The following is a 144,179-nucleotide window of genomic DNA, read 5'->3' on the forward strand; positions in this document are numbered from 1 at the left end:
TAATATCTTTTAATTCCATTATTGAAAGCATCTTAGACTTGAACATCAAACATTTCCTTTAAATTAGACATCTGATGCCCCCAATCTTCAAAGTCTACTTATCAGTTCAAAGTATAAACATAAAAAAAATCTTTCCCCGTGAGAGAGTATCCTTTTAATTAAGTCTTTCTTTAATTCAAATTAATCTGAATCCTTAATCCAGTTTAAAACTTCCCGAAATCAATATTATAATGATCTTTTGCTACATATTGCAAAGAAAAAAAAACCCTTACAAATTTTAAACACATAACTTTATTTCTTTCTGAATGGATTGAAGATGAACTCACCCAGTGAATACGACACTTGTATTTCTGAAGGTTTTTCAATCTTTAACAAACAATAAAAAAAAATTTTATTAAAAAAAAACAAATAAAAAACACAAAGCAAACAAGACATTTAAAAAGTACATTAAAAATTAATACATATACACATATTATTCCTCCCCCGGTTGAATAATGACTAATATATTACAACAATATTATTTTCTTACTCCTTGCCCAACAAGCCCCCAAATTTTTAAACTGCTACATTTATTTTCAGGTTATTCACCTATCATCTATACACTATATGAACGACCAAACAGTTAACAAGAAGAACAATAATAATAAAAAAATGCAAGATTAAAGCTTCAAAACCTTCTGCTGGCACATCGTTATTGTAATAAACTCATAGAAAATTTACTATAACATCTTATCTATCCAAAATTGTCCCAAAAGATAGCAGTGATTTGACCTGGATCAAATATCCATGTTTATTTCTTTATAACATCTCTTATCAATTATTTTCTGGTTAAATATGATACGTCTAATCTCCAAAGTCGATCTACCTTCCCAAAAAAGTCCACATGAAATTGTTTTGCACTTAGATGTAGTAAGTTGATTCCTCAATTTCCTTCTATCTTCTTAGGAAGAACCAATCTGTCACTTTTCCACTCAATCAGGTTTCTGCTCTTGTAGAAGAATGCAGGTTTGAACTTCAGGGAGAGATATGGAATCAATTTAGTTGTAATTTTAAATTCTAAGTCTATAGAGTTCATATTTCTTTCCAGCAAATCTATGACTTTCAGATTACATTCTTCTGTGAGTCCAATTTATCTGCAATTAAATGTATCTGAATATTTTTCACACTCATTTCAACAAACTTTTTTTAAAAAAACTTTCACATAGGAATTGCATTATTACCAAATAGTCTTTTTCAGATGTCAGCCACATTTGCTTGTCTGATACATTATTGTTCTGGGTAACTTTTTGCAAATTAGTAAATAGAAAAATTCTGTAGTGAGTCTCATCCTCATCATCCTCATCATTATTTTAGACATTGTCTATCCACTACAGGATGAAGCCTTCTTCTGCATGTCCCAGATATCCCAGAACATGCCGTGTTTTCCTTACGAAAAAGCAAACGTTGTTCAGAACAACAGCATAAATCAAAGGAAAAAAAGATTTAAAAAAGAACAGATAGGGTCCAGTGGGGGGTTAAGATAAATCAGCATGCAATCAGTCACTCAACCTTTAGACATAAAAAACAAAACGGAACAAAAGCTTGAAAAAGTGAAATTAAAACCCAGGGATGCTTAAGAAAACAAAATGCCAAGAGGAAAGATCAATGATCATGACTTTCTAAAGGGAATTGGAATCTTCAAACTCCCCTTCCCATGAGGGTCCACAGCTGTCCAAATGCCATCTTGGCTGATTCCTAAGTGCTCACATTCAAATCCAGGGAGCAGCAGTACCAAAGAATCAGCTTTGGCAGCAAAATCAGCAGATTGTCAGTAAGAGAGAAAAAAACCCTTCACCATTCAGGAGCCATCTTAGGAAGCCACCAAGTATCATTTCTAGACTAATAATGATAATAATAGTAGCAATAAAAATATAAAGTAAAATAAAATAAACTGTAAATAAAAGTAGAATGACTATGGCAAAAAAAACCAAAGGTAGTACCAATAGTAACAGGAGTTTTGGATGCAATCCCAAAACATCTGCAACACCATTTGAACATCATCAGCATTGACAGTGCTGTCTATCAGTCAATGGCAAAAGGGTTACATCCTGTGATGATACTTTTAATATTATTAAATCGATAACATCTGCCTATACCAGATCCTTGTGAAGGACTTGAAAGTGGACAAAAATGCCATATTCAGTCTAAACATCTGGCTGAGAAAAACCATAGTGTATTAAACTTGCATGCTGCTGAACTCTCAATGACTCTGGGAGTCAAACAACAATGAAACAAAACCAGTACAATAAAATCAATAAAACATGAATAATAAATAATGGCAAGTATGATGAAGGAAGGGGTCGCTCTTTTCCTCACTGAAGGCCTGGGTGAAGAACCAGGTCTTCACAATTCTTCTAAACAATATTTATTTATTTATTTATTTATTAAATTTCTATACCGCCCTTCTTCCGAAGGACTCAGGGCGGTGTACAGCCAGAAATAAAACCATGACAATAGAAAAATTAAAAACAAGTTAAAACAATTAAATCAATTGGCCGAAAATTCTAATAAAACAACCCATTAAAATAGTAAAAATATTATTATTATTTAGGCCAGCCCTGCTTGTTGGAATAGTAATATTTTTAGGGCACAGCGAAAGGTACGCAGGTCGGTAATCCTACGAATCTCCGGGGGCAGCTCATTCCAGAGGGTAGGGGCCCCCACAGAGAATATTCTCCCCCGGGTCATCAGCCGGCATTGTCTAACTGACGGCAGAGTAGGTAAACACTTCAGTGACATTCTGTAATGAAATTATTTCCACTTTGTTCTAAGCTGCTTCTATTTTCTTTCCTTCCATTTGATATTCTTTCTGTTGAATATAGAACAGTCAAAGGATCACCACATTTTAAATCTGGAAAGCTGAATTGCAGCTGGAAAACAGCCTGTAGTCATATTACCTGAATGAGTATCCAAATATCAGGAAGTTGTTTTATAGGGCATGTTTTAATGCAGTTCCATCTGATTTGTGTCAGCCACCAAAGTTCAGTGGATGACTTTGGCAGAATTATCCTCATTCAGCCCATCTCACTTCACCTTGTTCTATCTCACTTCATTTCACTTCATTTCACACTTTACCTCTCCGCTTTTGTGAAGCAAAATGTTTATGCCCCTTAAATTAATGCTCCTGAAGGAAAGATGACATCTAAATGGAACAAATATTTAGCAACATGCTTTTGCCTTTGTGGTTCTGAAACTGTTAGGACAACGCTTGTTTTTGGCACATTTAATAAATGGATAATAGCAAATCAATTTCACTTCTTTCATTGGCTCAACCCAGTAAACCAATTCATGTAATGCTTCTCGTCATTTGTTTTATAAGCAGACTCACGTGGATTTCAAAACATAGCCAGGTGTTATACGCTACTCTATAAAGTCCATGAAGAGATTACAGGTAGTCCTCGATTTTCAACCACAATTCAGTCCAAAATTTCTGTTGCTAAGAAAGACAGTTTTTAAGGGAGTTTTGCCCTATTTTACAACCTTTCTTGCCACAGTTGTTAAGTGAATCACTACAGTTGTTAACTTAGTAACATGATTGTTAAGTGAATCTGGCTTTCCCATTGATATTGCTTGTCAGACATCACAAAAGATGATCCCATGACCCTGGAACATTGCAACCATTATAAATACATGCCAGTTGCCAAGCGTCCAAATTTTGACCATGTCATCATGGCAATGTTGCAACTGTCGTAAGCGCAAGAAACAGTCACAACTCTTTTTTCAGTAATTTCAGTAATGAAATTTTTCAGCTTTTTTCAGTAATGTAACTTTGAACAATCACTAAACAAATAATTGTAAGTTAAGGACCACCTATATTGAGGATTCACTGATTAGTAAAATGGCTTTATATTTTATAGATATACCACGCAAGCACTTCATTGTTCTGTGGCTTACCATGGAGAGTAATATACTGCTTGCCTTTGTGTAAAAAAAACGGACAATTTTTTAGTCATTTTTATTCTAAACACGGAACTTTCATATGCCAGGCATACTTATAAATCTCACATGGTATTATATAGGAATGATATACATTATAAATCAGTTCGTTGCTCCATAAATGATGTTGCTAAATTTTGCCAAGCATTCTATTTCCAGTCTTAATGAAAATGTATTAATTTTCACACCTAAGGCTATTTTTGTAACACAAAAACATTGTTGCAAAATGGGTTACATGGATTAACTGCAGTTTGTCAAAATAATGCTGGTCGTATAAGATGGGAAAAGCACATTAAAAGTTATTTAATAATAAAATAATAATAATACTGTGGGTTGCAAACTATACATGCAAAAGATCCAAGCTGCACTGCTGTCCTTTGAGCTGATTTCCAGACTTAAGGAAATATAGTTGTTGTTAAGAGAGTTTTGCCTCATTTTACGACCTTTCTTGCCACAGTTGTTAAATGAATCACTGCAGTTGTTAAGTTAGTAGCAATAGCAATAGCACTTAGACTTATATACTACTTCACAGTGTTTTACAGCCCTCTCTAAGCGGTTTACAGAGTCAGCATATTGCCCCCCAACAATCTGGGTCCTCATTTTACTCACCTCGGAAGGATGGAAGGCTGAGTCAACCTTGAGCCTGGTGAGATTCGAACTGCCAAATTGCAGGCAGTTGGCAGTCAGCAGAAGTAGCCTGCAGTACTGCACTCTAACCACTGCACCACCGTGGTGCAGTTGTTAAGTGAATCTGGCTTCCCCATTGACTTTGCTTATCAGAAGGTCACAAAAGGTAATCACATGACCCTGGAACACTGCAACCATCATAAGCCAGTGGCCAAGTGTCTCAATTTTGATCGTGTGACCATGGGGATGCTGCAATGGTCGTACGTGTGGGGAAATAGTCATAAGTCAGTCTTTTTTACTGCTGTTGTAACTTTGAACAGTCACTAAATGAACTGCTATAAATTGAGGACTACCTGTACAATTTAGTAGTAGCAAATATAATTGATTATTACTCCTTAATGATATTATATTTCTTACAATTATAAATGATCCCTAAATAATCTTGCTACTAAGAGTTTTTCAGAATAAATGTTTATGAATGCCTTCTCCATTCCCAATTAAGTAGAACTCGGATATGTATTTTTTCTTTTAAGGGTAATTCCAAGCTAAGTGAAATTCCCTTGAATCATACTGTTTAGAGCAGGACTGTCAAACTCCCCGCCCGCGGGCCAGATGGGTCACGCGTTGGCCATGCCTACGCCTGGTTTAGCGAAGGGGAAAAAAGTCCTGATGCATCATGTGACGACGCCATAATGATGCGAGTTTGACACCCCGGGTTTAGAGAGTGCTAAAGCTTAAAATAAACTTCAAAGAGATATCATTGCTTAGAATTAGAATGTCAAAAATAGCTAAGACACAATACTATGTTCTTTTCCCCACATTAATGAATCAGAACTATCATCATCTTCTGGGTCTAATCCCATGAATACAGGTTTGTATCCCAATCTATAAAAATATAGTAAATATTAAATATAGTAAATATTTCAACTATATCAACATTTATCATTACTATAAGTATGAATATTAAAGAGGAGGATTTTAATTTAAAAATTAATTTTAAAAAGTAGTTCATAATTGTTCAGTGAACCTGAGGCCTCAAGTAATGAATGAAACATAATGAAGAAAAACTACTTGAAGAATCAAGAATCAAGAACTTGTTGAGATGTGCAGTTGTACAAATCAAATCAAATCAAATCAAATTAATCAATCAATCAATAACCCCCAGTTTGGTCTAGTACAGGCCTGTCAAACTGGCGACCCATGGGCCGAATGTGTCACACACAGGCCACACCCGCCCCAGCTCCGCAAAGGCAAAAAACATCATGATACGTCACGATACATCACGTGACACAATCAAGTTTGACACCCATTGTCTAGTAGTTAAAGCACCAGACTAGAAAACAGGAGACTAATAGTTCAAATCCTGCTTTGGCCTTGAAAAATCAACTTGGGTGACTTAGGGCTAATAACTATCTCTCTCAACCCAACACACATCATAGGGTTATTGTTCTGAGGAAAATAGGAGGAGCCAGATGTGTTTGTTGCCTTGAGTTTTTTGTAAAAATAATGAAAGTGGGATATAAACAAAGAAACAAACCAGTAATTCATCTCCTTAATTTAAGTAATATTCATGACAGGTTGCATAATAGTACATAGTGTAACTTAATTTCCCTTTTCTATGTGCTAGTCCTTCAAATACTGAATACCTTTCTAAAGTGGCATAAAATATTTCAGCAATTTATCCTTTGGTTCAAGGTTTTTAAAAAAAATGTTTTAGGGCAAATTGTGAAAAGTGCAAACTGTGAAAATATTGATCCAAAGTCAGAGTCATGGATAGGAGAAATGTCAAAAGGCTTTTGAGGAAGTGATGAAAGGGCCTTACATATCTGGGCCATTTGATAAATAGTACTGATAAATAGCAGTGAGCCCATAGACTCACTGCCATGTAAATATATATAGGATTGCACTGAAGAATTGTCTTTGGTGAGCTTCAGTGCACAATTTCAAATTTATCATCGGATTCAATTAACAGCCATAGCACTACTTTTCCTTTCCTTTCCTTTCCTTTTTTATAAAAGAGACCTGCTTAGCAATATTGGTCTTCCCTGCTTTGTTGGTGATGATGATTGCCATCCCAAAGTTGTGCAAAAGCTTCTAATTTAAAGTTGCACCTTGCAAAGCCGCCTATGACAGATATTGCAAGTGCTTTTTTGGCAGATGAGCTGAGAAAACCCTTGCATTCCTATCATTTCAATGTGATTGATCTACAGAAGGGTAGGGGGAGCCTCAAGATAAATAATGGCATAGGAGGCTGGATGCATGAGGAAAGATTTTCTAAAATGGGGTTACATTATTGTCACCCTCTTCTCCCCCCTCCCCCTTTGAATGGTGCAATCATATAAAACGTCTGTCGTTTCCTTGTTTAAAGTTGGTGTATTTTTAGTTCTCAAAATGAGAATATGTGACTAACGATGCAGCTTCTGTCACAGGGGTGCAAAAACAAGAGAACGGGGGAAAAAAACATCCATTCCTTTTGCCGGTAGATGGCGCTATCCCTTAATTTGGAGACTTGGTTTTCATTTCATTATTTAAATACAGAGCAGTCTCTTTTCCTCCTTCCCTGCTTTTTTTTTTTTTTTTAAATTCCCCCACAAGCACCCCCTCCCTTACGGATGTTGGGGAACACAGAATGATCCTTAGAGAAAGACGCCAGGGCAGAAGGTTCCTGTAAAGGTTTCTTTTCAATTTTTCTGGGGTGGATCATTTTTTGTCCCTGAGACGGTGTAAAAATGGGAGACTTTGGAAGCTCCTATCTTGAGGAACCTGGACAGCTGCAGTAAGGAAAAAACGGCATATGCAGATCTATGGATAATGGTTCTTCGGCTGATGCTGTAATTTATCTCTCTTCTTCTCAGGTAAGATAAAGGGGTTAAGGGAATATTTCATTGCCGGATTTATGTAGTCCCTATCAGGCCCTGTTACTAATTGTCCCTGTCTCCTGCTGATGCATATGCTGGACCATTTATTTTGGATGCAACAAGGAGAAAGGCGATTACAGAGAGGTGCATTTGGGCTGGGATGTACTGAGCTTTGCTCCATACGTTCCTCCATTATAGGAGGAACTGTTTAATCTCTTGCAGGTTGTTAATTCAGTGTTACATTTTCTAGAAGGTATGGCAGAGATTCGCTGCCCTTCCATTGCTCAAATCAAAATAGGTATTGTTGCTTGAGCTGGTGCTCAGCCACAAGTGATACATTTTTCCAGGTTGCCTTATTTTGTGCGTTAACAAAAATGGTCGAGGAAATAATGAAGCAGACTGAGAAAACGGGGGTGGTGGGTTGAAGAGGATCCTTCAAATCACACCGCCACAGAAATATATTGTATCTTTAGCATTTTTAGGTGACAATAAGAGTCTTCTGTAGTATTATTCACCCTGTTGTTTATCAAGGTATAGTTCATTTACAGTATTGCAGCACAGCACATCCTCCCAGTAGAACAGCCTTTTCAGTGGAGGAGACAGTATGAAAATCACGGATTAGGTCAATTCACCCACTAGAAGGTGGCAAAAAGCACAGCAAGATTAACTTCCTTTTTTTCCTTTTCTAAAAAAGATACCATTGCATGTTCGATCAGATATTCCAACGTATTCCTTGCCTTTGCTTTCGACTCCCACATGCCCCCCCCCCCCGCATTATGTGTCTCGTTCATATGATTCAGACTATGAGAAACAACAGGGTTTCCCAGCAGGCAGCAAACCAGTGCAGCTCCTGATCATAACTCTGCTCTAACCCCCCCCACCCCAATTTTCCCCTCTTGAAAAAAATAATAAATGGGATTGCGATTATTGGGAGAGCTGATTTCCTAAATCAATGATTCACAAGCATTGTCTCTCTCTGGGTGAGAAACCTTCTCTGGTCTCCTTGAGGATAAGCAAGAAGATCAATATTGCGGCTGTCAAGGCAACGTAGATTGTCATGTTGATTGCAGCAGAAGGTTTGGCCTCTGCTTCCCAGTTCCTCTGGCACAGAGCAGATCGAACAGAACTCCTGTTGGCTTCTGAGAAGCTGGCTTTGCTGGTTGAGATGCTTGGATTCTTTCCACAACTGAGCTCTGAATCAGTGGACGTGTCATGCCTAGAAGAGGGGGGAAAAACGTTCACGGGAAAGGAGCCGCCCTTTTTTTTAGACAGGAAGTAGGGAGGAGACACCTTTGCTGTTCCTGGCTACTGGGCCATGGATGAGCTTTGCATGTGAGAAGGGTTGAATATGAAGATGTGGATGATGCATTTCCTCTCCCTCTCCCCAGCCTTGGCCTTTTGTGCTTTCTACAAGGCATTCATTATTAAGGAGAAATATACATCTCTCGCACAAAGGCTTCCATTTCCAGTCCACACAGCCATTTGTCTTACTAAAATCAGCTTCTCGAGAGCACTCGGAATGGAGATTTTGAAATTAAATGGGCACTGAAGGTGTACTTTCTATGATTTAAGAGGGCAAAGGAAGAAAACCCGAGAAGGCATATTTGAGGAGCAATATTTTGATGGAAGAAGAACCTCTGACAATCATTTTAGAGAAATAGACATGATTAGCTAAGTGACAGGTAGCCATCTTATGGTCTGTTGCAATTGAAGGTTGCATGCTCCCTTAGAGATAAACAGATGAATTGGAGCATCTGAATGAATTTTGTGGAGTAATGCTCACTTCTAGTTGTAGGACAAACACCTGTGACTTGATTTCTGTGGTTGTTTGGAATGGAGAGCTTACCTTTATGGTTTTTGTGGGTTTTTTTTGGCAATGACAATATTTCTAAGCTTTCTGTTCTCATTCTCATAACTTCGCTAACTGGGTTGAGGAAAGTGTCATGCACTCAGAACTAAGAGAAACAATGCAGAAAGGATTTGAATCTAGAGCTTTCTGCCTCTTCCCCTTTCTGAACAGGCCCTAGAAAAATCACCATGAAAACAGGGGGAACTTTGTGCCCCTTTTAGTTTTCAGTGCAAACCCAACCCTTCAGTGAAAAAAAGTTCCAATGGTGGAAAAAACGGGGAGTAATATCCTTCCAGCAGATGAGGAAATGGCTGTTCCCCTCTTCACTAGGTCATCGTTGGTCATAAGCTATCTGCACGTAGAGATGGTCCATTAACCAAGAGAATGGCTATTGGGTTATTCTGTCAAATGAACCTAACTTTTGTGTACCATGCATACATTTCAGGCCTGTTGGTCCTTTCTGAGAAATATTTAATACTTTATCCCCGAGAGGCTTCAGCTTTGAGAATCTGTATCACTGTATTTAGCAAGTATCCATACCACACTCGAATTACAGGTAATCCTTGATTTATGACCATTTAACAATTTGAAGTTATGATGGCCTTGGAAAATGTGACTTACGATCCATTCTCAAAGTTATGATCCTCATATTACCGTCCCAGTCCATGATTGCAATTTGGCCACTTGGCAACCAGTTCACATTGATGATGGATGTAGTGTCTTGTGGTCACATGTTTGTGATTTGCGGTCTTCCCAGCTGGCTTCCAACAAGTACAGTCAGTTGGGGAAGCCAGATTTGCTTAACATTCATGTGACTCAATGTCTCTTACAACCATAGTAAAAATGGCTGTAAAACCAAGTGCGGTTGTGTGATGATTTGCTTAACGATCACTTAGTGACTGAATTTCCAGTCACAATAGTGGTCATAAACCAAAGACTATTTGCATAAGTAAAAGGCTATAGAGTTCAGACAGTTCACATCACTTACAGTTTAGCAAAGACTTTACGTAGTTTTCCCAGAAATAATAAGGAAGCTGTTCACTGTTTTCTTCTGGACCCTTATCTGGAAATTTGTTAGGGCTGCCCAATTTAGCCCAATTTCCTGATGATCTTCCATCCAAATACAGGTAGTCCTTGACTTATGACCACAATTGAACCCAAACTTTCTGTGAGATATTTGTTAAGTGAGTTTTGCCCCATTTTATGACCTTTCTTGCCACAGTTGTTAAGTGAATCACTGCAATTGGTAAGTTTGTAACCCGATTGTTAAGTGAATCTGGTTTCCCCTTTGACTTTGCTTGTCAGAAAGTTGCAAAAGGGGATCACATGACCCCGGGACACTGCAACTGTCATAAATATGAACCAGTTGCCCAGCATCTGAATTTTGATCACATGATCGTGGGGATGCTGCAAAGGTCGTAACTGTGAAAAATGGTCATGTCACATTTTTCAGTGCCGTTGTAACTTTGAATGGTCACTAAACAAATTATTGTAAATTGTGGACTACCTGTATTTGCTGGATTTGACCCTTGTAAGCTTTTTGATGTCAGCCAAGGTTAGCTAGATGCTACCACCTGTTGTGTCCTTGATCTTGAACTTATTTTTTTTCTTCATTCCTCACAGTACAACAATACCATAGATGCACTATTTCCTTCCTAGCCTTTCATTAAAGATAGGAGGAGAGGGAGAAACAAATATTTTACTTTGGATTTCATAAGGGATTGTGGTAAAACAGAAATCATGAGGCATTAGTACTTTTTTCTCTAGTACCTACCTAACATCTGAAACCAGTCAGATTTCTCACAAAGTTCTTTTCCCAGCTATCAACCCTTGAGAGGTCTCTCATAGATTTTCTTAACAGTCAAACATGCAAACAATCTGAAAGTCCCCACACACAGTCCAATGATATACACCAATCCTCTCAATCCTGTTTCTCATTCTCTGAAAACTTTACCAACAACTTTAATCATCAATACCGAGCATAGAATCCAATTCTTCTACTTTGTCAATCTGCTCCCAAACACCTGGATCTATTTCTAAGGTCCATCTTTGGAGCAGCCAAAGAAAGAACAGTCCCAGTGGTGACATCTGCCATCCTCCAATGGTCCTCCAGATCCTTTAAAATAGCTTCTCTGCAGACTCCTTTCTATAATTTCTTCAATTGGTATAGACTTTGTAATGTTTCCGTTCTTTTAAAAAAACTTAGTTTTTACAGTTTGTCTTTAAAGCAAGATGTTCAATAATGTGAGGCCATGACCATTTTAGAAATGGTTCTCTTTCTGAACCTCCGCTCAGCTTTTTTTTCTATATCTGATCCAACATACTTAGTTTTAAACATTAAAGCACTACCCTATAAATGTACAGTACAACCAGTAGAAATGTACAGTGTGTTATATCTTTTCTGAAGTTTGTTCCATGTTTTTCAGTAGGGTCTCCTCCTAAGTAAGCAGGTGAAGGAGTACAAAATCAGTTTATTCATTTATATTTGAAAGTGGTAATAAAGGAAGTCATGAATTAACTAATGTGATTATTATGTGATGATTAACCGTGTTATATATTTAACTAATCTTGTAAATAAGGGAGGATAAATCTCAAAAGTGAAGCATAAGCAGTAACAAATAATAGTACTAACGTGGCAGATTGCAAGAAGTTTAAGTGCATCTGATTATGGTTACCAGCTATGTTCATAGCTAGAGTTGGTGTAGCAGTTAAGGCAGTCTATGGAGATACTCAGTCATCCTGGTCATGGTTGTCCCAAAGGTGCTTTTTCAAGAGGCTGGACTTTCTGGTTTTTCTTTGAAGACATTTCTCTTCTCATCCAAGAAGCTTCTTCAGCCTTGTTTGTTTATGATAGGAGTATAGGGCAACACAGTGAGGATTGCTTTCATTTCTTGTACTTACTCAGACTACAGTAATACAGCTGTCTAATCTGGTAGGGCTAGCAAGCTACCCATATGGTTCATGCAAGGCAGGAACGAAATCAAATTTTGATCTGATAATTCCCCCCAACCTCACCCATGAAAAGTCTTGCTTGATTCAGTTATGGTTGCGCTTGCTTTTTTAAAAAAACATTTTTTTTTTGCTGCTTCTTGGCTACTTTCATATTGGAAAACACTCCAATTGGTAAAATAAGTTAATTCTGAGCTTGATTGTGATGTGCTTACAAAAGACAAAGGTTGTTTTCATACATCCAAACTCAGCTTTAGATTAGCCCAACATGGTGCTGTTCCCAGGCCAGCTTCATGCTGTGTTGTTTTCTGAAAAAACATGTAACAAACGGAAGCATTTGACAGCATTGTGGCAAATGGATGACACTTACTGCGTCCAAGTTCTGTTTTCCTCACTCATAACACTTTATTTACTGGCTTTCTGAATGATTGCTTCATGTATACTTTGACAGTGCTGTTTGATAGAATTAAAATATCAATAATATTAATTATTACTTTAGACTATTTCCCAAACTGTTCTTTCACACATTATGCATGTTTTACCCTAGATATTAAACCTACTTTTTTCAAAAGCTTAGTCCCCCAAATATTTCCCTGCAGCCATAATTGTCTTAAATTTGATAGCTTGGAAGTACGTCCTAGTAATTTTAAAAATATGTGTTCAAAATACATCTTTTAATTCCAAAATAAATTAAATATTTATTTAGAACAGCTCTGGGCAAGGCTAAGCCCAAGAAACTGTTCTGAACACCGGGACTTCAGTCATGGTGTCTAATAAATAGCTAAACAGGATTAATTATGCACAAAGCACATAACCCTCTTTGGGCTATTACCACAATTAGCCTCTGCACAATTGTGATTGGGGATGGTGCCCTGAATCTTCTAGCTGTTTCATCTCTACAAAATTAAGGCTGGCACTAAAGATCATATAGGTACAATATTTATATTCACTTGGAAATCAACAAATTCATCCCTATTTAGCCAGTCTCAAAAGTGACATACATACAGGTGAAACTCGAAAAATTAGAATATCGTGCAAAAGTTCATTTATTTCAGTAATGCAACTTAAAAGGTGAAACTAATATATGAGATAGACTCATTACATTCAAAGCAAGATAGTTCAAGCCTTGATTTGTCATAATTTTGATGATTATGGCTTACAGCTCATGAAAACCCCAAATTCACAATCTCAGAAAATTAGAATATTGTGAAAAGGTTCCATATTCTAGGCTCAAAGTCTCCCACTCTAATCAGCTAATTAAGCCATAACACCTGCAAAGGGTTCTGAGCCTTTAAATGGTCTCTCAGTCTGGTTCAGTAGGAATCACAATCATGGGAAAGACTGCTGACCTGACAGTTGTGCAGAAAACCATCATTAACATCCTCCATAAGGAGGGAAAGCCTCAAAAGGTAATTGCAAAAGAAGTTGGATGTTCCCAAAGTGCTGTATCAAAGCACATTAATAGAAAGTTATGTGGAAGGGAAAAGTGTGGAAGAAAAAGGTGCACAAGCAGCAGGGATGACCGCAGCCAGAGGATTGTCAGGAAAAGGACGTTCAAAAGTGTTGGGGACGTTCACAAGGAGTGGACTGAGGCTGGAGTCAGTGCATCAAGAGCCACCACACACAGACGGATCCTGGACATGGGCTTCAAATGCCGTATTCCTCTTGTCAAGCCGCTCCTGAACAACAAACAACGTCAGAAGTGTCTTACCTGGGCTAAAGACAAAAAGAACTGGTCTGTTGCTCAAAGTCCTCTTTTCTGATGAGAACAACTTTTGCATCTCATTTGGAAACCAAGGACCCAGAGTCTGGAGGAAGAATGGAGAGGCACACACTGCAAGATGCTTGAAATCCAGTGTGATGTTTCCACAGTCTGTGTTGATTTGGGGAGCCATGTCACCTGCTGGTGTTGGTCCACTGTGCTTCATTAAGTCCAGGGTCAACGCAGCCATCTACCAGGAGATTTTAGAGCACTTCATGCTTCCTTCCGCAGACGAGCTTTATGGGGATGCTGACTTCATTTTCCAGCAGGACTTGGCACCTGCCCACACTGCCAAAAGTACCAAAACCTGGTTCAATGACCATGGGATTACTGTGCTTGATTGGCCAGCAAATTCACCTGATCTGAACCCCATAGAGAATCTATGGGGCATTGCCAAGAGAAAAATGAGAGACATGAGACCAAACAATGCAGAAGAGCTGAAAGCCGCTATTGAAGCATCCTGGTCTTCCATAACACTTCAGCAGTGCCACAGACTGATAGCATCCATGCCACGCCGCATTGAGGCAGTAATTGATGCAAAAGGGGCCCAAACCAAGTACTGAGTACATATGCATGCTTATATTTTTCAGAGGTCCGATATTGTTCTATATACAATCCTTGTTTTATTGATTTCATGTAATATTCTAATTTTCTGAGATTATGAATTTGGGGTTTTCATGAGCTGTAAGCCATAATCATCAAAATTATGACAAATCAAGGCTTGAACTATCTCACTTTGCATGTAATGAGTCTATCTCATATATTAGTTTCACCTTTTAAGTTGCATTACTGAAATAAATGAACATTTGCATGATATTCTAATTTTTCGAGTTTCACCTGTATGATTGATAAAAGTGCTTTACTGTAATATTAACCATTACATTCTACACAGTTTTTATATAAATAACTTATTTTATTATTGTTATTGTTTTTAATCATGGGGCCAAATTTATATATATCTTTTTAATTGTATTTTAATATTTGTAGTTTATGCTTTTACTTGGCATGAGTCCTCAGGGAGAAGGGCGGTATACAAATTTAAAAATAAATAAATAAATAAATAAATAAATAAATAAATAAATAAATAAACAATTTATGTATATTAAGGTTTAGATTGTTCTCAGCCCACTTTCCTAATGCTCAGTTTCCTAATCCTCAGCTCTCCCCTTATCATTCTCCTCTTCCTGTGTTATTACTCAAGCTGTCTCCCCCCACTCACTATGTTCCAATGCAAACTTGTTATTTTTTTCTTAACTCTTTAAGAGTTTGGGGACTCTGCAATGTAGAGCTGCAGCTGTGCATCTTTACATCTGGGCCTATAGGAAAGGAATGGAAAAGATGAGGAGAAGGATTGGTCACCCTAATTAAGGGTATGTTTTTTTCTTGTATTTGTAGATCTGTTAACATCCCAGAGCATATTTGTGGGCATGTATTCACAAACACACAAATCTGGTTGGACTTTGTCCTTAATAAGGACAGGCCATTTAATAGATAATGATCAATCAAGTAGCTTATTCAGCATTTATTATAATGACAGATTCTTTAATGTCCCTTCAAAATATGCAAATGTTCCTGTGAGCCAGTGAAGGTTTCCACCCACAGAAATTGTAGGTGATCATGCTAAATCTTTCTTCCCCCTAAACACTCTTTTATTTATTTATTTTAAACATGATTTTATCATGCTTTTTAGGTAAAAATGGCTTCCCACAGGAATGCTCGGTTATCATAATTTGCTATACCATTTGTAAATGCTGTGTTTAAATTTTAAAAAAAAACTGAACCCCGACAAGAAGCAGAATCAATTCAGGCTTACAAACTAACAGGCATGCTCTAGAGGGAAAGGAAGCAGAAGGGAATGGGAGATGAGGGAGATAAATTTAACACTGCTGGAATAGAGCAAAGTTTATATCTGGATGGCTGGCCGGATTGAACTTTCCTTGCTGCTGAACTGCTGATTAGCATGATGCTTCCCTGCTTAGTCATTCATACAAAACGAAATGGATAACCTAAACAGAGGGCTTTTGCTGAAAGGTATTGTTTTCCTTTTTCCAAAGCTTCATCTGCTGATCTCATCCGCTGTGCTGGGATAGAAGGAAAGAATTAAGTTAGTGTAACAAAAGGAATCCAAAGGCATAAGGATTATTCTCCTCTGACACTAAGCCAGAAAGGTGCAGTGAGCTGAGTATTACAATACCAACCTGCCATTGGAACAGAGAACTATGAGCCTAATAGATAAATCTAATAACAGGTTGTCCTCGGTTTATGACCACAATTGAGCCCAAAATTTCAGTTGCTAAGTGAGACATTTGTTCAGTGAGTTTTGCCCCATTTTACGACCTTTCTTGCCACAGTTGTTAAGTGAATCACTCCAGTTGTCAAGTTAGTAACACGGTTGTTAAATGAATCGGGGTTCCCCATTGACTTTGCTTGTCGGAAGGTCACAAAAGGGGATCACACGACCCCCGGGACACTTCAACCATCATAAATATGAATCCGTTGCCAAGCATCTGGATTTTGATCATGTGACCATGGGGATGCTGCAACAGTCGTAAGTGTGAAAACAGTCATAAGTCCCCTTTTTTTAGTGCTGTTGTAACTTTGAACGGTCACTAAATGAACGGTTGTAAGTTGAGGACTTTGAAAATTTCTGTTTTCAAAGTTGCTCTTCCCTGTTCATAGTGAAGAGGGTTTTTTTTTTCCTAGGTTGTGATTGGATGATATAGAAGTATTCCAGCAAGCACAGTATGACTTTCTTTCAGTAGAGATAAATAAATAGCTGCATATAGTGCAGTAGTGGTGAACCTCTTACTCACCGAATGCCAAACAGGTACGCGCTTTGCGCGTGTGCATGCTGTCCACGCTAACATGCAGCTCCTTCCCCGTGTGCTGTGCGTGCAACTACACCATCTGCACATGTGCGTGGCTTTTGCACACTCCCCCGTGCACTGTGCGTGCAATCACCACCTGTGCATGTGTGCAGCTTTCATGCAGCTCCCCCCGTATGCTGCATGCACAATCGCACCATCTGCGCATGCGCACAGTTTTCACGTGTGCAATGCATGCACGTGAACGCCATCTATGCATGCATGCACTGCGTGCAAATACTCTCACACACTTACTCATGCGCATGCACAGGAGAGCTCTGAAAACTAGCTGGGTCCCCTGAATTGCATGCTTACGCACCAGAGGCCCAAACACCAGCTGGGGTGTGTGCGGATGCGCAGCTGCAGGTGAGTTGGGCGACAGCTTGCGTGCCCGGAAAGATGGCTCTATGTGCCACCTCGGGTACGCGTGCCATAGGTTCACCATCATGGATATAGTCAGTGGTGGGATTCTGCCAGTTCTAGGGGGTTCGGCCGAACCCTTTGTTAAATTGCTGGCTCACCCCGCCCCTTGCCCCGCCCCTCCGCACCACTATTTATTGCCAATAAATAGTGGTGGGCGAGGGGCGGGCGAGCCAGCAATTTAACAAACGGTTCTGTGTTTTTTTGTAATTTTATTGGCCCACGGAGCTTCAGCATAGGCTAATTAGCCCCTTGATTCTATCGGCCTCCCGACTCTCAGCTGATTTGCTCTCAGCTGTTTTGCTCAGGGCTCTGCTGCTTGCTTGCAAAGAATGCAGATTTTTTTCCCCTATCTATGCTGAAAAACGAAACTGAAAGTAAAAGCCTGCTTTACTGTTGCTGCAACGTTGGAAAATTAGGCAGGCAGATTTCTTTTCTTTTTCCTCACCAAAAAAGGTAGGTGCAAACTACCTGTAGTGGAAAGGTAGTTTTCCCTAAAGAGGTAGTTCCTCTTTAGGGAAAAAGAGGAGAGTTCAAGATTTTAAAACACAAAAGAAAAAAAGCTCTATTTAAATAGGGAATTGTAATAATTGAGATACTATTAATTGTATATTGTGTTGAAAGCAGAAATGGTTAAATTGTGGTTTGGAGGAATATATGGGGGAAATCATTTGGTTTATTATTATTGGTAAATATAATTAATTGATTTGTAAGAAATTGGATTGCATGGAAATAATTGGAATATTCATGTTCATATTGATTAATATACAAAAAAAGATAGTTGTATAACTAATTGATTTATATTAAAATGTTGAATTTATATTAAACAACTGTAATATTACATAATTAACCAATGTGAGGATGGATATAAAAATAGATGACAATGAGAAGGGGTATAATATAGAATAGAAGGGAAAAATTGAATTTGATTAAGATTAGAGATGAGGATGAAGGGTAATATTGTTTTTTTTAAAAAATAGATAAGGAATAAATATGGCAAAAAGGAAATATAGAAATTGTAAATTTAATTGAAATGACAAAACACTGTTTAAATTTGTGAACTGGCCAAATACTCTGTTCAAAGAAAATACATTGTATGTTTGTATGTGTGTTTCTAATTACTGCTATTTATTCATATTTATTCTTTTTTATTCTTTAAAGTTTAAACAATTCATTCTTTATCTTAATATCTTTATATTTGTTTGGGGTTGCCTTTCTTCCATTTCATCTTTTTTACTGTACAGCAATCTTTCTCCTCAAACCTACTACCTCTCTCTTTTCTTTCCTTCTTACTTTCTCTTCCCCCCCCTCTTCTTCTCCTCCTCTCTTCCTCCCTCTCTTACCCTCACTCTTACTCTAATTTCCCTTCCCTTCCTCCCTTCTCTTCCTTCCCTGTCTCTCCTTCTTTCTTCCATCTCTTTTCTCCTTCCTTCATCCCTCTCTATTGCTGTATCCTTTTGTGCATATGGATTACTCAGAGGGCTGAAAAAGTTATTTTTGACCGGTCCTCGCACTTTTGACCAGTCCTCGCACTTACGACTGTACTCACATTTTATGTTTTGCGCCCTATCTTGTCACTGTGGTGAAGACAAGTAGTGGTGAAATGACTGACACAGTTGTTAAGAATGCCGCAACGGGCATAAATGTGAGGAAGGTCATAAGTGCGAGGACCAGTCAAAAATGTGAGGACCAGTCAGAAATGACTTTTTTTAGCCCTCTGAATAGTCCCTATGTGCATATGGACTAGTCAGAAGGCTGAAAAAGTTATTTTTGACCGGTCCTCGCACTTTTGACCAGTCCTTGAACTTACGACTGTCCTCACATTTTACGTTTTACGCCCTATCTTGTCACCATGGTGAAGAGAAGTAGTGGTGAAATGACTGACACGGTTGTTAAGAATGCCGCAATGGGCATAAATGTGAGGATGGTCATAAGTGCGAGGACCAGTCAGAAATGACTTTTTTCAGCCCTCTGAGTAGTCCCTATGCACATAGCCACGCCCACCCGGTCACATGACCACCAAACCACGCCCACCCGGTCACATGACCACCAAGCCACACACCCCCCGACCACAGAACCAGTTGTTAAAAATATTGAATCTCACCACTGAATATAGTGCATTCTAGGACGGAAGTTGGCATTCAGGGGAAGGACATTCTTCTGTGACCCCTATCTTTCAAGGAATATTTTACAGCAGAAGGCTGCACAAGGCAAATTTAAATAAAAAGAAGGAGATATGCTGACTGTGCAATGCTCAGGCAGCAGCAACGCATTTATCTTTCATGCAATCCCAATGTTTCTAAAGTATTGAAGGAAATTGTGCTAACTCATCATGTTATCTCAGTAACGATATCTGCAAACATGCCAGAGATGAAAGGATATATATTAACTAGAGTTATGCTTGTACATTATCTACCGTAATACAGGCACTTATCCTGTACACTATAAATATAGGGAAAAAATACTGATAGTTTCCAAGAAATTGTAAAATTCATTGATTAAATAGTAATGTAGAGCAAAAAAAAGGGGGGGGTACGTTTTTACAATTAAAAGGTAAATATCAAGCTAAAGAGATGACCACATCCAAGCAGACCACTGAAAGTACTAAGACTTCAGTGATTTATATTAAGTGAAGAAAAGAAGGAGGGGGAAATGCACAATGTTGTCTTGCATTAAGACTATATATAGTTGTGGCCAAAATTGTGGAAACCTTTTGGGAAAAGTGTATTTTTGAGGTTTGATGGCTAATAACACCACTTTTTTTTTTTTTTTTTTTTTTTTTTTTTTTTTTTGGAGTTTCAAGATACTCATATTCCACTGCTGGAATGGCCTGGGAATAGCCCAGACCTTAACTCAATTTAAAATCTATGGAGCTGACTATTTTTATTTATTTTTTTATTTATAAAATTTGTATGGCGCCCTATCTCCAAGGACTCAGGGCAGCTCACACAACAATCGACCAACAACTATTATAATCAACAAATATACACAAAAAATATAAAAAAAATCATTTTTTTTTTAATTTAAAATATACTACCCCATCAGTCCAGGCTGGAGGACATAAATAGCCAGGTTTTCAATTCACGGTGGAAGGTACGAAGATCAGGGGCCAACTGGAGCCCCAAGGGAAGTTGATTCCAAAGGGTGGGGGTGCTCACAGAGAAAGCTCTACTCCTGGGGGTTGCCAGCTGACATTGTCTAGCTGACGGCACCCTGAGTAGGCCCTCTCTGTGAAAGCGCACCGGGCGATGGGAAGTTGACGCTGGTTACAGGTGGTCCAACAAATAGCCTGGGCCTAAGCCATGAAGGGCTTTATAGGTTAACACCAGCACCTTGAATCTCACCTGGAGGGCAACCGGCAACCAATGCAAGCCGCGCAGGAGAGGTGTAATATGGAAGTATCGGGACCCTCCTGCAACAACCCGCGTAGCCGCATTCTGTACCAGCTGAAGCCTCTGGGTGGTCCTCAAGGGCAGCCCTAGGTAGGGAGCATTGCAGTAGTCGATCCGGGAGGTGACTAGCGCATGAGTGACTGTGTGTAGGGCATCTCGGCCCAAGTATGGGTGCAACTGGCGCACCAGGCAACCCTGGGCAAACGCCCCCCTGGTCACGGCCATATGACCCTCCAAACTTAGCTGTGAGTCCAGGAGGATACCCAAGTTGCGCGCCCTGTCTACGGGAGGGCAACACCTCGCCCCCAATAGACAGCGTTGGAACTTCTTGCTTGGGCCGAGATGCCGGTATCCACAGCCATTCAGTCTTGGTCGGGTTGAGTCGAAGCCTGTTACTCCCCATCCAGATCCATACCGCTTCCAGGCACCGGGACATCACGTCGAGGGCATCACTGGGCTGGTTCGGGTTGGATATAAAAAGCTGGGTATCATCAGTGTACTGATGATACCCCACCCCAAAACCACAGATGATCTCTCCCAGCGGCTTCATGTAAATGTTGAACAGAAGGGGCGAGAGGACTGACCCCTGGGGCTCCCCACAAGTGAGGGGCCTCATGACCGACCTCTGCCCCCCTGCCAACACCATTTGCATATGACCCGAGAGGTAGGAGACGAACCACTGTAAAATGGTGTAAAACCACTGTAAAACTCCCAACCCCTCGAGGCGTCGCAGCAAGATATCATGGTTGATAGTATCAAAAGCCACTGAGAGATCTAATAGGACCAGGACCGAGGAATAACCCCTGTCCTGAGCCCTCCAGAGAGCATCCACCAGTGTGACCAATGCCGTCTCTGCTGTAACCGGGCCTGTAACCCGACTGGCACGGATCTAGGTAAACTGCTTCATCCAGGGCCACTGGAAACTGACGTGCCACCACGCTCTCAACAACCTTCGCCAAAAAACGAAGGTTGGAGACAGGATGAAAGTTGCCCAAAATGGTTAGATCCAAGGCAGGTTTCTTAAGGAGGGGCCTAACCACCGCCTCCTTCAAGGCGGCGGGAAAACTCCCTCCATCCAAGAATGCCATTATCACTGCCTGGATCCAACTGCGTGTCACTTCCCGAGCTGCATAAACCAGCCAGGAGGGACACGGGTCCAGTATGCAAGTGGTCGCACTCAGCTTCCTCATGATCCTGTCCACTTCCTCCGGGGTAACAGGATTGAACTCTTCCCAGATAACAAGACCCGCCGCCTCCTCCCCGTCCGACCCTGCCCAATCAGAGTCCAAGCTGTCCCGAATCTGAGCGATCTTATCCCACAGATGATGGCTAAACTCCTCAGCTCGCCCCCGCAAAGGGTCCTCCCCCGCCCTCTGATACAGGAGGGAGCAGGATACTCTAAACAGGGCAGCTGGGCGATTATCTGCGGACGTGATGAGGCGGAGAAGTATGTACGCTTCGCTGCCGTGATCGCCTCCAGGTAAGACTGTGTGAACGATCTTAGCTGAGCTCGCTCAGATTTGGAACGACTAGTCCTCCAACAGCTCTCTAGGCCTCTTCTCCTGCGCTTCATCCCCTGAAGCTCCTCAATGTACCAGGGGGCAAGTCGGGGTCTGCGCCAGGTCAGAGGCCTCAAAGGCATGACACAGTCAAGAGCCCCGGCGGCCGCTGTCCCAGGCCCCCACCAGGGTCTCGACTGGGGCGTGGGAGAGAGAGAGAGGGATCATCCCAAGTTCAGCCTGGAACCTCTCTGGGTCCATCAGGTGCCTGGGGCGGAACCAGATGGTCAGTTCCGCATCCCAGCAAGGTGGGGTGGCACCCTGGAAGTTCAACCAGAGGAGATGATGGTCGGCCCATGACAGGGGGGAAACGACAGAAACCCCCCCACCGAGCATAACACGCCACTGCTCCGAGATAAAAACAAGATCGGGTGTGTGTTCTCCCTCATGAGTCGGTCCCTGCATAATCTGAGTCAGGTCCAGGGCCACCATGGATGCTATGAACTCCCGAGCCACCCCCACCCCCCCCCCTGCCCAGGGAAGGCAGGTTGAAGTCACCCAGCACCATAAGTCTGGGGAACTCCACCACCAACCCTGACAGGACATCGAGTAGGCCAGGCAGGGCCGCTGCCACGCAGCTGGGAGACAGGTACGTGATCAGCAGGCCCAACTGATCCTGTTGACCCCATCTCATGAGGGTTTCATATCCGTCTATCTGCGGAACAGTGACCTCCCGCGGACTAAGGGCTTCCCTTATAACAACCGCCACTCCCCCTCCCCTTCCCTGGGCCCTCGGTTAGTGCAGCACCCGGAAACCTGGTGGGCAAAGTTCAGTCAGAGGGACACCTCCCTCTGAGCCCAACCAGGTTTCCGTAATGCAAGCCAGGTCTGCATTTACCTCCTCAATCAAATCCCGAATGAGGGGAGCTTTGTGAACCACAGACCTGGCATTAAAATAGACCAACCGGAGCCCAGTGTCCCCATCTCTCAAACCCCCAGGAAGTCGGATAGAACCAGGAGGGTCGGAGCATGCCACCGCTCGAAGACAGTGGGGCGAGCTCCTGAGTTTTGGTACGGCCCTCTGTTCATCCACCTGCCTCCATTCCCAATCACAACCGGAATATGAGCTCCCACCCTTTCCCTTAGGGCACCCAGGGCACCCCATCCCAACCCTCCACCGTTCTCCCCCCAAAGCCTGGGCTGCCGCTGACCCGACGGAGCCCCCCCAGTCACCCACCGGCAATACCCCTCCCCCCTCCCCAATCCCCTTAAAAATTTAGTTAAAAAACAATACAATGTCCCCTTTAAAAAACCCTTAGAGCCTGTGTACCACCTCTTGGGGTCCCAAGACCCGTCATTAAGGTAGGCCACTCCCAGGAATGGGGGGCATTCCTCAAAGCCACTAAGTCCGCGCTGAAGTAAAGAAACTTGTTAATCAGAAACGACTCAGCAATAAAACCCAGTTAATAGAAGCAATCCTTCAATCTTTCACATTATAACCCTTCCAAGACTGAGTGGCTGTGGTTCCCGGCATCCCGATATAGTCAGCTGACTCCATTGCTGACTATCGGGGGCGAGTCTTTGGCCCCCGTTGAGAGGGCGCGCAATCTGGGAGTCTTCCTGGATACGCAGCTGTCTTTGGAGGAACATCTGACGGCTGTTGCCGGGGGACCTTTTGTCAGGTTCGCCTGATTCGCCAGTTGCGCCCCTTTCTTGATCGGGATTCTGTGTGCACAGTCACTCATGCCCTCGTCACCTCTCACCTGGACTACTGCAACGCTCTCTACAACACTCTCCTCCCCTTGAGGAGCACCCGGAGGCTCCAACTGGTCCAGAATGCGGCCGCGCGGGTAATTACGGGAGCTGCATGGCGCTCCCCAAAACACCGCTCTTGCGCGAGCTGCACTGGCTCCCAGTGGTCTTCCGGGTGCGCTTCAAGGTGTTGGTTACCACCTTTAACGCGCTCCATGGCATAGGGCCTAGCTATCTGCGAGACCGCCTTCTGCCACCGACGACCTCCCATCGACCCATGCGCTCCCACAGAGGGGGCCTCCTCGGGGTGCCATCAGCCAAGCAATGCAGGCTGGTGACCCCCAGTGGGAGGGCCTTCTCTGTGGGGGCACCTACCCTCTGGAATCAGCTGCCCCCAGAGATAAGGAGAATCCAAGACCTCCGTGCCTTCCGCCGTTCCCTTAAAACTTTCCTTTTCCAACAAGCCAGGCTGGCCTAACAATGCCTTTTAAATGATTTTAAATTTGTATGTTTCTTAAATTTTTTGGCCAAATTGAGATATTTCCTTTTAATTTGTTCTTAATGTTTATATTATGTGTTTTTATCTAGCTGTACACCGCCCTGAGTTCCCAGGAAGAAGGGCGGTATATAAATTCGAAGTAAAATAAAATAAAAATAAATAACAGCTGCAGAACTAAAAGACTTGGTTCACTCCATGGGAAGACATTGTAAGGCCGTAATTCATGCTAAAGTTTATCCAACTAAGTATTAACTGACATGGTGATAATTTTTGTATATCTAGTTTTTTCTTCCTGTTTCACTTTTCTTCTTTATACTGTAACTGTTATTCTAATAGTTATTGCATTACATTCTTGATTAAATTATTTTTCCACTGATATATAATTTTATAGTACTACTCCAAAAAAAAAGTGATGTTATTAGCTAGTTTTAGAAAATACACTTTTCCCAAAAGGTTTCCACAATTTTGGCCACTACTGTAAAAAGATTTAAGACCCTACAATTGAAGGTGAGGCTTAGCACTACTGAAAAGCTCTGCAAATAAATCAAGAAGCTGCTTAAGTAAAATATCTCTTTTTTGAACAGCTTAATTTAGCAGGCTAATATCGGCCGACTCCAAAATGTCCACAGAAAATGTTTGATATGAAAGACTGGGAAAAATTGATTATTTAGTTTTATTGTAGCTGCTCAGAGTCCATTGGAGTCAGACACCTATAATAAATTTAATTTTTTAAAAAAATAGCTCCATAGCAGAGAACAAATTTCCTCATATCTGTTCCCGGTTTTGTTCAGCCAAGGACAACCTATTATTGGCCCAATAGACTTTGTCCAAAAACTAACAGGTTTTACCAGTATGGACAAAAACACAGCAAGTATAACTTTAGAAATGTAAGATTTCTTTAGCCTTTAAAATTATCTTTTCATCTTGGTAGCCTGTTGTTTCCATAAGATTCAGGGTAACAGAGATGAAACAAGAATTCTTTTTTTTTTAAAGGAGAATTTTTGAAGCTAGTATCCTAGAAGATCATTTGCAAAGTAAATTTACGAAGATTTTTTCCCAAGATGGAGAAGTATGTAAAGAGAGAGATAAAAAGGGGGTTGAATCAAGAATAATAGCTCAGCTGCAACATTTGGGAGTGGAGAAAGGAGAAGGACTGAATAGATAGATACCATAAGTCTGGCAAAGGAACAAAGTAGTAAGCAGTAGAGAGAAAGCAAATAATAACTTTCTTTCCATATAAGGTATACAAAGTTATGTTCAAAGAGGACGAGCAAGTGTCCCCAGTGTCGTGATGAATCCATCGTTATGGGAGCAAGAACAAATAGTGTTAGTCATGAAGAAACTTTACCAGTCAAAGAACATCAGATGAGGAGTCTGTACATGCTTGCAAAGATGGCCACAGAAGTCATTCAGGTTGCATTTTTCTAGCAGAGGTCCACAATATCTTATCAGTTAATATATCTAAAAATGGAGATTAAAAAAAATAAAAGGATGGAGAGCAAAGGAATAAATACTGCATATAAGGAATAAGTTTGTTCAAGGGGGAAAAGCAATGCAGATAATGAAACAATTCGTAAAATTAGCAGTGGCAGTCAAATATCCTTTTGTATCCTCTGTCATCCTCACATGTGCCATATGGCTTTTCTTTCCTTCTTCCCTCACTTCCTTCCTTTCTTCCCTGAGTATCACACGCGCTTCTAAAAATCAGGAAAAATAGTTTTAAACACACATCCAATACTGCTTTGCATTGCCATCTTGCATTTGGAGGTTGAATCACATCCGCTCAATTACAAAGGGTAATTTACAAAGGGTTACATAGCAGCGGTCCCCAACCTGTCTCACTCTGTAGACCGGTGGCGGCAGGGAGGGAGAGGGGATGGTTTCGCATGCATGTGTACACCGCTTGCACAGCCCAGTTTCCAAAAGGCCGCAACCCGGTACCGAGCTGTGGTTCAGGGGTTTGGTGCTTACCCAGATTTTTAGAGCGCAGATTAGGTAGCTATAGTGGTCTTAGACTGTATCAAATTCTCTCCAAACCTCTCTTTAGGAAGAATAAACAAGCAAAGTAGTATTATCCCATTTATCAATTTAAATCACAGTGAAAATCAAAACTGTTTCAGTTGTTTTTGCTTTTAAAGATTTTACGATTCTTAATGAACTCTTCCTCCCCCAAGAGTATCCTCTAGTTTTAATACAAAAGGACTCCAAGGACATCACAACTTTGTGACTTGGAATATCTGCCAAGTGTGTCCCTTATGTGAATTAGCTGGTCCCTGATGATCTGTGGAAATGCATTGGTTCTGTAAACAAGTCTAGGTCATGCCAATAATGTTAATCATGTACAACAAAATATACATTTCCAGATAAGTCAATTCTAGTATCCATAAATTTGCAGATATGCTCAATGATATGTGAATTGTAAACTTTAATCTTATGGCAAGGGGATTGGATAAGAAATATCTTTTCACTTGGTATAGCAAAATTCCTTAGCAATAGTTCATTCTAAACTGCCATGTGTTTAATGATGAAGTAAATTACCACAAACTTGTGTCTGTTTGTAATCTTGGCCTTAATGGAAAGCCAAATAAATAAACAAACAAACAAGCAAATAGTGATAACAATAGATTTACATACATTCAGATTTCTCAAGATATATCTTCATTTTTGGCCTAGTCATGTTCCATCAGTCCAGAATCAAAAATTACTTTAAAATGTCTGGGATTGGAGCCATAATAGATTTTATGAACCATTGGACATTTCACTGTAAATACATAATGTATAACATATATCTTAACCCCTTCTCCAGACCCTCTCCTTTTTTAAAAGCTGAAACATGATAACTGGTCCTTCAGGTATCAACATTTTTTTAAAAAAAATAAATCCTGGGATACAGAATTATTTGAGAATGCTGAAAAATATTTACAGTCACATCCTACAGCAATTTACACTTTTGGAATTACCACAGCTGCAGCTAAATTTAAATCTGGTTCATTTTGTTGATCACACACCCTTGTGTTTGTCTTTAGACCCAGTAAAAGAATCTAGATAATAACACATTGTGAGAAACAGTTGTGTTGGTTTATAGCACTAAAATTATATTTAATAAGTACAAATTTAACTTTTAGTTAGAATGACTGGTGTTTTAGAAAATTACTTTTTACTGTGGCCGAGTAAGCTATGTAAGACCTGCTTTATATCTGAATTATTTCCTTTGCCTAGTTTTATAGAAACCAAGGCAACTGGAAAGGTTTTTGAATGTGAGGCAGCTCAACCAGAGTGGAATGAGTGAGCTGAATTCAGGTTGATGAGTAAGAATATATGTTGTGCTTTAAGTCTTCATGAGCCAAGAAATCCAGTTTAGGGACAGCTAAAGCATAGCCAAGGACTGATTTAGTCCTTTTAACCCTTTAGCAATGTATATACATCCCACAGGAAGATATTATCTTGCTGAAAAGCCCAGTCCTGGAGTTTATTTCTGAGGGGAAAAAATCTGCTTTGGAATAGGCTTTAAAATATATTAATAGAGGGTTCTCTAACATGATCTCCTTGAGGGGGTTGTGAGCAACTTACAGGATCACTAAATGTTTTAACATGTATCAGGTTTCCACGGGTAAAAATGACTGCTGTCAAATTCACCTCAAGCATTTATCCCTATTTTGCCCATTTCAAGTTGAAAAGTTGCCTTCAAGTTGCAATGCCAACATTTTGAAAGCTCTTGTGATAAAGTTTAATTACTAAATTTAGGTGTTAAAGTATATGTATTCTAACTCTAGGGAATCAATTTTATTCCAGGAGGTTCATTTATCACAGTTCCACAAAGTTTGAAGATCCCATATTACAACTTTGCTCATATATATTTAAATCTAAGGATAGCTCAGATAAATTTATTTGGCTTATTTTACTACTTCTTAGATTCTAAATATGTGTTTCCGTTTTAAAAGGTTTCAGTGAGTAGGTGCATGGCAGCATTTCATCCTACAAGTGATAATTCTGGTACAAGAAATTGGTCTTTTTCCCAGCTTATTTTAATTAAATAACAATTCATCTAATAAATTCCTAATTAATCCATTTGTCTCATGAAATTCAAGTTCCAAGCAATGGGTATGGCATGAAGAAAATAAAGCCTAGCCAACAGTTTCAAATGTTTTAAATGCAGTATTTTTTATTGAATTGCAAGACAATTAGCCAGTCAATTTTCCTTCAGATAAAAAATGACAAACTCAATAAAGACCAGCTTAATGTTTCCTAATGCTGTTTTGTACTGCCTGAGCTTTCCATTAGCTAGGATAATAAATATATCACAAAAGGGTTTAAAAACTGAAGTTAAAAAATGTCTCTGTGGAAAAGCAAAAGATTCTGATGCATCCACAGGTTTTAGAAATTTGGGTGTGATGCAACCATGAGAAAAGGGATAAAATAGATAAGCCCTCCAGCTATTATTTGCTTGTTTGCTTGCTTTTTGCCCACAATAACCGAGTAAGTCTTAGCAGGTTATAAGGGAAGAGCTTTAGTGATCCTTAACAGTAAATCTCAAAGATAAGTTTGAGGGTGAGGGAGCAAAAGGCCCCTGTCCTTTTTAAGATGGCTTTCGATATCTTATCTCTTTTAGTTCCTAGATGTACTGTTCCCATCTGGGTCTGAGTGACAGTAAGAGTAAGACTTTTTGAATTCTTGGAGGAAATTCTCTTTCCACAGAATGTCAAACTTCAAATGGAGTTAAGAAAGAGTAGCAACCTGTATTACATAGTAGAAATCTATAAAAAATCATGACATATGCAGATGTGATATCATGATTTAACTGCCCTTCAGTGCCTAGGTCCTGACATCACTGGCCCACCTGACTCCCTTTACATGCCTATAACATACACAATGCTTCAGCCATACTGCTGAATGGCTAGCAGTTGGAGGAACCATTTGTTGCTTTAAAAAAAAAAAATGGGATGAAAATGGGAATGGAAGAGAATCCAGCATTTGACATATGGGAGATAGGCTTGAACTCTTTGCTTCCGTTAACTATCTATTTAAACTTCTTGGCTTAATTTGGTAGCTCCCAATCATCAAAAGGTTGCCAAATTGTATTCATTTTGGGTGGAAGCACAAAACCCCTTCCCTGTTTCTAAATGGTTCTTAGAAGTAAGTAAGAAGTAAGAAATGCCTAAGAAGTAAGGAAAAAATTAGTGAAGTTTATAAAAGTATGAGGTGTGACATCTAAGTCTTTATTGCAAGCAGCATTCCAGAAAAGAATAGAACAAAACGACATGAAGAGATCTGTCTGTCTGTTGCTAGTTGTTGCTGACTCTAGGGAGTGGTGCTCATCTCCATTTCAAGGCCATTGAGCCAGCACTGTCCAGAACCAATTCCTTATGTCTCTATAGACATTGCAATTGAGCTGCATAGGGGCATGGGATCCATATTTTTTTTTGAACCACAAGGACAAATACATTTGGGAAAGGACGTTCTGAAATATCAATCCCAAAAATTGTTGATGGAAGCATATTATGCTGAGCCTAAAATAAGTCCTTCAGTTTGGAAAAGGTGAGAGACACTAAGTATTTTGTTGGCATCCAAAGTCACCTGGAAATCCAGGTTCTGCTGTTGAATGGGATCCTATTTATCTCTAATAGGTATCCCATATCATCTGTCCTTTGAAGGAGCACATCTCTGGGCCTTTTATTTATTAGATCTTTATCCTGCCTTTATTACTTTATAAGTAATTCAGGATGATGAACATACTTAATATCCCTTCCTTCTCCTTTTTTCCTAGGAGATGGAATGTTGTGGGGGGGGATGGATTTAGTCCTACATACTGTATGCCACTTCAAAATCCTGAAGACAAGGTGGGATGTAATAAATAATCAGACTGAAAGAAATATAAGAGTTATTTATTCTGGCTTGCTGATGGATCAACATAACCCTTACTTTTAGGTGGCTGCTATACGAAACCAGTTGGTTACATTGGGTTTGATTCTATGATGTACTGTATAATGAACTGTCTCTGATCCTTCACTCTATAGACACATGCTCTGGCTGCCTTGGATCATCATATATTTCATTCTCATCTTCATGCCATATATAGATCAGCACAAAGGCAATTGTGATTGTTGTTAATGTGACATAGTATCCGTAAATGAAGCGGTCACATTTTCTGAACAAGATGAAACTTTTGTTAGGTGCTCCTTTATATGAATTGATAATTCTCATTCTGAACCTACTGGAACATGGCGTTTTAGGAAATATATATTTGCAGAACAAACTTCACAGCTGTGGTTTTGTTATTGTTGTTAAAATATTGATTAATCTAGCTGCGCCAGAATGACTGCAAAGAGCTGGAAGAACATGGATTAATCTTTGGGTAGCAAGCAGCCATTTTAGTTACATCAAATAACAATGCTAAACGAGCTTGCATATGGTATCTTACCTGCCACATTGCAGGAAAAAAAGGGAAAAAATGGAGAAGTGGCTTCTGCATAATACCTACTTATTTTTATTAAGCTACAGCAATTCAGATGTAATTTCTTATGAGCAGGAGTCACTAATTTTCCAGGTGATGTACTAATGAATCATTTCTGCAGAACTACTTCCTAGCATGTTGCTGGATGCCAGTACCAGTCACACTTGTTCCTTTCTTGCTCCTTCACTTCTCCTCTTTTGTACCTTACTTCGACTATGCTCCTTGGTTTCTGTTTGGAACAATAACCCTAAATGTACCTCAAGAGTCAGGGCATAATTTTGCACAGATCAATGGAATTAACGCGACGGATAGTTTTCTAAATGGAAATCAAGACTGGGAAAAGAAAATGTTCTCCATTGGTAGGAGACAAGGTAGTGTAATGGGACTTCAATGTAGAGTCATTGGTTGTATGACAGAGAAATCCTGCTATCTCATAATTTGATAATGTAATCTAACTATAATTTAATCTGATAGTTGGGCACATCACTGCCCATGCCACTGAATTTTGGACCAGTTGAAGTTTCTGGGTGGTGTTCAAGGCAGCCCTATATATAGAACATAATAGTACTCAATAGTACTCAAGCAATGAGGTAACCAGGGTGTGACTATCTGAAAGTCATGGATTTTTGTACCGGGCAGCAGGGTAGACCAGATGATCTTAAAGATTCATTCCAACCTGTTCTACAATAATTTTTGCAATGTAGCTTTAGGTGTTCAAGTTAGAAGAGATGCACCATGTCCACTAAACTCTTATGAGAAAGTGTTCTAGAAATTCTCAATATTGTTGCATGCCACTGAAATATATGAATTTCCCACATGTGTTAATATGATTCCCAATTCAAATTCCAAGGAGTTCTGCATTCCATAGTGAGAGAGATGAGACACAAGATATTGTAGCTGAATTCTGGCAAGACCAAAGAGCTTGTATCCTGGAAAGAATACATTGGTATGTATTCAAAATAGGTGTGCAGTCTATTTTGGAGCACTCCATCAATGAATGACTTTGGGGATACTACAAGATCCAGCTTTGCCAATAAAGAACATTTGTGTTGGTTTCAGCTGATTTGTAGGTATCATTTTTCTCAGTAGAAACTGTTTGACCCAGATGTCCATGCTCAGGATAACCTGGTAACCTCCTTAATGAATTAAGTGAGGTAAAGCTCAATACATGGGACTGCCTTTGAGGATGAGCCAGAAATTTCAGTTTGTAGAGTGTGTGGCTACTACCATTAAATGGAGCTGCTTGATAGAATCATATTCCACTGGAGATAGGCAATGTTATATCTTCCAGATATTTTGGAGTATGACTCCATAAGTTCCAGCCAACACAGATAATGGCCTGGAATTATGGGACTTATAGGCCAAAACATCTGGGAAACACTGAGTATCATACAGATTCTGGAGGAGTTGTACTTCCTACCAACTTACTCCTGAGCCCAATTCACAAAGTTGATACTAATTCCTTGAGATAAGTATTAGGATTGCTTCTCTTTATGTGACTGTCCCCATGTCTTGAGAATCTGTAGAGCTCTTCTCAAAGCATCTTCCTTGTAGGGAAGATACATCATGAGGCATCTAAGGAAAAAAAACATTCTCCTTGATATCCTATCTTTGGAAGAGCTTTGCCATTCATATTTGACTCTCACCAATTTTGCAGTCTATTAGTTCCAGGTCAAAACTTTACTCATACAGACTTAAATTACTTCATTTATTCTATTGTTTTGTTTTAGATTTAAGTTTTTCCAAAAACAAACAAAACTTGGAAAAACATCTATAGTTTTATTTTACTCTGCAACAACCCTTTGAAATACACATAGTATGACATAGTGGTTAGAATTCACTAAGTTATTCACCAACAATTCAAATCTCCATTCAGCCATGAACCACAGTAGCCTGATGACGCTGGTTAAATTCATTGTCCTGCTCCCTTTTTTAAAACAGTATAAAATCAAAATTATATTTTAATAACTTTAGTCATAAATCTAAAGCAAATGTGACGCAAACCATTTTATGACTTACACAGGAATCCAAATTAGCCTAAGTACTCCAAAGCAGATGTCTAGTTTTACTAGAACATTAGCTTTTCTTCTTTTTTAATTTAGATTTATTAAGTTTTTTTAATAGAATAAAAGACAATTCTAAAAAAAATAGGAAAGTGCAAAGAACGGAAATGAGAGGGGGGGGAAAAGCCTAAAGCTAAGAAATATATGAATGATTTCAGACCTTCTTTTCAATAGATAATTACAATCTCCCATTTAATGTTGTACAAATCTCTTCAGCCTCTCACTTAATATCTTCTATAAACTCCTCTTTCAACCACTATAGCCAATTTCTCCAAATAAAAGGCAATGTACATCAAAAGTAAAGTCATACAGTAGTAACTACCAGTAGTTCATCTGTCAGTCTGTAAATAACATGCATATTCGACCAAAAAGAAATCTATCTTATGAACAACCACCATAAAAACCCTCCTCAATTTTCAGTACCTAACCCTAGTCTCAAGAACAGAGACAAGGTAAATCTCAAAAGACCTAAGGAAAAGTTCTCTTTACAGCACAGAGTTTTCCAAAAAGAACATCAGGGTAAGTGCCAATCAAATCTCGGGGGACAGGCTGTCCTACAAGAGATATTTCTAAATATGTAAGGAAACTTCAGAATTCCCACTGGAGATGACCATATGCAACAGGCCAGCTCCACATACCAACTTCTCATAAGTCTTTCCCAGGAAGTGAAGGTTGGTGACTGGATAGTAGTTGATCAATATAACTGGTCTCTGTTAAATGAGATTAGAGTCAGCTGTCATGGTACTTGATGGTTGGAGAGGTTTTTGTTGTTTTTATTGTTGGTCTTTATATTTTGGAATTTTATTACTTGTTTTTAAGGGTTTTATGCTATATTGTAACCTGCCAGGAGTCTTGTTTTTTAATTGCTGTGATACAGAAATATAATAAACAGATAAATATTAGCTCTCACCACTGATTATAGCACTGAGGAAAACAAGCCATGGTCTGAATTTTATTTCCCCTGAAACTTTGTAAAGATGCTAAAAATGTCCTGCCCAATAATTATTAAGGGTAGCATTTTATTTTTTAAAAAATGCCTAGATTAGAAAAGAAATACTGTACATTGTGGTGTTAACCATTGTTGTAAGCAATCACATTAGAATTAAGGTAGCGATAACAACATAGCAAGTTCTTAAAACTTGAATAGGATGGTCTGGGAATCTAATCCTAAAAAAATGAGTTGCAGGTTTTGGTTTGGAAGCATGAGTATTTACTGTACAACCTGCTGAAGCTCTCTTGGTTATAAATGGATGAAATCAATCCACAGCATGTCTGCAGCAGGTGAAGAAAGGGAAGAAGCAGGCCTTCTGGGTCTCAGTTTTTCCCTGTGAAGGAGTTCAGCTGATTCTGCCCTAGGCAGAATTCAGTCAACAACAGCTGGGACTGCACAGCTGCAAAGAACTGTCACAGGCAGCTGGTTCCCAAGAGAGTGTTTTCATATAATCATTAAAATATTAGTGGCCCCTGAATAATAGTATGCTCTCCATATGTTTACAGCAAACACTTCTATTTGTAAATGTACAGATTTCACCCTTCCTAGATTCTTCTCTTTCCAACTTTAGTCAAAATATTCTAGTGACGTATAAAATATGTTTATTTTTCTCTCCTATCAACCCATATTCTGTAAGGCAGAGGTGGGGAACTATGTCCCCTTTATGAATTGTAAACTTCAACTCCCAGAATTCCTGAGCCACCATGGCTGGCTCAGGAATTCTGTGAGTTGAAGTCTACATGTCATAAAAGGGACATAGTTCCGCACTCCTGCTCTTAAGGCCTTGCCCTAGGAGTATTTGAGCCCTACTCACTGGATGTTGGATGTTACTGGAATGTTTTATCTGCTGGATTCACCATCTTGTTCCTTTTCTCTTTTCTAGTTTTAAGGCTTTAAAATTGTGATATTATTTTTATCTTGCTTAGTGCATTGTGAGCCACACAGAGTTGCTCAGAATTGGGTGACATCAAATTGAATAAAGAATTTTTTTTATAAAGAATTAAAATCCAGCAAAGACATAAATAAAATACACTATACAAGATACAGTAATTCCTCTTTTGTTCACTGCTTCCTTTCCCATGTAATCCTAGCCTTCACAAAGTATTTGAACAAGCAGCTAGTTGCAGATCTGGCATCTTTCTCTGTAAGTCATTCCATAGATACAGAAGTACACTGAGACCTTTCCTCTCATGTAATTTACTGGCAGTGACATATGTCTCTCTTCAAAAATGTTTATTCTCCTTATGCTTCATTGAAATAACTCACTGGGATGATATAAAAAAGCAGACACTTAATTTCCTACTGGTACATATGCACATGCTATGCGTATGTACCTAACTGCAAACCACTCTTAAAAGGGCCAAACAGAGCAAAATCAGCCCATGTGCTATCAGGGTTGATTTATACATTTAAAAAGCAACAAACCGAGCTTTGTCACTGAATATTTTTAACAGACAGCAGTAGCAAATCCAGTTGTACTTGCGCTGCACAAATATTTTGAAATCCTGCTTGCAGTATTTATATTTTACATCTTACAGTGTATTATACTTAAACATGTAACATCAGGACAGTCATTAATTACAATAACATATATAGTCTGATTTAATTTTGTAGCACTTTTCTTGTGTGTGTGCACTTTTGTTATTTATGTATTTAAAATATTTATATGCTTCTGTTCATGCAAAGCATCTCTGGGGAGGGTGGGGTGTTGCCCAACTGTACATTAGTTCATTCGGTGTAATATATAAAAATGACAAGTGTGTTTGTGTGGCCTTTTAAAGTCTGAAATACAGGAAAAAATGATGGAGTAAATGATTTCATAAACAAATTTATTATGTTATTTGATATATCAAGTGCAAGAGAGTCTGTCTGAGTTGTGTGATGTGTTTCTTTAGAATGATACAATATTAAGCAATCTCCAGTCCTATCCTTCATAAATCCCACATTTTAGGCCTGTTTAAATTTATATAGTCTATAGTATAAATTATACTATTTATACTAATTATACACTATAAAGTATAATGTATAGTATAGTCTACACTAATCTATAGTGTAGTTTTAGTATAAGAAATCTGCTGATGAAAAAAGCTGATAACACACATGTAGATATGCTACTTGGCTCACATTTAGCAGCACAAAGTAAACTGATGTGCTGTACAGAAATGGCCTCCTAATAAGCCCCAGAGGCAATATATTGTTGAAAATCTTGCTGGAAATCAATTACAGATTGCCCTTGATTTACAACCATTCATTTAGTGACCATTCAAAGTTACGACAGCACTGAAAAAAGTGATTTATGACTGGTTCTCACACTTAACAACAGTTGCAGCATCCCTACAGTCACATGATCAAAATTTGGGCTTAGCAACCAGCATTTATATACAATGGTTGCAGCATCCTGGGCACATGTGATCGCCATTTGCCACCTTCCTAGCCAACTCACAACTAACAAAGTCAATGGGGGAACCAGAATTCACTTAATGACCATATGATTCACTTAACTATGGCAAAAAATGGTCGTAGACTCAAATGCAACCCACTTAAAAACAGCTTTGTTTAGTAGTGGAAATTCTGGTCCCAATTGTCATCATAAATTGAGGATTACCGGTAGTTGAAAGTATAGTTAACCCCACGTGTTGTTTATAGCTTGTCATAAATATATGGGAAGGACTAGCTGGAGCATTGTCCTGTCCAGCAGAGATAATCCCATGCTTTTAAAATACCCCAGTGGTTTGCATTTTAATTTTTCAGCAGCCCTTACACTATGTTTTATGCAACATGTTTCCCCATGCTGCTATTCTTCAGATGTATTGGAACTACAAGCTCCAGTATTCAACGTTGTCAATGGCTAGGGATTATGGTCCCAATATAACTAGAAAGCATCCATTGTAAAACTATTCCTTACAATCCAAGATTCTAGAATGTATTTTATAAAAACCAACAGATACTGTTTTCCTCTCAAATCTCTGTCCATATTTTCTGCAAAAAAAAAAAAAAAATCATCTTTCTAAAACTGCAAACACTATTAAAAGCTGAGAACGGGCAGGCTGTGTTTATTTTGATCCATGCCCTCTCAGATAATTTAGTATGTGAAGCGAGTTAAATGAAGTATGAGTAAAGGTAGGTTTAGGGCAGAAAATGAAATGCTTTTTTACATAGCCTTTAAAGAATAATAGTCACAATTTTCAAGATACAATCCAAAATCATATTGCTAAAATGTTAGCCATATTGAACACAGTATGAATAACTTCAGAATCACCTGGGGTGGCAAATATCAGATTCATAAATAAAAGAAAAGACCATTGGAACAATACCATTAAGCTTTGCAAGTTTTTCCATTCAGAACACCTGACTATAGAATTTTCAGTGTTTCTCAACCTCAGCAACTCAAGATGTGTGGGCTTTAACTTCCAGAATTCCCCAACCTTCATGGGAGTTGGAATCTACACATCTTCAAATTGCTGAAGTTGAGAAATGCTGATATCTCTATTTTCTTTTTCCTTAATTTCCTGCTTCCTAGAGGCACCTGACGGATTACTTTAGGAAAGCAAATACTTTTAGTACATGTTGGTCTCATCCAGCAAGGCAATTCTCAAGGACCACCTTTAATTTCAAATGGATTGGTTCACAGGATTCATCTTCCATACACAGTGTCAAAGGAGGAAACCTAAAATAGATTTTTTCCTCTGACAGTTATCAGTATTCTCTTTTTTTCCCTCCTCCCTGTTTGGTCATCACAGGTGTCTAGCTGTATCTTGCTTCCAACAGAAACTCTTGTCAAAACCTGGCAGATGATGCTCTGGAGAATCAAGCCAACCCTTCCAGTTCCTTTTGACCACCTGTAATAGTTATTCTGCAGAATCGCTCAGAGTCTAGCTGCCAGGGCCAATCAGGCCAGCGAGGGAGGCAATCCCCCTTCTCAAATGCTCCCGTTCCCATCGCTGCCGCTTCCGTGTTCGGCACAGACGATGCGGATTCTTTCTGCCTCTCCATTTGATCACACCTCGTTGTTCTGCATCCCTCCGTATATATAAATAGCATTGCTTCTCTTTCACCAGCAAAGGGAATCTTCCTACCCACAACACGACAGGGGTATCCCTCCTCCCTTTTCTTGCCTGCACACTGAATTTCTCCCCCCCACCCACCTCACTGCGGTGGTGCAGCTACTTTTTCCATCCCTTAACTGCTGGGAGCTTCACTTACAGCACGCAGATACTTGAGGTAGGGGTAAATAACAATGCTTTGCATGATAAAGACTTTCTTAAAAACTGCTAATTTGCTTAATATGCTGTAGCAGCTATTGGGGAGGGGGGAAGCCCCCCTCCCTCCCTTGCATTCCTCCTTCTCCCCACAGTGTTCATCTAGCTGCCAGGTCACAATTCCCTGCTGCAGCTTCCAGGACCAGTTGCTAGGCAACCTTCCCCACTCCCTTTGCTGTGCAGCATGACTGCTACTGGGCCCCTTTACAGAGAGCAGGCAGAAAAACATGGTTCCCTACTTATATGAAGGAGTAGGCTACCTTAGTCTTATCTCTCCAGCCCCTTTCATTCCAGACAGCCTTTCTTTAATTTGCTCGGCTGTTGCCTCCATTTATACGAGTTTTTTTTTAAAAAAATTCTCCAGGTGGAGAGACGAGCGCAGTGGAAGAAAATGTGATGAAAAGCATTTCTTCCTGCTCAGGTTATTGATTTGCAGAGTCTGCTCTATGATCTGTTCTGCCTTCTTGCAATATCTGATAGGATTGTTTTTCCTTTAAGATCCATTTCGGTTTCGTTTGCAAAGAACAAATGTACTCCTTAACCTACATATACGCTTAATTTTCCGAATGAGACATTTCCAGACAGATTTTTAGATCCATGCCCCCCACCCTTTCTCCAATTATGTAGGGGCAAAAACTTTGTAGGGCAGGAGAAGCTGAGAGGGAAGCATCCATCTCACAATCCTAGTGAGGTTTATGGCTAACTGGCAGTTTGGATTTAGTTTTGGCTTGAGATTTATTCTAATGCTCTTGCAATGTAATAGTAAACACCAGTAGTTCAGGGTCAGTTTCTTGTAGCACTGGAATTCTCCAAGTTTGATTTTTGAGTCACGCACATTTTCATGATCCTTCCCATTGATAATGGCATCAATGGAGCATTTCTGGGGGATTCTTGACAGGATTCTTCAGCATTATTGGTTTGGTGTGTACTTAGATGCCATCCTATCCAAGTATGCACAACAAGCAGGCAAAGCAAAAAGTACAATCCCTAACAACCAATTAACTTCACTTCTCCAAAGCTCCTGTGCTGAAGGTGTTATGTAGCAGAATAATGAGATATCTGCATCTCCAAAACCAAGCTTGGAGAATGGTAATATGCTAGGAGCCTATTTTGTGAAGATTGTTTATGAATCAATTCTGCAGTGAAAAGGCACTCAACAGATATTTAAACTCTTTCAGAGCCCGAGAGATCTTGACTCACGCAGTTACATAATGAAAAAGAGGTTAATAATAATATTCATAGCAGTTCTTATTAATGTTATTAATGCATGCATCTTCTACAGTTAATTTTTCTCTGACCACACTCTTCTGTCCTATCCCCACCCACCCTTTGTATGTATATATTCATAAATCACAGCAACACTTCATACTGCTGATGAAGCAGGCAGAAGTCTGCACAAAAATAAGCCTTAACACATTTATGTCTTTAAAGTGCCATAAAACTCACTGATGCTTCTTTGGCAAGTAGATTAATAGAGGCTATCCCTCTGTAAGCAGTAGATTTATTTAAACCACCATAGTAGGCAAGATAAGGGATGCCTGGAGCAACAGTGGCCTATGAATAAGAAAAGCTTGTAAAGTTAAATCTTATTAGTATTTTACATAATTTATCTCTTGTGGTTGATATTTGTATTTAACTTATAGAATGCACTGTCATAAGGTGTGGCAATATTCCACAGCAACCAAAATTTCTACTTAGTGGCAATATACTTAAGTCTTAGGTGCAAAAGACAGGCTGGAAAGATGAGATGAGGATTTCTGATACAGTAGTACTTATGTAGTCCTCATCTTACATAATCGTTTGAAGTTATGATGGTACTAAAAAAAGTGACAACCAGCCTCTTATGACCATCTCAATGGTCCCCATGGTTACATGATCAAAATTTGAGTGCTTGGCAACTGGTATGTATTTACAATGGTTACAACATCCTGGGATTACATTATCATCATTTCCAATCTTCCCAGGGGGATTCCAACAAACAAAGTCAATGAGGGAAGTTGGATTTACTTAACAACTATGTGATTCTCTTAATGATTGCAGTATTCACTTAACAACTATAGCAAAAAAAAAGTCTTAAAATTGGGTGCAATTCACTTAACTGCATTGCTTGGTTATAGAAGTTATAGTCCCAAGTGTAGTTGTAAGTTGAAGACTACCTCTATTGAGACAGGATTCTGGTCATTATGTCCATACTGATATACCTAGCTAGTAATGCTAGGAATTAAACCATGGCATCTGGTTTTTCACTGACTTGTATCCATGTTCCCATATCCAACCCAAGGATAGGTGGCTTTTTCTGGGCTATAGTCAAAAAACTGGTGGACAAAACTGTACTCTTCTTCATTGATTGATCACATTTCTAAACTAGCCATCTCACCTAAGTACAATCAAAATATAAAAAGTGGTGTAAAAGCATAAATAAAACAAAGTTAAAAGAGAGTTAAGAACAAAGTTAAAGTAAATTTTAAAAAGGTGAAGGGGGCACCATCACCTTACCAGCCACCCACAGAGCTGAATATCACTCTTCGACGCCCATGCCAATTGACAGAGCCAGGTCTTAATACTCTTTTAGAAGACCAGATGAGTGGGGGGCTCTGTCTCACTTCCAAAGGGCAGGAGAAACAGCGAAGGAGATTCTCTTCCTGGATCACACCAACTGTAATTCTTTAACTAATGAGTTGTGCAACATACCCTCCCTGCTTGACTAGGGAGGAAGGGATGATGCATTTAGGATAAGACAATTCATTAGATAGTCTAGTCGCATGCCATGAAGAGCTTTAAAGGAGATAACCAACACCTCAAATTGAATTCAGAAACAAACTGGCACCCAATCCATATTACATAGCAGACAGGTTTCATGAGTTTATTTCATGTAGATTTACCTTTAATCAATATTGTTTTATGTTATTATTTATTCCATTTGTATAGCTGCCCATCTTATCAAGTTACTCTGAGTGCCAAGCAACATTTTAAAAAATAAAAGCAATTACAATAATACAACATATGCAACAGCTGAGAATAAATCACACTTCATAATTACTAAATTAACAGAGAAACCAGTTCCTATGGACAGTCAGGTTCCCAGATATGGGCACAGAACCAGGTCTTTAGGGTCATACAAAAGGTCATCAGCATTGGAGCCATCCTGACCTCCAGAGGCTGAATGTTCTATAAGACAAGTGCTTCATCGAAAAGCTATGTCTTCTAGGTGTCACCAACAGGCATTCTTTGGCCAATGGGATCGGAAACATGTGGATCCTGACCAAATCAGACAGGTAGAAACAACTGGTAGAGAAGTTGTTTAACTTCAAATAATTGTTAATCGTAATGATAAACATAAACTTGAGTTAAACTTGATTTGAGATGACCTGACTTGACGAAGACATCTAAGAAGTTTGCTGTTGATCTTTTCCAAGATACTTTAGTACTTTTGCTTTGTCTGTTGCCTCCAGCTCTGGCATTTACTTCTGGTTTCCTGGCCAAGTGCTAATTGGATCCAAGCCTGTTCAATTTCCAAGCTCAGACAAAATCAGACAGACACTTCTACCTGCAGGAACCAATATTAAAATTTTATTTATAACTTTTGCCATTTAGAAGAAAAAAAGTATTTTAAGTTATGGGTGGAGGTGAATAATCATTTTGGAAATATAGTACAGGTAGTCCTCGACTTACAACAGTTCATTTAGTGACTGCTTGAAGTAATAACGGCACTGAAAAAAATGACTTATGACTGTCCTTCACAGTAACAACCATTGCAGCATCCCCATGGTCACGTGATCAAAATTCAGATGCTCGGCAACTGACTCATATTTATGACGGTTGAAGTGTCCCAGGATCATGCGATTGCCTTTTGAGACCTTCTGATAAGTAAAGCCAGACTCGTGTGTTACTAACTTAACAACTGCAGTGATTCACTTAACAACCGTGGCAAGAAAGGTCATAAAATGGGGCGAAATTCACTTAACAAATGTCTCACTTAGCTACAGAAATTTTGGGCTCAATTGAGGTTGTGAATCGAGAACTACCTGTGTGAGATTCATTTATGTTGTGGCATTTTTCAAAGTTGGTAATGATGAAATTGGCTATCATATAATGGGTACATATATGAGGGAGTAGGCACAAATATGCATTTAAAATCATGAAGATATTTTAGGAAGCCAAAGGTTCTCATCTGTTTTCTGGTAATGTAACATCTGGGTACATTCTAACCAGGATTCAGTCATACCACAGAAAGCCATCATCTTGAGCGGCATCTTTAGATTGTGCCACAAGGGATAGGATTGGAGACTATAAAAAAACACAATGCTCTCTCCCTTGCCTCACCAGCCCTCTGTAACACCTCTCTTGGAATTCCAGCACCATTAGTACTAAACATTTGTTCCTCAGCATTTTTAGCAATGTTGGATGAGTAATTCCATCTGGAGCTGTGGTTTAAAATTCTCAGGTGGCACAGCACAAAGATCACCAGACAGGATTCAGCAATGATTTTCTTCGCACTGCAGCTCCTAAATTAGATGGCTGCAAGAGAATCTAAGTAGGTGGGCAAAGAACAAGAGCTAACCAGCAAAATTTAGCAAGGTTTACTCTGCTCAGAAAAAACTCCTCCTTTGTTTCACATTTGGCTTCTGACTCCACACAGGATATTTTTTGTTAACTTGCACATTTAAAGTATATTTCCAGAGCAGCTTGCACTTCTTCCAAATATCCTGCTTTTATGTTTTGTCTCTAAGAAATTGTGATGTTTTTCGACAACCACTGCAGATCAGACACCTCCAGAATAAAGTTTATGGCATCAGTGAGCAACAATACAATATTGCTTGGTCATCCATTGCTTTCTATTGGGTATTCAAAATAGGCATACTATTTTTTAAGCACTGTTAATGTCTCTGTGATGTGAAATTCAAATTCTTGCAAGTAGAAATGCACAATTAGAATTACAGGTAGTCCTCAATACATTTGAGCCCAAAATTTATGTTGCTAAGTGAGACACGACCTTTCTTCTCACAGTTGTTAAGTGAATCTGGCTTCCCCGTTGATTTTGCTTGTCAGAAGGTTGCAAAAGCTGATCACATGACCCCAGAACACTGCAACCGTCATAAATGTGAGTCAGTTGCCAAGCATCTGAATTTAGATCACGTGACCATGGGGATGCTGCAGTGGTTGTATGAAAAATGGTCATAAGTCACTTTTTTCACATATGTTGTAACTTTGAATGGTCACTAAAATGAGCTGTTGTGAGTTGAGGACAACCTGTATACTGCTTTTGATTTTTAACCTAAAAGAATGATAGGGTATTGTGCTATTCTTGCCGAAAAAAATCTTGGAATATTTCCCCTACAGCTAAAATGCAATTACTAAGCATTGAAAGTGATTCTGTGAAGAGACCACGCTTTCCACTCTTGTTTTGACTTACCATATCTTCATGACTTAGATTCTTGTGTTTTTATCAAATGAACTACAGGCAGAAATTTAGCAGGTGCACCTTAACCGTACTGTACTGAATGAACATACATCCTTTATCAGAAATTGCATCTGCTGAATTCCAACCTGCAATGTATCAGCTAAATAAGAGTTAGTGATAAGCTGACAAAATTCCTTGTCTATTAAAAGTTGCATGCATATGCACTGGGGACAAAATGAGGGGGAAACCATAGATATAAGTCCATGGATGGGGAAGACATGTATGTAAATAATTATTTTTAAAAAAAAAAATTAGTCCCATTCCCAATACACAGACAAACACACCACGAAGTATTTCCTTCTGTTATCTACTTTGAACACAAGCAACATATTCCTCTTCAACCTATACCTAAAAGGCACATGCGAGAAAACAGGACATACATTATATTCCTCAAGCAGCATTTCATATTCTGCTAAGTACTGTTGCAGATATTATTTATTTCAATTTATATAGCTGGATATTGCAGAATCTATTAGCCAAGGTATTCTCATATCTCTCAACACAGCCATTGTGCTGGCTGTACCACACTCTGGGTTCCCATGCCAGATGGTAAAATACATCTTTAAGGCTTTTACAGAAAGCCAGCAGGGTAAGGGCAAATCCTATCTCCAGAGAATTGTTGTCCCATAAAATGGAAGACACAACAGAAATGGGTCTCTTGCTCGGCCCCATCACACAATAATCCCTAGGTGACTGGACCTGGAATATGCCAAAAGCATTACAGGAATTTCAGTGAATTCATTGGAAGCCACTATGGTCTTCCTGCAGTTCAAAGCAGAAATAGGAAATCTTTTATTGCAAGGTCCTGTGGTAGAGGCATTGCATATACACAGATATCGATTTGGGGAAAATGGTGACATGATGGAGTCCATCTTGTGCTCTTTTACTCAGCTGATGAGCTCCAGAAAAGACCAGTAATCATTCTAGGATACCTGTGTACTCTATAAGAAAACCTGCCAGTGATTTCCTGATGATGTTGTTTCTTAGCAGTCAGACAATCTGGCTATTATACTGGAAAAGCTTCTTCTGTAATGAAATATTACTAGTCAGGTGCAGGAAAGGTATGTTTGGCTGAGCTTGATGGAGAACTGAAGGTGAATAAAGCAATGAGCCAGGCAACTGAAAGTCATTTAGAACTAGTACTAATGTTCATTTAGCTATTATAAATGAACTAAGTTAATGTTGGGTATTTCAGAATCCATAATAAGTACTTTCTCCCTGGAAATAAATCCTCCCTGGGAGCTGAATCATTAGCTGAGGCTGCTGAGGAATGTGGGGAAGAATGTCAATTTCCGAGAAAATGAGGCAGATGTTTGTGGAAAACTGCATAAGGAGAGGTGCAGAGTCATTGTGTCCATTAAAAAAAAAAGTGGTCAGCCTTGGCCCAAATCTTAACCACCCCTCAAGCAGGAGAAAAGCCATCTCTTTGCTGTATGGAAGACAAAGGGCTAGTCTGGATATTACCAATCAATTTTTGTCGCACAACCATCCTGCTTTATTTGGAGAGAGACACTCCCAAACAGTTCAGTATTCCTCATAAAACTTTCCCATCTCCTCTGTAAGCCTGTTTAGAATTTCACCAACATTCCTTTAAGGACAAAACGTTCCAATTGCTGCCCGATGCCTTTTAAGTGGTGAGCTATTCATTTGAAGTTTTTGCATGTGTTTTTATTTTTCACAGAAATTGGTGCTAAATTATATGGAAATTACTAGTCATGGATAAATATGAATTGATTGCCAACACAGCAACCTGGAGGTCTTAGGCACAGCTGGTCTTTCCCACCTTTTTTTATTCTCCTCCTGTTTCACAGTTTGTTGACATAAGCATTGCAAAAACTGTCTTGTCAGGAGATTCAGAAATCTGAGCTACTTGTTTTCATATTTTTATTATATATATTTTCTTGGGTCATTTAGGTTGGCCTTACTAAAACTATTCTCTTTTATAGAGTCACCTGAGTGTAAACTCCAGAGTACTTAATGGGACATATTTACTGAGCAAAGATGGATACTTTATATTGTAAATCACTATGCAAAAACTGCTAGTTGTGCTGTACACCAGCTTTTATTAAGATACAAGAAGTAATGCAAAAAACTGCATTACGTGATAGGGGATGGCATTTGAGTGCTTTTTATTTCATGTATTTTGGCACTTTAAGGCATTTTAAGATTTACACATTAGTGAATAGCTGTATATTTTAAAATGTGCAGGCATGCCAATGAATTATTGTCGTATTAATATTGTAAATGGATTTGGGTGTAACATTTAAAGCACACCCAGGATTTTATTGATTTCCCATCAAAGATTTAACTTCAACTACTTTTGGTTAATGGGAAAAAAACATTTGAGACATTCAAATAATAATACTTAATGTAAAGTATCCATGTCAAACAGTATTTTAAATATTGTTTTCAAGATACATTTGTCTGCCACACCACTGATTCTTCATTTTGTTTTGTACCAGAATCCAATGAAATCCAATGAAATAGCCAGGTACCTATTCTCACCTTGCCCCTCATTTCCCCACATCATCAGGAGAGAGGATTTGGACAAAACTTCCAGATTCAAACCCAGTATGAAAATTTGCATAGTTTCTTTGGACTATATCTGAGATACAAGGCTGGTCTTGTTCCTAATATTCACAGTCTGCATTGTTGGACTTAGCATGTTGTTTGTGCTTCTTGGCAAATGATAATAGAATACAGGTAGGTAGTTGTTGACTTATGACCACAATTGAGCCCAAAATTTCTGTTGCTAAGTAAAACATTTGTTAAGTGAATTTTGACTCATTTTACCACCTTTCTTGCCACAGAAATGTTGTGAATCACTGCAGTTGTTAAGTTAAGGAAATGGTTGTTAAGTGAATCTGGTTTTCCCATTGACTTGGCTTGCCAGAATGTCACAAAAGGTGATCACGTGACCCCGGGGCAGTGCAACCGTCATAAATATGAACCAGTTGCCCAAGCGTCCAAATTTTGCTCACATGATCGTGAGGATGCTGCAGCAGTTGTAAGTCTGAAAAATGGTTATAACTCACTTTTTTCAGTGCCGTTGTAACTTTGAACGGTCACTACACAAACTATTGTAAATCGAGAAATACCTGTGGAGAATAAAGTAAGTTCTCATTGGTATACACGACACACGACAAATTTACGTTTTGAGTTGTCATGCAGGATCAGTCATATGATGATGAGTTATGCAAGCTGAACACTATAAGCACTTCTAAGAAATCTCGTTTCCTTGGGTAGGAAAATGCCATTTCAAGGCAATAAATAGAGAGGAAGAAGATGGGTAGGATTTTCAGCTCCATTCCTCTGCTAAGCCACTTTTGGTTCAGTCAGTCCTGCCCCCATATCTGAAATAGATTAGAAAATAGTCAAAGAAGTTTAGATCAATTTCTATTTTAAAATGGAGTTTGAAGAGTTGAGACTGGTTGTCTTAAGGAATTCTTTGTAATAAAAAAAATAAAAAAAATAGTACAAATATATTTTGGCAATATTTATTGATTTAGCATATGGCATATCATACATGGACTAACAATATATATATTAATATTTCCCCTAGATTAATAAAACAATGAAATATAAATGTTAAAAAGATCTGTTTTCAAATACCAATGTCTAGGCCACTGAAGCGCAGCATCATTTATATCCGTGATGGCGAACTTATGGCATAGGTGGCACACGGAGCCATATCTGTGAGCACACGAGCATTGCCTAGCTCAGGTCCAGTGCGCATGTGTGCGCTGACCAGCTGATTTTTAGGCCTTCTGAGCCCACTGGAAGTCAGGAAACTGGCCGTTTCCGGCCTCCGGAGGGCCTCCGGGGGGGTGGGGAAGGCTGTTTTCGCCCTCCCCAGGCTCCAACAAAGCCTCTGGAGCCTGGGGAGGGTGAAAAACAGGCCTACCGGGCCCAATGTGCCATCGCGTGCCAAAAGTGGGGGTAGCGTGTGGGGTCATGCGCACATGTGTGTGAGGGGGCAGGACACATTGAATTATGGATGAGGGCACGCGTGCACATGACCCCCCCCCACGCTCCCCCTGCTTTTGGCACCCAACAGCAAAAAGGTTAGCCATCACTAATTTATATATAAAAAAAAAAGATACTGAACCGGTAGATGCTCTCAGCTTACATGATCTGATCTATAGTTTGATGTGGGACCCTGCAGTCACCCTGAGGGGAGGAAACTATGCCCCATTTATAGAGTGAGTCCTGGCAGAGACCATGTGAGGTGCAATTCCTATTCAGGATTGTCCATTGCTTGTGTGATAGCTCTAAGCTTGGCACCTTTTTTGTGGGGTCATTTATATGTCTCCCTATGTCTGGATCAGTGGTGGGTTTCAAAAATTTTTACTATCGGTTCTGTGGGTGTGGTGTGGTGGGCGTGGCATGGCTTGGTGGGCGTGGCATGGCTTGGTGGGCGTGGCTTGGTAGGCGTGGCAGGGCAAGGATACTGTAAAATCTTCATTCCCACCCCACTCCAGGGGAAGGATACTGTAAAATCACCATTCCTTCCTCAATCCAGGGGAAGGTTACTGCAAAATCACCATTTCCTCCCGATCAGCTGGGACTTGGGAGGCAGAGAATAGATAGGGGCGGGGCCAGTCAGAATTTTTACTACTGGTTGTCCGAACTATTCAAAATTTCTGCTACCGGTTCTCCAGAATTGGTCAGAACCTGCTAAAACCCACTCTGGTCTGGATGTTCAGTGACGCATTTGGCTTTCCATAGGGAGTCGATGTTAAAGTTGCTGGCAGATGTTGTGAAAGTGCCAATGGGATTTGAGTCTTCTGGCTGATAAATGAGGAAGGTCGGCGGGCATTGATAGGAGTGATTTTTCTGTATTCTGTCACAACTGCCTCTTGCCTTCATAAAGCTGATGGTGCTATATGGTGCAGAACAGGAAGCCAGCAAGTTGGAGTGATCTAGCATCTAACTTACTAGTATGGCAGCTGTTAAGCCATACAGGGGCACAGTATTTTGTTCCAAAGTAGAGCAGCTCTAGTGCTGATGCCCTGGGGGTGGCAGCTGAGGCTCCCCATTTAGTTCCACATAATTTCTAAAGTATGTTGTTCCTAGTATTGATTTTTGCCACTGTATTCTCTGGATGTATCTTATAGGAGAGAGTTTGGTCCACTGTTACTCCAAGGTACTTGGATGGAGATTATAGGGAAGTAAGTTGTTTAAGTAGACCTTTGGGATTTCAAATGCTAGTTTGTTGTTAAGGTGGAAGCACATATATATTGTTTTGCTGGTGCTAGGAGTAAGCCTCCAGTCAGTGAAGAATTTCCCCAAGATTTAAGATCTTTGGACAGGAGACTGCCTGCCACCTCCATGTGTTTTTCTTGTGCTGTTGTGGCCAAGTCATCAGTGTATCCAAATTTGCATTCCCTTGTTGCCAGCATAGCTAATATATATAAGTTGAATAGTGTAGGTCAGAGGTGTCAAACTGGTGGCCCGCAGGTCGGATGCGTTACGTGCATGCCACGCCCACCCCAGCTCCACGAAGAGGAAAAATTTCACAAAACATCACATGACGGCAATGTGACACAGCAAGTTTAACACCTGTGGTGTAGGTGCTGTTACAGAGCCTTGTGGGAAGCTGTTGTTTAATCTTCATACCTTACTTATGTTGTCCCCCATTATTATCTGTCAGGACCTATCACTCAGCATGTTATTAATCAGTCAATGGAGATTTTTGCAGGGGGTAATATACACAGTCTGTATAACAACTGTTTTTCCAAACTGTGTTGTATGCTGCACCTACCGTAGGTCTACAAACACGACCATGGTTTTTAGGTTTTTGACGATACTAATCAGGCAGGATGAAAATATCCTTTAATATCAACATAGCAGTAAATATTCTTGCTGGTTTGTCCTACACTGAGTTTTTGGGTGCTCTTAAGAAATAATAGGTCTGTATTTCTTGCTCATCCCTAACTGTCAACTGTTGTCGTTGAAAAACTTTTGCCATAACAAGTAGGTATTCACATCGATAGCAAACAAACGCAAACCATATCTGGACTTGATCAATTTCTGAATCATGTATAGCGGGGGTATCAAACTAGTGGCCTACGGGCTGAATGTGTCACACACAGGCCATGTCCACTCCAGGCCCGTGAATGGGAAAAATGTCATGAAACGTCATGTGACAGCAACGTGATGCCGCGAGTTTGACACCCATGATGTATAGGAATAGTTTCATTCTTTTTTGCATTGACCAGACTTACTTTGAATACTGTTGTTTATTCTGAGTATCACAATTGAAAAATATTTAGACTCGCATAGGTCCAGAGAGGGGCAAGAAAAATGACCTGGGAACTGGAAGCAATTTCCTGCAATAAAAGATTAAGGGAGCTAGATATTTATAAACTGTTAAAAATGATTATGTGAAGATGGGGAGGGTAATAGCATTTTTCAAGTAACTGAAATATTATTATCCTGAAGGCCATAACTTGTATTTTATTGTTCCAGAATATGATCCATGAAAACTTACAGCCAAATGATGGAACCAGCATAAATTTAAATTAGCATCCTTTATCCAGATTGGGGAACCGGTGACTTTCCAGCTAATGCTGGATAATTAGAAAGCACCCTCATTTGTGGCCATAATGGTTAGACCGCCTGCAAGTTGTAGTTCAGCAACATCTCCAGTCCTCATTGTTTTTCATTTTCCAAAGCATCTTTACTACTGCTGGGCTTCTACTTTCTTTGACCACTGATCAAAAAACAGGACATGTGTTTGTTCATACAAAAATCCAGGCAATTTTTCTCTCTTACTAGGAGGGAATATGCTGATGTGCAAATACATTGTTGTCCAACACTTTTAAAATTATCCCTGCAGAAATAAGCACATATGAAAAGACTCAACCACAACTCCCATAGAAACACCAGTCCATACATTAATAATTACTTGGCCGTTCTATGTAATTCTTGAAAATTGATTACCATGGAGAAAAACAGCTCCGTAGCCTGGAATGCTAATTGGATAGCTCCGAGAAGGACTTAGGCAGAATATTGAAGCCTCTTTTCAAGGGTGGTGTGGTGTCCTGTCCCCTTTGACTGTGATCTATAAAATTCCATTTCTGATCTGCTATGGAAGCCATCATTTGTCGCCTCACTTTATCCTTATCCTTCTTCTGCCCTTGCCGTGCTTTGTTGTCAAAGCAACAGGAAACAGAGCTATACAGAGGCACACAAGCATGCTAGTTTGTTCCCTAACCAACCAGAAGCTGAAGGAAGTGCAGATAAAAATCAATAAGGTGTTTTGTTCACTGATATACTCGAAAGGCATGTTGTGGCATCACATCTACTTCCTGGATCTAACAGTGATGATTTCAAAATGAACTTCAGGCTCCATGCTGATTTTAAATCTTGCAGGTATTGAACTTCTGTAGGATTTTTGCCTTATAACTGAGTCTAGTCCCTGATCTATTTAATTTAAGGTGATCTATCTAGCATTCTTTCTCCAGGTCTCAAGTAGATTTTTCCTAGATCCAAGTGAAGATGCTAAGGATTGAATGGGGAACGTTCTACAAAACTACTTGTTCAGCTATAAATGTTTCGTTTCTACACTTTTTAAAAATTCTGGAACCCTTGAACTAGGAAGTATGCCATTTGTATCAATCCTAAATGTGTGAGTGTTTCTTTAATGTATAAATTACAAGCAAAGGGGACCAATCTAGTCTGCCACCTTGACATGGTGGTATTTATCCCTTGTTATGATCTATTACAGATCAGTCTTTTTGGCTAGACCCATTATTTGTATTCAGAAAAAAAGACATGCGTCTGAGAATACACATGCTCTCTGCCCTCAATTGCAATAGCAGGGTGTAGTGCCTTCAATCTTGATCAGAAACCTAGCAGGATGCAAAGTATTTAAGTCTTCCTCTCCCAAGGTCTGTAAATCCTTCTGAACTTGCCATTTACTTTTTTAAAAAGCTATTTACCCATTGCTATAAGTACAAAACAAGCTGCATCCAGTTTGGTAACATACATTTCTCCAGTCTGGAGACATACCATATTATGAACTGCTTCATAATAACTTACTGGTCCAAAATCCTACTTAATTCCCAAGTAGATGTGGAAAAAAAACACCAGTTTCAAGAAAATAGCATATATACAACAGGAAATGGAACATAACAGCATTGCTGGATTATTCCAAAGCATCATTCTCATTCCTCTAGAAAACCCCCAAAGTATGCTCATGTTTCTCATCCTCTGGTATTTGGAGGCATATCATCTGTGATCTTCGAAAAAATAGTATGCCTAACTATTCATGTTATAATCTTAATGATCTTCAGGAGATATCTTTTAGAGGGCCATGCAAAGTGCTTTCATTAGGAAGCACTAAAATTTATCTCTTCCCACTAATGCTTTACAACTGCGTCTACAATCTTGATTTTACAGCAAAATAAAAAAAAAAATGTTTTCCAACTCCAATGAGAAAAAAGGTTGTAAGTTTGCACACTTCTGTGTTCCTAGTATCTGTACGGCTGTAAGAAGTAAAACTGAGTTGCTTGCATCGTAACATGATCCTACAATAAAACACAATTTTATTGTAGAAAAGTTAATATATTTCTGATCTGAAATAATAAATGGAGCTCCTATCATCATGCTCCCAGCTGACCAGCTATCTTTTGGCTCTTTTTAAAAATAATTTATCAATGTTAATAAGTGCTAAAATTGGGCCTATGCACTCCATCACCAACTAGCTTCAAGTGATCACTTAGAGAGGTCTTGGGCTGGATCTTGGATTGAAAGTTTGTTTGTAAGTGCAGCATGACATGGATCACTCTGAGTTGAGCTAGTTAAGTTTTAACTCCTGTTCATTTGAGTTACAAAGCTATCGAAGTTGTTCACTATCGTGATAAGCTTGGAATGCAATTTTGACCATTTGACTACTTGAACTTTATTGGATGACCCTAGATTTTAATATTATGAAACAAGCAGGAAGCTTTTCGTATTCCCATATTTACTAGTTGAACCATTGTTAGATGAATAATAAAAATACTTATTATTTTAATACCCACCCTTTTGCTTTCTTTGCTGACTCCTTTATGTTCTAAATATTCTAAATGCAATGAGGAGATAAGAGTCAATCCTCATCTGCTTTTCTGTTGTATTAGACTTATGGTTCCCAGTAACATTGTTAGGGCTGGTCCATGTTCCTTTCTTGTCTCCAGGTGCCATTTGGGGGGCATCAGGTTAAGCCAGAAGTGATAAGGCCTGTTGAAAGATGGGAGCTTATTTCAGTAGCTGTGAGTGTGTGGCAATCTTGGCTCCTGTTCAGTGGTGGGTTTCAAAAAATTTTACTACTGGTTCTGTGGGTATGGCTTGGTGGGAGTGGCTTAGTGGGCGTGGCAGGGGAAGGATACTGTAAAATCATCATTCCCTCCCCAATCTAGGGGAAGGTTACTGCAAAATCCCCATTTCCTCCCAGTCAGCTGGGACTTGGGAGACAGAGAATAGATGGGGGTGGGGCCAGTCAGAATTTTTACTAACGGTTCTCTGAACTACTCAAAATTTCCGCTACCGGTTCTCCAGAACTGGTCAGAACCTGCTGAAACCCATCTCTGCTCCTGTTCCTACACAGTTAATATATGTTGATGTTATTTAGACCCACAACAATCCTGGCTGGTGTAGCAAGAAGACTTTGCTAAGGAAAGTTTTCAGGATTGGTTCTGCCCCCCATTCTCTGACTGCTCTGCACTATCAAGCCCCCAGAGATACAGTTGCAGGGACATGCTAAAGAGATGCTGCACAGCAGTTTCTTCCTTCCCTATGGTGGGGTACGGCTGACCCTTTGAAGAACAAGCCAACCTGGTATGCCCAGAGAGCTACTAGAAGAAAAGAAGGGGGTTCTGTCAAGTTTGGTGCAGGAAGAGTTTTGTATGTAGTGAGAAAGAGGTGATCTCCAGCCAGGTGGAAAGTTAGCTTAATTAGAAGCATGTTAAGGTTGTTGTTGTTGTTTTGTATTTAAACTATTACATGAGTGGAAACTTTATTTTGGTGTCTATGGAGATTCTCAGTCATCCAGGTCATGGTTGTCCCAAGGGTGCTTTTTCAAGAGGCAACTGGACTATCTGGTTTTTCTTTGAAGATGCTTCACTTCTCATCCAAGAAGCTTCTTCAGCTGAAGAAGTTTCTTTTGGTGCATTTCATAAAGTTGATTTTTGTTTCAATTGGCCAGTTTCCCCTTCTATTGCCCATCTCAGCTGGGCTGAACTAATGACCTGACTTTTTTATTTGGTTTCCTTTCTGTAAATCCTTTCTGTAATTAGCCAAACTTGTGTGGGGTGAAGATTTCCCTTCCATCCTCTCTGGGTTCCCCCAGAATGCTAGTGTGATGGGAGAAATCAATTTATAATGGTGGGGAGTGGGAATGGTATCAAGGAGATCACATTTTCCATTCATTGATCATCCATAAATGTGGTTACCTCAGAACAGAAGGGGCTGGTTCATGAGGGTGGCTTCCCCCCCCCCCCCCAGTATACTTCACATCACACAGTGGTGGTGTGTTAGCAAGAACTGGTGACCACACACCATGCTCAGATAAGATTATTTTTTATGTTAATTTTATTAAATATTACAATTAAAGGATAAAAACTAATACATGCTAATAAAAGAAAAAATAGGAAGTCCAGAAAAGAAAAAAAAGAAGAAAGAAAAATAGAAAAGGAAGAAAAGATAAAATATAGTAAATAAAAAGAAATAAATTTATAAAGAAATGTCTTTCTCTTTCCTCATAACAAGTATAAACAATTTTAGTAACTTAATCAAGTTTCTCTTAAACTATAACAAATGATCTTTTCTTTCCTTATCCCATCTCTTATCTAAAAACAAATCCTTAAAGTTCAGTCCTGGTCAGCAAAAATCTGTTAAGGGTTACTAGAGACAGCAACATATCTATTTTAATCTTGGTTAAATAAACTAACTTTATATTCTTCTTTTCACTTTTATCAATCTTAACTTTTAGTCCCTTCAACTAATGTCCTAGAACTTGTTTTCTTTTCATTTTTGTCATTGTCCTTACAACTGTTTCATTTCTTACAATTATTTTGCTTATTCTAATTTCTAAACAAGCAACATGGCAAAGATTAACACATCATTTGGATTAGATTTTTTTAAAAATCAGCAAGGGCATGAAGAAGCATGAACCAATTCTCTTTTCCAATCTGGAAAAATAAAATGTATACATTTGTAAGCAAAAAAGCATTAGTCATAAGAAAGGGTTTGGTTATCCATCCTCCAGACAACCTCCTAATTTCATAAAGGATTATTTTTTAAAAATGACGTCGTGTATTAAAGCAGGGAATCTCAAGGATCCAGGCCAGATTTCCAGTTACTATATATTATTGCAGCTCCTTGGGGAAGAGCACACAACTGAGTTTGTTGGTGACAGTAACAGCCTCCAGCTCACTAAATTAATGAGACTTTTCAGATGCCTTCGGTGATTGTGGTTGCAGTGCTAAAGTAGCCCTGAGGTGAATTCCCTTAGTTTTGGACTCCAAAATATAAATGTTTCTTTTAAAACAATTAATTGATTGATTCAGCCAATTGGTGAAATAGGTATGTGTCTTTGTGCCTTCAAGTCAGTTTTGACTCCTAGAGACTGTCTGGTCTAGTCCCTGTAGTTTTCTTAGCAAGATTTCAGAAGTAGTTTGCCCTTGTCTTCTTCTCAGGGCTAAGAGAGAGTGACTGATCCAAGGTCGCCCAGCTGGTTTTGTGCCTCAAGCAGGACTAGAAGTCATGGTCTCCACCCTCTAGTCCACTACACCAATTTGCTTGGTAAGATGTTAGCTATGTATTCCCAATTTCTTGGGATGTATTCTTCCTGTGTCAGTTATATTTTTTTCATGATCTGACACAATGCATTCAGCATCTGCCAATTTATGTCAGGAAGCTTTTAATACTAGTTAAAACCTGGCCAGATGCCCTAAGTAACAACTAAGATCAGTGCTCATGCTACAAACAGAAAAGTTTAATTGGGTGTGATCTGTGGACATATTAACTGATGTATTTGGGGTGTAATATTACTGCCTTAAAATTTTGAGACTTTGTTTTAAAGTGAGAGGGATAAAAGTTGAATATTGGTTTATCTGCTTATGCACAAAAAATGTTCTCCTTTCACCAACTGCCCAGTAATTCAGAAAGATTACTGACTGTAATTGTGATATCAGAACACACACAACTAGGTTAGAGAAGAGCTAATAGCTACATTCGCTTGCCATGATAAATATATTTAGTCTTTTCATTGCTTATGTTATGCAAATTAGCTAATTTGGTTGGGTTATTGTACAGTGTACTATTCAGACCAATATATGAATCCATTTAGTAACCAGTTAAGCACATTGAGTGAATGTAGAGTTCTGTATTTGAATTTTAGCAGTTTGTAACTCAGTTAGTTAAACCTGAATAAATCATATTTTTATCATAACAAGATATGTATATAGAGTGATATGTTATACGAAGGAGAAAATGGAATAAACAGAATATTGAATCTAACTTAAACATTTGCAGAGGAGATCAGTTGGAATCAGTGGATCTACTAGATCCAACTTAAATGTTTTCAATTTATGGTATCCCGATATATCAAATTAATCATATATTTTATCACTTTTCCACCACATATTGCCTTTTACTCTTAACTTTCACTGACTGAAATTAGGCAATAAGTTTTCCAGGGTAGTGCCCTGTCATTAGCTTAGATCTAGATAAGGGCACAATGTCAATTCCCATGCAAGATTGATCTTATGATTTGGTACCAAAATTGTTGAGCAACTCCAGTGATAATGGAGTTCTAACCATGGAAAAATTACATCTATTGAAAAATTCCATGGTATTACTGCTTTACTTCTATAACAATTATCTGAGTTCTAATTGGAGAGATATTTATCCACCCCATTTCCCACCGTCTAGGATCTGGTCATAGTAGCATAGTTGTTAGCAAAGGAATATGCAGAATTGCTGGTATGTCAGCATTAGAAATGTTAAAGACAACAGAGGTTTGCCATGGGAAGAGGGCTGTATAAACCAAGGAATACCAGCAATTTATTATAAGGGTACAGAAAATATGTTTCGACTTAGGCTAGAAGACATAAAGTGAGGTACTCACTTAATATCCTAGAATTATTGTGATCAGTTATTGGCTGGCTGTACTCTGGCAGTTACAGATATATAAATATGCCTGTGCTTGTCATGTTCTAATCATCAAATATATCAGTATTTTATATTTAATTCATACAGACAGAAATGCTGGCATTTAGAAGTGTCCTAATAAAATATTCTGGCTGTATTTACACAACATTGTAAACTAAAATATGGTTGCTCACTTGTGCTGCGGATTGCAAACAAAGCTGCTGTATATTATCATTTTAAAAAATAGGAAAATAATGTGTTCGGTGCAGAATGTTCCTTACATCATTGTCAATGCATTGCTGTTCATAAGAAAGCTGATTTTCCTGAGAATGGATTTGATTTGTTTAAAAGATATAAGAAAGAGGAGGAAAACTGATTGCTAAGAAAATCAATAAATAAATTGACAAGAAAGCCCTATTCTCCCATTTGTACCCTAGCCATCCCTGAAGAAAATAATAAGCAAGTATTTCTGTGTTGATCCTGAGAGCATGACACTAATTTTTTTATATGTTTTTCTGTATTTTAGCATTTTTTTATGCATGGGGCACAACTGTAATTAAGAGCTGCAGGATGAAAAGATGGCACAGTCAGTGCTGGTACCACCAGGACCTGACAGCTTCCACTATTTTACGAAAGAATCACTGGCAGCTATTGAACAACGCATTGCCGAGGAAAAGGCGAAGAAGTCCAAGCAAGAGCGCAAAGATGTCGATGATGATGAAAATGGACCAAAACCAAATAGCGATTTGGAAGCTGGCAAATCCCTGCCCTTTATATATGGAGACATACCTCCGGGGATGGTGTCTGAGCCATTGGAGGACCTGGACCCATATTACATTAACAAAAAAGTGAGTCCTCTGCTGGGATTTTAACACAGAATTTGGGAGGAGGGAAATTCTGCAGAGTCCTCTTTAATCAGTGGATTGGAGGACAACTTCTATACTTCAGATTATTATCTCCTAAATATGGATTACTACTTCCGTTCATTTATGCTCACAACTAAAGCATCACTTGGGGAAAATATTACAATACTGTAAATATGTTATTTCACACCCCCGCCCCATTATTGTGAAGCAGTTTTATTATATCTTTCGTATTCGCACATCTGGAGGAAAACAATTGGAAAAAAAATATTTAACAAAAATTACATGACATTTGCAACAAATCTTAACTTTACAGAGTCAGTGTTTTTAAATGATTGAATCTGTTTAGCAATTGCCCGCTGGCCTAGTTCTTCTTTTCATAGCAGTAAGGATGTAAATGTTTGACTTGGTTTCTGTACTATCCTACAGCTATCTGGGTTGCTGTTAGATCTGTAGCCTTAGAACCACCTGACTCTGACTCTGCTGTAAAAAAGAAAGGAAAAGAAAATATATTTTTGCAGGCAGAAAATCTTGCTTTCAATTTAACTAAAATTAAAATAATTCTTTGGCCTGGTCATCTCCAGCTTGTATCCTTCACATGCTCATCTTCCAGAATTCATAGCCAGAAAGGAGAAGGTCAAGCTTTTTGGGAATTTTGTATGTTAACACAGCATTTGGAAAAGGCCACTGTAAGCCTTAAGAGCAGAACATTATTTTTTTTTTTGTAATTTCTTCTATAAGAAAATATATAAGAACAGCAAGATACTGGTACATGTTTTTATACCCTCAGAAGATGTGTATCAAAACTTGCTCAATGAGTAGTTTCCAAAACTTCATTCCGCTTCTTTATTCTGAGTAGAGCCCTTTTGCTAATGGCTAAACAAAAAGTAAAAGTTAAATAAGCTTCCTGTTTATACAACTCAGTTAGTAGGATGTTTTTTTAACTCCAGAAGATTGGAGTTAATCTTTTTAACTCCACTGAATAGAACAAGTAGAAGGAGTTTTTAAGCATATAACCAGGCACATAATCACCCCAGCAGACATATTTTTGACCCCATCTTTAACTTAGAATAATTAGTATCTGATCTGGATATGGATGACATTAGACTGAGTCCTTTAACATGGTCAAATCATTTCCTGGTCCAGATGACATTTTCACTGCTCATACCCACTACAGGGTATATGGGCCCATGAAGAAGGTCTTCCTGAAGATCTAATGAATCTTGATTGATTCTGGAAGGTTCCTGGTAAGTTTCATATCATCTGTTAAGCTGTTCCACTGAGTGCCTGGTGGACTTCTGGCATGAGGTGGTAATTGGGATGTTTGGTATGATTCTTCCCAAGTAGCCTCTTTCTATATTGGTTGATACTGGGATTGGAGTTGAGGCAGTGGTGGATTTCAAAAATTTTTATTACCGGTTCTGTGGGTGTGGCTTGGTTGGCATGGCTTGGTGGGAGTGGCAGAGGAAGGATACTGCAAAATCTCTATTCCCTCCCCAATCCAGGGGAAGGTTACTACAAAATCCCCATTTCCTCCCAATCAGCTGGGACTAGGGAGGTAGAGAACAGATGGAGGGGGGGCAGTCAGAATTTTTACTACTGGTTCTCCGAACTACTCAAAATTTCTGCTACCTGTTCTCCAGAACTGGTCAGAACCTGCTGAAACCCACCTCTGACTTGGGGGTGTTCTTTGTTTTACTAGGACTTATGGAACAAGACATGCAACAATTGAAGTGTCAGTGAAAGGAAAGTAAACTAAAATGTAATCCGACTGAGCTTGAATATGAACTAAAGGTAGTTCTCACCATAACTGAACCCAAAATCTCTGTCCCTAAGTGATGTGGTTATTAAGTGAGTCATGCCCAATTTTATTATCGTTTTGCCATGGTTGTTAAATGAATCACCACAGTTGTCAAACAAATCTGCTTTCCTCATTACCTTTACTTGTTGGAAGCCCCTTGGGTAGGTCACAAATGGTGATCACATGATTCTAGACATTGTAACCATTCTAAATGCATGTCAGTTGCCAATTCTGATCACATGACCAGTGTTTACATTTTTTAAGTACTGTCATAACTTTGAATTGTTATTAAATGAATGATCGTAAGTCAAGGAATGCCTGTATAGTCAAGCCCACTGCCTGTGACTTTAAGTGTGGGGAGGAACTTGTTTAAATTTGACTGCTTCCTAATAGAGAAATAGGAGCTGGAGAAAGTCTTGTGACTTATTAGTACAAGATTTTGCTATTAACATTGCTCACGTTCTCTGTAATCTTGATTATTCAATCAGAAGTGTGTGCCTGAAGCGCCACCAGCAATATTATCTAGGACTCCTTTTGATCTGTGAGCTCTGATGAAGTGACTCGGGTGCTCATATCCTCAGTTTGGATTCAGTTATGGAATGAAAATGCATTTTATTCTGGTGGATGACCTTCAACACTGAGGGAATGCATCCATTCTGGTATTTTTATATCTCTCAGGTGTATTTAATACTATTAGCCAGGTTATCCTGCTAGACTGTCTAGAGGACTGGGAGTTAAATGTGCTGCCTTTTATTTTCTGAGGGAGCAGGTCCAATCTATGATGGATGGGGAATAGAAATCAGCCCATCAGGTAGTCACTTGTGGATAGCCTTCCTCTGCTGCTGTTCATTATATACAGGAGACTGTGATTGATTCATTGGGAGTGAGATATTATCAATATGCAGATGATACTGAATTTACCATCTATCTACATCTTAGTAGAATAACGGTAACTTTAAAGTCATACCGATGGGTCCTAGTTCATGGATGAGAGCTACCTGGAGACTTCCTGAAGATTAAGAAAACGCTGTATCTGCTATATGCCCCAATTTATCAATTCTACACAACAAATAAAACATCTTTGCATAGGTTATATAAAGTTTTTCTTCACTTCTTTCAATGGGGAACACAAGCACAGTTCCCCTATCATATGCTAACAAAATACAGAGTATGTCCTGAAATTGCTGGAATTTGGTGGGAACCTGAAATGGAAAGCAAAATATGTTCACTACAATTTTTCCCAAACTCTAGTAAAATTAGAGCGCCTATCTGCATTTATTGGATTTGCAGAACACTCCACATATTGCATGGGTACATTTTTACAGATATTTTTAGGAAGCATAACAATTTTTTAAAAGTATAACCACACTTACAAGGTGAAGTATAAGCATGGTGCACCATATATATCATCTATTCTTTAAGAAGTTTTTTCAGATATACAAAGTGACCAAGTGCAGCTTCACAAGAACACATATAATACCTTTTAGTTGTTGAGACTCATGTCCTGATTAAAAAAAAAAGTTTTAACGAGCTTTCCTTATTTGGCAGTGAAAAACTCTGCAGCATTACTGGACTTGTCTAATCCATTGATTTCAATAGATTAAGATGTTGGGAGTGGGGAAGGAAACCGCTGGGTTACTGATGCTGAAGCTGGTGAGAAACTAGTCTACAATTAAAGCCATAGAAGAAAAGAGCTTTTCTCAGGCTGTCAAAATCTAGGTTTTGCTCCTGAATTTAGTGTACAATATTTAGATTTTTATCTAGTTGCATAAGTCTGGTTCCATGTTAAAGTATCTGTTTAGTTGATGAGCCCTCTTTGAATCATAAATAGATATGATTGAACAAAATTAGATAGGGGGCCAGACAGATTACCTTCTATATTTGTAACTGCTACTTTAATAAAGTCTTTTGTATATATGATAGATAGACCAATGCAGAACCCATTTTACAGGTTCTGAATCCAATTTTCTCCATTAATTCTGTTGCTTTTTTTCTAGACATTTATAGTATTGAATAGAGGGAAGGCAATATTCCGATTCAGTGCCACATCTGCTGTGTACCTGTTAACTCCTTTCAACCCTCTTAGAAAAATAGCTATCAAGATTTTGGTACATTCATATCCTTTTCAAGTTCTTAGCTCACAATGATTGAAATAATGCTATTTCTGTTTTCAGTAAATTGACTATTTAAACCATGGGGTTTGTTGGTTTGTTTGTTTGTTTGTTTGTTTGTTTGTTTGTTTGTTTACTTCCTGCTTTGCCCTTTTCATCTTCTCTTTTTGCCTCTTACCCATTTCTTTATTTTTTATTTTATTTATTTACCCATTTCTGCCAATGTTGCCCTCTACCCATTCATGAAGTACAGAGCTTTAAAAAATAGATGTTAAAAAGCCTTCCTTTTTTTCTTCTGTTTTTCCCCATGGTTTCTTCTCTGCAGCCTTTATTTCTCTTATCCTACTTTTGAATTTTGTTTTATTAGACCAAACACCGGTGATTTGGACTCTTGACCCTATGATTTTTAGATGGTTATCAGGAGCTCCTCAATAAAATGAATAAGGATATGCACCTTTTCTTAAAATGAATTCATCTGCCAATCGTTCTTTCCCTGCAGTGAGATAAATGGGAGATTTGTCTTATATTGGAAGAGCCATTTCCAATTCCTGGGGCTCTAATTAGGCATATCAAGGCAAATCAAATTTCCACGTGAGTGTGCCTCTTGAAAAATATCCCTGCATTTTCTGCTAAATTCTTGGGATCCATGCTATATATAAATTGATTTATTAGATATTTCACAGTTATTTTCAGACAGTTAAAAATATAAATTTGGAGCAGTCTAGGAGTTATGCCTGTTGAAACTCATGTATTACTTGTAAGATGCTGCGTTCTGTATTCATTCAGAATACAGGAGGATGTCTCCTTGTTATCCACTGCATAAATGACGAACGTTCAATAGATGTTCTAAGATGCTCCTTGTGTTTTGTTCTGTATATTCTAATAGCCCTTAAAGCACTGCATTGTGACTCAAGGCTTTCAAGTACAGCTTGACTTTTTCTATGAAAAAAAATATAGTTGAAGTTTGCTTTATGTATATGTGCACAAAAGTTGTACAAGCATTCAGTACAAACTTGAGTCCAAATAGTAAGTCTTTATGTTTTCCTTTTTATACAAAATTAACAATATTCTTTTTCAGGTAGAAAGCACTGGTATGTTTTCATGTAATTTTAATATGAGCCTGTAGTACAGTGGACTAAAGCACACTGTTATTAATATCTGCTGCTTGCAATTACTGCAAGTTCAAATCTCACCAGGCTCAAGGTTGACTCAGCCTTCCATCCTTTCAAAGGTAGGTGAAATGAGAACCCAGATTGTGGGGGCAATAAACTGACATTGTATAAAATATACAAAAGTATGAAGGCTATTGCTTAACGCATTGTAAGCCGCCCTGAGTCTCCGGAGAAGGGCGGCATATAAATTAAAGCAAAAAAAAAAATGGTATAATTACTCTGAAACTATATTTTGATTGATCTTGAAAATCGTGAGAGAATTCTGAATACTGGTTCTTAGATAAATTAGAGCAAATGTGATGTGGAGAATAAAATTATACTACTCTATTCATCTGTGAAGTTTTCAAGATGTTGTGCAAGGCAGTTTCTCTCCAATTTCAGGACACACAAAATATTAATGAACAGCAAATGCTCATGTCAAGCAGCATGGCCTTCAGTTTTTGCAGTTTCTATACTCCTAACCTCAGTACCTTTTAGTGGAATCCTATGCACATCAGATCCATATAGACAATTAATAAGCTGTATTGGTTTGTTTTAATACATTTATGTATGCCATTTTTTTTAACTATTTGAAAGTGTAATATACTGGATCAGCTCCAGAGAGTGAGTAGATTCCATTGTTTCAGCACAATCAAACACATACCTATTTTAAAATGTCTCATGTATTCCATGTTACGTATTCTCAGTGTATAAAAAATATGTATACAATTCCAGATGAATTCATATTTGTATGGTTTTGAGAGCTCTTTTTCACAAATATTCTTTTGAGCCTTACAGCCACATTCTGGTCCTCAATGGCTACATTCTAGAAAATTCTTAATGAACAACTTGGCTGTATCTGTGTGGGGAATGAAGCAGACTTAAAAGGGAACCATCCTATAAAAAACTAAATGTTAAGATTCTCTTTTATTAGAAGGAGGGCCCCAGTTCCACTCTTTACATCCCCATGAATTGTCAGGAAAGGCCTCTGGTTCTTGAACCAGTACTTGGCAGAAGCCTCCTTTCATCCTAAAAATCATCACGCTGAAAACCTTCACCAAAATCTGAGTAGAAATTGTGCATGCTAATTCGGCAGTTCATCCCAATAATCTCTTGTATACCGTTCTGAGCACCCACTAGGAAGGTGAAATGCACATGTAATAACCCAACCCTTAAATAAAGCAGCTCTCAACATGTTTTATTTTATGCTGCCATCATGTGGCCATTTAATGCCTCATATACAAGAAAACATTTCTAGTAAGATGGTGACAGGGAAGAATTCTAACACAAACCTTGAATTATTCTTTGCATGACTCAGCCATTACCTCAGGAAAGAAAGCAAAAAAAGTCAAGATGATGGCCACGCCATCAGTGTCCTAACCTTTTTTTTTTTTACATGTGTCATAACGCACAATAAAAAAAATGGGGTAGTACTTTAATTATCTGTCTATGGCCATCTTTTTTTTTTTTTACTTTTTTTGATCCTTTGCAGACACTCCTGGAATTGCTGTTCTTCTTACCTTCCCTTTGAGCAAGTCTTTCAGGCAGGTAGCCTTTATTTCCATAGCACCACTTTCTTAAGCCCTTCCATTAATAAGCACACAGGCATACAGCTGTTTTGAAGCCAATCAAATGTTTGTTGCATTCTCCCTAAAAGAACAATATATATATATGTGTGTGTGTGTGATCTGATTATTCTACCAGGACTACTGCTCTGTAGCGCGACCCGGGGTCCATTAACTGAGGCAAGACTAGGCTGGGTTCAAACAAGAATGGTTTATTGGCTAACAGTAACACGAACGGCTTGAGAGAAACAGAACGACAACTAAGGGTTTGACAGCTATTTATACCGCAGCTGTCAAACTATGTGACAAATAGGAGGACAGGATTCTCCCGCCGGCAAGTCCATGCATCTTAGCCAATCAGAGCCTCGCGTCGTAAGTGCGAGGACTTAACACCCCTTCCCCCTTGGACGGAGCAGGCGTAGTTGGCTAAGTAAGTTGGACGCCTGCGCGTCCGCGAGGACCTTCGCAGTTCGGGGGCGGCCGCTGGAGGAGTAGGTGGTGCTTGTGGCGCCAGCGGAACTCCCTGCAACTCCACTGGGACTCTGGCGTCAGAGCCGTCATCGGGAAGCAGGCCCAGTTCACCAAGTAAGTTGGGCTCTGGTGGCGTGCTTGAGGTAGGGACCTCTGGTGTGTAGGTAGGGACTGGAACTGCTGCATTGTCATCCTGGTTGGCTGTGTTTACAGGCCTGGATGTAATACGGGCTCTGACCTGGTTTATATGGCGGTGCCACAGCCAGCCTTCGGGCAGTCTGACTTGGTAGGAGTAGGGCCTGGTGATTTGTTCAACAGTTCCGGGAAGCCACTTTGGTTCACCCCCGAAGTTTTGTGCATAAACGAGATCGCCCACGTTAAAGCTGCGGTGGCGGCTTGTGGAATCTGGAGGTTTTTCGGGGGAGTAGGATGGGTGCAAACGGTCGAGGTCGGTGCGTAGCCGCTGGCCCATTAACAGTTCTGCGGGGCTCCTGTTGGTAGAAGGGCAGGGTGTTACATGCTGTGCCAACAGGTAGCGAGCCACTTTCTCTGGCCAGTCCCCACTGTTAAATCGTGATAGGGTCTCTTTAGCTGACCTCACGGCCCATTCAGCCAGGCCTTTGCTAGCAGGGCAAAATGGTGCCACCCTGGCATGGCGGATTCCATGGCTGGCCAGGTAGACTTGGAAGGCAGCAGAGGATAATTGTGGGCCATTGTCAGAGACCACTACATAAGGTAGACCGTGGTTGGCGAATAGTCTCTGGAGCGCCCTGATGAGGGCAGTGGATGTGGTGGATGCCATGGCGACTATCTCTACCCACTTTGAGTAGGCATCAACCACCATCAAGAAGGTCTGCCCATGGAAGGGCCCGGCAAAATCCACATGGATTCTTGACCATGGGGACTTAGGCATTTCCGACTCCTTGATGGGGGCTGCTGGGGCCACTGGGCGTGACTGCTAGCAAGACTAGCACCCTGCAACCCACTGGGTGGCCACTCGGTCAAAACTTGGCCACCAGACATAACTTCGCCCTAATGTTTTCATTTGGACGATGCCCGGGTGACCCTCATGGAGGGCCTCTAGCACCGGCTGCTGAAGTTTGGGTACTACTCTGTTTCCCCATAGCAGACACCCTCGCTGCACAGACAGCTTGTGCTGTCTGACCTGGTACGGTTTGAAATCAGGCCCTACTTGCCCTGGAGGCCAACCCCTTTGCACCCAGTCTAAAATCCTGTGAATGGTGGGGTCCTTGGCAGAGTGGGCAGCCATATCAATGGCGGTAATAGGCAGGTTTAGGGCATCGATAAGGAGAACATGGGATGCCGGAGAGGGGTCAAAAACGGAGATGGGCATGGGGCAGCGGCTGAGGGTGTCCACGTGGGCCAGATGTTTGCCAGGGCAATAGATAAGGGTGTAAGAGTAGGCGGTGAGGAATTCGACCCAGTGTGACATGCGGGGGAAGAGAACCTGGGGCATTTGGATGTTGCCAGCCAGGAGACCTAAAAGGGGTTTGTGGTCTGTGATCAAGGTGAGGGGGCGGCCATATAAGTAATCATGGAAACGCTTAATAGCCGCCACAGTAGCCAGTGCCTCCTTGTTGATCTGGCCATAGTTGTGTTCTGTGGATGAGAGGGTTCATGAATAAAACGCAATGGGGGCCTCGGTGCCATCTGGGAGGGCATGGCTTTAGACGGCTCCTATTCCAAAAGGGGACGCATTAGCGAGCAAAACTAAGGGAAGACTGTCAGTGTATTGAACCAAGACAGCCTCAGAAGACAAAAGGGATTGGACGGCAGCAAAAGAGGTGGCTTCCCGGGGGCCCCAATGCCAGGGAGTCCTTTTGTCTAATAGGTGGTGAAGAGGCTCTGCCACCGAAGCCTTGTGGGGCAAGGCTGAGGAAGGTTTGTAGGTCTGTCTTATTGGCTGGTGGAGGAGCCCTCTTAATGGCTGCAACCTTGGACGGTGTGGGGTGTATACCTGTGGCATCGATCAAGTAGCCCAAGAATTCTACCCTAGGCACCCCTATTCTGCACTTAGTTTTTTTGAGTTTCAGTCCAGCCGATTGGAATCGACGCAGGACTGCCCGTAATTTGGTTTTTAAATCAGCATGGCTAGAGGCTGATATGAGGACATCATCAAAATATGGAACGACTCCCTGCAGTCCTTGCAGTAGTCGTTCCATAAGCCCTTGGAAGATGCCCGGGGCAACACTTATGCCAAACTGGAGGCGGCGACATTTAAACGCTCCCCAGTGAGTCACGATGGTCTGGGCTGTCGCGGTGGCATCATCCACCGGGAGCTGCTGATAAGCTTGCGCCATATCCAGTTTGGCAAAAATGGAGCCCTTGCCAAGAGAGTGCAACAGATGTTGCACCACAGGCACTGGTATGGATTGGCCTGGAGCGCCCTATTTACGGTACACTTATAATCCGCGCAGATGTGGATTGACCCATCTGGCTTGATGGGTATGACTATGGGGGTCTCCCAGGGGGCGTGATCAGTAGCCTCTAGTATGCCCTGCGCTATGAGCTTGTCTAGCTCTTTTTCAACTAGTGGCCTGAGTGCAAAAGGCACCCTTCTTGGTTTCAGCCTAATGGGGCTATCTGAGGATCTAAATTGAGGGAGATGGGTGACCCCTTATATTTACCCAATTCGTCGTTGAATACGTCAGCTAATTCAGCCATGACATCTTCGAAATTGTCGTGAGTGGTTGAGTGTATGCCAGTTATGCCAAGGCCCAGGGCGCCAAACCAGTCAAGCCCCAGCAGGCTGGGCAGAGGGTCTTTCACGATTATCAGTGGTAGATTGCCGGTGAAGTTTTTGTGCTCAACCAGGAGCTTGGTGCGACCCAGGGGATGTCATTTCCCTGGATGTCACCCAGGGGATGTCATTTCCCTGGATGTCACCCAGGGGATGTCATTTCCCTGGTAGTTTCTAAGGTGCACCTGGCACGCCTGAAGCATTCTTTTTGTCATTTGTGGTGCCATCTTCTTCAGAGTGTCCCAAGAGATCAGGGATTTTGACGATCCCGTATGGACCTCCATTCTGCAGGGGGCCCCTTCAATAGTCACCGTCATGTAGATTTTACTGTTGGAGCCGGTTTTGGCTCGGCGGGCAGACAGTGCAGGGAGGTTGTTACCTCTCGAAATTGTGAAACAATCACTGCTCGGCTTCATGGTCTTTTGGAATGGTCTTCCAGAGGTGTTTGACTGAGTGGGTTGTAGGTTTGCCTGGCAAACGCGTGCTAAGTGCCCCTTCTTTCCGCATCTACGGCAGATGGTATTTTTAAAACGACAAGCCACTCTAGGGTGCATCTCACCGCAACCCTGACAGGGTGACCCAACGAACTCCTTGTCTGAGGTATTTATTTTGCCCTTGACGGTTTTGAGGCAGCTCACGTCGTCCTCTTCTTCCTCAGTTACCTCAGAGTCCAGTTCTTCGGAGTGGACAGTGTTGGGCTTACTGACAGGCATGGCGGCTTGTGACTTTCGTATTTCTGTGGTGGATTTGCTTGATAATTCGCAAGCTTGAGCTTCCTCGATAGCTGTGGCGAGGGTGATGTCTTTCTTTTCGAGTAGATGGCATTGTACCCTCAAGTCTCTCATGCCGCAAATGAACTGTTCCAGCAGGGAGTCTTCCAGTTCATTAAATTCGCAATTCAAGGCGGCAGTCCTGAGGGAGGCAGCGTAATGATTGATGGACTCCCCCTTAGCTTGCAGTATTTGCTAGAACGCGAACCTGCGAGCTATTCGTGACGCAGTTGGCGCGTAATGGCACTTGAGTTTTTCCCTCAGGACCTCCCAGGAGACTGTCTGGACAGGAATGGGGGCTAGTAGAGTTAGCACAGTAGCGAACATCTCGGGACCGCAAGCATTTAGGAAATGTGCTCTTTTGGGGCTGCTGGTCAGTCCTGTGAAATCCTTTGCCTCCAGGTAGCATCATACGAGCTTCATACGAGTTCTAGGTTTCCGTTGCGGGATTGAAGGGGGCGAAGGTTGGAGGTGCCATCCTTATAAGGATGGGGACCTGTTTTAGGAAAACGACTTCTCGTCGCTTCAGTGACTCAGCCTGTGCCTTGGCTTCGCGCGAGTGACTTCAGCTGTTTGATCCGCCTGTCTCCTCACGCCCGGGATCCCACCTTCGTCACCAGTGCTCTGTAGGGTGACCCGGGGTCCATTAACTGAGGCAAGACTAGGCTGGGTTCAAACAAGAATGGTTTATTGGCTAACAGTAACACGAACGGCTTGAGAGAAACAGAACGACAACTAAGGGTTTGACAGCTATTTATACTGCAGCTGTCAAACTATATGACCAATAGGAGGACAGGATTCTCCCGCCGGCAAGTCCATGCGTCTTAGCCAATCAGAGCCTCGCGTCGTAAGTGCGAGGACTTAACAACTACCTTAAAGGGGTGGGGCTAGTATGAAGTTGCCTTTGGAAAGTATAAAATATCAGACTATATTTGAGCCTTGAAACATTAGTGGTTCAGAATTATTAGTGCTCACTAATCAATGAGCATAGGTTAGCTCTATAAAAATCCAGTGAGCTGAATACTATTTTTCCTCCATGTCAAAATGTTCTTCCCTGGTTGCCTGTCCTTTTTGTTTGTGGCTTGGTCAACTTATTTGCATTCTGGTGTTATACTGGCCACCAACTTCTTGCTGCAACTACCTGATTTTACTTTTAATAAAGAGGTAAGAACTTGTTTCCATCTTTCATTTCTGTAAAAATCCATATTACTATTATTATTGTTTTTTATTTCAGTATATTTAAATGTTTATTTAAAAAAAAAAACTGAAGCAGTGTAGAAAACTTTGGAAATTCTCTTTGAGTATTATCTAAATATAGAAAAGGTTACTGATTCTGGAAATAAGCCAAAATGCATTGTTGATGTGATAATTTTCAAGAAGTGTTTTCCACTATGTTTTCCTTGACTATTAATACATTATTCAGCATGCTTATTATGTGCACTATTTTAACCAACTGTGTATTTATGACCATGAGTAATCCTCCAGAATGGACGAAGAATGTAGAGTAAGTCAAACTTTATTTCCATGCAACATTTTAACAAAGCCAGAAACGATGTTTTTATATGCAGTAATCAAGTGACTTATTCTAATGGCAAGCAAACTTCAATAATGAGTTTCATAACATTGTTTTTTACAAATTATGCAAACTGTCCTGGATTACAGTATTTAGTGCCCATTAAGGTTGTGCATGGAAAACGTGATATAAACTGGGCCTGAAACCAAAACCAATGTTCTATACCAGGGGTGTCAAACTCGATTTCATTGAGGGCTGCATCAGGGTTGTGTTTGACCTTGGGGGCTAGAATGGGAGTGGCCAGGGTAGGAGTGGCCAGCTCGACATCACTTCTGTTGGGGGCGCCTGTAGTGGCCTGAGTGCTCCACCAGTGAAAATGAGCTTCTGAGCTCCATTTTCAGCTGCTACGGCCTCCTGCCATCGAAAACAGAGCTGGGGAGGGCCACATGTGGCTCTCCTGAGCTCCGTTTTCACTGGCAGAGCATTGCAGGCCGGTCGTTCGTTGTTTCCAGGGTGGCTCATGGACTAGATCTAAGTACTCTGTGGGCCAGATCCGGCCCCCAGGCCTTGAGTTTGACACCCCTGTTCTATACCATGGGTGTCAAACTCGCCGTGTCATGTAGCGTCATGTGATGTTTTGTGATGTTTTTTCCCTTCACGGACCTGGGGTGGGTGTGACCTATGCGTGATGCATCCGACCCATGGCCCACCAATTCGACACCCCTGTTCTATACAGTGAGTTACAGTGCACTACCTTCATTTCAAGTACTTCCATTGGCATGATTCTCACCAGTGGAGATATATGTATTTTCTATAATCTGCAAGCTTATATTTACTTGCCTATAGCTTTTATGTATATCCTTGCATATTGGATTTTAATTCCTCACAGCTTCCTTCTGGTTCAGTGTACCTCCAAAAACTTCACCTGTGAAATGTAACATAAAATGGAAGTGTTGCTCCCATCTGCTTTTTGTCCTTTTGAATTATCACCAGGTCATTTTTTTATTCCCCGGAACAAAATCATTTGCTATTTTAAATTTCTGGCATTTTCTCCATTTTAATTTTTTATTGGTACCTTTGAAAGTATTGTATATATAATTGCTATAATTAACAATTGTTTCCTTTAATTCTTGTGATGAAATTTTCCTCAGATACACGTTCACTGGAATTTATACCTTTGAATCACTAATAAAAATTCTTGCAAGGGGCTTCTGTTTAGAAGATTTCACGTTCCTCCGGGATCCCTGGGATTGGTTGGATTTCACAGTTATAACATTCGCGTAAGTGTTTCATTGTGTTCTGATTATTTATCTTTTGAAGAATTTAATAGGGAATGATCTCAGGAGAAAAGTTTATTCAAGAAGGAAAAGTATTTTGAAAGGTTTCTATAACAATAAATCTAATCTTGCTTATTCATGTTATTTATTTTTTTAGCATGTCAGAAGTAGTCTGGCCTATAGAGGCAAAGTAGTGTGTTTGGCCACTTGCTTACAATAAATTAATACTCTTCTCAAATTCCCAAATTAATTTTCACTAATAAAAAACAATGTGATTTGTTCATTGACTTATTTAATTTGAAGGTCAGGAAAGCATATTAGTAAATACAAGGCAATTGCAGCAAAGAGAGACAAGGTGTTAATTAAAGACCCCCCCAGCAAGTAGCCTAAGCTCTGCCTCAATTCTGAATAACTGTGGTTTAATTCTACAGGTATGTAACAGAATTTGTAAACCTAGGCAATGTTTCAGCTCTTCGAACTTTCAGAGTATTGAGAGCTTTGAAAACTATTTCTGTAATCCCAGGTAAGAAGTGAGTGGCTTGATGAAGTGCCAGGACCCTGGTATTTCCAGCTGTTTTTTGTGTGCTGTCATTGTGTTTGTGTGTGAACTCCCCTATTACAGATATGTGACAGAGTTTGTGGACCTGGGCAATGTCTCAGCGTTGAGAACATTCAGAGTTCTCCGGGCATTGAAAACAATATCAGTCATTCCAGGTGAGAGCTAGGTTAAACCCAGAGGCTGACTTTTTAGAAATCCATGGAAGATGAAATCACCTTTTTAAGCATAAGCCATGTTGCTCACTGCACAGTAGAAGCAAAAATAAAAAGCAAGAATCGAAAACATTGCTTTCAGTCTAATGTGATTCTTTGCTTTTTAAATATTACAGCTTAAGTTTGTTTCCAGTCCAGCCTTTGTGTTTAACACATTCTTGCATGAGACATTTGCAGTAGGTGGCTATACAATTTGCATCTTATGACATCAAGCTTTCCACTTTTAAATTAAAGGCCAATATAGTGAGGCTTTCATGTTGATGCAAATTTTATCATTTTTTGCAGGCACTTCAGACAAATTTGCAATCTGTTGTTTATATGCTTTTAAAAAAATGCAATGTGTTAAATATGCAGAACACGAAATATAGCATGGGCCATGCATGGGGATTTCCTAGAAGTTGTCTGTCTTTTCCAAACCATCACCTGTTTTATACCATAAGATCTAATCCAGTATCATTCAAATAGCTTAAATCATATACACTTATTAATAAATATAAACTGAGGCACATTGTTGAATACTTTACAAAGTGATCTCACAATAATGGTTTGGGCAAGAGACACAGCAAGTGAAAATAATGTGCTTTTCCACAGAGATATAGCATGGATAGCAAAATCATATTTTTTGCTTAGGCCAAGTGTTCCTCTGATTATGTACAATGTATATTTATCTATAAATATAGATCTATTTTATTTGTATATAAAATTTGAGATCAGCATATATTTAACAGCTTCTCATTCATGTTCATAGGCAATCAGGCTTTTCATGAAACTGTCACAAAGACAATTCATTTCATTGCCATACTGCATGAAAAATTATTTGAATCAATACATTAAGAAGTCTTGAACACTATATCAAAACTGCTTTCTTTTTTTTTTCTTGGCTTGCAGGCCTGAAGACAATTGTAGGGGCCCTCATTCAATCTGTGAAGAAGCTCTCAGATGTCATGATCTTGACCGTGTTTTGTCTGAGTGTATTTGCACTAATAGGGCTCCAACTTTTCATGGGGAACTTGAGGCATAAATGCCTGATTTGGCCACCGGACAATTCTACTTTTGAAATAAACATCACTTCCTATTTCAATAGCACAATGGGAGAAAATGGTACCTTTGTAAATACGACAGTGACCACTTTTAACTGGGAAGATTATGTCAGTGATGACAGTAAGAACTAGTGATTTATTTTATTTATTTATAAAATTTATTGGCCGCCCATCTTACCATAGGGTAATGCTGGGCAGCTTAGAGTTACATCTTAGTTAAAACATAGAATGTTAAAACCAAACCTTCAAACTTACATATTCTTTATGTTTTAACCTTTCTTCCAAAAGTTTTCTTTAGCAGAAATGGTGCATTGTAAGCAAATGCTATAGTTGGTTTGCTAGTTCATTCTGTTTCCAACCCAAGGAATATTGGTTTTGCTCTTTTCTACTACAGGTAGTCCTTGACTTATGACCACAATTGAGCTCAAAATTTCTGTTGCTAAGCGAGACATTTGTTAAATGAATTCTGTCCCATTTTATGACCTTTCTTGGCATACTTGTTAGGTGAATCACTGCAATTGTTAAGTTAGTAAATAGTTAAGTAAATCTGGCTTCTCCATTGCTTGTCTTGTCTCCATTGCTTGGCTCCATGGCTTCTCAGAAAGCTGCAAAAGATAATCATATGACCCTATAACACTGCAACCATCATAAATATGAGTCAGTTGCCAAGCGTCTGAATTTTGATCATGTCACCATGGAGATGCTGCAACCGTCATACATGTGAAAACGGTCACAAGTCACTTTTTTCAGTGCCGTTGTAACTTCAAGCAGTCACTAAATGAACTGTTCTAAGTTGAGGACTACTTGTACTAGTATAAACATTAAGAAAATATGTTAAATTGTGGCTTAAATTGTGACAAATTGCATTTTGTACCATCTTATATTGTGGATGACATTTTAAAAAAAAAATAGTGACACATTCCAGAAAGATTGCCATATCAGTTTAGTACACCAAAACTGTGTGACTTGGGAGCCTTTAAAAGGCTTTTCCTTTTTGCTGATTTTGCTGAAATACTATCTAGCCATTGTTCAATCAGCAAAAAGTAATGCCAGCATGATATTCCTGCCACCATGGCTATTGTGCTTCTCTTGCTTCTGCTCCCAGTCACTTGGATCTTCCTCCCAAAATGGGAAGAAAGCATGTGAGTTGGGAAACCACTGTCTCCAAGGGGAAAAACCTAATTGCTAGAAAAATTCTACTCACTCTGACATCCAGCCAAAAGCGAAATGTTGAGATTGGAGATGGGGGGTGAGGAGGACATCCTTCAATGAGCCAATTGAAGGTCACCGGCCTCCCTTAGGACCCAGGATGTTTCTTCAGATGAGGGCTTATTCCATTTTTCCAATGATGAAAACAAATTTGATCTGTCTTTAGCTGGCCTCTGTGACAGTCTGGCACTGAGCTTGCTTTCTCCTCAACAAATAATGAGTAGGCCACTTTGATATGAGGATGAGGAGGGCATGTGGGAGGCCACTTCCAGTCTGTTCATTTCCCTGGAAATTAATGGTGGCAAAGCCTAATGGTTTTTGTACACTTTAAGGTTATCCTTAGATGACATCAGAATACAGGAAAACATTTATACAGCTAAAGATGATATATTGCAAGTACTCATTGGATAGTAATGTATTGAAGGCAACATCATATACGGGGGAGGGGAGGAAGGTTGCCAGGGAAAAAAAATTGCCATAATTAGATGCAATTGAAAAATATCTAAAGATTTACAGATTTGTTCTGACATGTAGATGGACACCAAGTCCAGCAGATGCAAAAATCAAAAGGTCTCCGGTGTGACCATTTTAGACATTGCTGGCAGTTGTAGCATCTACCGTATTGGTGGGAGAGCAATGTCCCTCTGGGTGCTACATTGAACAAACAGATCAGACTTTATGCACCAAAAAATTAATGGACACAGGTTTGACAACAGGACTCAAAATATCAGAGCATTTTAAACTCCCAGGATATTGATTACCGATCTCAAAGTTGCTATTTTGGAGCAAAGAAATGATTCTTCATAAAATGAGGGGCTGCTGAACTCCCCGTATGTCAGGCTGTTGCACAAAATCTTTACAAACAAATGAGTTGTTTAACACATTACAATTCTTAACTGTAATCTGTTTCATATATTGCATCTGTATAACCACTCTTTTCCTCTTCCTTACTTCATGCTTATTCCAATCTTACATCAGTTTAATCACCCTACACATCTCACGAAGAAGAGAGTTGTAGCTCAGAAAAGCTTGTGCCTTTTAATAAAATGTGTTAGCTTGAAATAGTCCTGCCAGACTCTGTTTTTTAACTACCATAAACTTGCACAGTATTTCTCCTATAACATTGTTGTAATATATTCGTTAGTCTTTAGGATTCCACAAGTCTGTTTACCAGTAGCTTATTTGTGCTAACAGTGACTTTTAGTGTAAGTAAATATAGCCAATTCTCTTTCCAAATAGGTCATTTTTACTTCTTGGAAGGACAAAATGATGCTTTGCTGTGTGGCAATGGTTCAGATGCAGGGTAAGAGGATAATCTATTATATATATATTTGTTATTTATATAATAAATTATTTATTTGGAAATTGCTGCTGAAATGCTGCTGCAATAGTTAAGGGTAAACAGTTTAACTTTTTTTTTTACTATCTGAAATGTTTCAAATTTGATAATATGGGGGTGGGGCAGATGTTTGCTGCTTAAATATTTGCAGCTAACTTTAAGCCGTAAATATTGGAGATGGAAGGAGCTAGGAACATTTCTCCACTTCTCTTTATCAGTCTAACTTTATTTATCTTGAACTTGGAAACATTTCTAAAGTCAAAATAAGCCTCTTTCTTTGTTTCTGGTCTTGAACTGTTATTTAAAGAGATATTGATCTGGTAGGGCTGCATCTTATGATACTGCCTTAAGGATGTAGCTTAGCCAATCAATAATTTTCCCTAGTTAATACTAAAAACAGGCCAGCCTTTCTCAACTTGGTGCCTTCCAATGTTTTGCATTTTAACTGGTTTAATCCTTCATCCCACATTGCCAAATTAAAAGCCATCATTTTGGAGGGGCATCAAATTGTGGTCAGTCTTTGTGTGGTAATTGGTATTCTTGGATGATTTCATAATATATTTACAAGTGAGTATAATTTTCATTCTATTGAAAATTGACAGGCTGCTTGATCAAGCCTCAGTCTGTAGTAAAGCATACATTGATTAGGATAATCTTTAAAAATGGCAATTTTTTCCTTTTTCTAGTCAATGTCCAGAAGGATATATGTGTGTAAAAGCTGGTAGAAACCCCAACTATGGCTATACAAGTTTTGATACCTTCAGCTGGGCCTTCTTGTCACTCTTTCGGCTGATGACTCAGGACTACTGGGAAAATCTTTACCAACTGGTGAGGGTCTTTGTAAGCAGGAAGTACCAGTAGTAGCATCGAGGCTGACTGTGTAAAGCAGCATTTTAATATGAGCATCTGAATGAATTGCAAAGAAAAGTTTACAACTGTTATGCCATGATGAACTGTATCTGAAGCATAACAGTTGTATACTCAAATGCTCAAATAAAAAACTTCAAAGTCTCCTTATTTCATTGAAAGTTAAATGTATACAACAAGGTCTTAATTTTCATCACATGAGAGCCAGTCTAGGCTATACTTGGCATACTGAGGCCTGCGTTCCAAAATAGGTGGGACTCTACCTATTAGGTGGGACAAAATAGGTTATCATTTTGAGAGGTTGCAGAGTATGGGAGACAAATAGAGGTCTGTAATCTTGAGGCATTTTTCCCTTTTGATGTCCAAATTCTCCACAATGTAAACAAGTACCCTATCCTCTGTGAGTGAGTTGCTGGTCAGAAAAGGAATAATGATAGGCTACATGCAGCCAGCACTTTTTGCATCACTGGTATCCAATTTTGGTAACCATTTTGGCATGAACATTGGAGCTCTTGGGCAACAGAGAACCATTCCAACTTCCTTTCTCAAAGGAATAGCAATAGCACTTAGACTTATATACCGCTTCACAATGCTTTACAGCCCTCTCTAAGCGGTTTACAGAGTCAGTATATTGCCCCCAATGGGTTCTCATTTTACCCACCTCGGAAGGATGGAAGGCTGAGTCAACCTTGAGCCTGGTGAGAGTTGACTCAGGCAACCGGCAGTCAGCAGAAATAGCCTGCAGTATTGCACTCTAACCCTGCGCCACCATGGCTCATGGAACTGTATTAGACTCCTTCATGTGATTAACCCTTATAGCCATAAAGATTGCTGAGATAGGGATTCTCCTTACCAGGAGATACCAAGGAAATGTCATAGAGTGTTGCAATCCCTTCCCTGATACCAGGAGCTATTACTGGATTGTGGGAGCCTTCCCTATAGCCCTGAAGATATAAAACGCCCAGACACAGTGTTTTGCATATGCTCAGTGGATCATGTTATAATGCATTGTTATATTTACTGTTGGTAAATAGACAAAAGATAAACATTACTTTCAGGGTCAGCAACTTGAAAACTTCAAATGTTCTCATAAGATCTAATAGTTTTTATAATTCTTATAGCTCTCATAAGAGCAAGGTAACTTGACTATCTGCAGGACACCATGTCATCTATTCCTACATTGGCCCTATAAAGAATTCATTTCACAAATCAAATAAAAGTGAAGGGGTAAGATAGTATTCTTGGCCCAGTTAAACATCCTCCAGATGAACTCCATAATCTTCAGACAGCATCTTATGGATAGCTTTTTTAAAGGAAATGGGAAGAAAAGCTCTTAAGTGAGTAAGAGGAAGTGAAATAGAGAACATTGACCAGCATCCCATTGCTCTCTACAAAACAAAGATTTGCTGGTACTTTCAGTTTATTGCCTATGCTCCAACTCACCATACTGTTCAGTGTAGTCAGTAAAATGCCAAATGGGTACATTAGAAGCAACCATAATATTGCACAAGTACAGAAATAACAGATGGGCTGTATATATGCAACATCCTTGGCACGATCAGGTAGCAAATGCATTTGCTTGAGTGACATGCTAAATTTGGTTAGTGTTAATCTTCATTGTGGCTTAGCAACTTGGTTATAAATTTAAGCAAGTTAACCTTAACACACCCTTCCTAATTTGGTCCCTAGCCAGTAATTTTTGATGTTAGCTTGAAACACAGCTAAGTGAAGCAAAGGTTGGTAATCTATACTTCCATTCCAGATATTACTGAACTTCAATTTTTATTGTTCCCATCATTGGTCACCCTAGCTACTGATGGTAAGAGTTGGAATTAAGTAATGCCTATAGGGCCATACATTCTTCCCTGCTGTCTTATTGTGCGTGTTGACAGAATTGGAAAAGCCTGAAGTGGAATGTCCCAGTTTTCCTTAATCTCTTCTTTATGTTTAAGATAGCGGAAGTACCACTGTCTCAGTGATGAAGGGAGGTGAGTCCCAGCTGTACTAGCTCAGTAGCCCAAATGTGTCTTATCTATGATAGTTACAGCAACTGTAGGTTTATTTGTAGATTAACATGCAACCTTAGACATAAACTCACACACGTACTCAATAAAGTTACACCATGTCATAAGATTAGAACAGTGTTTGTCTTACGTTCAATCCCTAGACTATAAGAAAAAAGGAGGCTAATATATTTTGGAGAACTGTTTTAAAATTATTTATTCTTTATTTTCTTTTATAGACTCTACGTGCTGCTGGCAAAACATACATGATCTTTTTTGTCCTGGTGATTTTCTTGGGTTCTTTCTACCTGATCAACTTGATCCTGGCTGTTGTTGCCATGGCTTATGAAGAGCAGAATCAAGCTACCATGGAAGAAGCTGAGCAGAAAGAGGCAGAGTTCCAGCAGATGCTGGAACAGCTGAAAAAACAGCAAGAAGAGGCTCAGGTTACTTAATGAGTGGAACACAACTTTTATGTTTTGCCCTGTGCTTACAAAAGATGATATGTAAAGTCATGGGTTTACTATATCAAATTTTGTGACTTCCTGCTGGTTGACTCCAGGGTCATGGGGAACTAGAACATTTCAAGTTGGCAACATCTAGTGGGCATGAGTATATATATATTCAAACATACATACTGATGACCATTGGAGTAGGAAGAAAATTACCACATGTCTTCCTTCTTTTGTGTCCCGCAATATTGAACCATTTGAGGACAGGAAACTAAAAACTTGGTGCATTAAGTCTCCAATAGAAATGTACCTATAAAAAATTAAAACTCCTTGTCCTCAAAAATTGTTCTCCTAAAAAAGCAAAAAAAGGAAGCATTGGATCCTAAATATCACTGCTGCCTACTCCTTTTGTCATTTTTTGCCACTGTTCAATCCATTATTTTTTTTTTAAAAAAAGGCATTTCTGTCTTGAGGCAAAATTTCAACTAATAGTGCTAAATGAAATTCTGTTCTTCCTACAGTTTCAGAATGAATTAAATATCTCTCCATCAGAAATAAAATATAATTAAGGTATTTAGATATTAAATATATATCTTCCATATACCATTAAAAAACCTAATAAGATTTTGTTTCATTTTGACCTGTCTGCTAAAAAAGAATCAGTGAGTCCTATTTGCTAAAAAGAAGTGGACAAGGTACTTTCTTTTTGATGCTACCTTATGAAAGAGGCAAGGAGATGTCCATCTTCCTCCCTCCCAGTATTCCTTTCCTTCCCTTTTATGGCTGAAACTTATGTTTTTAATAAGGCTGCTTTGACCATCAATAAAAGGAAAATGTCCTGTCCATGAGTTATTTTTTTTAATTGAGGATAGCATATTAGTGGGGCAAGAGAGGTGGCAATAATCCAAACAATTAATAGTCATGCCCAGAGTAATTGCATCCTATCCCCCCCACATCCTTACATACAGGCCTTTATCCTCTGCCTCTTACTAGTCTTTAAACCATGTTGTTTAAATTTAATATAGTTAATGAAATTTAGCTACAACTAGGGAGGAAGCTGGAATACACAGAAATCTTGGAGCAAGACAATTGCATGCATCCCCTCAGCCAAAAATTATTTACCCATGTTTTTTATTGACCTCTTTGCCCAGGAAGGCTGTATTTTTAGTGATTTCCCAGTTCTTTAACCCTTTTTGTTGCTTGATCTTTGTGCTCAATACTGTACTTCTCACTATAGGCTATACAGTAAACTGAATAACTACCTCTCTTTTTACACAATTGAGAGGTAGTGGATGAAAGCAAAGACTGCCATTTCAAGATTGCCACTGTACTTCTCACTATAGGCTATACAGTAAACTGAATAACTACCTCTCTTTTTACACAATTGAGAGGTAGTGGATGAAAGCAAAGACTGCCATTTCAAGATTGCCATAAGGCTTTCTAAATTATAGATCTCATGAGGGTTCAGAGCAGTGCGCTTGCTGGAAAAAGATTGAGCCTGACATACTGAGGTAAATTTAATGAGATCAAGGTATGCTTCATATTCATTTAAACTTGCCGTGTTATTTGGCAAGTTCCTTTTTCCTTGAAATGTGAGCTTACTATAATGAGCATCAAAGTCACCTGTTTTATATAAAAAGCCCCCTATCAATTAACATATTGGTATGATGTATCTTAAATGTACTTAACTTTCAGGCAGCAGCTTTAGCCGCAGCAGCAGGTGAATCAAGAGAATTTAGTGAAGTTGGTGGTGTAGGTGGATTCTCAGAGAGTTCTTCAGCAACATCAAAGTTGAGTTCCAAGAGTGCTAAGGAGAGGAAGAACAGGCGGAAAAAGAGAAAACAGAGAGAACAGTCTGAAGGAGATGAAAAAGATGAGGATGAATTTCACAAATCAGAATCAGAGGACAGCATCCGCAGAAAAGGCTTTCGATTCTCTATTGAAGGGAACAGATTAACCTATGAAAAAAGATTTTCTTCCCCACACCAGGTATGGACCAACAACTCTCATGAGTCGTCTTAGTTGGTTACTTTTTGGTATGTAATTGTGCAGAATTAGAATTCATTTCTATGTTTTATATCAATTTCTGTGTAAGCCTCAAGGAAAAACTTACTGAGTAAATTGTAAAGCAATTATTTGAGGTACACCTTAAATGAGAAGAATAGGCCTCAATCTCCTGGCAATTTTTGCCATTGTTGTTCATGTTCCTCTAGTCTTCTTTCCTGCTTGGTTCGAAGAAGAGAATAGCAAGTCAGCAGCTGCAAAGAGAAGGAACAATGAATGCTAAGAGCTCCAGGAATGACCAGTGGCCTCTTAAAAGGGGGGGGGGGGGCTTGGCTGTTCCCACAAAATACCAGCCTTTGGTTTGCACAATAAAACAAATGCCAAGATGATGCAAGGAGGGATAAGTCGGTGTTTTACTAATTTATTTTTCACATTTCTGAACTGCCCATCTCCCTCAAAGAAGGACCCTTTATGATTTATTACATATAGAATGTAAAGCCAAAAGAAATAGTGGCACTAATTTAGAAATTATTTAATAAATATTTATTTAATATTTTAAATAATAATAATAATAATAATGGAGGTTGTTCCTGTACTCTTGAGAGACCCAAAAACATCTGTGTTCATTCGTTTCCTTATACTTAAGAAGGATCTTTGATTTTCCCATCACCTTTCAATCTGTTTATGGATGTTTCTGATCTTGCATTCCCTTACAGTCTTTGCTGAGCATCCGCGGATCGCTGTTTTCTCCCAGGCGTAGCAGCAAAACGAGTCTCTTCAGCTTCAGAGGCCGAGCAAAGGATCTTGGATCAGAGAATGATTTTGCTGATGATGAGCACAGCACTTTTGAAGACAACGAGAGTAGGAGAGATTCCCTCTTTGTTCCTCACCGGCACAGTGAGCGTCGCAACAGTACCATCAGTCAGGCCAGCCGATCATCTAGGGTGATGTCTATCCTTCCAGCAAATGGGAAGATGCACAGCACTGTGGACTGCAATGGGGTGGTTTCCTTAGTTGGCGGGCCTCCTCCTCTTATGTCACCCACTGGGCAGCTTCTTCCTGAGGTAATGAGATATCAGAACAGCAACTATCATTGGCTCAGGGACTGTACCAAACTTTGCCTAACATGTGAAGAAAGTTGGCAGACCAATTTTGACAGGGAATTGCTTTCGGGAATTTTAAGAGATGGAATGGGTTCTTTACGCACCTACAATGCTTAAGCATTCATTTGGTCTGTTAAATTCCCCCAAGCCCACAAAACAGCAAATCAAGGGGTCAGAAATCCCAAAAGGGTTGGTGGTAGATTTCTGCAATGGACAAAACAGCATTGATTTGAAACTTAAATTCAGATCTACGTGCACTTTGGCATCATAGCAGTTTAAACTAGAAATGCACTTGGCTACTATACTAGCTTGTAAATTAGAATAAACTTTAAAAAAGCACCTCAAAATAGGTGCTTCTTTCAGAAGAATGCAGGAGCATATCCTGTTAAGCTAAATTTCAGAGCTTTCCTATAATAAGAAATATCCTTATTAAGGGATAAGAAATATCCTTGATCATAGGGTGAATTAAGAGTATTTCCTTTCAGCTTTTGGAAAAAGAGTCATATCATCCCAGGTTGTTCCAGCTGTGTCCTGTCATCACTGGGTGGTTATAGGTTTTCTGCTTCTGCCAATGAGGTTTTGTCTGGACATACTACTTCTACTGTTTCTATTATTTTGGGGGAAAGGAATACCATTTGCCTATTTCATTCCATCTCTTTCATTCTAGGTGTTGCCATCTCTTAGGACAGGACTTAACTTGTCATTACTGCTATTTTCTTGCAGCTCTAGTTGACCTGGAAATTGTTATCAATCTCTGCTTCCAAGTTCATCCTACACTCAGGATTTAATGCTCTTTCAGAAGACTGCTGGATTCACATTCAGAAATAGCCCAATTGACAAAGCCAAACACAGAGCAGGTGCAAACTATTAGGCAATTTGATTGGTGGCTCAGTGTCCTATTCCAGGCCCCTGCTTGATCCTGCCCTGCTCCACTTTTGGGGGAATGGTTGCTGATAGCTTCCGTACTGGAAAGCAGTGTTTGGTAGGATGGAAATGAAGCTAGGGAAATTGACCAATTGCTTTCCTAAATCTACCTTTTATCAGAACAGTAAGAGCAACATTTATCACCCAGTCATATTACTTTGGCAAAATAAAGCTTGACAATTGAGACAGCAAATTTTATTCAGGCATAACTTTTCTGGCAACTCAGAGGCCAGTGGTTAATTCCTTAATGTGGCCATCTGACTGGGCATATAGATTTAGGAGATTGAAAAAATGTAGTTTAAATAAAGGAATTTTGTTTCATTGTGTTCCTGTTTAATTTTTCAATGGCTGTAAGCACAACTTGGAACACTGTGTTAACATGAGCAGTGCTTCAGCAGTTTTTCATGTAACTAAATCAAAGAAACATTAACATTAAAGGGCAATGGAGAATTAGAACTCTCTTGAAGTGAGATTAAGAGATTCAGTATTTCTCCCTAAAGGATACCAGTCAGTAGCCATCTTTCTTTTTAGTCCAGAAGAACAACACTGTTGATGATGATGCACTATTCTGATGGGAATGTTCTCATTTTTAAAAAAAATGTTGCTAAAGACAGAAAATTAGGCTGACAATACTGTATTTAACTCAAGGCAGTGTCAGAGCAATGCTGCTTCCTCATATAATATGATTCCAACAGTTTCTGATTTAAAAAAAGTGAAAATCCAGACTGCACAAATTCAAATGGCCACTAAATGGCAGCAAAAATACAGAAAAGGAACCCTTTGCTGCCATGTCCAGATTGTGCAGATTTATACAAAGTAGATCTACCCGGTAGTAGCTTTAGACATTAGCGACAGTTACTAGAAGGGATAATGATGCTGCCCAATGAGCTTCATACCAGACTCTTGTTTCTCGGTTCTTAAAAAGGCTTTCCTCATTTTCATATAGGATGGAGAAATAAAAACGGGGAAATTATAAGCCTAGCTCACAATAAATTTGAGCATTATAAATTGAAGTTGATGTAACTTTATTTGTATGCAAATATAATTAATTAAACCCTTAAAGTCCTTGGATTAATCCTTAAGGCATCTTTAAATTGATTGCTTCCTTAATTAGGAATATTTGAGCTGCAGAAATCCAGATGACAGATGGCTACAGAGAGTTAATATTTTCAGTAACTACTTCTGGGGAAACTTTTGCAAACAAGGATTGAGCCAAGATGCACTAAGCTTGAAAATAGAAATGATTGTTCAAACCAAATTATCTCTCTGACTCACTTTTTATATGCGGAAAATATATCAAAGAATTTAATATTGCCACCTTTAGTATTCTGTTCATGCGTAGTCTATTTCTACAAGTCAAAAAATAACCATACTCTTCCAATTCATAAATCCTATACTTTCAGGGTACCACTACAGAAACAGAACTAAGAAAAAGACGCTCCAGTTCCTACCACATGTCAATGGATTTTCTCTCTGATCCTACTGCAAGGCAAAGAGCAATGAGTATAGCTAGTATACTTACCAATACAATGGAAGGTAAGCATCCCATGTAAACAATGCTTCTAAAAGAGCCTTGATAGCACAGTGGTCTAAGCACCCTGTTATTAACACAGCTGCCTGCAATTACTGCTGTTTCGAATCTCTCCAAGGCTCAAGGTTGACTCAGCCTTCCATCCTTTCTAAGGTAAGTAAATTGAGGACCCAGTTTGTGGGGGCAATAAACTGACTTTGTATAAATATACAAAAGTATGAAGGCTATTGCTTAATGCATTGTAAGCCGCCCTGAGTCTCCGGAAAAGGGCGCCATATAAATCAAATTAAAAAAAAATAATTCAGAGGGAAAAACCTGAATTTCCAGATCGGTGTGTAGTCCTGTTTCCTAAATGCCAATTGAAACTCTGGCCTTTTGCCAGAAATGATGTGTCTTGTCTCAACAAAGATGCATGCAATTTACCTTGATAAGGGGGGTTCCTGTTGCCTCATCACTTCAGTGTAATCTTTTACCTCTTCCTCCTCTTTGCCTCATCCTGCACTTGCAAAAACTAGAAGAGGGGTCAGGATATATATATAGAGCAGGTATACAGAAGCTTCTCTGACACTTCCATGTACAGAATCCTCTTTCATATTCTGAAAGTGCCAGAGAAGGTTGCAGGAGTCCTGGAGGAAACTGTAGAAAAATCGTCTTGTGGAATTTATAGAAGTAACACAGCCATTTTGATGCACTAATACAAATAATGTGGAGCTGTTTCATGAAGCAACTTTGGATGGATTCTCTTCTCAGAATTTTGTCAAAACAGGGCATCTCTATGGAGACTTGCCCAGCCCTAAATTATAGTCAAGAAAGTCATTGATATGTGGCTACCAGAGAGGAAGACAGAGGAAGATCCCTTGTCTCCACTGCACACAAAAGAAAAATATTGCCAATATGCCTCTTCTTTCAATCAATGTTTAGAAAAGAATAGTTGTTTGCATTTTTCTGTCCATTTGTAATAAAATAAGATGAGCCCTTGTTTCAGAGGGAAGTTATTCCTAGAATCCCCGTTGTGCTGGTTTCTTAACCAGGGGTGAAATCCAGCAGGTTCTGACAGGTTCTGGAAAACCGGTAGCGGACATTTTGAGCAGTTCGGAGAACTGGCAAATACCACCTCTGGCTGGCCCCAGAGTGGGGTGGGAATGAAGATTTTGCAATATCCTTCCCCCAGGAGTGGGTTGGGAATGGGGATTCTGCAGTATCCTTCCCCTGCCACAGCCACCAAGCCACAGCCACCAAGCCACGGCCACAGAACTGATAGTAAAAAAATTTGGATTTCACCACTGTTCTTAACGTATGTGTTGAATGGATAAATTGGGTAGCTTTTTGAATGTTCTCTTTCCATATGCTTTCTTTTCACTCTTTCTAGAACTTGAGGAATCCAGGCAGAAGTGCCCTCCCTGCTGGTACAAATTTGCTAACATGTGCTTAATCTGGGATTGCTGGACTCCTTGGCTGAAAATAAAGCATATTGTAAATTTGATTGTGATGGATCCATTTGTTGACCTTGCTATTACCATCTGCATTGTTTTAAATACCTTGTTTATGGCAATGGAACATTACCCAATGACTCAACAGTTTAATAATGTACTGTCCGTTGGAAACTTGGTAAGTCTTCCGCAGTCCCATAAGAGAGCAAAGAATTGTATTTATTGGAGAGATTGCTGAATTTTTGGACTCTGCTTAGATCTAGCTTAAATCATTCTTCAGGGTTCCATTCAAATCAATATGCCATGACTGAAATCCAACTGATTTTAATACTAGAAATATTTTGAATTCTACATATGAAGCTGAAGTGCAAGGAGGGCATGAGATCTGCTGCTTACAAAATCTGGCAATTTCTAGAGGGATTGGTGTCAAATGTTTTCTTCACTGCTGTTCCCAGCAGCAGCTACAGGGGAGTCAGGAGGACAAATGATGAACACTGCAGAATAAGAGATACTAGAACCTATGGGCATTTAGCTGCCCATCAGAAAGCCTGTCTTGAGGCAAAATGCTGAAAGAAACCCTACTAATGAAGCAACATATTTTTTTAATTGTAAATCATCCAGACAGACAGAAACAAACAGACATTGTTTTTCTATTGCCAGTTTTACAGTTGGTAAAATGTAAAGGAGGTGAACCCATAATTTGATTTTAACTCTTTTATTACTGAATACATTGTGGTGAGTTGGGGTTATAAAACTGTAACTTCTTTAGAAATATAAATGCTCACAATCACCTCTTCATAAGAAGCTTGATTGTAAAGACCTTGCTTTGCATGCCTATATTCAATCCAGGGAATCACCCGTTTAAAAGAAAAAGTAGTGAGTAATTCTAGAGATGCACAACCTTATAAAATAGACAAGAAATGGACATACTTTATGATTGGTGTCTTTGGTGGGAGGGCAGAGATCAGAATCTAGAAGTTCCAGCAAAGAATTCAGAAGCAAAATAATGGCATAGGCAAATAGTTAAAAGAATAAAGTACATAATAAATCTGAGTACTTTATATATATTTAGCCCAGGAATTTGTGATGAATATCAGAACTAAATTCAAAAGTTCTCTCTGCACAAATATTCATTCCCAATTATTTTCCACTTTTCAATAAATCTTTCTATTAGTTGCTATTGCTAGTGGAGGGAAAGTCAGTCAGAAATGTTAGCTAATTTATTATAGAGATTTACCTCTAGATCCTGATCTGTCTTCTACTAGATGAAGAACACTGGAAAAAAACTTGTGGGATAGCTTCCTTATGAATAGGGAGTGGGTGAGACAATCTTATGCCTAGTGGTAAGGATATACAAAAATAGTGGTATGCTCATATCAAAATACATGTTTCCATTTCTCAAAATAGCAAACTGTTCAATTGGAGATACTTTTTGACATTTTCCTTTATCTTTCTCAACAACATTTTTATGAATAGACTGTTCACTGTTATTTAGGACTGACAACAAATGATATTTTTTTGTATGTAGGTGTTTACTGGCATCTTCACAGCAGAAATGTTTCTCAAAATAATTGCCAAGGATCCTTATTATTATTTCCAAGAAGGCTGGAATATTTTTGATGGCATCATAGTCAGCCTGAGTTTGATGGAGTTGGGTCTTGCAAATGTGGAAGGATTATCAGTTCTAAGATCCTTCAGATTGGTAAATATCCATAGGAGGTTTCAAGTAACATTTTGATCATATTATGTATTCAGAGTAATCAAATTGTGAATATACATATTCTGATACCTGACTGTTATGCAAAAATAAAATAAAATAAGTCATATTTTAAGTCATGCTAATAGCATGAAGAATATAACAGCAGAATATAAAATATTGATCAATATTTTCTTAGGTATTAAATTTATTAAGACCAATAAGATATTTTCCAAAATAGGTTTGTACGCATCTTGAGTCTCAAACACAATTACTTAAAGCTACCAATACTGTATATATTGACTTTACATATTCAGGCGAACCCTCACATGGATTTCTAAATCCAGTGTCCATTTTCAGGAGCAGAATTTCTGCACCAGATAACTCTTTTTTATTATGAATTAAAAGTAATTAAAATCAAAAGTAATTAACACTGATACTGATGCCTGTGTGCTTTTATTTTTTCAGCTTCGAGTTTTCAAACTGGCAAAATCTTGGCCAACATTAAACATGTTGATAAAGATTATTGGCAATTCAGTCGGTGCCTTGGGAAATTTGACTTTGGTTTTGGCTATCATTGTCTTCATTTTTGCTGTAGTTGGAATGCAATTGTTTGGCAAAAACTACAAGGAATGTGTCTGCAAGATTTCCAATGACTGTGAACTCCCACGCTGGCACATGAATGATTTTTTTCATTCTTTCTTGATTGTCTTTCGAGTTCTTTGTGGAGAATGGATAGAGACTATGTGGGATTGTATGGAGGTTGCTGGACAACCCATGTGCCTTACTGTCTTCATGATGGTCATGGTGATTGGTAATTTAGTGGTACGTATCAAACAAATGTCCACTTAAGGCAAGTAGAGCATTACAGCTGAATTCTTTAAATATTGACATTGAACAATTGGCATAAATTTAAAATTTAAAACAGTTTTGATAATTTTTTTTAACTTTTCTATTCTAGTCAGAAGGTTGTGTAAATACGAAATACATATAAAATATCCCTGTCTTTCTATACATGTAGAAAAATCTTTCCATTTCAACATTCAAAAATAGTAGGGTGTTGTTGTTTTTTCTAAGAGTAAAAGGTAAAGATTTTCTGTCCAGTTGTGTCCTACTTGAGGTTGGGATACTCATCTCTGTTTCATGGCCGAGGATGCCAATATTGTCCAAAGACATTTTCTGTGGTCATGTGGTCAGCATGACTATACACCAAAGGCACATGAAACACTGTTACCTTCCCACGGAAGTGGTACCTATTAATCTACTCACCTTTGCATGCTTTTAAACTGTTAAGTGGGCAGGAGAGTACTTTTTAAGGGTACTTCTGTTATAATTGTCATGGACTTATTATCCATTTTTATCAGGGAAACACAGGGACCTTACTTTATATGAAGTCCGATCACTGATCTAATTAACTCTATGATGTCTATGCTACATGTAGAGAACATCTTTTTGACTCTGAAGGATGCTAATATTAGATACAAGTGCAAATCATGATTAGGAAATCTGAATTATTATGTTTTTAGCAGTAACAGTGTTAGAGAATCTTAATCAAATTAATACATCTTCTGCTAGATAATATAACCTAACAAAGAAGTGGGTTAATAAGAATGCTGATCTATTTCAGTGTTGGTTCCTTATGTTCAAAAAAGATATCAGATTAGGAAGCAGAACATAGGCATTAAAATAGTCTGATATAAGAGTAATCAAGAAGACGCAACATTTGCATCAAAATATTCAAACATTGTGGCCAATAACATGATAAACTGAGTGACCCTGTTTTTCTTCTAATAGGTTTTGAATCTTTTTCTGGCCTTGCTCCTGAGCTCCTTCAGTTCAGACAATCTTGCTGCTACAGATGATGATAATGAAATGAACAACCTCCAAATTGCAGTGGCTAGGATTCAGAAAGGAATAGATTTTATAAAAAGAAAAGCTCATGAATTTGTACAAAAGGCGTTTGTGAGAAAACAAAAGGCTTTGGATGAAATCAAGCCCCTTGAAGATCTAAACAAGAAAGACAGTTGCATTTCTAATCATGTGATAGTAGATATTGGCAAAGATTTTAACTATCTCAAAGATGGCAATGGGACTACCAGCGGCATAGGAAGCAGCGTGGAAAAATACATCATTGATGAAAGTGATTATATGTCATTCATAAATAACCCAAGTGTAACTGTGACAGTACCGATTGCTGTTGGAGAATCAGATTTTGAAAATTTAAATACAGAGGAGTTTAGCAGTGAGTCAGATCTGGAAGAAAGCAAAGAGGTAAGTCCTGGAATAAGAACACATATATTGTGGTGTTCTTTTCAAAACATGATTTGCACTTATTAAAAAGTTAAACTGACAGGTTACTGTTTTCATACCTTTTCAAATAAATCCACATATCTTACTTAATATAGTACGTATTGAATGCCAACATATTATAATCGTCCATTAAGATCATTCTACATATGTTGGCCTTTCTCAGAAGATTAACATCAACGTCATTAACGTTTTTATTTTTCTAATTTACAGAAAAAATACAGGATTGCAATTAAATGTTTGTTATTCATAGCAGAATTTCAGGAAATACTAGAAGATGCTCCACAGCTCTTTAGCTTATATTATAACTGTCCATTGAGAGGTGACTCAAGTGCCATTCTGTTCTTTGGCATTTAGAAATTGGCTCAAATGGGATGGAAACTAACTTGCAGCATTAAATGTAAATCAATCATGTTCTCAGTGTTAATTTTATACTTTCTAAATGAGCTAATGAGGACTTATTATGAAAATTTGATGAAAATTGCAGTATTCTGCACACTCATACTAACTAGCATTCACACAAAAAGTGGGTGCACTTATTTTACTTGGTTTGTTTTCTTTGTATTATTTTGTAAATAATTTGAGATTGAAGTTTTTTAATGAAGGATCAAAGCATTGCACAGTCTTAAATCATGCCAAACCAGCTATAAAGCCATTTTCCTTTTTCCCAATTTTTCTTGGTGAAGTAGGTCTGCCATTGCCATTGTGGTTTCAATTGCATTTACGGTATTACTTTGAGGAGAAATTTCAATCTGTTTCATTAAAGCCAGATTTAGAACCTGGTTATTATTAGAATCTGGTTATTTATGAAATCTTTTTTAATTATTTAGGTAATGGATAGAGATCTCTTTCATTCCAGAGGGATGTAACTGAAATAAAATACTCCTTGGACTAGGAAAAAACTGAGCCATTTGTACTCACAGAAGCCATTTATAATTTAATGATTGGTTTATAAAGGGCCAGATTAGCTACCCTAGTTTTTAGAAATACCAAATGACATATAATTTGATAATTAATTAGCTATTTTATATAACTTGTATTCTACTTTTCTTGGCAAAGATTTTTCCAGAGCAATATATAAAACCATGGAACATTGTAATTAAAATAAAATAATTGAGATGAAAAAAATCAACAAAATAATAGTTTGAACAGTTTTAGAAACCTTACAGATGAAAAGCTAAGTCCTCGAAGCCAAAAAGACTCATATTCCTTTTCTTTAATCTAATATTATATTTCAGGCAATATAAAATTGTGATATTTTTTCTATCAAACAACTTCTAATATTTTCAACTTTTAATATTTTAGTTTATAATCCAGAGAAATTTAAATTTCCAATCTCATTTATTTCCAGGGAAGAATTGAATAGTTGCTTAAATCTCTCTTTTAGATATAAATTTTTATTTTTAGTCATGATGTTTATACTTTTTTACACTTTATACTTTTTTAAGGACCATATTAAATTTCCTTATGCTGGTCTGACCATAATAAAGATTTAATCAGATTTGTTTTCATACATCTATGCAATGAAAGATTTAATTGATTCTAAACATGGCTTATTTGATTTATTCAGGGATTTTTATGCATGGCTCAACAGAATCCATAAATATTTCACTAACTATACTACGATATTTAAAAAGCCATTTACTATTCCTTAAGTTTGAATTTCTTGAGTTCTTTATCACCGTCAATCATCTTCCATTAATGTTTATTAACATATAGTTATATGGTATAATTGCATTTCTTTAAAATTTTGATGTTGTTTTAAGTTACTTTGGAAATAAATTGTCCATCATTTCATAAATGCAATTCTTGAAGGGTTAAATTTTAATACTGCTAAATATTGAACATCTAAATACTGGACATTTGTTAGATAAACTTTTGAGATTGCTGCCATCTCCAGAGGTGAGAAAAAAGGCAATATTTATTTATTCATTCATTCATTCATTCATCCATTCCAATACAGTAATTTTATACCACCCAACTTCTCACAACTCAAGATTATTTTATCCTGAGACCCCAGCCTCTCTTTCCACTTAACTTTCTGGAGCAGGTTTTTTTTTTCTTTGTACTTGGGAGGCTGAAAGAGACAGAGAAAAAAAGAAAATAAAGTTTCCACACAAATACTTTCAATCACTACTTTTTGAGAAATTAGAAAGTTTCCATTCACCATTTTAATCCTCCCATCTTTTCTCACTATTTCTCCCATTATTTTTTTAAGAGAATCTCTATAACTGAGAAAATGAGAATAACTGTGCATTCTCTTCTAATTATTACTACTATTTAGTACCACTGGGTCTCTCCATCCAGAATATCTCAAAAACAAAATCTAATAACATTAATTACCCATTCTGAAGATTGTAAATCTGTCCTTGATTTCCAAAGGAGAGATTTAGGCCACACTTTCTTTACAGGAATTCTCTATGAACAAGGAAAGATTTGGGAAAGAAGGGGCTACCACTCAACTCAATATTACTCCTTTTATTGAGATGTTGCAGAGTTTCATCAAGGATTGTGTTTCCTTTTACTCCTGGCTGACATTGCACCCTGTGTGATGACAGGCTTCTTATCAAAAGAAAATCCTAGTGGGATCTTAATATCCTCTGAGAAAGCACAATAAGATCTTTCCTCATCCACAGAAAATACAATGAGCCCTTAAGCTTGTGCTTAAATTTTACAGAGATATTACATGAGAAAACATGTAGCTTTCCCTTTATACATATATGAATTAGATTTAGTTCTGAAGCTTTTTTTTCATGCAAATAAAAAAAAATGATCAAAATTGACTTTTCAGATTCATGCCTGACTCTTTGTGCTTCTGTAAGCTATTCATCTATGGCTAATTTGTGTAGCCCATGTTAATAATAACAAATAATTGCCTTGGCAAGTAGCCCTGGCAATAAAATGTGTGGCCTGCTGTTAGAAAGCTCAGTTATGCAAAATTTTCCATAATGAATTTGTCATTACGTAAGTCAACTCTTGTCTTGATTTCTTGATCTTAATTTTTTAAAATGTTTATTTAAATGATTTATAAAGTCTCCCCTCCCCCCCCATATCTCACAGTTATTTTGGCGAGCAAGGAGAAAGTGAAGTCCACTTGCATTAACCCCAGTACACACATCTAAATCTGGATCCAGTTCAGATTTTGGGTGATATAAGATGAATAGAAAACATTTGTTTATTGAGTTTGATTGTGAAACTCTAGCTCATGTTTTATGTTGAATACTAACAGTAAGGCTAGATCTTTAAAGTATATATGAATATTCCTGCTTTGTGCATGATTTTCAAACAAATTGCAAGTCTACAAGTAAACTTTCCTATTCAACAAGTCAATATAGTTTCTGTCTTAAAATTTCACTTCCATTTCATCTTGGTTCCTTATGATGAATTCTAAGAAGACTGAGCAGCGCATGCTTCAAGGCCAATCTGGCCATTCTTCATATAAAAATAAGCAGTTATTTTCTTGTTTTTATATATATTTTTAAGAAAAATAGTCATATTGGTAAGTCAAATCATACCACCTACCCGGAATTAAACACCAAGATACTGTATGCAAATTTATTTCCTACCATTCTTACTTCTCACAGGATTAAAATCAAGCTGGATCAGAGCTGCAACTCTGGTGCTTTCTTGTCAGACAGCAACGAACAGCACCAATATTACACAGGTTACTTAAGCAAGTTCTACCTCTGTATGATATTTTTTTAAATGGATACTGACTGGCCTGCATGCTACTCTGCCATCTCCCTTCCCCATTCATTGCAGTATTATAGAAACCTTACCGCTACTCCCTGCCGAGTCACATGACTCACACCACAGCATGGTCAGGCAGTACTGACAACTAGAACATTTGTAGGATTTCAGACTCCAATTCACCTGTGTTTCTTTATCATACAATTTTAGCAATGCGAACAAGCTGCATGTAATGTATTCAACTTTGAAAGCATTGGTTTAACTTAATTCTGGACAAACTAAAGTATTCCCTATTTAATCAAACTGGAGTGAACTTTATTCTACTTACAATTGTACATTGTTGGATTATCTTCATGCTTTTTCTTTTTAATGAGGATCATCATTTTAATAAAGTTGAATGCCACATATTACCAATTTTCTGACATTCAGTTACATAATTAAAAAAAAAAAGAAATCACCTCAGTAATGCTAATTTTTTTCAATGAAAGTATGTTGACAAGGTGGTAACACTGCCAACCAAGCCCACAATCATGACAGTTCCTCTCACTGACTTTGGAAGTGATAAAACGGCAGTTTTTTTGGGCCAGAGAAATTTTAATTAACTGTAGCACTAATGATATTGTCTCATGATGGCCTTCATCAGGTTCTCTGATAGATTTTTAAAGCTTTAAACTTATTCACAAATGTAAACATTCACCTCCTTGTTCATAGGAATAGTAATTTTGACATGAACCCAAGACTCATCCCTGTGTCCCACATTTCACTTTTTTTCTCTGCACATATCTGCAAAAAAGTCACATTTAACAAGATAAAATTTGGCCCTGAGACTTGTAAATCACTCCAAAAACTGTCAGTTCTAGACAAAATTAATGGGCAACTGTGAACACATTTAGAGAGATTCACTGAAAATCTAGTTCCACACAATCCATATGAAGTAACGCATACTCTTCCAGAGACATAATCCTTAGTACTGGAATGCATTCCTCTTTCGCATGTGTGGAAATATAACAAGCATATACTGCAACTAAAAAGCATGCACAAAAAGCAAGCATTTATGCAAGTAAAGTCTTCCTATATACACCAAAGGTATAATCACTATAATTTAAAAAGTAAAAAAAGGGGGGGCTATTAAATTATTTTATAAATAGAACCACTTTAAAACTATTGACTATATTGCTTGTCCGTGTTGACAATTCATAATTCAAATATTAACAAGCACGATATACACTGTATAAACAATCAATTACTCCAAATCAAATGAAGATTTCTCCTTCCTTCCCCTTCATGCTGAGGAAAAAAAATCTTCACTAGTTTACATAATGTTTATTTTTTTGGACTGCAACAAAAACTAGTCACAACATGGACAGTCCTGACTTTTCTTGGTGTGAAATACAAGTACTGGACATTGCCTTCATGTTTTGCCAACTTCCTAATCTGGGTGTTCTTAGAAGATTCCTATCTCAACTTCTATCCAGAGTTGATCCTGCTCAGATTTCTAAGTTGGCTACGTGTTGCCCCCAAGCCAGGTTAAGAAAGAATGATTTCCTTTAAGTTAAGATTCTTCTCCCCAGATCAGTGGTGGGCTGCTGCTGGTTCAGACCGGTTCGGGTGAACTGGTAGTTGCGACCTGCGGGTGGGCCTGCCCACCCGCCCTGGCGCTATGCCGTCCTATTTAGCTGCGTTTTTAAGCCGTGTGCATGCGCAGAAGGTGAACAAGCGAGCGAAGTGCTCACATTTTTGGTGCTGGGCAAACCAGTTGTTAATTCATGTGCCGCCCACCTCTGCCCCAGATATATGATAAATATAAACAATCAGTTTCTACATACTGTCTTCTAACTCCCATCATTCTGTTATAGTCGCCATTTAGCCTTTTCTCCCATTAATCCCTTTTCTCTCATTTCTAATTTTAATTAAAGAATATAACATGAAGAATTCTTTTTAACATTTTGCATAAAATCTTATTTAAAAAAAAAATCTTTCAAAGTGATGAATATGAATACAACTATGGGAATCATAGCAGTAGTTGATTTTATTTTTTTTATATAAAAAGGGCACCTTCAGAACGCTTTAATTAGGCTGGTTCGCTGCTTTCTGAAACTAATTAGGTTGGTTTGCTGCTTTTCTAAAAGTATTCGCTGGCAATCATGCTTAACTCTGATATTAGCTTCACTTTTCTAAACTGAAAAGCGGTTTCCTTTTGCAAAGTCATATTGCTGAATGAATGAAAGCATGATAACAAATTTGATGTGTATTTGAACAAGAATATTTCCTAATTGTATCTGTGTATCTTTTATTGGTATATGACAGATTTCTGAAAATTAAAGCAACAATAAAAATATATCAGAATATACTCATTACACAATTAGCAATGTATAATCTGATGCATTTATTATGTAGAGCGAAAGAATATGGTAATATTTATATAGCCTCTGAACTTTCATAACATCTTTAATGTGGCCTATTTTCCATAGTAAATTGTTTGGGTAAGAAAGATGTCAGTCATGGCATGTTTCATAAGGGATGGTGGAGATTGACATTCTATTTTAACAATTATTTTAAAATTAGAGGGTGGGGAGGACAGTCTTTGGAATGTTAAAAATGCAATCCTATGTTTTTATTCTTAATGAAGTCCCATGAACTGAAGTATGAAGTAATGAAGCTGAATTTATTTCATCTTGGTATTTTGGGGTCTTCATATAAATGAGAGTGTTCCTCACAAAAGAAAAATAATTAGTATACTTATTTAGTGTATGCTTAACATCTAAGTGCAATACAAGATTTATTTTTCCTCCCATCAATTCTGTCAGGTGGGTTGGTCTGAGAGAGCATGAGTTTCCATGAGAAAGGACTAGAATTTGGGTCTCCCCATTCATAGTCGAACACCTGAACCAACACATGGTCTTTGACTAAAACCTAAATATAATTTTAAATTATTTACAGCTATTATATATTATTTTTGCAATTCTAACTATTGGGGGTAATTAAATTTGCTGATGAATGTGGATACCGAAGTAAACAGTCTTAGCAATAGAGAGCAGAAGAAATGGTCTTGAAGGACAGGATGAAAAGCTACTACTAAAACAACTATGAGCTAAAAAAGAACTATGACAGGAATGTAACCTGAGTAAATGTCTCATACTGTATGAGACATTACCTAGTTTTCATGAAGATAAGGAAGTGGGGGGGAAGCAAATTAAGATTTGCAAGGTTTTGTTATATAGCATTACAATAAAAGTAGTCCTACAACTCTACATAATATTGGATCCCTAGTTTACCTGAAAGGGTGACATCAACAATTTCAATCCTGTCTGGACTTTGCAATCTGTTTTTTAGAAGTTTCTAGATTGAACTGCCAACTGTATAACTAGGTCAACTGTATATCCTCAGTAGGCTTCGATGGCTTTGTATAAAGTGGCATATCAGCCTAATATATGATAAAATGGGCAAGTGTGAATCTACAGTAGTATTGCATAATTGGACCATTCAGAGACAGGGCGCATTAAATAATGTGTGGCATTTGCATGAATAGCACACATGTCACTATGATTTTGATGACTTTGGTATAATAGTTTTCTAGAGTCATTGTTGGATAAACCATTATTAGATAGTGTCAAGTTGGATCTTTAATAAATGGAAATGGAAAAAATTACCTTCAGTGGAAGTAGGAAAATTGCAAGAAGGGAGCCTATCTATGAAACAGATTACTTAATATAATATTTTCCCAACAAAATAAATAAAATCTGGATGTATGATAAGAGCAAGTGGAGGCTGCTGGGAATAGAATGAAAATGATTATTTCTTTGTTTTGTTTTTAACAATTTTTTCCAGTTACTTCAAGATAGATGGCATATAAATTTAATAAAGAAATAAACTGAAGGCAGCTTATACTGGGATCTCCTATTTATTTTCTTACTAGTGCAAATGTTAATGTTCAAGAAAAAAATGATGAAAAGGAAGTCATAATGCCTATAAAAATGTTGAAAAAAGATTAAAATGTAGATGGCATTTGTAGACAAATGTTAAAGTATTATTTGATTTGCTCAAGGGGTGACTTGCAACATATGTAATGTAAGACATAGACATATGTCCATGCCTGATAATTGAGAGAGTGCCTTTATTCTTATTCTTTAAAGGGGATAGTAGCAAAAAGTACTGATGAATATAAAAGCTACAGGGGGGATTAGTTTGCTCTGTTTGTCTACAAAGGTATAGGTAGAATTTTGACTGGGAAGGTAAGGAGATGACAATGGGTAAAATTTGGGGGTTATTGTGTCCTTTTGCTGGGCAAGGGAGTATCTAGAACAGATTTTTTTTGCTGTTCATTAGATTAGCGAAATGTACAAATGTGAGAAAACGTGTGTTGATTTGGAGAAAGTATATGATAAAATGAATAGGCTTGAATCATAGAATGATTGTGTGAATGTGAAATTGAAAATTGGAGACTGAATGCATGCAGTTGTGAGAGCAATTTCTCACATGAATAAGAATCAATGCAATCAAAAGATGCAGATTGCCCCACCATCACAAAGGAGAGAAACCTCCTTCACTTTGCACTGAAAACATGCAAGCAAACAAGCCAGAATTTTGCCTCTTAAGTCTGCCTATATAGGGTTCTCATTTGAAAGTAGAACATTTATTAAAATTCTTATGTTGTAACTTTAATTTTCCTTCTAATAAGTATTACCAATCAGCACTCTGAAAGACTTGCTTTTACTTGGATTGTTTCCAATCTAGAGAGACATTTGACAATAAGGAAAGTAAACATGTATGAGAAAATAATGAAATGCTTGGTGAATTGTTCAAAACTTGAACAAGGGAAAAGGCAAGGAAGTCTAATATCTTTTTGGTTGTTTAATACATGTATGGATGACTTATAAGGAACGCTTGTAGTGAAAACAAGGATGTATTGCCTAGCAACATAAATGCGAATGTACCTTTGTATGCAGATGATAGCATGTTGTTGGCAGAGAACCCCAATGATTTGCAGTGAAAGAGATTATACAATGCATCAAGTAATATGAATCTGCCAGTCAATTACTCAATACCAAGGTAATCATATTGAAGAGGGAAAAACTTAAGAGAATGGTTGCAAGCTATATATTGTAACAAAACCTAAAGCAAATTGTTAAATTTATGTACTGTTGGTAAAATATTAACCAAAGTTAGAAAAATGAGTGGAGATGTTTTAAGATGTGCAAATGCTGGCTGCAGATAGTGGATTGTTTTGGCTTGTTGCGAACAATGAATATTGCTAAGGAGAAGCAAAAGAGTCGGTGTGTGAAGTATGTTCTTGTCTACTTGTTGGATTAAATGAGAGTAGGAGAAGTCAGGAGAAATATCACGGTAAGCTGAATGCAGTGCAAACAAGTGTGTGTTGTAAAAAAAGAAAAGAAAAGATAGCGTCAAGAATGAACCAGTGGTGAATGAATGTAGAATGAATAGAAAGTTGAATATTAGTCTGAAAGAAGCATGATGAGGTGGTTTGGTCATATAAACAGAACAAATAATAAATAAATAAATAATAATAATTTTATTTCTATACCGCCCTTCTCCCGAAGGACTCAGGGTGGTGTACAGCCAATTTAAAAACACAAAACACAACAATGATTAAAAATTAAAATAATTAAATAGATTTGGCCGATTTAAAACCCCAAAAATTTAAAATACCCCAATTTAAAATTATTATGTTGATAGCCCGGCCTGGCGGAACAACAGGGTCTTCAGTGCGCAGCGAAACACCCGGAGGTCGGAGATCTTACGTATTTCCAGGGGCAGTTCATTCCACAGGGCTGGGGCTCCCACAGAGAAGGCCCTCCCCCTGGGTGTCGCCAGCCGACATAACTTGGCTGATGGCACCCTGAGGAGACCCTCTCTGTGGGAGCGGACTGGTCGGTGGGAGGCTATTGGTGGCAGAAGACGGTCTCGAAGGTACCTGGGTCCTATGCCATGGAGCGCTTTAAAGGTGGTAACCAACACCTTGAATCGCACCCGGAAGACCACTGGGAGCCAGTGCAGCTCGCGCAGGAGGGGTGTCACGCGGGCACAACGAGTTGCGCCCATAACCACCCGCGCGGCCACATTCTGGACCAGTTGGAGCCTCCGAGTGCTCTTCAAGGGGAGCCCCATGTAGAGAGCATTACAATAGTCCAGCCGGGAGGTGACAAGGGCATGAGTGACGGTGCGCAAGGCGTCCCGGTCCAGAAAGGGCTGCAACTGGCGGATCAGGCAAACCTGATAAAAGGCCCCCCTGGCCACGGCCGTCATATGCTCTTCTAAGGACAGCCATGCATCCAGGAGGACACCCAGATTGCGAGCCCTCTCTGTGGGGGGCAAAGATTCACCCCCAATAGTCAGCAATGGCACCTGCTGACTATATCGGGATGCCGGCAGCCACAGCCAGTCGGTCTTGGACGGGTTGAGTCTGAGCCTGTTCCTCCCCATCCAGACCCGCACGGCCTCCAGGCAGCGAGACATCACATCAAGGGCATCGTTGGGGTGGTCTGGGGTGGAGATGTACAGCTGAGCATCATCAGCGTACAGATGACACTTCACCCCAAAACCACGGATGATCTCACCCAGCGGCTTCACATAAATGTTGAACAGAAGAGGCGAGAGAACCGACCCTTGTGGCACTCCCCATGCGAGACGCCTCGAGGTCGACCTCTGCCCCCCTGCCAACACGAACTGCGAGCGGTCAGAGAGGAAGGAGGAGAACCACCGCAGAACGATGCCCCCTATTCCTAACCCTAATTATTGCAATATATAAAGAAAGAAAGAATGAGTCAAGACCAAAGTGAAAACAGAAAGTTGTGGTTGGATTGGTTTTCAAAAAGAAAGAGACAACAAGTTTCACAAGCAAAAGTCTATGTTTAAATCAGTCTATGGATGTACAAAGATCTCTTGCAAATATTAGAAAGTATGGAAAGGTAGAATGAATAGTGTATATTTCTTTTTTCTTGCTTCATGTTTTTAATTCATTTGGCTTACTCTTTCTTAACCCCTTTCTGCATTCTGCAAGGAAAAATGTGATACGTATGTATGAATATACGGCACTGTGTTCACCTGTGCTATGACTTGGTTATCTTATTTTCTTAATAGCTGTCCTGGTCCATAGCTCCAGCTGAAGTGTTTGAAGATGGGTAGTTGATCACCCTTCTCCTCTGTACTCTTTCTGAGATTACAGCAGGGCTATGGAGGCACCCCTCCAATTTAATCATCTCTATCGGTCAGTAGCATGAGCAGAGGCCAAATGCTTGGGGTCTTTCATTTTCGTAATGGTTTGGGTTCTATGCAGCATCTAATTCAGATGTTGTGGTTATTATAAAAACACCATCTTTTCAACTGAGAATAATTTTTACAAGCCTAAATTTGCAATTCATTAATTGTAAATTCCTAGGCTAGATGTAAGAGTACTTGCATGATATCAGTTTCTCTAATTTTTCCCTGATCTTTTTGCTTGCACATGAAATACCCAACATACTAATATAATGAATGACTTGCAGATGAAGGATATTAAAAAAAGAAAAGAAATGGTCAAATTTGGATCAGTGGTTTCTTTTACCTCATTCCTTATGAAACAATGCACAGAAAGTATTTTACCTCATTATTGAAATGAATATGTGAAATATACCATCTTTTTTTTTTCTGGAAAGCAAAAAGATGCCTGTTGTTTACTTTGATTTTGGCTTTTGTGCTCCTATTGCTGTAACAATAGTGCTATAAAACAGGGATGAAATGATGCAAGCAAACTGCTACACAGTTCTAAATTTTTAAATACAGAATGATTCGATGTTTAAATATAAAATACACATAACTAATATTATAAAACCAGATTGGAATTTATGCTTCAGTCCTACAATGGTCATGGGCATAAGAGTTTTCATTTAAATAGAGAAATTTTGTGCATCTGAATAATCTCCATTTATTGCAGTTTTTATATAAGAGATTGCATCTGGCATTTACTATGCAAGTAGATTGGACTTTTCTAGTAGAATGAATGAGGTAGTGAATGCTATAATTCCTGTATATACTTATTTCATAAGTTGTGCACTGTCCACTGGAATGTTTTTGAGTTGCTTGAGATATGCATACGCCTAATTGTACAGCTTTACATAGAAGCCAGACACTGATTTCAATATAATACAGTATAACTTTATATTATAGAAATTTCACTCAGGACCAATTTCTAAACATGGTAGAATATGTTATTTATGATTAGCATTAATTGATTATGTGCCATCATGAGTATAATATGTGGAAATGATTCTTATGCAAAACCTATTCTTGGATGTAATTGGAAAGAAAAGAAACAGAATTGTTATAACCATGTACTTCACAAATAGTGATGTACAATAAAATATCAAAAATACAAATGTATAATGAAACTGACTCTCAGAGTAATATGATTTTTTGAAATGTTATTATTTTGACTGGTTTTGATAATATGCCAGTGTGAAGCCTGCTTGGATCATGTGATCAAGAAGTTATATTCTAGTTAATTTTAGTTAAACTATTACTGGTATTTAAAGCATAATTCTAGATTTTCATACCTAAAAACTCAAAAGTATCAAAAATTGTAAATTTTATTTTGATTATTTTTTATATGGTCAGTATAGAATAATTATTTGTACTCTCAAAAATATATAATCATGAATGAATATGCATTGTTTGTATTTCCATTACATCTCTACTACATAACATTAATAAGGTTATTTTTTTAAGTTATCTATAATTCATACATATTATGAATACAGTAGCATGTTCTCTAAGCAATGTCTACTTTATTTACTGATAGTGAAATATTTTAGAAGTTGATTTTCTTTGTAATACAAAATTAATCCCCTAATATTGGTTTACATAACAACTAGGAGAATCGAGCTTGAAAAGTGCCTTCAGACTAATTCTGGTTTGTTCCCTACTGTAACATTTCAAAATTCAAGTAAAAATAAACTGTTGTTTATTGCGGGGTGTAATTGTTTGAAGCCTTCTAGAAATAGATTGCAGCAACCAATATAAAATTCTAAATATTTTTCAGAAACAGATGTTTAATCACAAACTGGCTGAAATAAGCCAGGTATTTTCCTCCATAACAGAATAGATATGCTAACCATTATCCTTGAGGTGGCAAAAAATTAGACCGACAAATGTTCCGTCCTCATCATGATTCTGTCCTGCATCTATTGCTTGTCTTTAAAATCATTTGACCACCTTAAAAAAACACAAGAGCCACAGAGGAATAGATTTTACACACCTTGAGACTCCCTTGAATGGTGTCAGAATAAAGGGGGGAGGGAATATTGCTTTACCACTGGTACAGCAAAGGAAGGCTTAAGCTGTCTCTTTCAGTGGGCTGGGGTTAAGGTGCAAGCATCATCCTGGGGACACTGTGTAAAAAAAGAGATTGCCTGATGTTTGTGCTATGGTTAAGTACAAATGGGAAGAGACTCTACAAACACCTGCTTTTATTGGCAAAAACTGCTTGGATCATCCAAAGTACTTTTAGTAAGTTTTAAAAGGTAACTAAATCTTTCTGCTGTTTGTAAAATTAACATCTCAAGATGGAGCAGAACAAAGATGGTAAAGTACTTTCTTCATCAAACTAATATTTAAGCTGGTTAGAGTTCACAAAATCAGCTTGATGCCTATGAATAAATGCCTATAGCTTTAACCCTATTTTTAAAAAAAGACTGATACAAGTATGTGACAATTCACCATCTGCTTACATCATTCCCACATAAAGTTAGTTACTTACCAGTGCAGCCATTTTGTTAATGTTATACACGTTAATAACATTGTACAAGGCTAAAAATGACATGATCACTATTTTTATTCACAATGGTACTCATATTATCTTCATGGGGCACAACATTCATTTCTCTGAATAGGATCAGGAAACCAGTTGAAAGCTTAGTCAAAAGCATTTCTCATCATGAGGGTAAAGCCTTTCTTCCAAAACAGGTCAACTTTGCATTTTAAATGCTATGCCAAATAATACACATGTACGTTTCACTATGTACTCAAAGGACATATATGTGTACCATGCAAGAATAAAAAGTAGTTTTAAAATGCACAGTCATTTGTGCAAGTGCATTGCCAAAAGAGAATGCAAAATAATGGCTCTTGCTCTGAAATTAATATGCTGCTTTCCTTTCTGAATTACAGAAATTTAGAAGTACTTACACACTGATAATTTGTGTTTTCATGTCAGTGGGAAGTAACCGGTTAAATATGGTTTGCTGCTTATGCATATTCTATCTGCATCAGACATGAAAATGCTGCTTTCAGTTTTTGGTTGGGTTGGTCATAATTTTGGGGACGTTTTACAATTCATACTGCTCTCTATTTTAATATTTGAATTTTATTATCTATTTTATTATTTGAATAATCAGCTAGCTATCGTTCATGCTAATAAAGCATTTCTGAATTTTTAATTCTGTATTTGGCTTATGGTGTTAACAAATTTGGTTCCAAATTGTGATTCCTAGTATGAATATAACAATGCATCATGGAGAAATCCATGTGAATATAATTTCTTACGCCTTCATGTTCAGAAAATAAATTGGTATTAATATATGCGTAGGCTAATTTAATTTGTATTTCAAAGTTCTTAAATAAAAAGAGAGCATTCTGGAATGTACTAAGCACATCCAAGGCCATAACAAACAAAACTGTCATTAACAGTTTTTTATTCATTTGCAGAAACTAAATGCATCTAGTTCATCTGAAGGTAGTACAGTTGATGTTGGAGTTCCCCTAGTTGGAGAACAACCTGAAGCTGAACCTGAAGAATCTCTTGAACCAGAAGCCTGTTTTACAGAAGGTAAATAATATAAAATATTGTAAATCTGTCTTAAGGGCCCTGGATCTAGCAAAGGACACAACTGGCATACAAAAGGAGTTGTGCAAAGGCCTTCCTAGTTACAGCTGACTCTTCAAGCAAGAGCTGTGAATCCAGGAAGACACCCATATTGTGTACCACCCTTGAAGGGAGAGGTGGAACTCCATTCAAGATGGAATATTTCCATATCTGGACATTTCAAATACCCATAGCCATATCATCTTCATTAGATTAAGTCAGAGACAGTTCCTCCCCATCCAAACCTCCAGCCACTGGGATAGAATCTTGAATCAACTGAAATACATGTATACAAAGTCTCAGTTGTGATAAGTAATTTCCTTTGGGCATCACTGAAACTGTCCTATGAAAACTGATTTTGACAATATAGTAGATTTCCAAAGCGTCATTTCAAATGTAGACCAATTAATTTTAGAATTAGAAAGGGCTCCAACCCATCTGCTGGTTTAAGAGTATATTCTGCTCAAGACATGTAGTACTATAACTATTATTCTGTTTTCATTTCCCATATCATTTTGCATATTTTGCCAGGCTGCATCCGGAAATTCAAGTGCTGCCAAGTCAGTGTAGAAGATGGGAAAGGAAAACTGTGGTGGAATCTTCGGAAGACTTGTTACAAAATCGTAGAACATAATTGGTTTGAGACTTTTATTGTCTTCATGATTCTCCTTAGCAGTGGTGCTCTGGTAATTTTTAGAACTTGAAAACCATTCATTATCATAGAGATTTAGCGTAGGAAATAACCCAGACACATAATTATCTGAAAACCTCTGAATTTTTAGTAGGGATTATCTTTTCTATGAGTCAGAGCTATCCCTAAAGTAGTATGATTTTATTACTTAGTTGTTAGAGTTATATCCACCTTTCAATCAGCATTCTGTCTTACCATTTTTTCCTCACAATTACACCTCTACAATTATATTTGAGTGACAGAGCAATTAGTCATAGTCACAGTGAACGTATGCAGTTCAGGGTAGACTTGAAGCTGGGTTTTCCCAGTGCCAATTAAATTTATTTATTTATTTATTTATTATTTATTTTTCCGATTTCTAAACCGCCCTTCTCCTTTCGGACTCAGGGCGGTGAACAGCCAAGATAAAACATTTATACACAGAAGTTAAAATAGATTTAAAATAATTAAATAAATTTGGCCCATAATTTAAAACATTTCAATTTAAAATCCATATCAAATTCTAAAACCAACCATAAAATCAGGACAGCCCGGCTAACTGAAAAAAATAGGTTTTTAGGGCCCGACGAAAAGTCCGGAGGTCGGGAATCACTCGTATCTCTGGGGGTAGATTGTTCCAGAGGGTAGGTGCCACCACAGAGAAGGCTCTCCCCCTGGGGGTCACCAGCTGACATTGTCTGGCTGACGGCACCCTGAGAAGGCTCTCTCTGTGGGAGCGAACTGGCCAGTGGGAGGCAATTGGTGGCAGAAGGCGGTCCCGTAAGTACCCCGGTCCTAAGCCATGGAGCGCTTTAAAGGTGATCACCAACACCTTGAAGCGCACCCGGAAGTCCACCAGAAGCCAATGCAGCTCGCGCAGGAGAGGAGTCACATGGGAGCACCCGTCGCTCCCATAATCCCCCGCGCAGCCGCATTCTGCACCAGTTGGAGCCTCTGGGTGCACCCCAAGGGGAGCCCCATGTAGATAGCGTTACAATAGTCCAGACGAGAAGTGACGAGTGCTTGAGTGACCGTGCGTAGGGAGTCCCGATCCAGAAAGGGGCGCAACTGGCATATCAGGCGAACCTGATAAAAAGGCCTTCTGGCCACGGCCGTCATATGCTCTTCTAAAGACAGGTGTGCATCCAGGAGGACACCCAAGATGCGGGCCCTTTCCATGGGGGCCAATGATTCGCCCCCAATAACCAGCGATGGCGCCAGCTGGCTATACCGGGACGCCGGCAGCCACAGCCACTCGGTCTTGGAAGGGTTGAGTCGAAGCCTGTTTCTCCCCATCCAGACCCGCACGGCCTCCAGGCACTGAGACATCACTTCCAAGGCATCGTTGGGATGGTCTGGGGTGGAGATGTAAATACCTGACTTTCTGTACCAAAGTGGTTTTCAATACGTATTTTCCATTTAAATTGTTCCATATAATATTCCTACAGAAGAGGGTTTTGATGCTGTTTTAATCCCAAATAGCTTTACAGAGCAGATGCATGCTTTTATTGTAAAGATTTTTCTTCTAAAAATGAGATCTGTTAATCCCAGTTAAGCAATATAGTCACAATAATATTAGATTGCTAAATTGTTCCAAATGGGATAGCAATTCATACTTATATATTGGATTCATACTGGAACAATGTTTTAAACTCCACTGTTACTTCTCTGTGAGGGATTAGAGAGGGAAATGATCAGTTCATTTTTTTTAGGTTTAGGACTTTGGGGTCTAAAGTCAGAATTAGCATGACATTTGGCTTTGCCCCTCTTTAAAAAAAGTTGTTTGTAACTTTATTTTTCTATGGAATGGAACAGAAGAAACATAAGGGGCTACATATGATTAAACAGCTTTATTTAGCTTAGTTTGTGAAATTTGGGAGTAGAATCCCAAGGAGATACCTTAATTTCATTAAAGATGCCAATGATTGAACCTGCAATGCACTACATATAAAACATGTCATCAGCCACCAAGGTATGGCTTCTACTAGTAAACTATAAAGTAGACTCTATAAATATCAAAACAAATGCTTTTGATATTTTTATCATATTCTGATTTAATAAATATATTGATTAAAGTGAAGCATTTGAGCCTTTCAGTAGAAAGAGGGGAGGACTGGTTTTTAGTTCTAGAACTGGAAAGCAAACAATAAATAATAAGACATACTAAAACCAGGGGTGGGGGGGAACTTCTGTCCCCAGGCTTTCGAAGACATATACATTGAGCAGCGCAAGACTATCAAGACCGTACTGGAATACGCAGACAAGGTCTTCACCTACATCTTTATTTTAGAAATGCTTCTGAAATGGGTGGCTTATGGCTTTCAAGTCTATTTTACAAATGCCTGGTGCTGGCTGGATTTCCTCATTGTTGATGTAGGTATTTTTTTTCTCTAACCAATCAATACATTGTAGCGTGAATGTTTATAAGAATAATTAGATATACAATAAACTCACTACTTTCAGAAAATGAAAACTTCTGCTTTCAGCTGGGTGAAAGGTGTTCAGTAGAATTGTCGCTGAGCAGAGTTCCCTTGGTGAAGCAGAACTTCTGGAACCAGAAATCTACAGTATGGTGCTCCTATCAGCAGGAAGCTTGAAATGTGATGTGAGGAGGACATCTGTAGATCCACAAAAATTAAACATTTTCTTATTTCCCTGATAATATTCGTGGAAGGAAGTAAAGAATGGCCGAACATTTCTCCCCACTTCACTACCTTTGCTCACTTCAGCCATCTCAGGAGTGATATCTGATTCCTTTTCATCTAAGCACGTGAGCAGTGGATAGGAACAGGTGGGCAGGCAAGGGAAAAAAGTCCACTATTGTGCAAGTAGGACCAAGGAATACTTTACTCCATCCTCTTTGGAAAGGAAAAAAGACACAAAGCTCAAGAGATCTAAAGGTTCAAAATTTCTATCTTTGGAAAGAGAAAGAAAAAGGGAGAGAGGCATGACAAGAACAAGATGGTGTTGGAGGAAAATCTAAAAGAAGTGGACTTTAATCATGAATCGCAAAAAGTAAGACTGCACATTCTAGAACAGCTAAAGCAGAGGTGTCAAACTCGTGTCATCACGGCGGCATCATGTGACGTATCGGGACTTTTTTTCCCCTTTGCTAAACTGGGTGGGGGCAGGGCCAGCATGTGACGCATCCGGCCTGCGGGCCGCGAGTTTGACTTAAAGTCAAGTTTGAGTTAAAGGAAAGTCAAAGTAACTTTGTCTCTAGTTTCATATGTGCAGATTCTGATTTATATAATTCTCTTTTTTTCATGCATCTTTGAATTACCCAAGATGCTTCCAAGCAAGAGCAGACCATACAAACTTATTTTTCTTTTGTACTATTTTTAGGAAGAATATTTTTAACATCATGTCTGTGACTTCAACCATGTTTTAGGAATATTTTCCCCGGCAGCCTCTCATTTCACAGGAGGCTAATTAATCTGAAAGTAAAAGGTTTTTTATATTTTTAAGAATATTTATCATATTTATATAGCTGCCCGTCTCACATGAAAGTGACTCTGGGCCACCTACAGCACTTAATTAATAAAAACAATCACATAAAAACTTCACAATTAAAATAACAAAAAAGACACATAAAACAGGGAGGAGTAATATTAACTGCATAAGGAGCTATCAAAAAAGCCATTGCAAAATCTCCTTCAGCCCTTGGGACCTCCAGACCTAATAACATAGCCAGGTCTTGAGAGACTTGCAAAATGTTGAGAGGGATAAACGGTTACCAGTATAAATTATTATGATTGCCAGTAAGTTTAACTTATAATTAACACTTGATTTATTGTTTCGACTCCCAGGTGGCTTTTCCTCTAGCGCATGTCTCAAGCTCATATTAGTTACAGAAGACAGCACTATAGATTTTAGCTCACCTTAATCATTCTCTCATTTCTGTGATTTACCAATACGGACTATGGGATTCCTATCTATCCCACACACTTGGGTGAAGCAAAGGGACAAAGCTGCTGGGCTAAAGCAGATAGGCAGACCAGGCAGTACAGAAAACAAAGGATTTGGAAGAGAGAAATAACCTCCTCAGGGACTGAGCACTTGCCATTTCAAATGTCCTGGTGAGGAGGATATTATAATTCTGGTTCTTGCAAGCAGGAGTCAGGAACATGTCAAAAACTGAAAGGATTGAGCCAGAAATACTTAGGGGTTGGTGACTCCTCCATCATTCCATAAGAGGTGGTTTATTGAGTAATAACAGAACCCCACCTCCCCCCACTCTGCCCCCGCCCTCCCCATGTATCTTTGGTTTTAATATTTGTTTTTAACTTTTTATGTTTTAGCTTTTATGTAACTGTAAGCTGCTCAGATTTAACCTATGGTAAGGTTAAGGTAGTGAGTAAGATGCAGTAGTGAGTTTCAAACCCCGTTGCTACCGGTTGGCTCGTGGGCGTGCTCACGCTCGTGTGCACGCATGACATTTCTGCACATGTGCAGAGACGTCCAGGCGGAGCCTTCCGCCACTGCCGTTCCTGGTTTGCCCAATCCGCAGTGAACCAGTAGCAATTCACTACTGGTAAGATGGGTGGCCAGTAAATTTTATAAACAAATAAACAACATAAGATGGTCTTATGGTTCCGTAAGAGAATAGTGCGAGATGAACAAAAAAATAATTTCTACCCGTCCATTGTAACTGTTTCCTGCACAAATCCATTTGAACTTCAGTTGTGGTAATTTGACCAGGAGGAATATTGTTTTTATTTTGGGATATTGGTCAAATTGCTCATTTAGGACAATAGAAGACATAAACTAGCACAAGGTTGAAAGCAGAAAATTATTAAATCTGGTAAAAAATATTTATTGCTGTATTTTCCTGTAATTGATTCAGATCTGACAAAATATTATTTGTAAAAATATTAAAGGCAGACTACAAATAAATAAAAATAAAAATTATAAACTTCAGAGTAGGAGCAAGATTCTTCAGTTCGTTTTCTTGCCATCTCTTTCTTTGATATCACTCATTATACTCCTCTGAACTAGTTTGATTTTGTAAAATAATCTTCAGCTGTGACAGACTGGCGAGAAGTGGCGTTACCACAGATTTCTTGACTATTATTCACACAGTAAATTACTTTCTTTTCTTTTTTTTATTCCTGTTTAGGTCTCTATTGTTAGTTTAACAGCAAATGCCTTGGGCTACTCTGAACTTGGTGCAATTAAATCTCTTAGGACTTTAAGAGCTTTAAGACCTCTAAGAGCCTTGTCACGGTTCGAAGGAATGAGGGTAAGAAAAATATGAAATAACATATGCTTGAAGCAAATTATTTTCTTAAAGATATACCTACAAATGTGTATCTCAAAGCCAGTAGTTTAAATTTCATTTAGAGTGGCCCTGGGCAACATGCTACTTCTATTCCCTTAGCCTCTAGGCAACATGAGAGAAATAATTCCAGTATATCTAGGCAGTGTCTAAAGGCAGTTATTTACCCCATTGTCAGATTATTTATTTTCATTCAAATCACAGCTCTGAAATGGTGGGTATCCCAGACTAAAAAAAGCAGGCAAAAAAAGGCTAGCTAAAATTGTGCTACATTTAATCCTGTCTGTTGTATCCTTGCCCCAAATTTTTTAAAAATACATCATTTAAAGAAACTCCTTGATTCGAAAAATTGATGGCCAACCCAAATCCTTGGATTAAATTTATATTTACTGACAAAGAAATAAAGGGAGACTAGTATAGATCTATTTCAAGCTATTTACCTCTTGTCAGCTAGCCATACCCTTCTGGGATTCCAACCCAGGCTACTTACATATTAGGTAGATGTATTAACCTCTAAGCCACGGGTTCACCTCACTCTGTCAGCTACACCAGGGGAGAGATTAAGTGTTTTTTAATCAGGGCAACCTGGTCTCCTCAAATATGAGATGGAGCATACTGCTTCCACTTTTGCCTTTCAGCCCCAATCCAGGAGCCTTCGGAGGCAGTCACTTTTGAGACAAACTATTTTTGTGTTAAATTTATATTTACCGACAAAGAAATAAAGGGAGACTAGTATAAGCAAGGAGAGCCCATGGCTTAGAGGTTAATACATCTACCTAATATGTAAGTAGCCTGGGTTCGAATCCCAGAAGGGTATGGCTAGGTGACGAGAGGTAAATAGCTTGAAATAGATCTATACTGGTCTCCCTTTATTTCTTTGTCGGTAAATTTAAATTTAACACCAAATAGTTTGTCGCAAAAGCGACTGCCTGCAAAGGCTCCTGGATTGGGGCTGAAAGGTGAAAGTGGAAGCAGTATACTCCATCCCATATTTGGGTAGACCAGGTTGCCCTGATTAAAAAAAACACCAAATCCTTGATGTTCATAACCCAGCCAGGATATATATTAGCGAGAAATAACCACGACCCAATTATTTCCAGATTAGTTCCAGAGATCTACCATATTTTTCGGAGTATAAGACACACCTTTTCCCCCCCTAAAAGGGGGTGAAAATTTAGGTGCGTCTTATACATCGAGTGTAGTCCCGCCCACCCACTGGCACCCACCCTTTGGCCTCTGCCTCCTTGCAAGCAAACAGCAAGAAAAAACAGCTCCTTTCAGCTTCAGCATAGCCTAATTAGCAAAAATTGATTGGATCGGCCTCCCGACTCTCAGCTGATTTGCTCTCAGCTGTTTTGTGCAGGACTCTGCTGCTTGCTGCAAAGAGGTAAATTCCTGGAGCAGTTTTTTTTTCCTTGTGCTAATCAAGCTATGCTGAAAACGAAAATGGAAGTAAAGCAGGCTGTTTGCTGTTTGCTTCAATGAGGCAAAATTGCTCAGAGGCAGAGGCAAAGGGAGATTTCTTTTTCTTCTTTTCCTCACCAAAAAAGGTAGGTGCGTCTTATACTCCAGTACGTCTTATACTCCGAAAAATACGGTATCTAGCCCTTTTTGCTACTAGTAAAGAAAATAACTGAAATATTTGGGGGTCTCACATGCATATGTTTCCTAGCCTCCTAACGAGGCTAACTCGGAACTGCAGCTACTTGTTTTCTTGATGTGTTGTCAAGGTAACATATTAACCGGCTGGAAAATTATTTATCATAAGCCTCTGTTGCTTCATTATGGCACCTGGACTGTCCTTCCCACTTGGCTACAGAGACTGTAAGGAGGAGATGATTGAGCAGTGTAATGATGATAACATTAAGGGTTATTTGATATTTAAATGCTAATATTCCTTAGAATTCATTTTCCTCTGACTTGCAACTTGGTTCTCCAAATGTGTAAGAAAAGAGTATTTTTAGGGCTAGAGTACTGATAGGATATTGCACTGGAGCTTCAGTACATGTTCTACCACATGTTATGTTCCTTGCTCTTCAATTTTGTGATGCTAAATTTTGGGAAATCTTTCTTCCTTAAATTTTTCCCTAAATTTGTAATTTTCTTTGTTCAAACCAGTATTTATACCTGAGTCCTGATCTTTTTTTTCATAATCTATTATTACCATTACTGCCTTCAGCCGAGATTAAATTGTAGCACAAAATGGCCAAGAAGCAAAACTGTGAATTAGAAATTCCCCTTTTCATGTCTCACTTTAGCAAATATGTTTTCACTTCTTTGGCTTCATGTGTTTATTTCTTTGTATTACAGGTAGTAGTGAATGCTCTCTTGGGAGCAATTCCATCTATCATGAACGTGCTTCTTGTATGTCTTATATTCTGGCTAATCTTTAGCATTATGGGAGTGAATCTGTTTGCTGGCAAGTTCTACCACTGTGTTAACACCACAACTGGGGAAATGTTCAGCACTGATGAAGTTGACAATCAGACTGAGTGTGAGAATCTCATCGAAAGAAATGAAACAGCCAGATGGAAAAATGTAAAAGTCAACTTCGATAATGTGGGACTTGGCTACCTCTCTCTGCTTCAAGTAGTAAGTAGTTATTCTTTCTATGTTAAAATTTGAACAACAACCATTTCATTTCCTCTCTTTAGCAGGTTTTTCTTTTATTAGAAAATTCCATCAATCTGAACTGTCAGTCACTTTACAAATGATTCACTGCCAGGTTTTGAAATGGATTGATTTGCATCATAGGTGGCACCCCTTAATCTTTTTCTTCTAAGCTCTTCTCTAAAATACACCTGTTAGTAAACTTTTTGTGTGCCATATAAATTATATCTTATACATGAACTAAAATGATCATTAGTAAAATGCAGATGCACCTGTGATAGGTTGTTTATTTATTTCACTACACATCAAGCAATCTCACTCACCCCTATTTAATAAAGGAAATTATCTATAACCAGAGAAGAGAAGTGGATATAGAGAATGGCCATTTTTGAGAGCTGTACTAGGCTAGCAATGGAGGCTAAACAGAATGCAACTCTGGGTGAAATTCAACACAGCCTGATGGGAAATTACCTGTCTTTTTTACTTCTTGTAACATAATCTGGTACCAACTCCTCAAGAATTCTTCCGAATATAATATATGTGGGTTGAAAGATTGGATGGACATCATGTATGCAGCTGTTAATTCACTAAATGTAACTGGCAGGGGGGCATGGAGTCTTCTAAAAAACATTACAATTTACACAACATGAACATTTAGGAATTATGTACTGTACGCTTTTAGTCCCTTGCTTAAAATATAATTGCCTGACTTCTGCTTGCAGGCCACCTTCAAAGGCTGGATGGACATCATGTATGCAGCTGTAGATTCACGAAATGTAAGTATGCTATTGGGTAGGGAAACCAGTATTGGACTGCAAAAATATGATTGACTACAAGACTGCAGAGAAGAGAGACATAACATTTGCTTTTTTGGTACCATCTTGTAATTGCCTGGTAGCCCAAATGCAGTGGGTTTACTACATGGATACTTGCATCCATAGCTACTCATCAGATCAGCAAGTGTTTCCCTAGAAGTGTTTCCGATTCTTTTTCAAATTAAGGCTAGTAAAGTAGGATTAAAGCAAATTTGCCATTGATCATAGTGTTTGTCTGCTTTCTTTTCTTTTTCAAAGAAGCAAGGCAGGTAGGATGCTGGGATGAGAGATAGGAGTGAGCAGGTTGTGGCTGGAAGATACTTCTTTTTGGTTGTTTGTTTCCCAGTGTATTTTACCTTAGGGGAGAATTTAAGAGGTAAGAATGGAGTCATAACCTCTCCCCCGAAACAGGAAAAACAGGAGTGGAAATTTTTAAGAGGTAAAATGGATGCCATAAAGGCTTAAGGCACCCATTTTTGCTATTAAATCTTCCAACCCTTGGTCCACTCTTTCAATATAAGCAAAGATTTAAAAAATGGATCTCAAATACTCCAGTGTGCCTAATTCCACTGGAGGAAATACAGGAATCCTTTCCTATCAAAGGATAATGACTGGAAGTAATGAGAACATATTGCCCTATGCTAGTTATAAAAATAGCAATGTATCTTTTAGTCCAGTTTGATGATCAACCAGTGCAAGTAAAAAAGAAATCACTCAATCCAGTCATACTCTGCTATTTAAAAAATCAAATTATCTTAGCCATACATAATTCTCAATTTTTTTCATTAGAATGAAGACTCTATTTTTTTAATTGCAGTAAATGAGTAACTGATGCAAAACATTCCCAGAATAGGATCTAGATGAATGCATATTTATGGTATTCATCTGTAACAATAATACAGGTCAAGAATACTTAAAATACAACATGATATAGATACGATAGAAATTAAGAAATAAAATCTAAAACATTTGCTTTGCGCATTATTAAGGTCAATAAAAAGAATCGATTTCAGATACCCTTTATTTGATAAGATTTTCTATAATAATTTACTCTCCTATTTCCGAGAAGCAAAAAAAAAAAAAAAGGAATCAGAAGTCAAAAACATACAGACACATACACACATCAACATATACTTTTTGTTTCATTATACTTTTGTGTATATGTGTAAGTGCAGGTACAGTTCCATAGCTACAAATTACACAACCTAATAGGAGGTCTCCTTTTGTTGAAATGACTCTTTTCCAAGAAAACAGTAAAATTCTTTCCTAATGATTGGTCCCAATGAAAAATTGAAACTACATGCTTAAAGCTAACATTTTTAAATGCATCAGCACATTTTGAGCATCATAATTAGCAGACTGTATAGGCAGCCTTGACTATATCAACCCTGACTGCTCTTTAGAAGGCCAGGTCTTGAAGATGAAATTCAAGTACTTTGGCCACCTAATGAGAAGGAAGGACTCACTGGAGAAGAGCCTAATGCTGGGAAAGATGGAGGGCAAAAGAAGAATGGGACGGCAGAGAACAAGGTGGCTGAATGGAGTTACTGAAACAGTCGGTGTGAGCTTAAATGGACTCCAGAGGATGATAGAGGACAGGAAAGCCTGGAGGAATGTTGTCCCTGAGGTTGCGATGGGTCAGACACGACTTCGCAACTAACAACAACAACAATAAGCAGCCTTCTGTGTCATCAAGAAAGTCTGTTCATTGATCTCCATTCGGTTTCTTCTCACTTTCTCCTAAGCTCAGAATGTGTCTTTCTCTTTAGCTATTTCTTTGAATATAAACACCTCAATTGTCTATTAGCAAAAGCCATGTACTCTAGCATGAAATCTACATCAGTGGATTTTAGAGAGGAGAGCAAATAGAGAAAAGTGAGTAATAACTGAGAAGATAAATGCTTTAGTTGAATAATGGTACATAGATACACTATGTAAAGTTAAAATAAAAATTGGTCAAACCCTTCTCTATGGCTGTTCTTAATAACGGTATCGTATAAAGACTAAATATGGTAAAGCTTGACCCAGGATTCATACTTTATAAAAATAATACCCATACATTTTATAGAATTGAATATATTTTTCCACACAGTTTTCTATTTCTAAATTTGTTTCCCTTGCAGGTGGAACAACAGCCACATTATGAGGATAACCTTTATATGTATCTTTATTTTGTCATCTTTATTATCTTTGGATCCTTCTTCACTTTGAATTTATTTATTGGTGTCATCATAGATAATTTCAATCAGCAAAAAAAGAAGATAAGTATTCTATCATGGTGATTTCAAAGGCTTTATTTAACAAAAACATTTGTGTAATTCTTCTGATTTTTCTTTCTTTCAAGTATCAATTATTATTCCAATGTGTACAACCTAAAATAAGTTGTAAACATTAATTCTAAACTTGCCACTGTAAAAAGGGAGCATATGGTGTGTATTGGTTTTAACAATACATGAAATGAAAGATTTCCACCACGAGTTAGTTTTAAAGGCAGGAGATATAAACAATTACCTTGATAGTAGCCTTGATAGTACAGTGGTTTAGTGCACCCTGTTATTAACACAGCTGCCTGCAATTTCTGCTGGTTCGAATCTCTGCAAGGCTCAAGGTTGACTCAGCCTTCCATCCTTTCTAAGGTAGGTGAAATGAGGACCCAGTTTGTGGGGGCAATAAGCTGACTTTGTATAAAATATACAAAAGAATGAAGGCTATTGCTTAACGCATTGTAAGCCGCCCTGAGTCTCCGGAGAAGGGCGGCATATAAATCAAAATAAAAAAAAAAAATTACATTGTAAGATAATGCACTACTTCTTATAAATATGAATAAAGATCTCATAAATCTAAATAATAAATAATTACCCTTGATAATGACTTTCTGGAAACTAAAAAAAGATGAACACTTCTGGAAGTCATTTGTGATATGATCCTTTTCCATAATTATCTTTTTTATCATGCTTTTCATTTTTCAATATGGGCTTTGGGTTTTGTTTTGGTTTGATTTTTTAGCTGTTGAAGGTACTTGTATCATGAGAGCTGAAAAATATTTTTTTTCAATTGTTCATTTATTTATTTCTTAACCTGGATGTTTTACTATCTTTGAGATTTTATCCAACTATGGATATTTTTATTTTACAGTATTTTATCTTGATGTAGGATACAGGAAATTTAGACAAAAATTTAATACATGATGATATGACGGTGACAGAAATGATGGTGGCATCATTTTTCAATCTGCTGTAACTTTGCTGAGTTTAAATTCCTGACCCTAGCTGAACTATGGAAGAAGGATACACTGTTTTCTAGCCATTAGGGAGCCACCCCTAATGAAGGGAAGGGCAAAAGAGTGGTGTGCTTCCAGATTGAAACTCTGCACACTTGTACATCCATGCATATAACATCAACACTTGTACAAAGGAGCAGAGCTTGTATTTGGGGTTGCTCCCACCATTTGCCCCTCCCCCACTTGCATGGCTTTTGCTTTATTAATAGGCAGCCCAAGGAAAGAGATTGCCCATCAAATCAAAGTCAATATATAGAGAAACAAAAAGAAAAAGAGAATGGAAATACCTGGTTGTAACTAGTTTTCGTTTCTCCTTTTTACTTTGGAGGTCAAGACATCTTTATGACAGAAGAACAGAAAAAATACTATAATGCAATGAAAAAACTGGGCTCCAAGAAACCACAGAAACCTATACCCAGGCCAGCAGTAAGTGTTATGTGTGGGGTTTTTTTTTTTCATTATTCTCACTGTTTTTGAAAATGTGTGCTAGAGTTGGAAAACAATTTACACCTTATAGTCCCCCAAAATCTTTTTAAACTAGTAACTGAGGAAGGGGTGGGTTCAGAAAAAAATAGCATATCTTTAAAAAATTAATGTTTTTATGAACAAAGCCTTTAGTTAAATAACTGAGATGGACAACGGATGACATCATATGGTTATTTTCCATTTTGGAGAGTTGCTTCTTCTTTTCTTAAACTATGTTAAACCTATTTAGGGATTATGCCAGCGGCCCCCAAACTTTTTTGGCTGCATGAACCAGCAATGGTGGCGCACGGCGGCAGCAGCAGAGGGGAGGGGACAGGTTTGCGTGCTCAACCTAATCCCACACATGCACAAATGAAGCTTCACATGCTTGTGCGGCCCTGGTCCCAACAGGCCATGACCCAGTAGCAGGCTGCGGTTTGGGGGTTGGAGACCCCTGGATTACTCTATAGTTTTCAATGGTTTCTAGCTTAGACACATTGGAAAAAACATGTTACAGATTTTCAATTATTATGCCACCAAAATTCTGAAGACTATGTATTGAGGGGCTCTGAAAGCTCTGAAGGATATTTAAATGAGTTTGGGGCTGACCAAACCAATCTAGCATTAACAAATCTAAACAGGGTTACAGCAGTAATTGTTATGGTATTCCTGTCTAATTCAGGTATTCAATGAGACTGTGAAATTCCACAGGAAAGCTATTAATGGATATGCTTCATAATGCTTCATATTTCATAACTTCACACTTATGGAGTGTTAACTAACTTTCCGGGAACATAGTGGCATTCTTTTCTCGTTGCACCTTCTGTCTATGCAGTTTGACAAGTATACTGTAGAATGAGTTTATAGAAGTTTCAGATCATAAATGATAATTATATCGATTATAATCGTCTATAATTGATCCTGAGATACATGAATAATCCTTATTTTTTTTAACTACAGAACAAATTTCAAGGCATGGTCTTTGATTTTGTAACAAAACAAGCCTTTGACATCAGCATCATGATTCTTATCTGCCTTAACATGGTTACCATGATGGTAGAAACTGATGACCAAACTGATGCAATGGAAACTATTTTGTATCGAATTAATTTTATCTTCATCGTCCTTTTCACTGGAGAATGTGTCTTGAAACTGATTTCACTCCGCTATTATTATTTTACAATTGGCTGGAATATTTTTGATTTTGTGGTTGTCATCTTATCTATTGTAGGTAAGAAAATTTTCATTGTAGTAAAAGATGCAACATATTATAAATGAAAACTGAGAAATTAACAGATGATTTTAATATTTAAAATAGGTTTCATTCTTTACGTTTTCATACAAAATTGTAATTACATTCTAATTAAAGTTTTAAATCTGCATTCCATATTAATAGACATTTAATGTTTGTTCATAGGTATGTTCCTGGCAGAGATTATTGAGAAATATTTTGTGTCCCCCACCTTGTTCCGAGTAATCCGACTTGCCCGGATAGGTCGAATCCTGCGTCTAATCAAGGGGGCAAAGGGGATCCGCACTCTGCTTTTTGCCTTGATGATGTCTCTCCCTGCCTTGTTCAACATCGGTCTCCTGCTTTTCCTGGTCATGTTCATCTACGCCATATTTGGAATGTCCAACTTTGCCTACGTGAAGAGAGAAGTTGGCATTGATGACATGTTCAACTTTGAAACTTTTGGCAACAGCATGATCTGCCTTTTCCAAATTACCACCTCTGCTGGCTGGGATGGCTTGCTAGCCCCCATCCTGAACAGCGGGCCTCCAGATTGTGACCCTGAGATAGACCATCCGGGTAGCTCAGTCAAGGGAGACTGTGGCAACCCTTCAGTTGGGATTTTCTTCTTTGTCAGCTACATAATCATCTCATTTTTAGTTGTAGTAAACATGTACATTGCTGTCATTTTGGAGAACTTCAGCGTCGCTACCGAAGAAAGTGCTGAACCTCTGAGCGAGGATGATTTTGAGATGTTCTATGAAGTCTGGGAAAAGTTCGATCCAGATGCAACCCAATTCATAGAGTTTGCCAAACTCTCTGCTTTTGCAGCCTCTTTGGATCCTCCTCTTCTAATACCAAAACCAAACAAAGTTCAGCTTATTGCGATGGACCTGCCCATGGTGAGTGGTGATAGAATTCACTGCCTTGACATCTTATTTGCTTTCACCAAACGTGTCTTGGGTGAAAGTGATGAAATGGACGCCCTCCGCATTCAAATGGAAGACCGGTTTATGGCTGCCAACCCTTCAAAAGCCTCTTATGAACCAATCACCACCACATTGAAACGAAAACAAGAGGAAGTATCCGCTGTTATTATTCAGCGAGCCGTTAGGCGCTTCCTCTTAAGGCTAAAAGTTAAGAAAGTTTCCTGCATGTTTAATAAAGATAGAATTAAAGAAGGCAATGACACAGTTATCAAAGAAGATATGATCATTGATAAGCTAAATGAGAATTCTACCCCTGAAAAAAACGATATGACCCCCTCCACCACCTCTCCACCTTCCTACGATAGTGTTACAAAGCCCGACAAAGATAAATACGAGAAAGACAAATCAGAAAAAGAAGATAGAGGTAAAGATGTCAGGGACTATAAAAAATGAGCAAAATGAATTATTCCTGTATGATAAATTGTTTACAGCTTGAGAAAGTAAAGTATTATTTCAAAAGGACTCCTGTAGGAGGTTTATGCCAAACTGACTGTTTTTGCACACTTAAACAGACATACACACACATAAAAATATCTATAAATATATATATATGTATGTATATATATGTATATATATATACATACAAATGTTAGCTATATACTTAAGGTCAGTGCCTATTAACAAGATAGTGACCCCTTGTCAATTCAAATGCTGCTCTGTAAAACAGGATGGTACTTTTGACAGGCGTCTCCTGTTGGCATTCCCAGCTGACACTGCTGAAGAGGAAAGAAAAATGGCTATCCAGACTGTAGGGATCAGTAAAAGAGGTGCAAACCTAGAATTGACCTGTGTTGATCATAAAACACTCAGAAACAATAATTGTATCCGCTGTTTGCATTCCAACTGCCACACATTTGCCATATTTTTACAAAAACCCATGTTGGTGAAGTTGTCGTTTTTTTAATCCACAGGTTGTTTACTATTATATGTGACTATTTTTGTAAATGGGTTTTATGTTGTGGGGGGTGGGGAGGGGGATTCCAAGGTCAAGGGGGGATAGGAGGACCCAGCTGTCCTGTCTGATTCTGTTGTAATGTATAGGCAGAAGTGATTTGCATGAAGGCATGCTGCACTTGTAGACCATGCATGGAAACAAATAGGACTTCTTTGCACAAGAGTTTCAAAGACTTCTGTGTTTCAGGATGGCTCCAGATTCCAAGGTGCTTAAAAATAATATAGATTTGTATGTCTCATCCTGATAATTCTTATGTGCCTGTAGGTCTCATAAAATCAACAGTTGTTCAGCTCCGATGTTTTTCCTCCCCACTCCTTCCCCTCACCTCCTCCTCCAAATGATTCCATTATGAAGGTGACGTGAACATTGACTATCGTGTACATCCATACATAGATACTTGATCATCATTCCCACTGAGTTATGGGGCCATACTTTAGAGGAAGAGCATATATAAATTGTACTCTTAATTGTAAAATTGAGTGGAGATATGGGAAGTATCTTCTTAAGAATCCTGGAGCATCCCTGGAGCACTGTACTATCCAAAAAGGGGACGGGGGAAGTCGGACATTTGTAAGTTAGTTTTTTACTTTTTCCTGCAGTATTGTTTAGCCATCTTCTGCTCTCAGCAAGGTTGACATTGTATGTGTCAATGAGATAAAGCTGTCTATGTAAATAGTTACTTTAACCCTGTGGTGCATGTTTGAGCAAAGGAATAATGACCTGTGCACAATATTTATTGCATCAAATATGTACCACAATAAGTGTAGTTCGCAAACCTTGAACAGGAAAATATGATGTATTCTGTACCATTATAAGTAGTTTGGAGGCTATCACTGATGCATGTTGTTTATCTTGCCTTCGCTACTGTATTTTTCTTGGATTTGTTCAGAAATCTAATATGGGAAGCCATATGTTGATGGTAAAAGTGAAACAAAATTGTTCAATCAGACATCATTCCTCATTTCATCAAGCAATAGTTTGCAGCTAGTGGGGGTGGGGGGTTGGGAGGGAGGGAGGGAGGGAGGGAGGGAGGGAAGCTTCTTGCTCTGCCCTGACTTCTTTTATTCTTCTCTGGAATTTTATGTGAGTGTTATACAGTGCGTAGCCAGCTGTACACTTCATATTGCAAACAGCATAATCTGTTCAGAATAACTGGTTAAACATTTTCTAAGGAAAAAATATAAATAGTGTACAAATTTCATTCAGTTTTATTTTTTGGCATTTTGTACATAAACGACAAAACTGATTTTCAGGTCGATGTCACAGAAGGTCCTTTTATTCATAGCACTTTTTAATTGAAGAATTTCACAAAGTGGAAAAATATCGAAAGAAGGGTATGGGGAGAACGTTTGGTTTCTGGGTTGCTTTTTTTTTTTTAATTAGTACTGTATTTTTGCACACATCTTAATGTGATTTTTTCCAGACTGAGTCCAAAATGCACTTGCTTCCAAATAGCTATAACTTGTAATTGAAATGTGGTGGGAAAGATTTGTTTGAAATTCTAGCACTGCCTGCATCAGCAGTTAGTCTTATTATTCAACATCCTTAATCTTTTCCAGTGTTTGTTTACATAGACTATTCTTCTTCTTATTGATTCATGCTGCACTAGAAGTCTTTTAAATATTATACGCAATTTCACAATTATTATTTCCCCCCCCCACAAAATTAAGTAGCTAACTTGTATATTTGATACCATCAGGACATTTTTTTGTATTCCATCCACAAAGAAAAATTAAATGTTAATTCCTCCTTTTACTGAAACTGTTGACTTTGTGTCTTGGTGAACTGCATGCAGGGAAAATGCTATTACCATAAAGAACGGTAAGCCACACTACAGTTGAGCCAAAAGAATAAAGACTTCTTTTTTTATTTTATTTTATTTCATGATTCTGTCATTTTTTATGTGCTTTCTGGCCTTAAATATGTGCTCATAAACTTAATAAAAATAAAAACAAATTGATGTTTCCATCGTAAATACATTTCCGGGGGCTTGTAGCATATTTGTCACTGGATTGATCCTAAACATGAATCCATTTCTCAATCCTAAAGCATAGAATAACTATATTGCCATCAACTCCAAAGAAGTAGTACCTTTGAGAATAGGTTAGTTTCACTTTTGAAAGATCAGATCCTCATGTTTCTCTCCAGGTTGGATCATACACATAGATCCACATTCTAATGTTTCATCACTTGGCTTGATGACTTTGGCAGCGATTCATGAATTGATTTCATTGGGATGGACTGTGTCTGCAGTAGTATGAAAGTCCTAGCCACATAATTTGTTGATTTATCTGTATGTTATAACATTATTGATCACTTCAGCTTGACCAAACCATAAGCTGAATAAAGAAGAACAAAATTCCTGCCAGCAGTCAACTAAAACGGGGAAAAAAGGTCAGGAAGGAAGAACAACATATATCACACTGCAATTCTTAAAAATTACAATATTCATAAAGATCAGCAATAAGTGAAAAATATTTCAGAAAGACTATCAAAATGGTTTTTGCCTGTCTTCCTCTACAATACAACCAATAGAATAGCCCTTCTGACAATTCTAAATTTGGCTGGGAAATGTTTGAGGCATGACGGTCCAACTGGGGGGAAAAAAAGAACTTCAACTTGCAATGACAAACTGATAACACATGGATATGAAAAGGAATCCAGAAATGCAAAAATATGTGTTATGTGTATGCGCACAAGCATTTAAATACTTTTACTATTATTCTATGTGAAGTAATAGTGGGCAAAAAATCTTTCACATGACAGTAATTATTTTTTATGTATAGAGACTGCATTCATATTTTCTTATTCCAGCTAGTATCTTGATTAATTTAACATTAATTAGTTAAAACAAGTTTTGCAAGATTGATTTTTTGATTGGGTATCTTAGTAGATTCTGAAATTGCTATAGATCATAATAGATATGATCTATTCTGACTTCAGCAAAGCATTTCACAACTACCTCAGAGCATACTGATTAGCAATCTAGTTAATATAGGTGGGATGACATGACAATTAAGAGGTTAATTCCTTGAAAGTCGTACTTGGATGGTCATCAGCATTCAAGATGAAAAGGATTTCAAGATATGGTCCAACAAATATCAGTCGTGGGTCCTCTACCCATCATTAATAGCAATAGCACAGATACCACTCCTTAGTGCTTTACAGCAGCAGTCACCAACTGGTGGTCCGTGGACCACTGGTGGTCCGCGAGAAAATTTTGGTGGTCTGCAGAAAAATTATTTGCATTTTTTATATTGCACTAAATTGGGTCCTCAAAACTACAGCCCCTGGGCCGTATACGTGCAATGAATATTTGTGTTCTGCAGAGAGTCTCCCCCTTCTGGGTCTTTTTGTGTGGGTCAGAGTGGGGCAGAAATTCCGACTTGGAGTCTGCTTCATCCTGATGTGGAGCTTTGGCAAAGGCTGGAGGGAAGTGCCGCTGGTGGCAAAGAAACGGAGGGCCTTGTTCCAGTGGGACTGCATCATAGTCTGGAACTGGCTGACCATCTCAGCCACTGAGCCTCCAGGCGCTGGCACCTGGCCTTTCACTCCTGCAGGTCTTTCCTCTGCTTGGAAAGCCTATGCTCATAGTCCTCAGTGAGGTGCTTCTGCTGAGCCTCCTTCTCAATCAGATCCAACTTGAACTGAGCCAACTGTTTTGCCAACTCTTTTTCATGCTCCAGCAACTGCTTCCTATTGGGGCCCTAAGGAGCTCAGGTGGGCAGGCGAGGAGTAGTGAGTAGAGGCTGGCAAGGCGCCCCTCAATGTGAGTGACATTGAGTTGGCCACGCCCACCCAGTCACATGACCACCTTGCCACGCCCGCCCAGCCATTCATTAGGCAGATCATATTAGTGGTCCACTGGATTTAAAATTATGTATTTAGTGGTCCCTGGGGTATGAAAGGTTGGTGACCCCTGCTTTACAGCACTCGCTGAGCGGTTTACAAATGTCAGCATATTGCCCCCAACAATCTGGGTCCTCATTTTACCAACCTTGGAAGGATAGAAGATTGAGTCAACTTTGAGCCGGTCAGGACCGAACTCCTGGCTGTGGGCATCATTAATTATTTGGATAAAGAAATAGAGGGAATGTTTAGCAAGTCTGCAATTGGTACAAAAGTGGATGGGATGAACAGAAACAAACATCTTGAAAGGTTAGAAAAATAATAATGAAATGTAATGAAGACTATTCCAAAGGGTTTTATTTAGTAAACTAAAATAAATGTGCATTGTAGAAGAACGCTTAATGCAAAGTGGCATCAAGTTTGCAACTTATATTTAATATGTATAGGTTTCAAATACCATAATTTAAATAAAAACACTTGACATTGCACATCCCCTTAACCATACTGTCAGGTAGCAAGGTTTCCTATATTATCTAAACACCCATAAAAACCCAAAGGTGCTTTTTCAAAAGGCAACTGGACTTTCTTTGTTTTTCCTTCAAGATATTTTGCTTCTCAGAAGAAGAGAACTGAAGAAGCTTCTTGGATGAGAAACGAAACATCTTCAAGGAAAAACAAAGTCCAGTTGCCTTTTGAAAAAACACCTTAGGGAAAACCATCAACTGGATGACTGAGAATCTCCATAGAGATTCATAAAAATGTTAACAGTTCCCTTAAGGTAAACTTCTCATTACTTCATGGATAAGTCCATATAGTTTTCCCTGCTACAATACATTCTGGGATTTTCCCCTCAAATTCACAGTTCTAATCGATAGCTTAAAATCCCAGTCAAGTACTAATCACCTTGCTTAGCTTCCCAGACATGGTTGGTCAGGTGCTGCTGTTTGAAGTAAACCATCATCTGGCTACATTACCCACAATGTGAGGACTAAAATATCTGACTGGTGGTGTTAAAAATAGCATACTCAAATGTTAGTCTATCATTTTTCTGAGTTAGCTTCCAAATGATAGGGTTTTTTGACAGGCCACTTCTGACTCTTTTAAAAATGTATATGGTTTATTCCATATTTAGCTGGAATGCATTAACTGCTTCCTACCTGTACGTGTTGTTAAAGCAATGAGCAATAAAGCCTTTTTTTCCAGGCTTTATCAGTGATAGAATTTGATTTTTCAGCCATACCATTAGAAGTTACATGTTGGTTTTTTCCACCACTAATAAAACCCTGAGAGAAATGTTGCATTTCTCATGTAGAAATTAACCTAAACGCATTCTCTACTGAGGTTCCTCCCTGAGAAATTGCTTTACAAAAATTAGCCAAGCATTTCTGTTCTGAGAAATATAGGCAACGTTAATAGCAAACTCATTGCATTGTAACATTGGGATATGATTACTGACTTTTTGCAGTTCCTATGGTAACCATAATTTCTGATCAACCACGAATAAGGTCACATGTAATATTCTTTCCTTTGCAACGAGCAAAAAAAAGTGTTGGTTGATAGGAAAATTAGGAAAGAGACTGCAATTTTCTTTATATTATTAATTACAGCAATTTAAATATTGAGCTATGTTTCTTTTTCCAAACAGGTACATGAGTACCACAGAATATTTCAAATAAGAGTTTCAGTTCGTTACTCAAACCTTCAAACAGTTCAGAAATAATGTGATGATGATATATCCAAATTCAACTTCAATACAGCTGAAGCTTAACTATTCCCAAATTTTTCCTCTGTATTTTTAGTGCAAATCAAAAATTCAGGTCAAATACTACTAAAAGGGTACATGTACTCCAGGGGTGGGTTCTAATTTTTTTTACTATTGGTTCTGTGGGCGTGTCTTATTTTGTGGGTGTGGCTTGACGGTGATGTGACAATTCTTTAGGATTTAGTAGAGGTACTGGTCTACCAGGCTTTTAACTGCTTGCAGAGCTCTACCAGTCTACTCATTTGTTTTTGGAGGCACTGGTCTACCCATTTATTTTTGCAGGCACTGCTCTACTCATTTATTTTTGCAGGCACCGGTCTACTCAGTTGTTTTCTTTTAACACTGATCAGCTGTAGGATGGCCCTTTGAAGCCCGCGGCAAGAGTTTAAACAGTTTTTTTCCCTCTAGCCGATCAGCTGGAACTCAGGAGGCAGCAATAGATTGGGGGTGGGGCCAAATAAAAGGTAAGAATAATGCAGGGAAGTGGGGACAGGGGGGCAGAACCGGTTCGGTGACATCATATCTTCACCCCTACCGGCTCGGTAGAACCGGGCCGAACCGGGAGGAAACCACCACTGATGTACTCATTTGTGTTGAAGCTAAAATGAAATAAGAGTATTGTGGCACTATGAAGATGAGTGAAGGTCTGATGAAGTCATCTTTAATAACAGTTTGGCTCAAGTCATCACTTGAAAGACTAGCAAGTGACGCATCGGATATGACTGTGTCTATTACATTATCATGCCTGTCTGTGTTACTTTTCAAGTGATCATTGACCAATTACTTTCAGATCTTCCCTGATCAGCTCTGCTTGCTGGCTTTTATTGCTCTATTATGGTTTATGACTCAGATCAATTCTTCGGTTGTGTAATGTCCAATGACATCAAAGCTTTGGACTACTCCATCTCCAGCCAGTCATGCTTATACAGGCCATAACTGGCACTTATGCTGCTCCCTCCCTTTCAGTTTGTTTCCTGGGTCAGAGTGGTGATAATGATGATAGCAGATATGAGGAACATCATTCTCCCACAAAAATCCTGTACAAATTCTATGAGCTATTGAAGAGCTCTTCCCTATGACCCAGTTGTGATGGCCCAGTTGATGAAAATAAGAGAGAAGGTCTTCTTGGTGATCAAATCTAAATTGTGGCTTCTTTGCTTCGAGACAACATTTCATGTTTTGGCAGAGAGCTTCCATTTTAGACAGAGATTAGTCTTTAGGAAACATAGGTTTTATCAGTTTTATTTGTACTGCTGCATTGATATTACTTGAAACTCAAATACTTTGGTCACCTAATGAGAAGGAAGGACTCACTGGAGAAGAGCCTAATGCTGGGAAAGATTGAGGGTAAAAGAAAAAGGGGACGATAGAGAATGAGGTGGCTGGATGGAGTCACTGAAGCAGTCGGCGTGAGTTTAAATGGACTCTGGGGGATAGTAGAGGACAGGAAGGCCTAGATGTACATTGTCCATGGGGTCACAATGGGTCAGACACGACTTCACAACTAACAACAACAACATTGATATTGATATTACTTAAAACTGTGTTAATTTTCTTTCTCTTTTTTTAAAAAAAATTAAATAAAAGTATTTTACTAATAGGATTGCCTATTGTCAGCCACTCTAATAAATGTTGGCACACAGCAATTTACTTTTATATCCACTTGAGCCATTAATTATTTTAGCACCCACATTACAATAATATGCTAAGGTATAAATAAACATTTAAAGACAAGCCTAAAATACATTTGGACAAGAGCCTGACTATGAAATCAATCTTGGTCTAACTTATTTTAAGGATCTTAATTTCAGTCTCAAACAACAATTTCCAGAAAATTTCCAAGACAGAAGACTACTGGAAGAGCTTTATTGGATTAGGCTAAAACTCCATTTCATCATGACTTCTCTTCTCATACAGGCATTCAAATGTTTCAAGGTAGCTCACCATCTACTGCAAGGAGCCTGGATAGCTCAGCAGACTAATGCATTGTAATTTAACTCCAGCTGTCTGCAATTAGTAAGTTCAAATCTTGCCAGGCTCAAGGTTGACTTAGCCTTCCATCCTTTCTAAGGTAGGTAAATTGAGGACTCAGTTTGTGGGGGCAATAAGCTGACTTTGTAAAAATATACAAAAGTATGAAGGCTATTGCTTAACACACTGTAAGCCGCCCTGAGTCTCCGGAGAAGGGCAGCATATAAATCAAATTAAAAAAAAAAAACTAAAATAACACTTCGCATTTACTGTGGGGAAGCTTGTCAGATACGCAAGATATAACTACCATGGCTAGCAGCCTTTAATAACCTTTAAAGCCCTCAAAAAGCCGGGCTTATCACAAACCTTTATCTTCTTTGGCATCCTACCAAATGCATTTCTTGGCAGAGCCCCACAAAATCCAGAAACAAGAGACTCAGACTGGGAAACAGGTTTAGCAACATTACTTTCCTACAAAGAGCCCAAGAGCCATTGCTGCTCTTTTAAACCTTATGGGAGGGGCCAATCAACTCCTGGCCTTACTCCCAAGTTGTCCTTTTTGCTTTAGCTGCTCTTGCCTTCTGGCAGCTCTGCACGTATGTGCACTAAGAACAGGCTCCTCCTGTTCCTCTGCTTCTCTGCTGTCCAACTCTGGAGGCTCCCAAGTCCGCACATCACTCCCAGATGGCCCTGGTCCCATCTCTGCCTCCAACGCAGAGTCCTCGTCCGGGCCTTCCCCAGACTCCAGGACTGGTCCATGTTCCTCCCCAGCCTCCTCACTGTCTGACTCTGCTGCTAGCTCCGCAGGCTGCTGGTGGATCACAACAACGTCGAACTAAATGTAAACTATTGTAAGTTGAGAACTACCTTTTAAGATAGAACAACAAACTGGCTCTTGGCTTTGCAGGATGTTTTCATGGGGCAGGGAACCTGGGCGAGCACCAAAGAAGATCTTGCCATGTTTGGAGGAGATGCAGGACAGGTAACAATGTTAATGAAAGGAATTTACCTCCTTAGAACAGTTTTGGATCCAGCCCCCTTCACGTGGTTAACCTATCATAAATTCAATAAAGGGTCAGGAGGTAAACACACACATAGCATACATTCAAAACTATATGCAGGTAAGCAGGCAGGCAGGCAGGAGACGGAACATTACATTGTTTTGAAAAGCAATTCTTTTTCGGTCTAAATTCTGAAAAATCCCGTTGGACCTACATCTGCAGCCAGATGTTTTGTGGCATTATTCTTCCTCTCGCAACGTATGCAAATCATGGACTCTCGGGGGGGGGGATATAAAATACAAACCCTCTTCATGCGTGGGAGAGGGGAAAGGCGTCGCTTTTAATATGCGTGCACAAAATGTTCTCTCTCCCCACCCCATCACCACTCTCCGCAACCCTGCCTTTCAGATTGGAGAGGGGGAAAAAAAAAAAAACCTTTGCTTCTGTAAATTGAAGCTTTGGTTTCCACCCAGCGACCCACTTTATTTATATATCAATTTCAGAAACCAGCCATCTCTCTCACATAGCAACTCTGGGCTGTGGCATTCATAATCAAAAGCAATCCCGGGAGTTGCCACGTTATCATTCCCCTTTAGGGAACACCATCAGGTTTGTGACTCACCCCCCCCCCTGGCTATCGCTTTACCCTAAGAGCAAATCGGCAACAGAACAAAACTGTCCTTCTTTGCAAAGGTAAATCCTACCCCCCCCCCACACACACACACTGTACATAGAGATGAATTTTGATATTCACACCACAGATGGAATCAAAAACTTTTCCACTAACATTTTTACTGAATAATAAAGTAATGTAAGATACAAAATACAAAGTAAATAAATAAATAAGTAAATAAGCAGTGGGGTGGAAAAGGGGGGAAGGGGAGGTGAGGAAAGGTAAGAAAAAGAAGCATTGATTTCCGACTCTCGCTTACAGTAAAATAAGGCATTAACATCAAATCACAGCTTTTTGTTTTTTCATAATAATATGAACAAGCCATTTTTATAAAGATCTATCAGTCTAATCGGTAAAACCCAAAGTCAGAGTTTCATTCTTCTCCACATCAAGCACGAAGTTCAGAAGCGGTCTCCATGTGAAAACAAAGGTATTTACGTTTTTTTCTTTAATCAAAGTGGTCAGTTTTGCCATTTCAGCCAACTCCATCAACTTCTGCAACCATTTGTCCGTAGTAGGAATCGAAGCGTCCTTCCATTTTTGTGCATACAATAGTCTTGCTTCTGTCAACATATATAATAACAAAGTTCTAAATTTTTTCTCTAGTTCTTTTTCCATTAAACCCAAAAGGAAAAGTTCTGGTTTTGTTTTTATCTCCATTTCCAAGGGTTTTTGTATTAAAATATGAATCATACTCCAAACTTCCTCTTTAGGAATCAAAAACTTTTTCAAATGAAGGCGAAAATACGGGTCCCAGGATAATGTTACAGGATCCAATCTGGGTCGGTCACCAGGACCAGAGATATAGTCTTCCGAGCTTTTGCTGCAGCCCATCTTCAGGGAACTTCTCTCTAGCCTTCTCTCTTCTAGCTATCTAGAGAGAAGTTCCCTGAAGATGGGCTCCAGCATGAATCCGAAAGCTCAGAAGACAAAAACCTTTAGTCCCTGTAACCGACTCAGATTTTCATTGATTTGTTTTGTTTTTGATATATTTTAACTTGTGGAGGGGAAAAAAATAGAACGCGCTAAATAGTTTCTCTGGAGGTATGCAAAAATCATTCAGCTGAGATTGACTGCCTTGAGGGGTCCTTGGTCCTCTCTGAGCTTGGTTGTTTTTCTGCAGATGTTTCATTACCCAAACTGGGTAAGATACTCAGACTAGCACTGATGATGTTACCTAATTTGGGTAATGAAATGTTTGCAAGAAGAAAACCAAGCTCAGAAAGCACCAAGGACTCCTCATTTCAACCCTGAGCTACAAATATTCTTCTTTATTAGTGACTGTCTTGAATCTGAAGTATGCCATTTCCATTTCAACGGTATCCTGATGTTCTGTTTCCATCCCAGAAGTTCTCAGATTGAAATGGGACCTTTTGAATTCAGGACAATTCCAATAAAGTCAGACAGCTTGTGTCAATTTCTAGACATTTAGCAGATTCCTCACTTTGGTTTTCTGCTGTTTTTCAAACTATAGGTACTCCTCAACTTACAACAGTTCATTTAGTTACTGTTCAAAGTTACAACAGCACTGAAAAAAGTGACTTATAATTATTATGACTATTTTTCACACTTCATGACCGTTGCAGTATCCCCACAGTCACATGATCAAAATTTGGATGCTTGGCAACTGACTCATATTTATGACCGTTGCAATGTCCCAGGGTCATGTGATTATGTTTTGTGACTTTCCTACAAGTAAAGCCTCAGTGGTGCAGCGAACTAAAGTGCTGTTAAGTGCTAGCACTTAGCTGCCAGCTGCCTGCAATTAGTGCAAGTTCGAATCTCAGCAGGCTCAAGGTTGACTCAGCCTTCCATCCTTTCGAGGTAGGTAAATTGAGGACCTGGATTGTGGGGGCAATAAGCTGACTTTGTATAGAACAACACCGCTTGGGGGGGGGGGTGAAAGCCCTAATAAACAGATATATACAAAAAAGTATGCAGGCTATTGCTATAATGCATTGTAAGCCGCCCTGAGTCTACAGAGAAGGGCGGCATATAAATTGGACGAATAAATAAATAAATAAAGTCAAAGGGGAAGCTGGATTCGCTTAACAACCATGTTACTAATTTAACAACTGCAGTGATCCACTTAACAACGGGGGCAAGAAAGGTCATAAAATGGGGCAAAGTTCACTTAATAAATGTTTCAGTTAGCAACAAAAAATTTGGGCTTAATTGTGATCGTAAGTTGAGGGTTACCTGTATTGTTTTCCAGCGATTTACAACTATTCTATTCAATCCTGCTTAAACTGACCACTAGATGTCCTTCTACCACCGTGTCAGATGATACATATATGTATAAGCCTGCAATTTGAAGATTTTAAAAACGTATTTTCTACACCTGGATCTTTTATTTATCTACTGTACTTACTCATTTATTTGTTTTACAAAATTTCAATCAAAGATTTGTTCTGGAAGTACTCTGACAAATAGCCTAACAAAACAATTGTAAAGGCGGCAATAGTTGAAACTTGATGTTTCAACGCAGGAAATATTTTAACCAGTGTAATTATTTTTCATGTTGATCTTCTAGGCGTATGGAGCATTTTACAGATGATGGTGTTCATCCATATAATTTGGCCAACACTGGAAATATTATGTATGTATGTATGTATGTTTGAGGGATGTGGTGGTTCAGTGGCTAAGAAGCTGAGCTTGTCGATTGAAAGGTCGGCAGTTCAGAGGTTCGAATCCCTAGTGCCACATAACGGGGGCTTGTCCCAGCTTCTGCCAACCTAGCAGTTCAAAAGCATGTAAAACATGTGAGTAGAAAAATAGGGACCACCTTTGGTGGGAAGGTAACAGCGTTCCGTGCATCTTTGGCATTTAGTCATGCCGGCCACATGACCACGGAGACATCTTTGGACAGCGCTGGCTCTTCGGCTTTGAAACGGAAATAAGCACCGCCCCCTAGAGTCGGGAACGACTAGCACATATGTGCGAGGGGAACTTTTACCTTTATATATGTATGTATATATGTATGTGTCTTTGAATCAGTGTTGATTTCAGGTGATTGCCTGGGCAAACCCATGTAGTTTTCCTGACAAGATTTTTCAGAAGTGGTTTGCCATTGCCTCCTTCCTAGGTCTAAGAGAAAGTGACTGGCCCAAGGTCACCTAGCTGTTTTGTGGCTACTGCAGGGCTAAAATTCATAGTCTCCCAGTTTCTAGCCTGGTGCCTTAACCCTTACACCAAACTGACTCTGTGCATTTATCATAGGATATTTGCAATTATAATAAGGCATTATTATTTCTTAAATTCTATTGTTTGAGGGAAGGTAACCCATCACATAATGCTCATCAAAATACACGCCAGCCAATAGGAATGGAAGTGTTTATCCTTCATTGCCCTGCTTGCACCAGTGAAAGGAGGAAACGTTAATTTGGACATAGAGCAAGAAAACTCAGGAAGTGGCCACCTTCTCAGCAGCTTAGGGTAGGAGTGACAATAATGAGATCTGGTTCTCATTATTGTCACCTTCATGTCACCTCATCTACCTTCCAAAATGGTAGTTGGTCCATCTTCATGCTGGAGAAAGTAGGAAATGCAGAATCACAAAACTAGATGCTGTGGTGGCTTTCATATACAAGTAGGATATGGTTGATGCCATAACCAAGAATTCTCATTGTGTCCAATGGTGTTGGAGACCATGATAACTTAAGAATTCCAGTTGACTCTTCAGCCACTTCAGATGCAACTTCCTCTATCTCTACTTTTGTTCCCTCAAATTGGTCAATATTCAGACAGAGCAAAGTAATTGAATAACAACACTAGATCATAGGCTTAGGGCCGGGGTACTTACGAGACCGCCTTCTGCCACCAATAGCCTCCCACCGGCCAGTACGCTCGCACAGAGTGGGCCTCCTCAGGGTGCCGTCTGCCAGACAATGTCGGCTGGCGACTCCCAGGGGGACAGCCTTCTCTGTGGCGGCGCCTACCCTCTGGAACAACCTCCCCCCAGAGATACGTACAATAACAGACCTCCGGATTTTTCGTCGGGCCCTGAAAACCCATTTATTTCAACTAGCTGGGCTGGCTTGAGTTAAATTTTAAATTGATTTTAAATTGGGTTGTTTTAATTTACGGCCAAAATATTTAATTATTTTAAACTGTTTTTAAATTTTGTATGTTCTGTTTTTTACTTTGGCTGTTCACCGCCCTGAGTCCTATTTGGAGAAGGGCAGTATAGAAATAGGAACAAAAAAAAAAATAGGCAAACCTAATCACAATAAACAAATACAGTCTATTTTGGCGTAACATTAAGGAAGATTACTTAGACCTAAGAATACTTAAATTGAATTGTTGAATTGTCCCACAGCAAATTGTCCCACAATGAGATGACCACAGTGACTTATCTCGTGGCAAATTGGCAGTGCCAAGTTGGCTGTGGTGAGTTGGGCACACGACCTTGTCCCATCCCGGAAAGTCAGAGTGTACTGTAGTTAAAGTGTTAGACTAGGACTGGTAAGACACAGGTACAAGTCCAGTTACAATAGTGGCCAAAATTGTGGAAACCTTTTGGGGAAAGTATTTTTGAGGTTTGATGGCTAATAACACCACTTTTTTTTTTTTTTTTGGAGTTTCAAGCTAATCATATTCCACTGCTGGAATGGCCTGGGAATAACCCAGCCCTTAACCCAATTGAAAATCTCTGAAGCCAACTAAAGAAACTTGTTGGTCAGAAGTGACCCAGCAATAAAACCCAGTTAATAGAAGTAATCCTTCAATCTTGGTTTCACATTATAACAGCTGCAGAACTAAAAGACTCGGTTCACTCCATGGGAAGATGTAATAAGGCCGTAATTCATACTAAAGGTTACCCAACTAAGTATTATCTGACATGGTGATAACTTTTGTATATCTCGTTTTTTCTACATGTTTCACTTTTCTTCTTTATACTGTAATTGCTATTCTAATAGCCAATCCTTCATAAAAATTATTGGATTACATTCTTGATTAAATTATCTTTCCATTGACATATAATTTATGGTACTACTCCAAAAAAAGCGGTGTTATTAGCTAGTTTTAGAAAATACATTTTTCCCAAATACAGTAGTAGCCACAATTTTGACCACTACTGTATAATCAAGGAAACACACTAGCTGAGTTGGGCTAATATACTAAACTCTATTACAATTCAATCTATCTCACAGGGTTATTGCTATGGGCATAATATTAAAGGAGACTTCATGTAAAATGTCTTGAGCTTCTAGAGGAAATGTGGATTATAAACCTATAAAACAAATAATAAAGACAATTTCATATTCCCAGGAGGTTAGATTACAAAGATACTTAAAATCTGATAGTCATGGTATGTATCAATAATATGTATCAATTTATCAATTTATCCCAACTGTAATTTCTATTTTCAAACTTAGTTTAAATTATACAATTTATAGCTACAATATTTAAAATATTGTGCAATACAATATTTACTTCAGGACTTTCAATATTTTTTCCTCCATCTTGGATGTTTGGATCATAATAAAACTAAGGAAGAGTTCTGAAGAACTTGAAAATTCGAGAGTGCATTATTGAATTTATGCATTCATTTTGGTTGTTCTTTGGCATTGATGCAGACTCTGATTTTATTTCAACTGAGTGCTGATATTGGGTGTAAAAATAAAGACAAAAATATAGAAATTCAAAAACTTCACAGCCAAAATTAAATCTCATTGAGCGACATTACGACACATGCTTACATCTACCAACGAAAGTAGAGGAGTTAACTTGAAAGTACTCTGATAGCAGTGGTGGGATTCAAATAATTTAATAACTGGTTCTTCCTAATGACTGGCTGGGTGAGCATGGCTGGGAGGTCATGTGAATGAGTGGGCATGGCCAATTCTACATCACTTGCATGGTGGTGCCTGTATGGGCGAGGTGGGGTTGGGAGGGAATCCAGGAGTCTCCGGTAGATGGGGCGGGAGGGGGGTGGGAGGAAAGAAAGAAAGATCCAACCTCTATGTGTGTGTGTGTGTGTGTGTGTGTCTGTGTGTGTGTGTGAGAGAGAGAGAGAGAGAGAGAGAGAGAGAGAGAGAGAGAGAGAGAGAGAGAGAGAGAGAGAGAGAGAGCACACACTGCCACCAGCCCTGATATAACTCTCTCAGATTGGATCGGATTTCTCTCTCACACTCATTCACTCATTGGCTTGCAGGCAGACAGATGTCCCGGGGCTGCATGCTCACACCTCACTGAACCACAGAGGACTCAGCCCCAGCATGGCGCTCTCACTGTGGGAGCCATTGGTCCTGGGATTCGTGGTTTGGGCAAGCAGCAACAGCAGGCAAGCAAGGCGGGGTCACACAATCCCTGTACTCAGAGCAATTTACCAAAAATTAGGTGGGCGACGACAGGTAAGCGGGTGAGGAGTGGAAGCAGCTGGGTCTGAGCAAGCGGTGATGGCAGGCAAACAGGCAAGGAGTGGGAGAAGCTGGGCCTGGACCACGTGGTCTGGGCAAGCAGCAACGGCAGGCAAGTGGGTGAGGACCAAGAGGGGGCAAGGAACCAGAGAGCAGCCAGAGAGCAGCTGGGCCACGGGCTTAACTCTAGGCAAGTGGGGCGATATAAGGAGTGGTTGGGAGGGGCAGGCAGGGCCAGCCAGTGGTGCAATCATCCAGTTCTCCGAACTGCGCAAAAAGTTAACAACTGGTTCACCCAAACCAGTGCGAACCGGCTGAATTTCACCTCTGACTGATAGGAGATTCACAAGGAAAAATGAGACGCAGAGAAATATTTAGTTTATTCAAGACTTTTCGTTGACTTGACTGAAAAAGAATTGACTTTTTCAGTGGGATAATTAGGGCTTCCAATCTGGGTTACAAAAACCAGGGTAACCACTAGATGTCAGCAAGTAGTGATCGTTTTCCAGCCAAGATTGAAAAAAACATCCATTTTAAAAACATCTGCGTGAAAATGAGTATTGTCAGTAACAGATACTCTTAACAAGTCAGATCTATCAGCCCAAATGTATCCTTTTTATTTGACTGTGATAAATCATTCATGCAAATCAAGTAAATCACAGTCATAAACTTGCCGGTGAAATTAAATATAAAATAAAATAAATCCTGAACAAAAAATGCTTCTTTCTGAAGACATATTTGATCTAGCTCCTTGTTCTCTTTTCTGTAGAATGCGGAATTGGATGACATTTAATTGCATCTCACATCATTGGCTATTTATAAGAGTTTTTGTGTCTCCTGTTTCTCTTATGCATGCCAGCATTTTGTTAAATATAGTGGTCTTTGTAGTTCCTTTAATTTGGAGTTCAAGTGGCTTTCCATGTGACATCCTGCATTTAAATCTGTGCATAAAGGTATGCATTATTCCACAGTGGTCTGTGAAGAATTATTACACATGTCTACTATTGCACTTATATGGAGGAAACCTTTAGTTTGATATATGCAAATATCATATATCATATGAGAGTGCTAAACATCGGTGAAACCTTAGCAACCATTTTGGACATGGACATTTGTATTTGTGGCAAAATGGAATGCAATCACATTCATTTACTCAAAAGGAAGTCTCTCTCTCTATTCAGTGGTTCTTGCTCCTTAGTCTTGCCTTCTACAGAATAATTAAACGTTATTTCCCATCATACCCAACCAGGATAATCAGGGTTTCTGCTGATCTGGTATAATGGCAATTTAGTCTGGTACATGTAGAAGGTACCACATAAGAGAGGGAAGCAGTCTTAGCATGTTTCAAATTACAGCCCAACAGGACTGCCTAAAAAGATGTCCTCTATTTCATTTGAATAATCTAAAAAAATTCTACATGGTTTTTTAAATTGATATTGATATTATTTCTAGGAGAATCAGAATGCCAAATGACTCATCCATATGGAATTTTATTTTGATACGTTATTATGCTACGTTTATAAAATACTGTCTGTACAAAAGGAACTTGTGGCTTATATATAGAAGAATATAGGAAAATTCCCTTCACATTCTGATGAACAATATCTCTCTCCTTGTGTTGTTGGTCAAGTGGAGGACATGATTCATTATATCATCTGCTGCCCCTTTTACAATGGGATTAGGGCAGAGGTGGGTTTCAGCAGGTTCTGACCAGTTCTGGAGAACCGGTAGCAGACATTTTGAGTAGTTTGGAGAACCGGTAGTAAAAATTCTGACTGGCCCCGCACCCATCTATTCTCTGCCTCCCAAGTCCCACCTGATTGGGAGTAAAATGGGGATTTTGCAGTAACCTTCGCCTGGAGTGGGGTGGGGATGGAGATTTTACAGTATCCTTCCCCTGCCATGCCCACCAAGCCACACCCACCAAGCCATGCCATGCCCACCAAGCCACATCCACAGTAGTAAAAATTTTTGAAACCCACTACTGGATTAGGGCCAAATTATGGGAGGTGAACATGAAAGCTTAGACTTCAAACCGCTCAATTTATCTTCTTGCAGATGTTTGTCCAACTCTTAGCAGTCAAGTTGCTATCTTTGCTCTGCTGTCATTTAAAATTATTTAAGTCTAAGAAATAAGTTTAAATGGCTGCGGAATTGTTAGTTGTAGCTCTGGCTTTATCTTGTTTTGACTTTCTTATATCTAATATTCTTATGTCTATTATTTCATTTTATAATCTAATGATTCTTCTGTTATTTATTAATATTTATGGTATTTTAGGGTCAGTGGTGGGATACTTCTGGTTTAACAACCGGTTCGGTGATTGCGCGCTTTGTAAAGCTGTGCGCCAGAGGTGAGTTTCAGCAGGTTCTGACCAGTTCTGGAGAACCGGTAGCGGAAATTTTGAGTAGTTCGCAGAACCGGTAGTAAAAATTCTGACTGGCCCCACCCCCATCTATTCTCTGCCTCCCAAGTCCCAGCTGATCAGGAAGACATGGAGATTTTGCAGTAATCTTCCCCTGGAGTGGGGAGGGAATGGAGATTTTACAGTATCCTTCCCCTGCCACGCCCACCAAGCCATGCCACACTCACCAAGCCACACCCACAGAACCGGTAGTAAAAAAATTTGGACCCCACCACTTCTGTGTGCGTGTGCACAGTTTTACAAATACTAACCTTCTGTGTTACCACTTGGGAGTAACACAACTGTGTTAGTGGTATAGCAATCCGCTCTACCATGCCAATCAGCTGAGAAGATAAAGGTAAGTAAAGTGCAGGAGTGGGTGGGCAGGCCGACCTAAATTGTCGGAGCGAACAAGTTCGCTCCCAGCTGATCGTTGGAGTTACCGGTTCTCCCGAACCAGTCTGAACCGGTAGAATCCTGGTTTTATTATTTACTATTAATTAGTTATTTGGTTTAAAATGGGATTTTATTGTACTTGTTTTTTAACTTGTGTTTGCTGCCCTGAGTCCTTCGGAAGAATGGCGGCATATAAAACATGTAATAAATAAATAAATAACTAAATCCCACCCCTGTTTAGGGTATACTATACGTTATGATTTTCAGTTACAGTAAATTGCTTTACTTAATTATTCATCAATCGTTCATTAAACTGGACAGAGGTATCAAGTGGTGTGCCAAGAGGATCAATCTCAGGACCTCTGTTCTTCAACATCATAATGAGGTAGGGAGAAGGATTAACAAATTTGCAGATGAATTAAGTTTCGGTAGAGCAGTGTCATACTCTAGAAAACAGAAATAAAATTCAAATTGACCTTGTTCTGTTACACAAATGGGTGAAAATAGTAGGATTAGATTGAATTGAGACATTTCACTCAGGAAATGCAAATAATGATTTATAGTTAAAGAGCCTTGGTGGCGCAGCAGACTAAAGCACTGTTAATTAACACCAGCTGCCTGCAATTACTGCAAGTTCAAATCTCACCAGGCTCAAGGTTGACTCAGCCTTCCATCCTTCCGAGGTAGGTAAAATGAGGACCCGGATTGTGGGGGCAATAAACTGACTTTGTATAAAAAAAAACACCACTTAGGGGGGTCCGAAAGCCCTACTAAGCAGGTATATACAAAAGTATGAAGGCTATTGCTTAATGCATTGTAAGCCGCCCTGAGTCTCCGGAAAAGGGCGACATATAAATCGAACCAATAAATAAATAAGTAGATAGATAGATAGATAGATAGATAGATAGATAGATAGATAGATAGGGTCCCTTTTGAAACACTTCTCACACCTCTTCTCCTGTGGACTGAGATACCAGTTGTACAGTCTGTGAGTCTTCCTCTTACCTCTCAAGGTTATTCTCACATACTGTTACAATTCCTTTGTCCTTAATAAAAACTAATTTCATTAGTTTTTCAATATTTTTCAAAATGATTAACCCTGTTGGTTGTTTATGTGAGGTAACATTCAGCTACAAGATCTGAAATGTCATCTTGGATTAAGTTTAAATATTTTTTATAATGGTCAGTGTGGTTTTTCTCTACTACAGATAAGATCAATGGCTGATTCCAGGGGTGGGTTCTACTTACCTTTACTACTGGCTCGCAACAGGGCCACATGCATGCGCAGAAGCTTCTGTGCATGTGCAGAAGCATTCTGATGATGTCGGGGTCGGTGGGCGAAGCCTGCCGCCAGTTTTACTACCGGTTCTATAGAACCGGTGTGAAACGGGGGCAACCCACCAATGGCTGATTCCCACAATAACACCTAAGTATAATGTGGCTGTGGGGAAGGGAAAGTTGGCTTAGGGAGACGAGCAAATCCCTTCTTTGGAACAAGCTACACTTATCCAAACAGGCTCAGCCTAAGAGCAATCTTATCCTAGCATTTTGTGTCAGCCAATTTTATTTTACCATATTTTTCGGAGTATAAGACGCACCGGAGAATAAGACGCAGCTTAGTTTTTGGGGAGGAAAATAGGGAAAAAAATCTGCCTACCAGGTATTCATCTGGCTAGCGTCCTTAGTCTGGTCAGGTTCAGCACATTAGTTTGCTGTTTTTTTATCCCCTGCTCGGGGGTAAAAAACAGCTTCTAAGGCACAGCTGAGAGGAAGCAGCAATGAGAAAAGCAGGCAAAGCACGGGGGGGGGAGATCGCTTCACTCGGCTAACGCCTAGTTAGGGCTGAAAAAAAGCTTCTAAAGAACAGCTGAGAGTCGGAGCAAAGCATGGAGATCACTTCACTCGCTAGCGCCTCATTAAAGCACAGTGGAGAATTGAGGGAGCAGGCAAAGCTGGGAAGATCGCTTCACTCGCTAGCACCTCATTAGCGCCTCGTTAGGGCTGAAAAAAAGCTTCAAAAAAGCTACATTCGGAGTATAAAACGCACCCAAATTTTCAGTCTCTTTTAGGGGGGGAAAAGGTGTGTCTTATACTCCAAAAAATACAGTAAGTATTTATTTTAAAAACATTTCATACTATCTTCTCCGAACAAGTCTGGGTGTGTACAGTCTAATGAACATGAAGCTATAAAACATCTATCTCTTAAAGATCAAAAGCCCTTCTTATAAAGCCAACCCATCATCACATCTAACATAAAAAGAACATGGGCACAGAATCAAAGATGACCACTAGTCATTATCATAATCAAGGCTCAAAAGCCCTCTTTAAAAGATCTTCAGTGCCTTCCAGAATCCAAAAATCCATCCATCCATCCATCATCTATCTATCATCTATCTATCTATCTATCTATCTATCTATCTATCTATCTATCTATCTATCTATCTATCTATCTATCTATCATCTATCTATTTTAAATGTTGGAGCAGTCATAGAAAAGTTCTGCTTTCTGGTCCACAGCCTTCCCACCTCTCATAGTGTAAAATATTACACATAGCTTCACAAGATATGAAAGTTCATTTTCGATAAGATTAAACACACACCCCACCGTCCCAACAACTGAAGAGCATTCTAAATTTTGTGACTCTTAAATAAGTCTAAGGAACTCCAAATAAAATTTATAGCAAAAAAAAAAAAAAAAAGCCCAGGAAAGACAGGAATTTGAGAAAGGCCAATACAAAATGATATGGTCTTCATTTTACCATTTTTGATTGTTTTTCATGAATATTTATTATAAGAACAGAATCAGAGTGACCAATTCTGGGCTGCAAAAGATGGATAACATCCAACAGTCTGCTGTGTGTCTTTCCTCTACTAACCACATCTGTACGTTCTCAGATTGTTTTTCCATGCTTTCATTTAACAAAAGAGAAAACCAACTTCTTTCCAACCGCCTGATATATTGAACATCAAAGTCCCCTTCTGGCTGGGGATTCAGGTCATTGTAGTCACAACACATCTGGGTTGCTGGCACCAGGCAAGAATTTTGTAAAGTTTCCATTTAGTGGCACCAGCTTTTCCTATTTCTCAGGAATGTCGCTACTGTATTTTAAATTGCTGTGCATCTGATGTAGTTTATAATAAAAATAAATTAAATATATTGCCTTATAGTACTGTGCTCTTTAGGCTGTAAATATCTCAGTGTATATGGATTAGTGAATGCATTCTGAATGATAACAGGTCTCAAACTCAGTAATCCGAATTTTCATTCAGGCAAACACCTTTTCTAAGCTTTTGGAACAAGCACAGATTTCCAAGCCTGAATAAATAAGCTATCAATAAGATACATCTGTGCCAAATCTGGATTTCCCGTTTCCCCCCCCCCAACCCAAGTCATACTTACATAGCTCCACAGAAAGGCAGGCAGCAGATAAGACGTTTGGGGGGAGGCGGTCCTTGGTGCTCTTTGAACTTGGTCGTTTTCTTGAAGAAATTGTCTGGAAGACGTTTCATTTCATTACCCAAACTAGGTGAAATCATCATTATTTTGGGTAATGAAACATCTGCAAGAAAACAATCAAGCTCAGAGAGCACCAAGGACCAACCGCTCATTTCAACCCTGAGCTACAAATATTCTCCTGTATAGATATCACATTGGAAAACCTTTTCAGGGGAAAGCAGGGCACATCAGTGTTATCAGTAACTTTAGAAAAAGAATTTTGAAATAAAATCACAGGGGGAGTCCATCTCCTTGTTATCTCCGGCTTTGCCATTATTTTCCTTAATCCTGTTCTGATGTATCTCAATATGTGCATTGACACTGTACCAGTGGTGGGTTTCAAAAATTTTTACTACCGGTTCTGTGGGTGTGGCTTGGTGGGCGTGGCTTAGGCATGGCAAGGGAAGGATACTGTAAAATCTCCATTCCCTCCCCACTCCAGGGAAAGAATACTGCAAAATCCCCATTTCCTCCCAATCAGCTGGGACTTGGGAGGCAGAGAATAGATGGGGGCGGGGCCAGTCAGAATTTTTACTACTGGTTCTCCAAACTACTCAAAATGTCCACTACCGGTTCTCCAGAACTAGTCAGAACCTGCTGAAACCCACCTATGTCGTACTCCCATGTACCCAAAGGGCAGGGCTTCTATTGTATGCCAGAGGGATACACCTGGCAGATTTTGACCCCACCCTACAGATGACTGTGTATGTATAGCAACAACACTGTCGCTACTTGGTATTGATCTTAGCTCACCCAGCAGGCTCTCGTGATTCAGGAGAGGGTTTTAGTACCATTCTCTCCTCTATCTCGCATGCTGAGACTGGTTCCTTACAGCTAGAATGGCTTTAGAGATACACAGCCTCCCTAGCATCTAGCTACTGCAGGATGAACATTTCGTCTGCCTCTCTCCTCGTCTCCAATCAACTATCAAACTCAGTTCCCCGGCAAGCCCAGTCGCAATTAATAAGCGCAGTGTGGGTGCAGTCCAAGGTAGACTGTGCCTGGCAGCTCCACTAATCAAGAGAAATTGGTAGGAACAGATCTTAGTTCAACACATATTTCAATTATTCTGTTTCCTTGGAAACCCCGTGCTGCAGATGGATTTGCCTCTCTGTGGCTAAAAATATCTAACTGGCCCCTCTTAGAATAACAAAGAATGGAGAAATGGAGAAGGCAGTTGGAAGAAGCCTTGCCCCCTCACCTCCCTCTCCCTCTCCCTCCCTCCTACTATAGGAACAAAGGTCGCCTGTGTGAATAGCAGACCTGGAGTTTCTTATCCACCATTAACTTTCAGTGCTTTTGCAGAGCTTTCATCAGTCTTTATGTATTTATGTATTAACTATTTATGTGAGAAGACAAGAGATAAAAAGGTACTAATAGCTCCAAGAGCTGATGGTGATGGGAGAAACAAAAAAATACATTGCAGCATTTTGTAGAATGCAATGGTTTCCCCCTCTTCCCCCTCCCCCCAAAAATAAAGTGGGCTCTTCCTTGCAGCATGAACAAAATTCTGGCCTTAGGTGGGTGCTCTGAAAGCAGCTCTTGCATTTTCAGTACAGATACACACTATAGCTATACATTCACACAGCCGTGCTTTCATCCCAGATTAGTGCCAGCAGGAAACCACGAAATCAAGTGACCCCCCAAATGTGTCCTAATGGT

General features: G+C 38.9%; 1 protein-coding gene, 2 long non-coding RNA genes and 1 pseudogene across 4 annotated transcripts; 1 reads left to right on the forward strand and 3 right to left on the reverse strand.

Moving 5' to 3' along the window:
* Positions 1-7,348: 7,348 nt before the first annotated feature.
* LOC117670994 (sodium channel protein type 2 subunit alpha-like) lies at positions 7,349-120,112 on the forward strand. Of its 2 annotated transcripts, XM_087881996.1 has the most exons (27): positions 7,349-7,457; positions 57,335-57,656; positions 61,470-61,588; positions 69,716-69,805; positions 70,966-71,094; positions 71,523-71,614; positions 72,751-73,023; positions 75,351-75,414; positions 76,137-76,278; positions 78,560-78,766; positions 80,468-80,761; positions 81,493-81,840; positions 84,207-84,339; positions 85,704-85,942; positions 87,293-87,466; positions 87,929-88,285; positions 89,255-89,731; positions 104,156-104,276; positions 104,844-104,998; positions 107,182-107,355; positions 110,102-110,224; positions 112,571-112,852; positions 113,593-113,646; positions 115,809-115,946; positions 117,287-117,391; positions 118,391-118,661; positions 118,848-120,112. In XM_087881996.1, exons 2-27 carry the CDS (start codon positions 57,387-57,389, stop codon positions 120,041-120,043), a joined length of 6,027 nt encoding a protein of 2,008 aa, XP_087738122.1. In that variant the 5' UTR covers positions 7,349-7,457; positions 57,335-57,386; the 3' UTR covers positions 120,044-120,112. The 2 variants fall into 2 exon arrangements, with proteins under 2 accessions (XP_087738122.1, XP_087738121.1); XM_087881995.1 differs by lacking the exons at positions 7,349-7,457; positions 57,335-57,656; positions 61,470-61,588; positions 71,523-71,614 and adding an exon at positions 71,714-71,805 and having other exon boundaries at positions 69,660-69,805.
* On the reverse strand, positions 15,908-25,875 carry LOC117671005 (uncharacterized). Its single transcript, XR_004592745.3, has 2 exons — positions 25,795-25,875; positions 15,908-16,101 (listed from the first exon to the last, which is right to left on the reverse strand). It is a non-coding gene; the product is annotated as an uncharacterized LOC117671005 (long non-coding RNA).
* Positions 22,346-23,360, reverse strand: LOC148116592 (uncharacterized; annotated as a pseudogene).
* On the reverse strand, positions 50,064-50,812 carry LOC117671001 (uncharacterized). Its single transcript, XR_004592744.3, has 2 exons — positions 50,617-50,812; positions 50,064-50,506 (listed from the first exon to the last, which is right to left on the reverse strand). It is a non-coding gene; the product is annotated as an uncharacterized LOC117671001 (long non-coding RNA).
* Positions 120,113-144,179: the final 24,067 nt, after the last annotated feature.

Source organism: Pantherophis guttatus, chromosome 1 (genome assembly GCF_059756535.1).
Source record: "Pantherophis guttatus breed Tessera chromosome 1, ASM5975653v1, whole genome shotgun sequence".
In the NCBI taxonomy this organism is placed as follows: Eukaryota; Metazoa; Chordata; class Lepidosauria; order Squamata; family Colubridae; genus Pantherophis; species Pantherophis guttatus.

What these genes read in the sequence shown, in the direction of transcription:
- LOC117670994 (XM_087881996.1), top strand. Translation starts at nt 57,387, where the DNA reads ATGGCACAGTCAGTGCTGGTACCACCAGGACCTGACAGCTTCCACTAT. An exon ending in GAATGGACGAAGAATGTAGA is followed by an intron (nt 69,806 to 70,965) that starts GTAAGTCAAACT and finishes AATTTTCCTCAG; the next exon opens with ATACACGTTCACTGGAATTT. An exon ending in GGCAATGGTTCAGATGCAGG is followed by an intron (nt 75,415 to 76,136) that starts GTAAGAGGATAA and finishes TCCTTTTTCTAG; the next exon opens with TCAATGTCCAGAAGGATATA.